The sequence below is a fragment of the Ambystoma mexicanum genome, chromosome 1p (assembly GCF_040938575.1).
Source record: "Ambystoma mexicanum isolate Mex_15411 chromosome 1p, UKY_AmexF1_1, whole genome shotgun sequence".
In the NCBI taxonomy this organism is placed as follows: domain Eukaryota; kingdom Metazoa; phylum Chordata; class Amphibia; order Caudata; family Ambystomatidae; genus Ambystoma; species Ambystoma mexicanum.
In genome coordinates, this window is record NC_090921.1 from 613,726,801 (window position 1) to 613,870,979 (window position 144,179).

General features: G+C 43.9%; 1 protein-coding gene across 1 annotated transcript; it reads right to left on the bottom strand.

Moving 5' to 3' along the window:
• Positions 1 to 8,840: 8,840 nt before the first annotated feature.
• On the bottom strand, positions 8,841 to 110,845 carry LOC138576937 (la-related protein 6-like). The gene is made up of 4 exons (XM_069649596.1): positions 110,747 to 110,845; positions 81,474 to 81,657; positions 28,085 to 28,295; positions 8,841 to 10,696 (listed from the first exon to the last, which is right to left on the bottom strand). Exons 2-4 carry the CDS (start codon positions 81,647 to 81,649, stop codon positions 9,644 to 9,646), a joined length of 1,440 nt encoding a protein of 479 aa, XP_069505697.1. The 5' UTR covers positions 81,650 to 81,657; positions 110,747 to 110,845; the 3' UTR covers positions 8,841 to 9,643.
• Between the last annotated feature and the right edge of the window lie 33,334 nt (positions 110,846 to 144,179).

A 144,179-nucleotide genomic window follows, 5' to 3' on the forward strand; every position in this document is an offset into this window, starting at 1 on the left:
TCTCTCTTAACTATCCCCATTTTACTCTTAGGATTGCACTGAGTTTTGGTTTGTAGGAGTCGAGTGCTAAGCGGGCCATTTTACCCCTACTCATACTTTCACTTCTGCCGAGAAGAATCAAATTTGTCACACTCCCTCCTCCCACTCTCATAGCAGGTTAGCAAAACATCGAGGTCTGTTTTGGACTAGAACGCCAATAGACTACACTAGCTAAAGCTGATGGGAAGTTAGTCAACACATTTCATGCAAACAGTTGTACAAACCACTCCCAATTAACGCAACCAGCATTGGGAAGAAAGGAGTTATTGGCTCAAAGCAAAGTAAAACTGCTGTTCGGTGGTCAAATGACCCCATACCAATACAAAATGACAACTCCAGGCAGCCAGATCCTTCTGGCCCCCTCTTCCAACTCGTGCTCCCACAAAACTGCTTAACTGAAAAGGGAAAGACAACACACTTACTGTTCTTTCCACACACCCCTATTAACATCTACAATGAAGAAATGACAGGCATATTAGATCAGTTTGCCCACTAAAAGCCAAAACCGTTAGAGATTCGTCAAACCATCAGAAATGGTTCTCCCCAGCCTAAGCAAAGCTTAAAGCTAACAAAAGACAGGTGGAGCATGTATGGCGAAGAGAGCTCCTTTGCAAAATCTGACAACATGGAAAACTTAAAGAGAGACTACAAAGCCAAGATTATAGAAGCTAAAAGAAGCTTCTACAATGATCAAATTAATCTCACCGGGGACCAAACGAAGGAGCTCTTGACTTTTTAGGTCCTGGGAAAAACCTGCTGCCTCTAGTCCCTCTATCAAACCTACTAGTGATGATTGTTATAGAGTGCAGAAAGCCTTTGCCGACAAATTGCAAAAGGCCTAAAAAAAAAAGATCATGGGGGAGTCTATGACAAGTCCTTCTCCCCCCTCGGTTACTATACATAACTGTAATCAGAGAATGGAAAAAAGAGGATTTTGTTCGCACCAAAAAGGGTCCCCCATGTCTGGAACCTGATACTTCAATCCAGCCGGATCCATATTTTGGATAAAGGTTCAAGGATTCAACCATGGCAGAGATACAGGACATTCTCAAAACCATGCATCCTACTAACTGCCCTGGAGAACTGTTTCCATCCAAGTACATATTAGAGCACAGGGACCCCTTTGTCCCTTTCCTCAGTAGGTATATCAACTCCCGATTTCAAACCAGTCTCATCCCACAGTCTATTAAGAGTGTTGCGTACACCCCACTGTTAAAAAAGGTGGGTCTTGGACCAAAATGATGCAGCAAATCTTAGGCCCATCACAAACACCTTATTTTTCCTCAAGCTAATTGATAAGGTTGCTACTTTACAGCTTCGATCTTATGTCTTGGGAGCTGGCATTCTGCATAGGAAACAGTCAGGCTTTCGAAGCCATCACAGCACCGAGAGCGCTTTGCTTGACCTACAGACTGAAATGCTCTCCAAGTTGGAACCTAGCAAGTCAGGGGTGCTGATTTTACTGGATCTATCAGCAGCCTTTGACTTTCAAGACCACAGAATTCTCTTGGACCGGATGGCCACCATAGAGGGCCTCTCCATGGAGGCAATTAGCTGGCTCAGGTCATTCCTTGAGGGTCGCCACTCGCGAGTTCGCTGGGGCGATAGCGCATCCAAAGTGAAAATCATCACTTGCGGTGTTCCACAGGGCGCCTGCCTTTCCCCCCCTGCGATTTAACATTTACATCCTCCCACTGTGTTAAGACCTGGAGTCGCTAGATCTTTTCTTTTGCAACTACGCCGATGATTTCCAACTTATTTTGGAGATCAGTGGGGATCATGAGAAGGAAATAATTGATGCTGGATTCAGTGCAACAGACCTGGATGTCCATGAACTGGCTTTGCCTGAACACGACCAAGACCAAACTTATGTTGTTCGTCCCCGGCAAGCCAGAGATATCCTAGGTAATGTGTATGCCAGTTTTGAAAAGTATGGCAGTCAGATCATGGTAATGCACAAGGTTAAGACCCTTGGCACTTATTTGAAAGAAGACCTGGATAGCAATGCCCATGTACCAGCCATCACCAAAAGTACCAACTACCACCTTAAGGTGCTACGGCAAGTGGCCCCACTGGTTTCCATAGAGAATCGTACTCAACTGTTCAGAGCGGTAATCCTCCCTCGCGTGGATTATTGCAATGCCTTGTTGGGAGGGACAGATATTCAAGGACTACATAAGATTCAAAACACTGCTATTCACATCATGTTTCAGATGAAGCGTTCTGAACCGACATCGGCAGCACAAAAGAAACTGCACTTGTTAACAGTTACAGCGCGGATTCACTTTAAATTGTTGTCCATCTGCCACAAATGCGGCTCTGGAAACGCTCGAGCCTATTTGAAAGATAGGGTGAGCATTTACCAACCCCCCAAGAAATCTGCGATCATCTGATGACAGCCTGCTGGAAGTATATCCCGTTTAGCGAGCCCGTGGATACGGCTGTGCCTTTCATGTACAGGGAGCACAGGCTTGGAACGCCCTATCTGCACAGATGAGAATTACCCGGCTTACCCGGCTTTTAGAAATCAGCTGAAAACCGCTCTATTCTCACAAAAAGAATAACCTTGACCAATGTTTATCTACGGCCCTTTTCACCTTATGTCTCTTTTGGCGCCTGAATGCCCTCAGGCTTTGGCACGGTACAAATGCAACATCATAACACACAGGCATGGCCTGGTCAGATGAGCAGAATTAGAGTGCAGTTCATCAGAACGAGTACAGCTAATAAATAAACTGGTGTTTGGGCTTCTAAAGTCAACAGGACCAATTTAAGTCCTGGATACTATGGTACACACCATAAGCATTCATGATATTTTTGTAACTAACATAATGGCAAAGCAAATCTACATTTACAAGACAGATGTCTTGGGAGGATAGCTCAGGGGCAACGTGTTCGTCTTGGAAGCAAGATGGCACAGAGCAACACAGGTCCGATCCCCGCGTCTGTGCTTTGAAACCTCTGGGTATTAAACGCATTCTAAATGACTTATTACATTACAATAGATGATCCTGGGTTGGACCATCTAAAACTGCAGAGACAGCTGCCCAGGCAAATCCACCAAAATATCACACAGGCCCCTTGCCAAAGCAAAGGGCATCAATACAAGTACTATGGTGCAGTAAAAATAAAAGGCACTGGTAACATTTGCAATGCCATACTATAAGTTTGTCGGTGAGGCGGAAGTAATACCGCCACCTTACTGCCAAAAACTAGAAAAAATCTGCAGCATTACCCCTGATGCAATTCTGCCCAAATCCCCATGGAGTCATATATACTCCATAAATGGGGACCAACACTGCCATAGTACAACTTGTGATCTGGCAGTAATTAGGCTGGACCGAGTGGCGGTAAATCAGTTTGGTGGTTTTCCAGTCAATTTACCACCAAACATGTAATGAGGCCACAAATGTTTTGTATCACAGCAAAGTGTGCACAGTTTCGAGCCTTCACAAATGTCAATTACCAATACTGTACTGTACACTCAGCAGAACAACTGACATATTGCTGACCCTCATGTGTGAGCTCTCGAGGTCATGCAGCAGCGTTGCATTAAAGGGCTTTCTAATTTTATTAGCAGATCCGTCAAAGCCTAAAAAGCCCACGGCCCATAAATCCTAATGTTCTAACTAGGAGCCCAGTCTATCATCCCTATGTCAATCTTTCAATTGTGGAAGCAAATTCCTGCTCTAGTCTGATCTTCCTACATAAAAAGTCACACTCGGAATGTTCACAAAAGTATTGTCCTCAACACAGCTGACAGTAGTATTGGGGGCGGCCTTCACAAAATACGCCCTATGAGGGTATCCTTCAAGATGGCAACCTCTAATCGGACTGCCGTCAGGAAGCAGCAAATACCGCGGTTTTGTCCTAGTGTTTACTCTGAACTCCATCAAAATAAACCCAGCCAGATCTGTCCTTCCTCAACTCCTCTGCCTACAGGTAATTTCTAAAGGGCAACAGCCACTCCAAAGGTCCCACTGGCATGCCATAGTGTAGCAAGACACTCACCGAAGTACCTTCAAGGAAATGTGGAGAGTTGAAACCCATACAGGCAGGTGGAGCTTATTGCAGTTTAGGGAGTTAACTCTTACTGTACCAACATTTCTGACTGTGGTACAGTGACTGGGAAAACTATAGAGAAACTGATGTACAACCCCCAGCTAATTATGTATTACACCTGCAAGACGTTATAAAACACGTGATCTGGCCAGGGACCAACATAAACCCTTACCCCGTTGTGAAGCATGTAATCTAAACGTGTTGTGTTCTGATTTGTATGCTTGGTGAACCAAGTGTGTGCCTGAAATGTACCTTTAGCATGGTTTTTAGAAAATGCCATTTAACTGGTGAACTTTGAGTCGTTTTCTTTGGTTACATTCCCATTAAAAAGACTGCACACCTGTGCAGAACAATGTTAAGCCCTGAAAGCATTTGTGCTTGCTATTGACAATTAAAAGATTTATCCAAAAACAGGTTTGAAAAATATGGGCCTCAAAACATAGTTGGTTTCCCTAAAATATTGGTTGTACAAATAAAAGGGTGTTTGACCAACTGGGTTCAAAATAGGAGTCAGGGGAATAAATAGGTGGTTGATTAAGTGACCTACATACACATTTTGACAACCATGTCAGAAAAGGGAAGCTAGAAAGTGTTTCAAAACAGCCAGACGGTGTGGGGAATAGAAGAACACTCATTGTGCAATTTAAATTTTACGATGTTTTGGGTGACAAAAAGATAGGTTTGCCATTAATGTAGACTGGTAATTTAATTACATGTACATTCCCAGCCCTATTCGAGTTTTCCCTTCTATGATGGGATTAATGAGCTCGACACAATGTTGTAAATCTGAGAAGTTTGGCTTTTGTCAAGGCTGGTCTGCTTGGCGATCCCTTTCCGGTTGCTGCTCGCTTATATGATTGTGTTTATACTCCTAGGTAAAATTATACAAATTGAATGCATCTCTCTGGTGTAATGGTTATGTACTTTTCTCTTGTATGTTTTATTCTCAAAATGATAGATAAAATGATAAATACTCCTACATAAAATCTTATTACTGTCGCGTCTCAGAGAGCAAGGCAGTGAAAGGCCAAAGAAACACCAAAAAACTGAAAAGAAAACAAATACTCAGACCTGCGCCAGTTAGATTTTTGTCACCAATATGTTATTGGAAAAAGCATCACAGTGTGCCCTTAGTGAGGGCACATGTTTCAGCATTAGCATTTTTCAAATCAGGGCATATAGCATGGATTAAACTGATAAAATTCGTCTTCATCTGATCGTTGGTCAAAATGTCATATTTCATGGGTTAGATCCCGTTGCTCTGCATTCTCATCTCCACGTTGGCTTCTCGTTAGGATGCAGAAAGCCGTCGCCATGAGGTTAATGTTGATTTTGGGTATATCACTATGGGCACACTGTGATGCTTTTTCCAATAAAATATTGGTGACAAAAAATCCTAACTGATGCAGGTCTCTAGGAGCATTTGTGTTCTCGACACAATGTTGTTCTGATTTTTGGGGATCTTTTCATTGAGACATTTTTTGCAATTATTTTCTGAATTTCAAAATGTGTTGGTGGAAAATGTGGCCACTTTTTATATTTCAGAGAAACAGTAACACCATCTTCTGAAATTTCCCCCAACTTGTTAAAATAAAGCATATGCTCAAATAACTGCGTGCTTAAAAACTATTTCTGTAATGAAACGGCCAATGGCCATAGAATCATACCTAAAAAGCCCTCAATTATTATCCCACCCCCATACAACTTTCGATCCAAAATTCATGATTAAAATTAAAAAAAAAAAAAACTATCGCATAGCATCGAAGAACAGGAAAGGGTGCACGTGATTGGGTATTTAGGTTTGTTTTAGGACTGGAGCCGTTTAGTAATATCAGAATTGAATCTGGAATGATAGCACGATAAAATACATTTGCCAGAATACTTTAGTCAAAACAAGTTTTAAACACTGGATATGAAAAGGTAGATTGCTAGTGCCATTTATCTTTGGTTGCAACTACATCTAGCTACCCTTTTTTCATCAGTATTTATATAAAATCACTGGCCAGTTCAATGAACCTCAGCTTCAGTTGGCACATGTAGCCGACTAAACCTAGGTTAATCTCGGCCTACGGGTATGATATGATATTTTATTTATATCGCGATCGTACACAAGTGTATCAGGGCGCGACCAAGCAAAGGGAGGGGCACAAGGGAGAACAAAAACAATGATCTTACTAGGCCCAGTGACATTAAGAACGGGCACATGCATGGAAAAGGGAAAAGGGGGAAAGTGCATGGAAGCAGGAGAAGTGGAAAGCGGGGAACAGAGGAGTTAAAATAAATAAGTGAAATAAATAAATACAGGCAATGAAAAAGTGGTAGTGCAGCCAGCAAGTGGCAAGTGCATGAATTAGTCAGATAGAGTAGATCTGATAAGTGCAAAAGAAAAGTGGTGGACAGTATGGGTACAGATCCCAGTGCAAGGGGTGGGCCAGAGGCAGTGCAGGAGGGAGGCAGGGTGAGCAGGTACCTGCACAGTGATAAGAGAGAAAACAGATCAGCAGGGGAGAAGATGGGCAAAGGCAGAAGCAAGGAGAAAGGTCTTGAGGTGCTTCCGGTACCGGAGATGATTCGCCTCAAGTTCCAAGGTGGCCGGGAGGCCGTTGCAAAGGGAGGCTACAGGCGAAAACAGATCCGCCCCCGGCTCGTTTCTTTGAAAAAGAACTGACCCTAAGGGAGTTAGAAGTAGAGGAGCAAAGGGCTTGAGAGGGGAGGTATTTACAGAGGGATAGTTGAAAGTATTTTGGACCCAGGCCCCAAGTGGGTGAGCACATTAAGGCAGTTTTGCTGCTCATTGGTTATAATTGAGTCAACAGTGAATGCAGATGAAGTCTTACCTAAATGACCACACACATACTGCTCCACATATCCCCCCCGCACCTCCAGGACAACCTTTTGCATTGCCAGCTCTTTCAATCCCCCTCAGCACCCACCATAAAGACTGCAACTAGTAGTGGATGTTTGTTAGGACCCACTCTCTGAAGTGGCATCATGAATTCCAACATCTATTCCTGGATTAAAGGGGTCCTTCACCTATTCGTATTCCTCACGAACATAGTCCTGACCGTGGTTTCCAAGACACAAACACTGTAGCAGCATCGACATGGGACCCCCCCAGGCAACAATGGAGCGCAGAGTTCACATTCCTGCATTGCGTCTAGCAACATCCCCCGCTAGATTGGGTTTGTACACCCTCCTAATCCTCGACCAGATACCCACTTACTCACCTTTAGATGCTGCTCTCTGAAGAACAGATGCCCGAGAAGGGGCACCAAATCTGCAGACTTACCATCAAGGCACCCTTCCTTGAACACCTGCTGTACACCCAGGGAATGGCCACAATGGCAGAAAACATTCTGTAGCCTTTTCCATTTAGATCATACATTAAAATCAACTGTTATGCCGCTGATCTCTCCCACTCCCAACTATCTGGGATTTTATATGATTCCCTGCTATATCACAAAAAGACCATGCAGAGCACCGAATATGGAAGAGTTGATTGACAATTCAAATGCCAATGCCAAAAGTGAACCAAAATTATGTGCATGCTTAAGTATTTACCAGTTTAGTGGTACTACCACAGCAATGGCTTCCTGTGCAAATGAGGACCAATTATACAAACGTATTAATGCATGTAAGATATTAAGCTATCTGATTTTCATGTTGCTGGGGGATTGATTAGGAGACAGACGTGGCATCCATGCAACAATTATTTCCATTAGTAACACAGACCTCCAAATCTCATCTTTATATCCGTCATTCTTTAGACATTAAGATGCCATTTGGGTAAATTAAGGATAGAGAAATGCAGGTTTAGTAAAGTGGCATTCATTAGAAGCACACACAGGGCTGGGGTAGAAGGACAAACAACCAGTTCTAACCTGGGCTAAATTAAGTATAAGATCCAAGCAAAAAGATACAAACGTAACTAAAACACAAATCATCACTCTAGACCTGGCAGTTGGGTGCCAAATCATGCAAGAAATAATCAAAATTATGTTTTAACATATTTTATATAATTTGCTGGTAATAACTTGCATGAGCGCATGACTTGCAGAACGTGAAACTGAACATCCTGACGACATCAATCAGAACTCCATTCAGTCTGTGCTTAATAATGTATGGAAATGGACCAGGCTACAAAACTTTGTAAGAGCTGGGGGGGGGGGATAGCCTAATAAATTGATTTGCAACACTAAAACTTTGCCTGGCCAACACCGCAAATTGCAAGACATCTTACCAAGGAATTTGAACGAGAGAAACCAGATCAGAAGTATTTTCTAAAGCTCAGGCACACCATCCATTGAATTAACAAGGACACATACTATATTATCTAATCAAGAGAAGAACATTTAAGAGCATTTTTTGGATGTTTGCCTCAATTTAATTACCAATTTGGTGCACAGCTAGCTAACACTTGCGGTGCAGCCTGGGATGAGGAGCCTCCCTTTTGACAGGTTTGCAATGGACAGTCAGCTGTTCTAGGGACATCCACTGATGGGACACGCAGATTTCACATCCATTTAGTTAGATGGATTACAAAAATGTCCTACATGGTGAGCAATGGGTCTTGGCAGAGTTCATTTTACGAGACTTTACACTAGTGGACATCACTTGACCTAGGGCAGAAGACAAAAAAAGCATTTTGCTGGTTGCAACCGATGAAACTGCACAGTATAATTCTACCTCTATGCCACCCCTCAAACTCGCCTCCCCAGAAAAAGAGGAGAACAAAATCATTCACCAAGCAAATCTATATTTCATTTTTAAACAGCATCATCGTATTCCAAACCATTACATTTTTACTGGGTACAGTGAGTAACAGCCTCACACCTACCCAAAGATTGGAAATATTTGAAGAAGTCCTTAATAAAAGTTCTGTTTTTGGCTCATTTGATTCTCCTTTACCAGACCATGTGAAGATTAATATACAGAAGATGCAGTACAGTAAGGACTTCAACATCCAAATGCAACTTCTAAAGCCGAATGGATTACCATTTTAAACTCTCAATTTAACAAGTGCACTAGGGACATTTCTACATATTGAATACACACAAAACACATGTATTAACTTATACAGTGCATTAGCGAAATTTGTATTGTAAAATGCCTTTGCCAATACAATTTCTAATATAACTAAAAAGAAAAAAAAACAACCTGTTTGTATGGGGGGGGGGTTGGGTGGAGCACTGCAGTCAAGGCATGGTGTTTGAAACCTAAAAATTATCTATTTGTTGGCAAATTGATTTTGCCTAAAAGGGGAAATTAAGTGCTTAATGATGGTCCTACCCAGTGCTAGCATGGAACACAATGAGGTGCATTCTGAGTGTACACAAAAGTGGCACTTAGCTGTGAGAACTAATACTCATACAATAAGCACTAAAGCATCTCAACCAATGAGCAGCTCATTCTTGGTCACAGTAAACACCCCTCTTAAAATGGGAGATACCAAACATCTATCTTTCTTTTCAAAGTATACATTCATTGGAAGAGTTTAATCCCAATCTTAGTGCTTTCAGTTTTTTACACCCCTAGATAAAAGTTAATGCCTTAGCACTAGTTTCCCCCTGCCAATGCTATTGTAGAAACCTTTGGTGCCATCTGGTCCTTGTGGAAGGCGGACGACTCCAGAGGGCAGAAAGGATGAAGATGCACCTGCTGGAGGCTTGAAAGGCAGTTTGTTTTCTATGAACTTGCTATGTGCTGCGGCTTTCCTTTGTTTGACCCAAGGGCTCCCTGAACCTAGCCCGCTATCCGAAGAGTAGTCTGCAAACTTCTTCATTTCTGGGCTCAAGCTAGGATTAAAGCAACTGCCGTTTGCCTGCTCTGCAGCAAGATGCAAAGGGAAGTGAGCGTGAGCATACAGCTTGCGGCTAAGAAGGGGACTAGAACGGGGACTGCTAAAGGAAATGGGTTTACATACACTCGGACAGCAAACAACCCCGTTGGTGAAACTCGAAGATAAGTATCTAGGAGCAAAGACAGGAGACGCTGGCCCACTGTCCGACTCAGAAGAACTATACAACGAAAGATCTTCCATTGCATGCTGAAGCTTTTCAGTCTGCAGTTGATTCATGGGTTTCTTGTCTCCCAGGTCTTCCAGATCCTCCTTTTTGTCTTCATTTTTCTTTCTAGGACCCCTTTCATTCAGAAGAACTACCTTTATACTTTCACCAGTAGTCAAACACTGGTTTCTACCTAGTTCTTCATAAGCTTGTATGGCGCTTTCAAGGTTTTCATATTCAACTAACGCACAACTCTTTGCGTTCAGCTCTGGGTATTTCAATAGATACTTTTTCACATGAGACGGAGCCTCTTTTCCAGGTTTCAAGACACGAATGGAGGCAATCACACCATAAGGACTGAACATCTTGGTAACCATGTCCATTAAGTTGTTCTGAACACTATTGTTGTAAGGGTGTTCTTTAGAAACAAGGTTCCAGGCCAGAAGAAGCTTGGTTGGTGCAAAACCAAGTAGTGACTCTGGAACTGGAGTCTTTCTTCGTACTTTTGTCCTTTCTTCATTGACCTCCAAAAGGTCTGAAAAATTAAGTGCATACAAAGTTGTCCTCCAGTCACGAGTTAGGTATTTGACCTGAAAAATAAAAGGTGGCAATACATTCACAGTTAATGCAATTTGTCAAACAGATTCATAAAAAGAAAGATGTTGAAAATACTGTGGCATTGGAATTTAAAGCCAACATATAATTCTTGACATCACAAAAAAACAGCTTTCATCAAACCTGAGGTGGTTTCCAGAATCTGAAGCCAGCTAGCTTTTCCGGAATTTCAACAGCACAATGCAATAGCTCAGAAACAACCTAAGCATCTTCAGTATAGATACAGACGGTCTAGACTACTTTCGCTAATTTCATAACCCAAGAACCCCAGAGGATATCATGCTCCAAATAGAAGTCCTCAAATCTGCCAAAGAAGAGAAAAACATTGTTCCGCAGCCGACAGCACCAACATCCTAGTGGCGACTGAATTAAATCGGTGCCCACCCACCCCCTGCAACAAGGACCAGTGCCAATCTTCACATATAGTACTGGCCAAGTACTCCTCCACTGCAGGTGTGCTCGTGGTTGTTAAAATCCTCAAGCAAGTAGCCAGTGCCATGTGGAAAATCCAGAGGCCAATGGTTCCACTCAAACCTGGCTTCCATCCTATACAACAAGAACAGTATTTAATCAGTATGTGTATAAGAGCAAATTCCATGCGAATTATGAAGGGGGTTCTACAAGAAAAGATACTGGTCTGTGGGCTGCCTTTGACACCAAACACTCATCTTTTTGAGTCTTGAACAGCTCATTCAGTCTTCGTTTCAGGGTTTACACCAAACTTTCTCTAATTGGAAGGAAAGAAGGATAATGTTCCATGGAAATTGCAGCGACCTGGATGAAACAAAATAGTCTCAAGCTTAATACCTTAAAGACTGGCATCAAGTTGCTTGTCAACAACCAGACTATCCGGTGACCCCTTTTTGGTCCTCAATAGGCACCTGGACACAGGTGGGAAATAAACAAAGGGCACAGAGCAAGACCTAGGACTGAAGACGAGACAGTGCAAACAGAAGGGCTTCGAGACCAGAGAAATGCGGAGCACAGGGACAGGCACAGATGTGGCATGCAGGTAAATACAGACAGATGAGGGAGAGTGCTTGAGATTGGATACAGAGGGAAGTGGGGGTAGAGAGATGGAACAAAAACATGAAACCCTGATATTGGGCAAAGAGCGGCAGGAAACAGATGGACCGAGAGAGGATACAGAGTGATGGGACACCGATGCAAAACACAAATGGAGAACAGAGCGAGCTGGGGCAAAGTGTGGAAGACAGTGATGGGAGAGCAACGTGGAACAACTCAAGACCCTCCTTCCAATGACATCTAGGTCGACACACTATCCGCGCCCCAACATAGATCAGAATGGGTGATCTGATTCCCACCATTTCCTGCCATGGTTACTTGTAGATCCATTGCCGACAATTGCCCACCCTCCCCAGTTAGGTCAAAATGTGACCCCTTACAACTCTTCCTTGCACTGAAGTTCAGTTTTAGATCACTTTCCAGGCACTGCTCTGCAATGCCCAGTTACTCACACCAACTTCCAGCTGTTGCCATCTTATGGCCAGGTTATCATATGCCTGGAAAATTACCATCCCATGCTTACACAAAAGCCCAAAAAGTTTGTTTTGCCTATGTCAGCTTTTTTATAAACAAAAAAAAAAATGTTTAAGCGTTGGAGTATTTCCACCTATTGACAGTTCCAGAGAGGGGGTGCAAATTGACTGCATGCAGTCTGGTCTCTCCTGAGCAGGTATAATGCATATTTGTGAGAAGGAGGGAAAATCTACCTTTTTAGTAGATCTTTGAAACAGTAAATGGGAGAACGTATTGGTACCTCCATACTTTATATGCATACAGCACTTCACATTAGAGCCATTAAGGAAGGGAGTAGTTTACCTGTAACTCCCTTTCTCCAGCGTTGGTATCTTTCATGGATTCACATGCGGTCAATATTCCCAGTAAGGCTGGGAAACCCTGGTTACTTTGACGTAGTCATTTTCCTATGGAAACGACACCGAGTGTCCCATCGATGTAGTTGTGAGTGCTTTTGGTACCCCACCAATGGGACGTGGTGTGCATAGCTCCCCCCCCAGCAGCTTCCCATCAGATTGTAACCACGCCAGCTGGAGGATATTCCTGAAAGAGGATGTTTGCCTGTAGGGGTAAGGCTGGAGGGCGCATGTGAACCCATGAAAGATACCAACACTGTAGAAATTGAGTTACAGGTAAGAAACTACACCCTTTTCCAGCATTGGATCTTTCATGAATTCACATGCTGTGAATAGATTTTGTAGCTGTGTATTTGTTAGTAAGTGGTAAACCAGGCAAACACAGATCAAGTACTTTAAATTTGCCTGCATTAATGCAAGAAGAATACATATGCAAGTAGAGAAAGGAAACAACCATGGTAGCTGCAGGGCTTATCTTACTGAAACTCTGTTGAAGGACTGCCCGTCCCATCTGTACATGCTCAGCGTGTTGCTGATGTAAGCAGTAGTGCCTGGAAAATGTGCGGGGCACTGCCCAGGTTGGCGCTTGGCAAATGTCTCTGATGGGTACCCCAGGCCAGAGAGCCGCCGATGAAGCCGTGGTTCTAGTGAAGTGTGCTCTGGGCGCCGTTTAGTGGCAGAAGGAGATTGTAGATGAAACTCATCTTGAAATGCCGTTTTCAGATGTATTTTCCTTTGTTGAATGGACCAAAGGCGACAAACCGCTGCTTAGAATATCTGAAAGATTTTGCGCAATCCAAATGATATGTCAATGCCCTCTTGACATCCAGACAGTGCAGGGCCTTCGCTGCTGGTGAAGTGGCATTTTGAAAGAATGTGGGCAGAGTTATGGTAGCATTTTTATGAAACGCTGAAGGTACTTTAGGGATGAAATGAGGATTAGTAGAAAGAACCACTGTCTTTCATGAACCGTAGATACGAAGGGTCTACAACCAAAGCTTGCAGCTCCAAAACACGCCTGGAGGACATAAATGGACACTAAACAAGACACTTAGAAATTTGATGTGGGTTGTCGACAAAGTTTTGAATGAAGGCTTCATAAGACCTGCCAGGCATCCAGGTTTTTATGTTCTACACCGTAGAAGAGTGTGGAGTCTCCAGGGTTTCCTGCAATCCAAGGAAATCCGCCCATGTCGATCTGTGATTAACTACAAACACACAGTTTGGGTCCAATCAAATCGAGGTGTGGGCTGAAACTAAGGATCTGCGACAGATCTGAATCCAGTGCCCAGTTCGCAGCATCTCCTGCACTGATATGAAGAGTGACACCAGCGCACACGCAAACAAACAAAAAAAAAAGACTGCTCTCTCTTATTTGCATAATGCATGTCTCTCAGCTGTTTTTTGTTTTTAAAGTGGTCGAGTCGGTGGGTGGGATCTTGGGGCAGGGGGCGGGGCAGCAGTGACATTGCCCGGGTTTTGCTTTTGGGAATGTAGGCAGGTATGCTGCCAGGACCAGGTTCAGGCTCCATACAAGAATCCTTTTCTTAGGAAAAAAGGTACAAAAAAGTCCCATTTAAAAAGTGTTTGATTAGCCTGTCAGAAAGATCTTCTCTCTGGAAAGGTAGAGATTGCCGATGTGTACTTTGATGGAAGAGATGGCTAGACCTTCCGTAGCTAACTTTAACTGATTAGGAAGGATCTGATGAGGTGTTACAGCTAGCGGCTGCAGGTTAGGCTGCTGTGCGCACCATGCACAGAATCTTTTCCATTTTTGGCTATAGGAAATGTTGGTAGAATGAATTCTAGCTGCTGCTAGAATATGACAGCAGTCTTGAGGGATATTGAAATGACCGAATTTGGAGTGGTCAGGAGCCACGCTGTTAAAGAGAGCTTGGGTCGTGATGAAAGATCATCCCGTTGTTCTGGGATAGAAGATTGGCATGAGATCCTAGATGGATTGGATAGTCCACTGCCAGTTGAAGGAGGTCCAAGAACCAGGTCTGCCTGGGCTATTACAGGGAAACCAAGATTATTCTGCAACAACCCTTGCCTACCATCTGTATGGTTTTCCTGATGAGGGAGCGTGTAGGCAAACACGCTGTTCCAAAAGGAACAAAAATACGTCCCCTTGAGAGTTGGGATGCGGCATCCTGCTGGCACATTTCTTGCACTGCTTGTTGCTTGGTTTTACCAGCCGTCCTTAGCGGGGCCCGTTAAGGGACCATGGAGCTAATAATAGGAACGCTATTACGCTATAACGGGCAAGGTCCTTCCCCCATTCCCATTTGAGCCCTTTGGGGGCTCAAATGGGAATGGGGAAATAGTATTCAAAATGGGGACTTACCGGGGCATTCCAACCTATGCGGACCCGGTAGGTCCCCATTCCGACTACCCGGACCCGAGTTTGGAGGCAGCCATGGTGCTACTAGCACCATGGCTGCCTTCAAACACGGAATGAACCCCAATGGGACAGAGTGGAAGATGTTCTTCCAATAAAGAAAGTAACACCAGCAGTATCTAGAGAAAAGTTGGAAGAAAAATTTGATGTGGACAGTACTGGAGACAAAGGATTGATAAGGTCTGTCAACAGTTAAGGCGAGATAACTAGCATGGAACTCGAGGTAATAGTGATCGATCCCCAGTATTTCAATCACGAAGTAAGGCTGTTCAGTAGTTATCAGCATTGTCTTGAAGTAGACACACTGAATAAGGGTGAAGGCCGATGGTCGTACTAGTTGGGGACAAGACATGTCAGATGAGGAAAGAGTCCAGTCTTCGGGCAGAAGGAGGGATTGCGTGTTCCCCCGAAGAAAGCCTGCTAATGGAGAAGATGGTCAGATAGGGAACAACCCAAGGATAAAACACAAGATCCTGTATCGTATCCCGAGCGTCCCAGAGGACGATCACATAGTGGGAAGGGAGGTCGCCACCGTACGCGAGTAGGTTAAGGTCGTTACCCACAAGGAGACAGACAGGGACTATTATCCCTGCCATGGATAGTCTAGTAGTGGAATCCAACTATGGGACAGGGTTTCCCTTGCTAGATAAATGGCGAGCAAGACCGCAATATATTCCAAGGCCACAGTTGGACAAGGATAACCTCAAGTGCAAGATCCCTAGTTCGACTTCAGGCGCTGGGAAATGGATATATGAATTAGAAAAAATGACAGGAGGAAATATGCTGGCCATAGGGGGCATAAAAGGTCTCCCGGCAGCTATTCTTGGGGAAGAGCGCTGATGACATATGGAGAAGGGCGGGATATTCAAGTGTGACTGCACAAAACACAGCGTATGAGGAAGCACTGTTTAATAATTGTAGAGGGGATGTTTGGAGGGCCCTTTGGGTACAGTATCCCGACACGTCAGATATGGATGTAATTATGACACGTAAAATGAAGGAAGATGGAAAACCCTATTGCTTATATTCAGGAGAAATGGCAGCATGAAACTTGTGAGCCACGGGAAAAGACAATGGCATTGTTTTACCACATTGTATGTCAGGGGTTGCCTGAGCCAGTACAGAGTCAGATGAAAAAACAAGTAGGGATGGAAGCAAAGCCATAGGCTGAGATACAGCTGACGATAGTACACAATTGTCGTTACACAATTGTCGTTTGAATTGTCGAGAAGAATAAGACGGATGTGAATAGGAAAATAGAGGAAGCAAAGTTAGTTCAAAAGAAATTGTCAACATTTGCAATAGAGGGGGTGGTATTGGCAAGCGGAGGAGGACTGGGAATGCAGGAAGCAATGGGAACATCACAGGCGAGAAATCTGCCCCTGATGGATCAAGGTGGATATGGATTCATACCACGAGGCAGGACGTATGGGTTACAGAGGAAGAGGTGGATTTCAAAATAAGCAAGGTGGGTTTCGAGGTACACAGAATGAGAACCAGAAGGTTCAGGGAGGATATATCCAAGCAGGGATAAATAGGAAAGTTCCTACAGTATGTTGGAATTGTGGAATGACTGCACATATTGTACGCCTGAGTGGGAGCCAAGGAAATGACCAAATGGACAGTTCTTAAGGGGGGGGGGTCGGGGGGGGAAATACAACTTATCCTCCACCATATAGTACACAGACCAGAGAAGATTTTGCCCAAGATCACACATTTTATCAGTCACAAGCATCGCAAATACAGCAGGGACAACAGCAAGAACGAGTGCAAATGAATCCGCCACAAGGGCAGTCACAACAAGCCCCTATGCAGACAGCAATATGCAACCACAGGACAAGTACTGACTCCCAGAATGGGAGGTGTCACTGTGGTAGGAGGAAATCCTTTCACGGGGATGAGCCTGTATCCACAATAGGACAGCTCACAGGGTGACTTGATGTGTTCAGTACCATCAGTGACTCCAGACCCCCCCCCCTCCCCCAAGAGGAACCAAGGGTTGATGGGACGATAGGAAACCAATCCTTTTCTTGTAGGCACTGGGGCAACTCGTTCGTGTATACGAGAGGGAAAATATCAAATGTCATGTATTGCCATGAATGCTCAAGGGTTCTCTGGAGCTACAAGTAGAGTTACTTTTACTGATAAATTACCAGTCTCCATAGGAGAATGTGACATGTCTGTTCCCTCGTTATATTCACGACAGGCACTGGTTAATATTTTGGGAAGAGATTTAATGACGAAACTTAATAGGACAATTTCATTTACTGATCAAGGAATAGTGTGCTCCACTCCACGAATACACTACTTTAACGTAGGTGAATATATACTGGCGTTCACAGGGCAAGTGTCTCTGCGAGGCGTTCCGGTAGATCCCGAGGTTTTTCTATACGAGTGAGCATTTTACTGACATGGATAACTGACTTGGTGTGAAAGATTGTGAGAATACCTGATGAGTTTCTCTTTAGACAACAAATACCTATGGATGAGGAAGGTTGAAAAAACGACTCCTATAGAGTTGGAGGAAGCCATAGTACAAAAAGAAATGTCAATGCTTGAAGGAATAAACATGGAGGGTAGACATGGAAAACAGTGAGCTCTTGAGGAAGGGTGTAGATTGACTGACATAACCAATGGCGATATGTTCAGGGAGGACCAAACAGATAACGAACTGGTCTTCATGAGCATTACATACTGGAAAAGGATAGCAAAAAGGCAGGTCCCACAGCGAATGGCGATTTTTTCAGGAAGACTTGCAAAAAGTGCCAAGTGCCTTCATTTACGTTTCACCACAAAAAGACGAAAACATACTGGTTTGCCTCAAGGGTACTGCGAGTCCCCATCAATCTTTAACAGAGTCCTACAGATGAGTTTAGGCAATATTGATCTCAAAAGTGCAGTGATCCAATACGTAGATGACATCTTGATTTGTAGTACCACAGGAGTGTAAACCAGGTTCTGTTCAGTTGATGACTATTTTAACAGACAAGGGATCTAAAGTAGACAAGGAGCAGTTACAATACTGTCAAGAAGAGGTGTTATATATAGGTCAGTTGATTTCGCATGAAGGAAAAGCTGAAAGAGCAAAGGCAATTATGTAAACCTCAAAACCAAACACAGTGAAGCAGATGCAACAGTTTTTGGGTATGTGCAACTATGTTAAAGCCTGGGTGTTTGATTATAGCGCATACACAAGACCACTTCTGCAAGCATTGAAGAAAGTGCAAGTGGGTAAAACAAAAATAGAATGGACTGAAGAAACGGAGGAAGAATTTGAGGAGTTGAAAAAACAATTTGTTCAGCACCCGGGTTAGGAATTCCAGTTGCCATCAACAGGTCAAAAAAAATATCCCTACTGGAGAATTCACAAGGGCACGTAGAAACTGTCATGAAAACAACAGATTTCGAGACTAGTGTGATCTGCTATCCACACACTTCAGAGAAGGGGATATCGATTAAGAAATACATTAAGAAAGCCCATGACAAAGCGACTAATCTAACACAAGACCAAACATTAATTGATGAAGACAAATCCACAGTACAGCAACAGGATCAAGTTTTCTTTAGAACCGGATACTGTCAGGATAACTACAAGATCAAATTAAAAAATTATAAAAAAAGCAAAAAAAAGACTAATACGAAGCTGGCATCTTCTTCGTCTTGATCCACACCACATATCTCAATACGTGGACCATGGACGCAAAATATCTTTAAACGGGCAAAAACCTTAAGAAATAATTGGAGCCCATCGTTACTTCAAGATATATGGAATCCCCAGACTAACATGGCTAGGACAAGAATTCACTGGTTTCAGAAAATGCGGCACCTGCACCACGTGCAAGTATGCCCATGTGAATACAGACTTATTTCAAGACAAAAAAGGGAACAAGATATGGTTCAAAGAAAACGTAAATTGGCTGCCAAATTTGTGGTTCACGCAATAATTTGTGTTTGTTACCTCATTTTTAGCGGAAGTATGATTAGAGAACTTCGTACTCGTATTAGGGAGCATGTATCCGGGATTGGCAGCCAAAATGCAATGCTGCCTCTTGACGACCATTGGCAAAAGAAACACCAGATGGAACAGAAAGAAGGCATCAGGTTTATTGGACTACAAAAAGTAATTCTTGGAAGAAGAGGTGCTAATCAAGAGATGGCTCTCCGACAAACAGAGGCCAGATTAATCTGTAAATTTAGAACTTTAGATCACAGATTAAATAAGGACAATGAAATGTATTCCTTTATTGTAAGCTCTGCATTATCAAACAAGTTTCAACGATAACTCAATTGTTATACCTAGTGAAGTTTGTGATTAATAAGAAAGGAAATGTTTTTTGGTGCAAAGATCGAAAATGTTAATCAGTGATGATGAACCTAGCCAACTCGGGTATATGGGACTGAATGGCTTATCCAGATGTAATTTGAACACAATTACTATTGTTTTGTAATGATTATGCACATGTATACTTATTTCGTTTAATTGGGGGCTTGAACGTGTTACCTGTAAATACGTATATAATTTTACTACCATCACGAACATTGTTTCTTTGTTCAAATAGACTGTTTAAGGTCCTACATACACTGATGGTATTGCTGATAGAATCATTACCTACTTTCAATTAATGGTAAAACAGAGGAAATAATTAGAACTCAACTGATCACCTATATAACAAACAACAACATCATAAGACAATCCTAAATAAAACCAATATGATATGTTGACATATTGATAATTATGTGATTGCAATGTCAGCACGACTCAAGGAATATATTTTTTGCAGTAAGACAAGGTGCATTTAAACGTGACCTCCATTTTAGATGGAGTAGATGCCGTTATAACCGCTCTAGCGGAAGCTAGTTCTGAAAAGAGGGCGGCGGGGTGCCGGCCAGACGAGAATGTGATGAGGGGTTGTCACGTCTCCATGACAATGCATAAAAATACTTGCTTTACAGCGCGGAGGACCAACGCCGTTCCTAATTCTACGAATCTCTGGTAAGAGACCACTCATTACAAGAAAAGCATATAACGGTACACTCAGGCATGACTGATCATTTCGATCTGTACATGCCGTTCATGACTTGCATGCTCTCGCAGATGTGTGATATGAACCATTGCCCTAAAGTATGCCCGTATGGAGTATAATGCTCACCTGCCATATTTGCAAGCGTATACAAGCCCTTTTCTACCTATATACATTCATTTATTAAGATTTGCTTGGTATCATGCCCACATGAAGCAAATGGCTCACTGTGCTATACTGCATGCACACATGAGCCTTTTCAACCTAGATATATAATTCTTCACTTTGAATGTTTTGCAAAACGCGAGCACAAGTTTAATTTAGCAAACTACAGTACAGTACTTTTGTGTTTTAGTTAAAAAGCGATACTGAGTCATCAACCATTTAATAGGTCCAACGACTGACTTCAAAGCAACTATCAGCTCAAACCACAAACATGTTTTAGTGCGCACAAACTGAATTGAGATCACAAACACTTACAGGGGTACTGTCATCTAAGACCCAAACTAAAACACCCAACCTACAGGAAAACCACTATTTACATATCTTCAAGGCAATAGTCTAGGTTATTCACCAGAACAGTTAACCTCTAAAACCAAATGAGCCCTAAACATAGAAATGGGACATCTACCTCCGCTCCTGTCCCTTCTAACTTTGACAATGCTAGACAATACTCGATGGTACTAAACAATACTCCACAGTCCATACCCTCCCTCATACCCACAGTTTCCATTAGACTGGGTCAATACACTCCATGATCTGCTGGCGCTGCTCGGCTGCCATGTTCCCCAGGTGCTCACGTCCCCTCCTTGCCGATTCGGGCAGGATGATTTCCAACTGGCTCCCGATGACCTATACATGGGTATGAATTTCCCATCTTTTAAAAATATGCGAGGGTTCTGCAGCCTCTTGGGTTCCGTTGGGGGGGTTGCGGGGGGGGGGGGCGGGGGAGAAGACTACCTTGTGCCGGGTTAACACAGCCAACAATCAACTCTGCTACCAAGTTGTTAGGGACTGACTCCCAGGTATGCCAGAGTGATGCTGGGGGTCTGTGGACTTTGAGGGCATAACTCCCTCCCCAGACTAAACAGAGGTCTCAGACGGCAAGTACACACTGCAGTATATTACATCCACAACCAACAGGGATCGATACAAGAACTTAGAAAAATTCCCGCAGGTCACACTGTAAATGACACACAGGCCACTTTTGTTCAACAAACACATCACTACTCCTGTCATTATTCGGGCCACGCTCCAAAAACCTATCACTATGTGGGATTGGCAGTCAGGAGCAATATGATATATATATGAGCACATATATATGTTATTCTACTGGCTCTTGCAGGTCAGGTGCTGGCCTGTCCCTTCCCACAAAATCAAACTTACTACATAGTTGCACAGTGGTGGACCTACGATTGGCTCTTGCCTGTTGCTATCCACCCCTAGGGTACTAAACTGCAATTGGCTAGAGCAGACGTCCCCAGGCCTAGGACTCGAAGCGGTAGCTCACCATGTACCTTTTCAAGGTGATGAGAACGATTATGTGTCTGTAATGTAACTTGTGTGCACCACCTTTGATTTATGAGAATATTCTCCTGCTCGTTGCAACACTTGTTGCAGTCCATGTCTGTATGCCTGGGATCGCCTCTCCTTTCTCACCACCTATCACTGTCCATTGTCTGCTTCAGCTGTATCACGTGTTTGGAGACCACGAAAAGAAGCTATGCAGCTCCGAATTATGAGGATGTATTCCCTTTTACTGCAGCTGGTCCCTTGGTCATCTGGGTATTGGAATGTCTTCCATATCTCTGGACCTTGGCTGTGGGTCCTGTCTCACAAGTCTTGCTCTCGGTCCAGTCTGAATCAGCTCAGCTCATCCCTTGCTCAGTGGTCTGAGGCCTGCTTTATTTTCCAAAACGTTATAATACAGTTTCTACATTGTCCACACTATACTATATTTTCCATAGGTTAGTCACACTTGGCTTGGTCAGGTCCCATAGGTGTGCCTGCAGTTCCATAGGGTTACTCGTGTTTAAGCATCTACACGCTTTGCTCAGGATCTCTTGTGCCTTGCGGTTTCTGTTTTGCTGCATTGGGATAATGGCAAAAATAAAAGCAATGACAGTATGTATATGTATATGCATCTGTCCTCTTAACTAAGTGTGGATTGCATGTATGCTACATGTCTAATGCTATGTCGTGGTGTCTCGGCGGTCAGCATCATGGCTTTTTGGTGCTTAGTACAGACTGTCCATATAGGTGTCTGACCTTAGTCTTTGGCTCTTCAGCCATGCATGGATAGATATGCACGGCCCCTGGTCTGTATGGCCGACTGAGGGGTTACCGCACGGTGTATTTGTGATCATTGGGGATTCGTCCGAAATCGAATGGGTGGTTGCGGTATTTTCTGGCCTTTCCTCTGGTCATGAACTTAGTTGGAGGGGCTGGTGGCAGGATCCCAACTCCCTCTTCAGGTCACAACAAAAAGGTAGCAAACCTGAGTTGCTGAGTCTTCACAATAACATTCTTTTAATCATTCCATTGAGACGATTCCCTTCTTTTAATTACTGCATACCCAGCCACAGTATGGGCCATTGAAGTAATCATTGCCGAAATACTTGTGGGGATTCGCCTTGCTTTTAGTCTTTCTGCCGCTAGCTTGGTTCCATCACACACACCAATCCTCACTAGGATCACACCTGTCAACACCCTGTACATCACTGAAGCAACAAGAGATCTATACAAGACTAAGTAACTAGCATCTGTAGTCTCAATGTCCAATAACATACAGACTATGGTGACATTACAAACCGAAGCAACTCTTTAAACCTTATTCCATCCACTTTTAGCTAAGCGGCTCCCCAGCGCTGCCCAGGGATAGGCATCTAGAGAGGCAGGGCCAGAAAGAAACTCCTCTGTCCCCCTTTCTTTCCTCTCTTACAACATCAATTGTTATATAATTGCTCTACTATAACAAGTGGAGGTATAAACCCTACCAAGACATTGACAGGTGGTGACCATTTGCAACATCATTAAGTCAACGCCTTTTATTTTGAACAGGAGAAATATGTGTTTGATGAAACATGCACAATATTTTTACAGCTATATTCCATACTCACTGTAATGTCCTAGTGTCAACATTGTCATTGCCTCATACTGTGCCTCTTGGACAATGTGCAAATGATCAAAATGCATGCCCAGTGCATGTATTAATAATGTGCATAACGTTCATTCAAATAAATATGTTTAATTAAAATGGCAGTACATTCTTCCAACTATCTGTAATCCCACATTTCCTGTGGGGTTCAATATGCATGGGCTATGTCTCCTGTGCGGTTGACAGGCTCATTTGTTTATAGTCCTTACTTGTCGTCCATTCCTCCCAACAGCACGCGTTTTGGGTGCGTGCAATGTGTAATACCCAGAAATGGTAGGCTCCACCAGCAGGGGGAGCAGGGCCACCCGTGAGGTGATTCAGCAGAGACGACAGGAAGCAGAAGCCCCGACTTTCATGGAGGGCACCGAGGCCCTCTGTCGAGTCAGAGACGCCCGCCACCTATCCATAGGCCGTCCACTTATCGGGGGGCTAGCAGTTCTCTCTCCCCCACCCGGGGGTCGAGAGAGTGAATCCAAGTGAGAGCTAAGAAGCACTTGGCAGGCATCACTTCCGGCATGCCACAGCGTATAAGAGAGGGAGAGCAGGGTCAGGTGCAGGGCTGCATAGATCAGTCAGGTAGGAGTGGGAAAGAAGTGAAACAGGGATACCGCGCCCTGATTGTGCCATCCCAGTTTAACACGAGGGCCAGTATGGATGAGAGCACTTGAGGTAATATTCACTGCTCTGTGCTGGTGACTCTGTGGGGTTGCGTTTTCTTACAGTAGCACAGTATGTGTGGGCACTGAGGTAATTTATGTGGAGCGGAGGTGGGTTTGCATGACCCAGGTGGACACCGCGTGTGAAGGCCCATTGGGGCCCTGTAGGAGTTGGTCCACTGTTGAAGGGCCAGTGTCCTGCTATTCTCCCGGAACCTGCATTGACCTGTTGGGCGTCACTGAGGGAGAAGGGCGCTTGATATTCTCAGGCAATCCCTGTGATAGGAATGTTTATCTATCAAATGTGAAAGCGTTCATTCTCAGGAAACCCCTCATGACAGACTAGATTAGTTAGGAACCTCACATGACTGTGCATGACTTCAGGGGATCCCAAGGAATTACCAGAGAGTGAATGACCAAATGTGAAGGCTTTTTCTCTTAAGAGCCCAATGCAACGCATTATTATTTATTCATCACATGTAAAGCGCTAGTCCCTCAGGTGATTCTCATGGACACATGTTATTTATTTAACCAATGTGTAGCCAACGCTACGTAAAGGAAGCAAATGACAACTGTAAAGGATGGTTTCTTTCTTGTACTAGCAGGGAGCAACTCTTAGGAGCCTAGTGGTGTATTAGTGATCCAGTGTATTTATTATTGGTAACATTTCATTACATAAAACGAAAGGGGATCACGCTGAAAACGAATAAGAGGGTCTGTTTATTTGGTCAAAGGTACCAGAGCTGCTGTCCGTCTGCAAGGGCAAAACCCACCAAGAACTCTCACTAGGTCTCTCTCACCTTGCAGCCACCTTACCGCCCCCCCCCCCCCTGGGCTACTCATTTTCCTTGCACAGGTGTGCAGTAAGGGGTTATACCCCTAGACTCTCCTATAGGTAGCTACTCACTCATTCCTACAGAGAAGAATAAAATTAAAGTGAGAAACACCTTACATATCAAAAAGGTATTATCCCCAAAACGTTCTTTTCAATGGTCTTAGAATGCTCCAACTTGTGACCAATGTTACTGTCTAATAAACCTACAAATGCAACGTTTGCCACTGCATTTACTAAATATCCCTTGGTGAATAACCCCAAAAGCCACTAAAGTGGTTTAAACCCTACACGTTTTAACCAGCATTGTATGCTTAATAAAGCTCCATTTACATTACTAAATATTTCTTATAAAAACATCAACTTAATCTCAAATTGAGTTAGACATGTCAAATTCCCCTGTGCTACCTCCACTAGTTGACTTTTAATTGCTGTCCATTAACATCTTCCATTTGTAATATTAAGTGTATTACAGTTGTAATTTAGGTTGGAATAATGTGCCTTTTTGAAGGGTCCAACCAGTTAAGAGGCAAGTTCAGATGAGTGGCACAGCTTTGGTTGTTCTTAGGAATCTGAACTGCATACGTAACCACTTTGCCTGGAAGGACCTCGACTGTAGTGACAGGTAGTTCTTGAACCCTATGCCACGAAGCAGTGGACGGATCTGCGTCAAATCTAATGCGGTATTCTTCTCTCCTTACATGATCGACAACCATTCAGTTTCCTAGCAACCTAGGCCCTGGCCCACACCAGAGCCCAACCTGAAGACTCATTGGATCACTTCTCCCCAGTGCTAAGCCCTTCCCTGTGAGGCTAATGAAGTGAGCCCGCTATGCAACATTCCCACTCTGGGTGGTGGAAGGCAGGGCCTCACAGGGATGGAGAGACTCTACTCATGGGAAAAAGGCCTCCCATTCCGTGATGGAGTTACCTAACCTTCTTTGCCTTGAGATCATAAAGCCAATAAAGTCTGCTTAGAAAAAATCTGAAAGCATTACTGTACGTTATTGCATTAGTGTTTTTGTTCACTTTGTTCAATGCTCTACTCTGTTGTGTAATTTTTTAGCTCATCTGTGCCTCTATACTCAGTTCATCCTTGTGCACTTTTATAAATTCCTCAAAATCAAATCCAACAAGACCAGGAAGACCATAATAGACAGTCTGCTCAAGTCATCTTTCAGGAGTACTGTGAAGAATATTATTGAAGGAGTTCTACACATTACTTCTTTGCCAAGTAAAGAAGAGGTGACCCCCAAGGAGGCATCAAGAATCCACAATGGACACAAAGGACTGACACTACGCTAGGGAGGACCCAGCTGTATCACAAAAATGAAGAAAGGACTCAATGAGAGGCAAAGTTGGTACGAAGCCTGGCAGACCCTGGAAGTTCAAACCTGGAAGCAAGAAGTTAAGTAGGGTAAGCAAACCTCCAGTCGGGAGGAAGCAAACAGTAGATTGAATTAGTCCTTTGCAGGCCAACACAGAGCAGGCCTGACTGGAATCTGAGAATCAGCCAACTGTGGTATAACTTCAAGGAGGTGGCCCGAATGGTCCATTTACCATGCCAACAGCGGCGCGAGATCGGATATGGCAATTATAACGCGCCTATACACAAGTGTTCAAGGATGCGGTATGATATGGCAGACCCCCACAGAGGCGAAGCACGACAGCAGAGGGTGGAATGAGAATCAAGGAGAATGTTCAGTGGAAATGCAGCTTCCCAATTTCCCAGCTAGAACTAGTGACGTACCACAACAGTGGTAACAGGAGACACAGTAGGGGGATTGGGTAAGGGTGCCAAATATGAAGAAGGCATCGGGAGTAATCTCCTTCATCTCAGTAATTGGATCAAAAGTATCAAAAGTATCACATGTAAAGAAGGCCTCAGGAGTAATCTCCATAGCTCCAAGGCTGTGATGAAAGTATCAAATGTGAAGATCACATTACAAGCGATCTTCCTCATCTCAATTGAAAAGTCAAAGAGAAGAACATATTGGGAATGCTTCCCTCAACACTATCTTCAAGCGAGAGATTCAAGCTAGAGTGCCACTTGGACAGTCTCCTTTGTCAGAGTGTTAGAAAGAATCCAGGACACAATGGGAATAGTTCCCCTTGTTTTCACCGACAAGAGTGGAAGACCGATAAGAAATAACTTTATTGGAAACAAAAAGGAGCGTTTGACCTTTATGCAATACGGAAGAGAAGCCTGGGAAAAAGAGCTAAGGTTGACAAACTGTTGCAGGAAGGTATCCAAAGCTAGCCACCAGCTGAACCAGGAGACTGGAGTCATTCTGCTGTTTTCCATATAATTGTTGGATCAGAAACAAAAGCAAAAAGGTTACCAAACAGCAGCCTGGAGGCTGACTAAGTTGACCAGGAGAAATAGCAGTTGCTGAATTGTTGCAAGGAGTGGTTATCCTAGTATTCTCTGAAAGTGCAGAACTTGAACTATTATCAAATAATAATAGAAACATGCCCCCTAGGGCTGATCCTATTGAAACAGAAGAGAGTGCTTCTCCTGGAGCCATTTATGTTAATGTGTGTTTTTAATGGAAGGGCTAGAGTAGGTTAGTTTGGACACAGGACAGACACCTAGTCTGGCTACTACCAAGACCATGAGCACCCAATTTATCCCTTAGGTAGGGAAAACCCTAGGGACAGGGAAAGGTGGCCTTTTTTCGTTACGTAAATCAAAAGTATGGTGAACATGCCACCCCTTTGTCCGACTCCTTACTACAGCACGTTACAACAATCACTCTGATGTGGAGCATTTAAGGCTAGTGGGGAGCATGGGTGAGATTAGGCGTTGGTCCATTCAAGGTTTGGAAGGAACCTTCGCCTCAGTGAGCTGACGTAGCAGTGAGGCCATTCACTGGTTGGCCTCCACTAGACCACACCCGAAACCAACCCGGCAAGAGTTAGTTTGAAGTTGTTATTCTGAAGGATACATTTACCGCTATACAGTGGACCCCATTTCCCTTTTTACTAATTATTTCAGAGTTATGGGTAAAAGACGAAGGTCCAATACCTCCTGTATTCCAAGTTAGTCTTCCCCGAAACAAATCTTTATTTTGACCACAACAAAATGGAAGAACAAAGTCCCTGTGGCAATATGGATGCCAGTAAAAGATGTGCAAGTGTGCCCTGTCGATCTGGCAAATATGCACAAAAAACAAAAGTTCAAATTTGGGGGGTATGGTACACATGGAAGCCCTATGAAAAAGCCACAGACTACTCAGTGCAAGAAAATTCCAATATTTAACTTGTTCATAATATTCTCTACTTCTAGTGATGGCAGTTGCAAGTGCAGTGGGAAACCTGGCTTGGTACTACAACCCATAGCATCCAGACAGGAACAAATTAATTTAACTCTAGCCTATGGTAGATATTTGAGAACGTACCTTCTTAAAAGAAGTTAGGAGCTTTATGCTGACAAAACCCATTTTGTTTTTCTGTACATGTTTCAGGAGAAAGGCATCCCTTGCTAAATTTTCATCAGAAAGGTAGAACTCCACTTGAGAAACAATTTTCTTGATCAGCTTGGAGTCTGGTAATCCACAATCAATCTCCAAAGAGTCTTCGTCAAAGATTTCACTGATTTCACAAAAACTCCTGCAGAACAATGGTGAGAAGACAGTGAAGAGATAGTTAATGAGGACAGGTGGATAGAAGGGGGCAGAGTAAGAAGGCTGGTAAAGGAGGGGCAGGGCTAGAACAAAAATGGAAGAGGGGTGGATTTCTTAACAGGTTTAATTTAGGGCTGAGACACACCAGGGAACAAGCGCTAGAGCAATTTTACAATACATTGGAGGACAGAGTGAGAAGAGAAGAGAAACAACAGGCCTGGAGCCACAGTTGCTTCACTATCAGTCTGCCATGAATTTATGGAGAACATGGATTTCTCCATGATTGAGAGAACAGATTTGAAACCCTTTCATAAATAGTGCATCTTCAACAGGAATGAGGATCAAGAGAGATTTAAAAAAGGTTTTACCTGGATAATAGATTGCTCCTTATGAAAATTAACACATTAAAAAGGGACCCAGATTTAAATGAAGTGCCTTGACCATTGCACTAAACGTATGTACTTCCATGGGGTACGTTTAATTAAACTGGGTAAATGAAATCCACTGGAGCCAGCCATACCGATGTCCTTGTTGGACCTTCATTTTGGAAAATCCATGTACGTGTTGAATGGGCATTAGACAGTCTATTTTATTTCAGTACCAGTGAGGCACTAATTTGTCCCAAGATGAAAATTCATAGATTTCCTTGAACCAGCATACATTTCTGCAACTGCATTGCCCAGATAGATACCCCTGATAAAATGACATTCGACAACTAAACATAGGAGTCTCTAACCAGTAAAGGTTTCAGACTACCTGGGTGAAGACCACTCACTCCATTCTGGATGGTCTGTACATTTTATGTTGAGCAGATTAACATTTATCTTTCGAAATTGAAGATACATGTATCCACTTGAAATGATCTGCCCTAGTTTATGAAATTCCCCAAGAATAAAATTACAAATTGATGTTCAATGCGCTTCCATACACACAAAAACGTTGAATACCATTGGGACTTTACTTCTTTTCAATATTTACTTATTTGCAATACACCAAACCTACATTTTCAATCCAAATACTTTTTCAATTTTAACTTCTCTGTAGATGCATTTAATAAAATGATATTTTGCAAAGTGTTTATTGCTTACCCTCAACTGAATGCATTTTCATGCCCTCTACTGAAGATTCTTGAAAATTACATCCATTTCCATTCCTGGCACTAAAAGATCTTCAACATGTTTTGATAATAATGTAGCTCATCAGAAGGATTTATATGAACAAAGTTACACATATTTTTGCTACAAAACCATTTACACAAAATGTTAACATTAACAAAAACATAATACAGACAATGCTTCATTAATAAAATAAATTCATTCTAATACAAAAAGGTCTACTACACATTTCTTAAAAACAAAAGAAAAAAGCAATATCAATCTAACTATTACAAACTAACTCAATGTTCAATTCATGATAGCAAAAAAGAAAAGGAACGACCTTCATTACATTCATTTATCATTTCCACATATTTGTTGCAAAATTTGATTCCCTTGTTGCTCAACTAATTTCAATTAATTAAAAATAACCATTAGGAATCTCACCAAACGCAAGTGCCAAGGACACAAGTGTTCCATTCATTAATCTATTCTAAAGGTTGATTATGATAACTCTTGATGTGTAGTGAAAAAAGGAACCCAAAGATATAGTTCTAATGGCTCCTAATGACTGGCATTTCATTAAAACATTAAACAGTTTCTTTGGACTTTGTGGTACAGAGTGTACAGCTTCTAACTGGTCGCGGAATATTCCATCGTGGGCCTATGACCTCCAAAATTGGAAGGCAATTTAAAACTAAATCTTACGTACCATGCTCTAAATAATGGAGATGGAAATGTCGTTAAATATAATTTAATGTCAGGCAGGGGTATTTTCCAAAGAGACCTATATAGAATCGTCACTATCCACAATGTTATCCTACCTTCCAATTTTGTTTTTCATAACCCATTGGCAATCATTTTCATTTAGATCTATTATTTCCATAAACCCCTCACAGCACTCAGCAAAGCTCTCAAGGTACAAATTGGACTGCTTTTTCATTAAGCATATGCTATGCAGTTGAAAGTTGCAGAGACCAGGAAGTTTCAGAGAATAGCCAACCCCATCCAAAACTTTCCTCCCACAGATCGGCAATGTAGAAGTTAAACTGAGTCGGAGTCATGACACAGTCCTGACGGACCCATGTGTTTAACTATGGGCAAGAGCTCTCCATCCACAGTCAATCTCAGACTACATTGTTAGAGTAAAATAGCTGTAGCATATGCAGCAGGCCTGGATCGAGGGCCCCCGCTTCCCCATGGAGCTCCTTCCACCACAGACAGCGGATGTCAGTTGAAAAGTGCTTGATTGGGAGCCATTGACTTTGTTTAAGCGTAGGCGACATGGCCAGATCTTTGCAGCTTGAGCTGCAGACCAAGAAGCATTTTGTAACTATCCTTTCCAAATCTTACCGCTAGTACAAAAATATACAACTAATGTCAGCCGTCGGCTATCGTTATCACAAAAACAAATGCATTCTTAATCTAGGTTGCAGGAATGGACAGAGACTCTACAGGTCAGACTACTGCGCTCCATCACAATACAAGGTGAAATGGGAAGGCCTTGTTGTAGGGTTCCCCGATAGTGGAATGCCGCAAGCTACTCTATCACCACTGCACACCAGGACAATGCCAGCTACGGAAGCAGCATTGCTGCAGGAAATTCAGCATATGATCAAGGGTCCGCATTGGCTGCACTCCTACATGGATGCCATTGCTAAATGCCTCCATAATCGAGAATCCCAGATCCTCTTTAACCTGGGTGAAATATGATCAAATGAGATCCAACACTAAGCAAATAGGATTTCCTCTCACTCAACTTCACACTCCTTCACTTGGCACATTGTTTAAGATTGCTCCAATTAGAGAAGCAGCGGAAAAGGAGCAATTGATAGGTGGATTGCAGTATACTTGGAAGTGGAAAATCCCACAAACAGTCTTGACAAAGTGAAAATGCAGGAAGGCCTACAAATAAGGAACATACATGTTTATAAGGCATTCTTTAGTATTATAAGCAATCGCATCAGAAAATGTGTTTTAGGTTAAAACATCCTGAAGGAAATGGGTTTTATGCATCGTACCTACATCAGGAACAAAAAAAACAAAAAAAGGAACAAAGTCCCAGAGGGACAAATACTGATTAAGATAGCCCTCCCCAGTTGGAGAGCATTCTCGAAGATGCTTCCAAATTTGACGGCGGTAGCTTTCACAAAATAAATATAGCCCATTTTAAATAGGAAAAAGTGTGCAATGGGGGCTGGCAAAGTTCTACAGGACCCCAAAATAGAGTTTGTGGTAAATTCACACAGGCCAATATTTTCGCCCAGCTACAGCAGAACTCATTGGGACAGATAACTTGCGAGAGAGGATGGCATATTGTCCAAACTGTGTGTTTCGACTGGTTTGAAAATCCATCCATCAAAAGATAAAATGAACACAGAAGTGGACAAAATCTACAACTGGCCATTTTGTGGGTTTTTTGGCTGCCGATCCAGAGTCCCAAATACGTCTACAGATTTCACCAAGACCCCAACTGAATAACTACGAAAACAGATAAGTTTGAGCAAAAGTGAACATTTTCAGATCTGCCGCCATTGTGATCTGTGGTCGGTCTGCAGAACGGCTGGGAATACATGCAAAAATAAAATGGAATTATGTTTCAACCGAGTGGGGTGGTGGGGGTCCCACCAGTCTTTGTAATGGTGAGGGGGGTACCCACCAGAGAAAATGACCCCCAACAGGAAACTAGCTTTGGTCCACACAGGTCTGGCCCGTAGGTTATGAGCAGAGTCACATACCAGGCTCAAGCATACAAACCTGGTTCATTGGATTCCCTTGATACCCCCTAAAGACAATACTAGGGAGTAAAAAAAAAATGTAAAAAAAAAAAATAAAAACACCCCCAACAAAAAAAGTAAACTGACATAGAAACCTATCCCATGCTTCTACCTAAACATCTCCACAGATAGATCTCTGTATTAGTAGGACCAACAACAGTGGCACAGGAAGGCACTGCAATGTCATGGTCTGATCTGAAAAGTAAAAAGGTTAGGGTAACAACGAATCTTTGCATTAGGCACTAGGTGCACCGATCATAAAAATGTATGCGTTAGAGTTCAAATGTATTTTTACTGAGCCAACAAATAGCCCATTGGTAAGTGGAATTGTCTTACTCGCCGACCCATGGACCTGGCACAGACCCCCCACAAGCCCCAAACAGATGGTGGGGTGACCCAAAAACATTGCTTCAAGTCACCAGGCCCTGTGCCGCACCTAACCTGGGTGTATAGTGCTGCATATCCAGACTTGAGACTATTGGCCTATAGGCCCAGGTGCCCAGCATCTTGTCTGTGTGGCCTGTGGACAATAGCAAATTACGAGTGGCTCACAGACCTAGCTCGCGGTGCCATGAAAAGTTTATGAAGTGCCATAATTACGGTTGCTTCAGTAACCATAACTATCAAATGTATGTGGGTTTTGATGTTTTGCATTGCACCCGTAAGGTCCTTTTAATGTTCTATGTAAAGCACTTCGGTGAAATATACATATTAATTTGAATGCAACACAAAAGAGCGCTTGCCGGGCTCGTGAAAAAATTCCAGATTAATTAAAAGGCATCATAATTGGCAAAAGAAAGTGAAAAACGAAGCGTTTCGCAACCCACCGATTGCTTGTTCACGTATGGCTCACTGGGTATAATGGACACATTTCTAAAAACAAGACTGGAGTGATACAAACGCTATGGTTCCCAGGGAAAGGTCCTTTCTCTGTCAGGGAGTCCATGGCCCGAGTGTAAAGCTAGAAAAAGGTCTGTAAAAAGACATTGGCCATTGATAGTATGGTCTGTGGGTCATGGGAGTTTTGTATATAGTAAAACCATTTAGTGACTCGAAAAATGGTTCTTGACCAAGTGCCGAGATGCACCAGTGTCATGCTATTTGGCCCTCGCATGTTGGGCTGGTTCATTGTCTGAGCTTAGTGCTCCAGAATTACCCCTCGTCATAATTGTGGATACGTCTCCCTGACACAAAGAGCCACGTCCTCCTGGACCATTATAACTATACACATGATGTATTAAAGGAATCTTTATGCAATCAATACACAAGTGGACATCGGAGCCAAACTATAAATGTCTGCACAAAACATACATAAGGTTTATCAAACATGCTAAGACTACCCAGGCAAAAAGAAAAATAATGGGGTAATAGTAGAGGGAAAAAAACTCAAACACAATCTATATTTTCCAAACTGGTAAGATGCACGACCACAAATCTATATTGCTCAGTTAGTGAAAACATTAAAGGCCAAATCCTTCTAAAGTGGAGTGTTGTAAGAGGATTCAATTCAACACTACAGCTAAGTCAATGCCTAGTCTGGGATACTGAATGGAAACCCTTATTGATATATCTTTATGTCCAGTTCATGCGTTCTGGATGACTACCCCTATATAACACCCCTCCCTTGGAATCCCCCTGACCCTACTGAGCCAAGTAGTAGTTCTGGTTTGCAAGTTTAAAGGTTTATTTGATAATTTAAACAATATATCACGCTTTATAATAAATTAATAATTGAATATCACACTGAATCTGAGCAGTAATCAATAATGGATAGTCTGGCACTAGCACACCTCTTTATAATCAATGATGAGTGGTTATAGGATGGATAAGATAGCAACAAGACTTTATGGTTTCAAATGGATGCAAGGTGGAATGAAAATGCAGTACAGAAAATACTCAATATGCGTTCAACAAAACAATGTAATCACTTTTCTCTGGCAATCCCCTCCCCCCTTTATGCAATGCAAGGAAATGGAAGGAAAGCACACAGTTCTCAGAAATGCAATCAACTGTAATTCAGTTCACCCCCAAGCTTACACTACAGAAGTTGGAAACACAGGCCCAAAATGCTTTTATATGTGCTGGCAATGAAGTGAAAAATATGCTAAAATGCTTTTAATTCCCTATAGAGGTTCAGGGTGACTGGTATCTAGTTAATATTAGTCCAGGCTCACTTTAGCAAGGATCTAGGAGTAACTAGCAGGTTAAACGAATTTTTGGCAACTGAAAGCAAGAAAACTGCTGTTTTCACACGTGGAGAAATTTGCAAATCGCGGCAAAATTCGCGAGCGCTTTTTCCGCGATTGCGGCAAAACTATAGGGGGTTCGTAGAAAAGCCACGATTCCCAGCTTTCAGAGGAAAGTTACTGCAAGTCTCTAGGACAAACGGTCACGGAGATATGAGCGATTAAATAAAGGTAGTTTTTCGGATTTGGAATGTTAAAATTCAAAGTGACAAGTGCAGCTTGCAACTAGAAAATGACAGGTGACGCTTTACAAATGACAGGTGACAGTTAGGAGGCAGTTCTACTTAGATTCAAATAGATTGAATTATATTATTTTAACTAAGAGATTGGTTCTGCACAGTCTTGCGAGGTACTCACACTATATTCTTGAATTAAATGGGCCTCGCCACGGATCTGGTAAGGTTTTAGACTGGACTCTGGTCTGGTCTCTGCTCTCTCTGGATTCTGGAGATTGATGGATTTAAAGTCTGGATCTTTCTGCACAGCTTTCTCTAGAGATTGATGGAGGTAAAGTATGGATTTTCCGGCAGAGCGTCCCGCAGCGAATGGATTTGAAGGGTCCCTATCTGTCCTGACTGTCTGCTTTTATATGTTTTGAAAATGGGTGGAGAGGCTAGCTTCCTAGGCCCTACCCCTCTCCACTTGTCATTGGCCACTTCATCCGCTTCCACTTGATTGGGGGAATGAAATGAAGTGTCATCATGATGAGGTCTGTTTATGATACAGAGAACCCACCCCTGTCAACTTACACACAATCTATATATTTTGATCCAAAAGACATATTTGCACAGGTACACATTTGTTTAAAATTACATGCACCCATCACATATCACAGGAGGTATACCCTGTCCAAATCTGCTCTTCCTGGGAGCTTGCATTCAGAAATGGTGACATTTGCACTTTTTAACTGGTTTCGCAATATCGGACATTAACCCAAATTTACACACATGTGCGCAAGGAGTATGGACATTAATTGATGAAGTGTCAGATTTTTAACATGCATACATTTTAAGTAATACTCTCTTAACTGCTAGTTTGCCCCCAGATCATGCCACCGGTTCTAAAAACCTCTTAAAATGTGGGCAGAAAAATCACAAGAATTATGGTATCATTTAAATAATTTTCAGAAGTCCGCTCTATGAGTTATTCATCTTTTTCTAAAACCATATTCTGGCTAAAGGGTGTGTGGTTTCCCCCCAGCACAAGGTTGAATTTCTGGTTTTTCCAGTTCTGCCAAGCCAGCTTGCTCTCACAGGCAGTGCTCCTCCCCTTTACTTCCAGGAGGAAGCCACTTTTTACAGTCCCCATAATAAAACATTTGCCTGAGTCAGGACAGGGCTTTGTTCAATTTCCTGCAGAGCCCAGGTAATTCAATCAGGGAAGTGTCATATCCCTTTTGGTGGGAGCAGCAAAAGGGCAGCTAGGCCTGGGAACACAGCTGTTGTGCAAGTCTCATCTCCTGTCGGGGGTAGCTGGTGGGCAGAATTCAGTTCCTTAAGCCAGGTTTCAGATAAAATGTCACTTTTAGTTACCCAGTCTTCTGCATTCAAATAAAATTAACCATTTTTACATATGCAGCTAGAATGCTGATTCTAAGTTTAAAACTATGACATTTAAACAATTGCAACCTATGTGACACTCAAAAGTAGGTCACTCATTTCTTTTAAACATTTAGATTTTTGGTAGTTTTAAAACCAGTTTCAGTTAGGCTGCTGCAGACCTGCAGAGCTCAGCCAGTCTTGTTATGAACATTCAAGTCACTTCAGAATATAACTTTAGATTGTATCCACCTCTCAGTAAGTCTTTCTTTGGCTTGCCTTGGGTTCATTTATTCAGTTTTAAACAAAATCTGGTGGTTTTAAAACGCCGGCTTTCTGATAGTGGTGAGTACTGGTACTGCACCCCTTTTTGGGATTTAAGAAAATGAATTCCCCACAATTCTAGGTTGCTTTTGGCAATCAGCATTGCCATTCCCAATGGTTTCAGACTACTGTGTGGGTAGTCCAATGGTGGTTTTAGGCAGTGCCCTTCTGTGCCCATAACATCGGCAAAAATGAGTGGCAGCCTATTCTTCATGCACTTCCCTGGCCATTTTCTGGGAAGCTCTGGCCATCATGATGTTTTCCATGTCAGTACTGCACAGTTTTGAGGTAGGGCTTGGATGCATGGATAAAAACATCCCACAAGCCCCCCCTCTTGCGATGGCCATTCTGTTTCACTGATGGGACTCGCAAGACCTGGGATGTTTCCTCATCTTCTTCCAATAGATGGCACAGTTCTGCATCTTTTCCTCCATCCGGTCGGATTGATCGGTTCTCCTCGCCGGTCCTGATGGGAATATTGGGCGGTACCCCGGGCCCCTCGCGTTTCTTCTCCCAGTCTCCGGATCATCCTCCTTGGCCCGTCTCCAGGTTTTCTTTCTCCTAGGACGGCAAAGGAAGAGCGGCAATACCTATTCATGGACATTTTTCCCCCAGCATTGATATAGTGGGGTGGCATATGAGTTTTAGAACTCAACAGATATGCACATGCACATTTTTTTTTGCATTCAAAAACGAAAACACCCACATTGAGAAACTCAGAATTTGATTGGCGATATGTCGGATATTTTAAGTTAGAACTGAATTAATCTGAGACAGTACCCTCTAGGATTCCAGAGGATTCCTCCAGTTGTTGCAGAGTGTGCCTGGGATGGCAACACTTCAACTGGTTTATGTGGACCCACTTGTCTTCCCCCTCTGCCAAACCGCCTTTGGGGATGCGGATCTTGTAGGCCACAGGGGAGATTTTGTCTATAATCTCAAAGGGTCCTTTCCATGTAGGCAAAAATTTTCGCTGTTTGGCCTGGTTCCTTTGGAAATTGTATAGATAGACCCGGTCCCCCACCTGATATTCCTTCCTGGAAGTTTTCAGGTCATAGTGGGTCTTCATGCTATCAGCTGATCTTTCTAGATTCCGCTGAGCATAAGCAAAAGCATGTTGAAGGTGTTTCCTTAAATTCTCCACATACTCATGAGTTGTGGAGGCATTTATCAGTGTCTGCTCTTGGGTCCTGTAGAGCAAATGCTGAGGAAGCACCATCCTGCGCCCAGTCAACTCAAATGGTGACATTTTGGTTGCAGATGAAGGGGTAGATCTGATGGCCATTAGGACCAGAGGTAATCGGATATCCCAACTTGGCCCAGAATCTGCCACAAACTTTTTTAATATGCTCACAATGGTTCGGTTATATCTCTCTATTGCCCCAGAAGAAGCTGGCCTGTAAGCAATATGTAACTTCCTTTTGACCCCCAGTATCTCCCACATCTTTGTCATTACTTCACTGGTGAAGTGGCTACTCCTGTCTGACTCAATCCTTTGAGGTAGACCGAAACGGGAAAAGATGTGGTGAATCATCAGGGCAGCTGCAGTTTCTGCCTTGCAATTTGGGGCTGGGAGACACTCCACCCACTTGGTAAACAAGCATGTCACAGTCAACATGTACTTATTCCCCCTAGCAGAGCGAATCACGGGGCCTACAAAGTCGATTTGTAAATCTGACCATGGCAGTGTCATCCCCCTCTTTTGGAGAGGCGCACGGTGCGTGAGGGATGATGGCTGAAATTGTGCACACACAAGACACCCCTTCAAGTATTGGTCGAGGTCCTGCCCCATGTGTGGCCAGTACGCAACCTCTCAAGATTTCCAATGTTGTGTGAAACCCCTATGACCGGCGGTGGCCGCATCATGGGCGTGACTTAACATCAGGCTTCGGAATGAGGTAGGAACCACCCACTGATCGTGGTCAGCTTTGGATTTCCTTACCAGCAAACCGTCTTGGATTCGGAACATTTTTGGACATTTCATCAACACTCTTAGGTCCTCTTTCCAATTATAATCGGTATCCGTCAGGGGAAAGTTCTCAGGGTCCTCAAGGTGTTGGTAAAACTTACCAATTATTGGATCCCCCTTCTGAGCGGTAATCAAATCAGCATCAGGGGTCTCCTTGCTCCATTGTGCAATTGAGAGGTCATTGTGAGCATTTGTCTGGGACCTACTGATAGCAGTGACCTGGATTTCCCCCAACAGGGACTCAATCTCAATTAGATCCCCTTGGATGGCCCCGGTTTTGGCCAGCTGATCAGCTAAGTCGTTTCCAGTTTTGTCTGGTCCCTCTACTTTGGAATGACCCTTGATCTTTTTCCAATAGATGGTCATCTCATTCAAGGTGACCAGATCATCAATGTTTTGGATCAACTTCCCATGTTTCAAGGGTTTGTTGTTAGCACATAACATGCCTCTGGCTTTCCAATTAACCAGGTGCTCCACGAACCCATTCCGTACGTAATCCGAATCTGTGATTATGACCAGTTCGTGGAGTTGATGCTGGACAGCAGTGAGGATGGCCTGATGCACCGCCATCAATTCTGCCACCTGACTACTTCGGGGACCAATTTTGTATCCAGCGGAGGGTTCTGGGAACTCCTTCACCCATGCATTCCCTACGCCAGCCACCAGTTCTTTCTCCCCGTCGTTGTCAACATGGTAAGAGCATCCATCCACATAGACAGTGGGCATTCCCTCACACTTGTCCTCTTCAAAGACTTTGTGTGGGGAATTTAGGTATGCCTCCATGTTGTCCTTTATCTTTAGACTTTCGTCCTCGAGACAGTTTTCTCTGGCACAATCATGTAAGTCAGCCAGATCTTGCGCGAGGGGACTCTTCTTGTTTTGGCCATATCTGACCTCCACAGGAAAGCCTTGCATTGACAGAATCCAGGAAGTAATTCGGGAATTACTCACATTTCCGGCCCGGATTCTGTCACTTTGGAGATATTGCAGAGGCTGGTGTGGAGTCTCCACTATGATGTGTTCCCCCTGGATAAACGGGCGGTAATTCTTCAATGCCCACATCGTTGCCAGGAGTGCCTTCCCACAATCGTTGAATTTTTCCTCCACAGAGGATAAAGTTTTGCTCGCATAGGAGATTACTTTATTGACCTTGTCAGGCTTTTGGTATAATACCGCCGTCAAGCACGTATTAGAGAACCCCGTCTCCAGGAAGAACTCCTTGTTTCTGACAGGGTAAGCTAGGCAAGGCGCTTGTGAGAGGCTTCTTTTGAGTTGTCTTACTGCCTCGGCTTGTTCTGGACCCCATTCCCACTTGACCCCCCCCCTTCAAGAGATGAATCAGGGGTCTGGTGATCTCTGCGTAGCCCTCAATGAACTTTCTGCTGTAATTAGTCAGTCCAAGGAGGCTCCTTAGTTCCCGCAGAGTTGTGGGGTCTTTCAGTTTTTGAAGTGCTTCCACTTTCTTTTCCTGGGGACAGAGACCCTGAGGAGTAATCTCATGCCCCAAGAAATTAACACAGGTTCTACACCACTGTGCTTTCTGAAAGGAAAGTTTTGCTCCGGCGGCCCTCAACTGGGTCAGAACATAACAGATCTCCGCTATGTGTTCCTCCACAGATGAACTTTTGATGAGGACATCATCTACATAAGCCAGGTTACCCCTTGCACCCAGGTCGGGCATGTCCTTGTGTAGGAAAATATTGAACTCATTACCGGAGTTAAGGTATCCGAAGGGAGTCCGGGTCCATGTGTACTGCTGGCCCCCAAAGGTAAAAGCCAGCTTGTATTGGTCCTCCCTACTGACAGGCACAGTCCAGTATCCATTGGTCAGGTCTATTGCAGTGAATACCTGTGACCCCTGGATCTGGGCCAGCCCTTGGTCAATGTAGGGAAGAGGCCATCGGGAAGTATGGACCCGTTTGTTGAGCTCCCTGAGGTCGGCGCAGAGTCTCCACTGGCTGTTTGGCTTTAATATTCCCAGCACCGGTGGACTGGACGGATTATTCCCCGGGACTCAAGGTTCTTAATTATTTCAGTAAGGGACTCCATTGATGCGAGAGGCAAGCTATATTGCTTCACAAACACAGGAGTCACGCCAGGGTCCGTGGGGATTGTTGTTGTGTGGATGTCGGTGCGGCCAAAGTCATATGAGTCTACCGCAAAGAGATCTTGGAAATCCAAGAAAACTTGTTTCAACTTTTGCTTTTGTTCCAGAGTCACACAGGCATCGGCTAGGTTGACTCTCTCTTCCACCATCTGCCTGAAGCCTGGAAAGACTTCTGGTTTGGCTATCTCAGCGGCCTCCTCCAGCTGGGTGGAGAAGTCCCTGGTCAGAGTGCTGATTTGGACTGGAGGCTTCAGGTGGGAAAGGCAGCCCTCATGGACCTGGAAAATCACCTCATCCCTCCTGAAGTCACATCTTCCTTACCATAGGGGCAGGAAGTGTACACCAGGAAGTTCCCCCCCATGCCGGGTAAAAATCCTGTCTGGTGTTGTATTGTCATCACTGTCACTGTCAAAGCAGTCCTTGGGGATTGGCCCTAACAGTTCATTACCTAAATCTATGGAAAAATAATGTCGGTCATCAACCGCCATTCCAATAATGGTGCCTGCGGCTAGAGTAATACTCTTTAGTCGCTGTTATCCACCTCTATTAGAATGGTGTCATGTTCTATGTTGACTAATGGAGTTGGGTTTACCCCTAACCCTTGCAGTTGGAGAGAAGCATTTAGTTGTATGTAAGCATCAGGGTTTTGCAAATATTGTCCTCTTTTAACTTTCACTTCCAGGGAGAATTGTCGGGTCCTTTCTGGGATGGCGACTTCCTCTTTGATCTGAATTTCAACTGCATAAGGTAGCAATTGAGCTGACCTAAATGCTTTTTCTGGATCATCAAAGCCCATGGGATTATCCGCTAATCGGGACCAAGCTTTGAAGTTTATTAGGTCCAAACTAATGGCAAAGCCATTGAGAATGTCACTGCCTAAGTAAAAGGCGGCAGTGACGTCTCGCCCGACCCAACAATTATGGACTATGCTTCTTGTTGCCAGATTTTGAGCATACACCTGCTTGGCAGGAGATGTTTGGAATTAGACAAATGGGAAATGGACCTGGAAGCGCCTATCAGTTTGAAGGTGGGAATGGCTGGATCTTTTGGGAGTTGGCGGAACATGGCTTCGCTGATGAAGCTCTTACCATTGTTCACACACACTCGAGCGAGAACAGAGTCCTTCCCATCATTTAACTGAACAGGGATGAACAACTGCTCTCCAATTTGCTGAATATCAGCCAGGCTCTGAGCTGATTTCACATTTTTCTGGACTATAGGAGTGGGAGTTTCTGATTGTGGATTAGTATAGAATCTCAGAGTGTTTCCTTCCAGCGTGGAGTACCACTTTAGACTGTAAGGAAGGTTGATTTTCAGAAATAGAGAGGACCCTCCATCACCAGTCTGTTGTCCTACTGCTATTACTGTCACGTCTGGAATTTGGCTATTCTGGAAGTGGAATTCTACTTGGTCAGATTTTTGTTCAACCATGTGGCATGTGCCGTTTAAACTAACATGGTTGACACTCTGTTTTAATTTTATTGGTCGGCTAGTCTGGGTCCAGAGGACCTTGTTTACGCAATCTATTAGGGGTGACAACATTCTCAGGAGGTCATTCCCTAGTAAACAAGGGGTGCCCCCTGGAGTCACAACTATGACCGGGTGTTTCACCTTGTGTCGCCCGATCTTAATGTCAAAGTCTGAAGTCCCCTCAACGGGAATTTCCTTCCCGTCAAAGTTCTGCAGTTGTCCAGGAAGAGAGGTGAGAGGAATTTGGTAATTCTCTCCCCTTCCTGCATTCAGTTCGTCAAAGGCCCTTCTGGACAGAAGGGTAGCTTGAGATCCCGTGTCCACCAGTGTCAAAATTGTACCCTGTCCCTGTACTCATACCGGGGCATAGTACCCAGTCTTCTGCATTCAAATAAAATTAACCATTTTTACATATGCAGCTAGAATGCTGTTTCTAAGTTTAAAACTATGACACTTAAACAATTGCAACCTATGTGACACTCAAAAGTAGGTCACTCATTTCTTTAAAACATTTAGATTTTTGGTAGTTTTAAATCCAGTTTCAGTTAGGCTGCTGCAGAGCTCAGCCAGTCTTGTTATGAACATTCAAGTCACTTCAGAATATAACTTTAGATTGTATCCACCTCTCAGTAAGTCTTTCTTTGGCTTGCCTTGGGTTCATTTATTCAGTTTTAAACAAAATCTGGTGGTTTTAAAACGCCGGCTTTCTGATAGTGGTGAGTACTGGTACTGCACCCCTTTTTGGGATTTAAGAAAATGAATTCCCCACAATTCTAGGTTGCTTTTGGCAATCAGCATTGCCATTCCCAATGGTTTCAGACTACTGTGTGGGTTGTCCAATGGTGGTTTTAGGCAGTGCCCTTCTGTGCCCATAACATCGGCAAAAATGAGTGGCAGCCTATTCTTCATGCACTTCCCTGGCCATTTTCTGGGAAGCTCTGGCCATCATGATGTTTTCCATGTCAGTACTGCACAGTTTTGAGGTAGGGCTTGGATGCATGGATAAAAACATCCAGTGTCAAGCATCAAAAAATAGCATAGTCACCGAAACATGAAAAATTAAACTTGCTTGCTGAAGTGGCAAGTACATAGCAGCAACAATTTTCTAATAACTGTCTGGTAAATCGTCACATGAAATAAAAATATAAACTACAGATATTCAAACTAGTTAGTTAAGTGCAAAGTACTTAGGCCTATAGTGCATATTGCATAGCAGCAATGATATGGACCATTAGTAGTAGCAGTAGTAGTGTTGAATTCATGATAGAAATACAATAGTTATTTACATGAGAAGACAGGTATGTGATTAATCTATGAACAATGACAAACTTTTCTCTAAAGTGCATAGTACTTTTAGTGCATGCATAACAGTAACCGTTGTGCAATCAAAATGACTAACATCCATTGCGCAAAATAAAACCAATCACTAAAGTGCATAATACAGGAACTCTAAATTCGGAAAGCATTCACAATAATAGTAGAAAGTGGGTGTGGGGGGTAGGTAAGAGGACAGTATAATGAGGTCCTAAATAAAACAGAAATTTGGAAATCCCAGGGCATAAAATTACTTTCTTGGATACTTTCTATTCATAATCTCGCATCAGGCCATTTAAGAAAAGTTTTTTGCCGCCAATAGTGTAGTTGTTTAAAGTGCATAGTGCTAATGGAGCGCGTAAAGGATAAGGTGGATGAGAGAAAATTACTAGATACCAAGCATATTATAGGCTGGACAGATAATACAGACAGACAAAAGCTTTTTATAATCCAAGAAAAGAGTTCTTAATCATGTCCTTTTGGCTTTTTTGTTTCCAAATCCAGGATGCTTTTGGTTTCCAATTGTCATAACATAAGTTCACGGTTTCCTCCTCTGTATGGTATGCATTGCAAACAAAAATCTAAAGGTGTAGAGATACTACCATGTTTTTCTTTGAAGTGACGAGACATGGGATAAGAAGGATCGCAGCTCTCGATGACTTGCATGCGTTACAAAATTCGTAGTTTTAATTTGCCAATAGTACTCCCGACATACCGAAGATTACATGCACATGTCATGGATGAACATAGCTGGTTTTGTTCAATGCGTACTGACAGGCTTTGCATTTGGTGCATTTATAGAAACCTGTGGGTTGTTCGTTAAGCCAAGTGTCCAATCCCCTAGGACTTCGGGAGGCATATAACTTGATAACAACAAATCCTTGAAAGAAGTAGATTTCCGAAATGGTATATTAACTCTTTCGCCAACGTTAGAGAGGTTAATGTCTAGATCAAGAACATGCCAATGGCGATGTAATATTTGACAATGGTCAACCATAGGTAAGAATAAGTCTTACTGTGTCAGTATCAGTGTTTCCAGATTTCGAATTTGCATGAAGGAGCACATTTCTATCAAAAATGTGTGCTTTTAGGGAAGCACGTTCAAGAACCGCCCTTGGATACCTTTGTTTGAGAAAATTCGGGGCAATGACTCTACATTCTCTAAACTTCACAATTTGCTGCAATGTCTCCTTTTTCTTATGAATTCACCATATGGTATGCTCCTCTTGAGGATAGGTGGATGGTTGCGACTAGCCAAGAGCAGTGTGCTGGCACTGGTCAGTTTACGATAGAGCTCTAACTATTTCTCCTTGCTTCGATTTCACCAACACATGCAGCAAGATGGATTCTCTGCTATGTGTCTGAACTTACAATTACGTTCATGGTCATTCAAAATTTTGACAAATTCCTTCCATTCAATTTCAGTGACATTCCACAAGATTAATAAATCATCAATATAATGTAGCCATAGTATGATTTTCTCTGTGCATTTGTTGTTTTCATTGGTCCATACAATGAATTTTTCCCACCAACCCATGGAGAGATTGGCATATGAGGGGGCAAATGTTATGCCCATTGTAGGTACTTCAAGTTGAATATAAAAGTCATTGTTAAAAAGGAAAACATTCATAAAACAATGATCATTTTACCATCAGACATATCAGAGACCTGGTATTAAGAAAGTATTCACACAGTCGCTTTCCATCGGTATGTTGTATCGAGGTATACAAAAACAGTACTTCCAGCATGAAAGAAGCCCTTTGTATCTTGGAGAAAGGAGGGAAGAGTAATGGCTAGTGGTAAGAGTGTTTCATCCACATATTTGGAAACATCTCCAGGGAGGCTCCAATTTGAGTCACAATGGGTTGACCCAGAGGTTTAGTCATACTTTTGTGAAGCTTAGGGAGGAATAAATGGTTGGCATAACTGGAAACTTTACATCGAGAAAACTGCAGTCGTCATCAAGGATGCCAGCTTTCACCCATGTATTGAGAAGAGTAGTTTGCTGAAGGATCAGACTCTAATCTCATACAACATTGTGTGTATGAAACTTGTTTGGCAGCTTCCTGAATGTAATAGTTCTCAAATGACAATGTTAGTTCCCTTATCGGAGGCCTTGACACAATTCGGTCGATTTTGTAATTCCTCCAAAATTGACCTTTCCTTTGGTGAAAAAGTATTGGGTTTACAGCCTTTCACTAACCTGGCTTTTTTAAAGGTCATGGATGATGAAATCCTGAAGGGCTTCGATGTGTCCTTCAGGTTGGAACGAAGGATTGAATTTGTTCCAGAGTTTGCTCTTTATGGGCCAAGCTGTATTGATTTTGAGAGAATCCAACATGAAATCTGGAGTTACGGTGTCTACCGAACGTCCAATTCAAGATGGGCCAAGTCCAATAAGGTAGTTAAATCTTCAATGACTACTTCAGTTTTAACCGTGGGTCTGGGAGTAGGTCTTTTCACAGAAGGATTGAGCATGAAGAACTTTTTCAATCTGATTTTGTGCATATAGCCGTCAAAGTCTATTCTTGTGTGCACATAATCATAATATGCAGGAGGACAGAAATTCAAGCCACACTGGCGGGCTTTGACTTGTTCATAGTCAGCACATGATCAGAGAGATTAATGATACTGGTGTCAGATTTTACTGTCATTCATTTCCTCAATCGTAATCAAGTGTATCTCCCCGTCTGATTGGTCTGTTTCGGATGTGCTTGTTCTGCTTCCCCTGCCTGGTTTGCCATTTCCTCTTTGGCCAGCAGGACGTCCTCTGCCCCTTCCTTTACTTTTTTGCTGTTGGTATTTCGACTATTTAGGCCCAATAGCCTAATTTTGTGAAAAATAAAAAAGGTTTTTATTTGTGGGCTTAGTGTTCCAAAATTACTCATGGTCATAATAGTCGATAGCCGCCATATAGTATACGAGTCGGAGATACATAGGAACCCCTCAAAATTCTATTGTTAATTTTGATTCGAGTAACGGATTTGGCAGAGATTACGAAACGAAAGTGATTAAAAGTCTGCAGGCACCCCCCTGACTGAACATTAAGCGTCAAAGAAATGTTTTCCGAAAGTGCAGCCTACTTCTTCTCATTCATTTTCCCATAGACAAAAGGGTACATTTTTGCCAAAGTGCACAGCCCAAACGCTGGACAGATTTGGACCAGGTCCGAAACAACTTGGGCAGGACTTGCATGCCATGCAGGCTTTGTGTTATTCTGTGCAATAGTTATTTAAATATTTGACGGAGAAAGGGGTGGGTCCCTCTTCCGCCAATAAAATGGAGAAATAGAGATCTCTCCCATGGTGCATTGCAGGATCATGGTTTCCAAATTAAACTACAGCCATCTTGTTTTTCTCTCGATACGAGAGATATTCGCGGCTATAACCGAGGTTATGGGAAAAGTTAAACACAGTAAAAAGCTATAGGCAGGTGAAAATCATACAGATGCCATCAGGGTAGAGGTGGGGGGATGGCTAGAGGGCACGGAGTGAAATTTGGGAGTTGTAGGGTTTCCAGGGACAGAGTTTTCAAAACAAAGATTTCTGTAGCCTCGGCTATAGCCAGGAATAGACAACATCTGAAAGCAAACTCCATCACAGAAGCAGCATGTTTTTGGGTGAAAGGGATAGGGCAGGGGAGGCGAGGAGGCCATCTGGGGAGTGGGGGAGCGGGCACAGATGAGGAGCGTTTGGTGATGACCTGGGGGCCAGGGAAGCATTTTTTTTTCTTTCAGCCGTTTCTGTATCTGAGGCTACGAAGGACTACAGATACCTGTGAGTACGCGTAGTTCTGTATTCGCAGCTGTATATTTTTAGGGGTATAGTGATGTTGGGGTGAAGGTCATGGTGAGTGACCTGGTAGGTATTAGAGAGTCTTATTTTGGATGCACGTTTTCAGACTTTTGAGCATGTGAGACAAATAGTTTAACAAAAGTAATACAAAATTTGCAATTGTAGTCTAGTTTTAGATTCACCATACAATGTATTTTATATTGTGTGGCTGTGAAATGTTTGCCCATCTATATTGTTAGGTATTTTTCTATGCTTTCTTATTTTTCTGTTACTTTACATAAGTACACAAGTAGTGGTGTTCTGTATTGATCATTTAAATTGGACTGTAGTATGAAACTTGAAGTCATTCCCCTTTTTAACTGATTTTTTGTAACCACGGTTAGAGTAAAGGTCAATGAACTGTAGCCACAGCCCGGGTAGAATACAAATATGTTGTTACTGTTTATTGTATTTGTTTATGTATGAATAGTCCTTAAAAAGGGACTGTTGTAGGACTTTAGCACATCAGGAGTACAGTTTTGATGTTATGAAGGAACACTGCATTTCCTTCATCGGTTAAGTGTACTCAGTCATGTCTTTAGAAACTGGCCATGTTGAATTGTATGTGGTTCGAAATCCATAATTGGTTGTGGTCCATCATAAATGCTGAAACTGCTTTATTAACATTTCTCCAGGATTGCTAAATTTTACCATCGAATCTGGTGGGCCACCTCTATTTTTGCCCTTGAGTGAGATTGGAAAAAATAAAGATGTGTGAGGAAACAGTGCCATTATTTTTCCCATGTCTTGTTTCATCATTAAGTAAGGGACACCCCTCATACATTCCCCAAATCATTGCCTCCACAATACTTTAGTATGATGTCTGGGTGACCTGTACTTCTCAGGCAGAACAATTTTGGAAAAACTTGGAACCAACTCATTTCCCGCAATCCAAACCATTTAATTGTAAAATCTCTCAAACCTAGTTCCATGTTAATATTTGTTTTCTCAAAAAGCCAGCAACCAAAACAGCCAACTGTCTCCAATCAGCCACACAGTTTTCATGATATCTGTAGTATCTCTCTGCTTCCAAGAAAATGATGCCTAGTTTAGGTTTCTAGTAGTTTGTATGAGATGATTATGTAGGATGTGTCCGTGTGGTGTAGTTTCCAATTGGTTGATGGTGCTGTTGATATTATTTGCGGCTATTCCGCAGCCACCCAGTGCACAGCATAAATTTGCGGATAGATGCCCACCCGCCCCCTCACCCCTTCTGCAGCCGCGACTATATTTGGGCAAATGGCACTTGCGTTTGTGGACGTGTGGTAGCCTCGGCTATCCCAAATTTTGGGCGGGTTGGCATGTTATATGAATTGAGTGGGGGATTGTAAGAGACTAGGGGAGTGGAGGAGGACCATGAGGAGTGGCGGGCTGGTAGGCATGTGGGGACAGTTTTTGGAGTGGAAATGTTGAAATGTCTTAGTAGAAAGGAAAAAGACAATGCTGCCAAAAAATAAAAATTAAAAGTAAAACAAAAACACACAAAGTGAACAAAGCATAGTACAAATGGAAATAGGATTAGGGGCAAAGGTGTGTAACAAGGATCAGGAATTTAATGTGACAAAAATGCTTGCAGTTTCTGAGAAGCCCTTTAACTAGCAAGTACAGAAAGCAATGAAAAATGTGAACTTTTTTGTGGGTGTGGTGATTATTCATGGCTACAGACTGCCGCGCCGTCCAATTGGACAGTCTCGTACGCACAGATGTCAAATGGCGCGAGCGAAGCCACATCAATATATCGCAACGTTTGATTGGTTCCATTGTTCACGCACATCAAAGTCACGTCTAGACGTGTAGCTCCAGTGCGCGATTTCATTGGTTGGTGGGTCATGCGCGAAGATTGGTAGACACGTTAAGGAGTTCGATGTACTATTGGCTCATTTTGCACGCGCAGCTTATGTCAGATGGCATGGGCATATTGGCATGAATACATCCCTACGTTTGATTGGATCGTTCATTGATGCGCAAGTCACGTGTAGTTGCGGAGTCGCAGTGCGTGATTTGATTGCACCTAATACGCCAGCCAAAGATACGTAGCCGCGTTGAAGGATGTCAATGTCTATTAGCTTATTTCGCACACATGGGTACACCCCCCCCATGGGTAACTCCCCCGCCCCCAGTCGTTGCTGCATGTAGCCGTGTATGCATCCTTAGTAGACACAGCTAGCTATAAAACCATTAAAATATATCTACATATATGGGCAGTAGTCTTGTATATATTTATTTTAAAATATGTTGCATGTATTGTTTCTACACAGTTACTGTAACACTTTAATAATTATTCATGAACAGTACAATATCACAAAATGAAATGTGACACAATAGATCTACGAACTCTAGCAATATTAGATATACTACCCGCTGCTCCAACCATTGAAGCAAATATACCGGAAGAAAAATCAGAAAACTCGCATTTACATAACAAACTAACTGCTGATGGAAAGACGCAGAACAAGGAGACAAAAAAAAAAAAAAAAAGAATTGCTAAAAAAAGCCTGATTTAACACCAACTCCTGGGTCAGACACTACAGACAAGTCTTATATCAAGAAGACTCAGAGACCATGCTCAGAACCTTATGTGGAAAAAGAACAAGAGACTTTTTGTCCCTAACCGACCTTGCAGAGACTACCACTCGGCATGCTCTCCTAAACAACGGAGAGCTTAGGTGGGTAGATCACTTTTCAGGAGCTATTTAAGAAGCCTGCAAGTGAAACAAGACCGAACACCTCTCTAAAAGACACAAAATGGAACCTTGTTCATGACCAAGTTAAAATAGTAGAAACATAAATAAAATAAATAAACAAACTTAACCATTGCTAGCTCCACGGCCCGATAGTATAACCAACCGAGGCCTAAAAATTAATCCAGAACGATGGGCACCACTGATAGACATATTCGACACCTGTGTAAGAACTCAGTCCATACCACCATTGTGGAAAACCTCACATGTAGTGCCCATTTATAAGAAGAATGAGAAGGACAACCCGGAAAATTAACGGCCTCTAGCACTGTTACATGTGCTAGGCAAACTGTGTGGTTCTCTTCGACAGATTTCAATCCTGGGTGAGTTCTGTGGGGCATATGGACCCATATCAGTCCGGGTTCGTGAACAACTCAGGAACTCGAGTAAACCTCTTTGTGCTGAGCATTATGCATTATGCATTATGCAAAGATCTTGGAGGGTGGATCCCAATTATTCCTGGCATTTGTGGATTTAAGCCAAGCCTTCGATCGAGTGAACAGGGAAAAATTATGGGACAAGTTGTCTTTGTGGAGCTGTCCCGCCTCAATCCTCGACCCGATCAGTGCGAGTGCGCCTGAACGGCGCAGGCCAACTCTCTAAAGAAATACCAACCTTGTGTGGTGTCAAACAGGGCTGCCCATTGGCACCAGCCCTGTACAATGCCTACACGGGAAACATTGGAGAACACGAAACCACCATAAGAACATTCCCTCCTAAATTGGGCAAGTAAAAATGTTTAAAAAAAAAAAAATGTTTAATAAATATCAGCCTCCTACTCTACGCAGACAACATTATCCTGCTCGACCAAATGGCTATTGGACTCCAACGCCGACTTGACGCCCTCGAAACCTATACAAGAGAAAACAACCTGGAAAATAACATCACAAAAACCAAAGTCATGATCGTGGAGAAAACCGGGAACACAAGGAGACTGGTTGCTGGTAAAAAGTAACATCTTTCACCTACTTGGAAATAACTGAATTGTAACCCCAAAGAAACAGCCATGCAAGAAACACTCTGGGCAAAAACAAAATGTTTAACCTCACAAAAAAAAAAAAAAAAAAAAAAAAAAACTGAAAATATGCCTGCTTCTCCCTCCTTCGTGCAATTAACTTCTACAAAGCAAAAGCCACTCCAGCAATTACCTATGGTACAGAAGCTATGCTGGCTATTCGGGACAGTATATGGCTAAGACTGGAAGGATTCCTCTTGAGGAAATCCTTGAACCTACCTATCAACACCTATGACCTCAGTGAGGAGAGAACTGAGCGTGGTATCCTTAAAAGCAACAGTGCTTTTAAATGGCTGATGCTCACCCGCAAAATTCTCACTTCAAAACTCAAACTGTTTGAAATAATCAGAGACGGAACAAACAAAGAAACCAATGAGCTGTGAAAGGGTGGACGCGAAAAAACCAAGACCTGCTCAAAGAGATTGGAAGTTCTTAAAGAGAGCTTGAAGAAAACCCGAACAAAGTAAAATCCCGATTAAAAACTTGGGCTTGGATTCAAATGCTGCAGGAAGCGGAGAAAAACAAACTAACTTATCTCCCACCGAACCTACAAAAGGTCAACATCACAGTAGAATATCTTGCTAAATTCCCAAACAAAAGGTATCAGGTCTACCTTTTTAAGAATCAGACTAAATCTGCTACAAACCATCGAGATTCTAGCGACACGAGGAATATCAACCACAAACACATGCCGCTTTTGCAGGTGCCCCGATGCTGGGAGATCAGTAAGACACCTGCTCAAGTCATGCAAAGGCACAACTTCAAAACAGACAAACCCACATGGGCCACCTATTTATAGGCGCTTACACCCTCGATGAAACACACTGTTGGAACCTCCTGTTGAGTGGCAAACCGACGAAACAGTAATTTCAGTAGTGAATTTTTTCCAAAGCCTCGGACTAGAGACCAGGGCCACTGACATTACATCCAATGGAACGATAAAATAACTGGAAAGGGAATTACGACACATCGATAAGGACTGAACATTAAGTCTTGTGCATAAAACAAAGAACCACAACAAATAAATCTTGCAAAAAAATGGTATTATCCAATAATAAACAATATATGTATATATATATATATATATATATATATATATATATATATATATACACATACATACACATATATATATATCTCCACACACAAATACTTAAAAAATGTAAGTACCTGCAAAAATGTTTTTAACAGGTTTATTTGGGGGAAATGTGTTTGCACAATTGTGTTTTATTTTACTTTCTAGACATAATGCATATGTTTTGTTTGCCGAATTTTCTGCATTATTAATGTGAATTATGTATGGAATAACAAAACGCTTGAAATTCAAGAAAAAAAAAAACTAGATGCAAGGACATTCAGGCGAGAACTTAAAGAAAACCTGGAAATTCAGCTAAAGCCACCTTAACTTCAGGACCCTGTAGCATAGAGTATGGCCACAATGAGGACATTACACATCACATCAGTGATGCCTTCACTGGTGACAACACTAATTTGCATTGTATGTAACCGATGAATTAGACATAACATTAACTCATGAAAACTAACTTTGATTACCTTAACAATTTAGGCCGTGGACTTGGCCATTACCAAGACTAGGGTCACTGGCCAGCACCAAAGGCCATAGCTAGTGGTCAGTAGTGTTAAATGTGCATGGTTAAAAGCTATGCCTAGTGGCCCATCACCATTTTAAAATATACAGTGGGCAACATTGAAAGCTGTAGTCAGTGGCCATGGCTAAAGGCCATAGCTAGTGCCCATTAATATGTCAGAATAAACAGTGGCTGTGGCCACTGCTAGTCTTGTGTTGAAGACCATGGCTAGTGACTGGCTAGTGTATATAATACAGTGGGCATGGTCAAAAGCCATAGCAAGTTGCTGGTTAGTGTTGTGTAATACACAGTGGGCACGGCCAAAAGATGTACAAACTGCTCAAGCTCAAAGGCCATGGCCAGTGGTCCATTTATATGTTAGATTATATTGTGGGTACAGCCACAAATTGTGGCCAGTATTGTGCTAAGGTCTATGGCTGGTGCCTAATCTGGTTGATAGCTGTCTCCACTTGTAAAGGCCAAAATCTATAATTTCTAGAATGTTAGTGCACATGGAAGAAGGTTGTGACCACTGTCCATAGCTGAAGGCCAAGTACCAATCATGTGTTCAAATAATATTTGGCCATGCATACAGACAATGGCTCAAGGCCGTGCTTAATGACAATGTCTGTTGTAATTTGTGATATCAGTGATGTGATCTGCGAGGTCATCATTGTGGTCATAGTCAGTGCAACAGGGGGGTGCGAAGTTAAGGTGGCTTTAGCTGAATTTCCAGTGTTTTGCCCCATTAACTTCTCACCTTAACGTCTAACTAATGTTTCTTCCTTGAATATATGTTAGGAGAAAACATAACTTGGCACAAAAGGGATTGCACACCCCAGAGCAGCAGTACTAAAATAAAAAACAAAACCTCATCCGCTGTGATCAAGTCCAAAATGGAGTTTATTCCGTGTGGACAGGGATGAGAATGTGGTACAATGTGTTTCGCAGTAATCAAACTGCTTGTTCACGTACAAAGAGTGAATGAGAGAACACGCAAGACATGCTCCATGACAACTCTATGGTCCAATCTGAACACCAGTCCTACAACACTTTAGACTGCTCAGTGCCTGCAATGAAATGCATTTCAGCCATTTTGGAAGGTCTGGTCCATGTATGCCTACATGTATAAAATTATACAGATTAGAACATGTCTAAAAGTGCATAATTCTGCAGTAGTTATTGGTAAACATTTAAAAGTGTATGATTGATAATTGTTTTACATATCGGACCCATGGTTTGGGAAGAGGCATTGCTAACAAAAATGAATGGGCCATATCCTCACGATACCATGTGTGCATACACCTAACGTATAAATGTTATTAATCAGTCATTGAAATATTGTACCATTAGGGCATGACATTAGACCACAAAGTGCCAAGTGCTTGCGTACAAGCCCCATTGCTTACATGACAGATGTTCGACAATAAAGTGCATAGTCATATTGTGTGCAAAATTGGCTGGTTAAATGCATCATTATATAAGGATGCAACATTATTTACAAAAGGCCTAAATACATGAAGATATAAACGATGAGCATATTATATGCGGCATGATCTACGCCTGTCACTCCCATTTAAGTTTGGACAAAAAAAAAAAAGAAATCGTATAGTTCAAGCGTTGGACTGATAATACACAACAGATGTTCAACAATAAGGTGCATAGTGCTTAATGTGTACAAAATTTGCTATTTTCACAAATCACATAATAGAAGGATCCAAAATTGGTGAGAAACCATAGCGTAGTGCCTTTCACTGTTGAACCAACTTATTTGCCCAGCATCAAAAAAATGTGCATACGATTAATTGCACAGTAGACGTAAAGTGCAATCACCAAAAGAAAGAATAAAGGTGGCGCCATTAGGAGTTCCAAAGTCAGTTTATTCAACTATATATACACCTTCTATCTGGCAGCTTGTGCTATAATCATAGATAGCAACAAACCTAATTCATAGTGGCTAGAGTGTATCCGCCAAGATTCTAAATCCAAAAAAAGACAAACCCTTAATGGCAATAACCCTACTCATACGCAATTGATAGTCAAAAAATTAAACCAAGACTCTATAGATCTTCTAAAGCCAGGGCACACTATTGTTCATAACCAACATCCAACATCTTGGTTGTCTGAGCTGCATGGCAGCCATGTTCTCTGCATTAACTGAACAAAAACAGATGAAAAAAAATGCTAAATGATAAAAAAGAAATACTGTTGCGGTGTGTGGCACAGTGTGTCAGGTGGAGTCAGGAGGCGGACCGCTGTGTTTCTTCTCTGCGGATCAGTGAACTTTGAACTTTCTCTTCAAAACCAACGCGCAGGCGCGGAGCGCGGCGCGGTGTGTGGCACAGTGTGTCAGGTGGAGTCAGGAGGCGGACCGCTGTGTTTCTTCTCTGCGGATCAGTGAACTTTGAACTTTGAACTTTCTCTTCAAAACCAACGCGCAGGCGCGGAGCGCGGCGCGGTGTGTGGCACAGTGTGTCAGGTGGAGTCAGGAGGCGGACCGCTGTGTTTCTTCTCTGCGGATCAGTGAACTTTGAACTTTGAACTTTCTCTTCAAAACCAACGCGCAGGCGCGGAGCGGTGTGTGGCACAGTGTGTCAGGTGTCCGGAGCCGGAGCAGTGAGAGGAACCCAGAAGCGGACCTGTGAAGCGGCTGGTAGGAACGTTTGAGAAAAGTACTTCTGGTACTCTACCCTTCCTTCTCCCCTCCCTCCACCCCTCCCCCTCTTTCTTTTTCCTTGTCCCTGGATTTCCCTCCCCCCTCAGGGTTCCCCCCGGTTCCTTTTCATTGTTCCTAGTTCCCCCCCCTTTTCCCCTCTTCCCCTCTCCCCCCCCCGTGCCTCTTCCTGATCCTACCTGGGAGTCGGTGAATCGACGAACTCTTTTCTCCGCCGCCGACTAGCCTGGTGGTCTCTGATACCCAGAGCTACATCGACAGACAGTAGTGTCCAACGGCGGTTGTCTGAGCGCCTTAGGCACCATGACGTCTCCTACCGCTACCAACGAAGCGGAGTCGGGTCGATGGATGCGCAGTAATAAACTGCAACCCGAACTCGCAACGGATCTCAGAACCACGCCTGACAAAGTCGCGGCCATAGTTACAACGATTACCCCTGCAACGCAGGCACCACCCAGCAGGTTTACCGCGTCAGCGAATGATCATGAGCCGAGCAGCGGAAGACCTAGGCGGGGGTCTGCTGGGCAGGGGAGATCTACAATTGAAGAGGCCGACCCTCCTATACGGGTGCCCCCAGGTGAGCTGGGGGTTGAGGGGGAAAAACCCACAAACAATGGTGACCAGCAAATCGAGAGGGCGGATACACCGCAATTCACTACAAGCTCTTGTCAGGGCATGATATCGACACTAACACCAAAAGAGTCAATTAGTAGGATGGCCAGCATGGTGTCATCAAAAGACGAGGCAGTCTCTCGTGATGCAGAAAATAATGATGACTGTTTGATGGTGTTTGAAACGCAAGACTGCCTAAACTCCTCAGGTCAGACCTCGTCGTCTGGAATCAGAACAACCAGCAAAACGAGTAGAAGACCTAGAAGAGCAAGAGCCAGGAAACCAACGGCGACATAGGCGGAAAAACTACTGAAGTGTCTTCAAAGAACTACGAAACCATATCATCATTGGACTTCGACTCTGAATCAGAGAGGGAAGAAGAAAAGAGTCGAAGGAATAATCACGAGGTCCCAACAAGACCAAGACTCTATAAAAAACCAACGAAAAGCAGACCAAAAGAGAAAGTCCCGGAAGGGAAGGTCTGTGTAAAAAAAGGGCGGGAAACGGCCCTAAAAGCAACAGTAGGAGCCAAGGAGATGAATACTCCCCTCGCTGAAGGATTATTTCCTAAAACACAGTAAGAGAAAACTCCACTCGGATCAAGAGTTGTCTGACGCGGAATTACTAGAGGCAGCACAAGAACCTCCGCCAGTGAACAAATTTCGGAAAACAGATCTAACTGAAAGTAATCTAGCCCCCATGATCAAATGGCATGCGCGCAAACCTAGCAGAGAAGGTGGGATCCCAGTTGGAGTAAGGGCGGAGGCCGGCCAGCAAAATGACCAGCCTAAATCGCCGCCACGATTGGGAAATCCGCGCTTGGAGCATTCAAGGAGCTCAGTGGAAGAAGCGATATTGGACGAACTAAACACACTGTGCAATCTGGTGGGCGAACCAGTGCAAACAACAAGATCCGAAGAGCTTATTTCCGTACAGGCGAAAAATGTAAATGACCTCCGACCAACAGACTCCGCGAAAGAATCAGTAGCAGCCCCACAGATCCAAATGCCTTCACAGAGTGCGTGCATGGAGTTGAGTGATAGACCCCCAAGTGCAACGAGACACACTCAAGCAGAAGACCGTAACGCCTGGACTCGCCCACACTCACAGCGCAACTACGAGAGAATTGGGGCGGACAAATCAGCTGACAACCGGGAGTCTTCATCAGTATTGGAAAAAAACTACATAGAAAGAAGACAGCAGCTACAAGCCGAAAGAGGCCTACATACGCCGATTAGACTAAGAGGGCAAAGTGACATGTCGGGGCTGTCCGACAAAGAAATACCATCAGCCAAAAAAAAGACGGACCTTCTGACAATTATGTCGGCACTCACAATAGCCCTCAATCCATTCAACAAACTTTATGAATCGATTCATGAAGCACTAAAGGATAACACAACAATGATTACTTCTCTAAAGGAGAAATTGACATTTATAGAAGGCTATGTAACGGCCGTAGAGCATAATTCAAAAAACATGCAACTAAGTCTCGAAGAAAAAATAAAGAGTCTAGGGAAGGAGCTGACCAACATTACCCCCAGAGCTCCATATACTGCAGCGCTAATTACTAACAGTACTCAAACGGAAGAAACACCAACAAAAAAGAAAGATATAGCTCCAATCTTCGCAAAAGGTACAGTGAAGTTACGAGAGGCGCCCTCTGTGACAAGACAAGCAACAACAAAACATATTGAAGTGAAAGGCCAGACAGAAGGACCACTCCTGTGCATCTCCAGAAAGAGGTCGCCAGTACATACACCCTGTCTACTGGCCAGTCCGCAAACTAAGAGTGCAAAGTCACAACACCGGAGCCCTGTTATAATAAGAAAAAAACAGGGCTATAACAAATCAGACATGGAGACCACCCTAAAGACCAACAATGACCAGATAGTACTGTTAAATGGGCCCGGTGACGTAAGCCCCGAGCAGGACTCTCCAAATGATTGCCAGCTGGTGGAACATGCCAACACTATGTCATCTCCCACAGAATCACCGCGAGATGCAGACGCAAGGAGTCCACCCAGAGATGAGCATAAACTGGCAAGACAACGGAGTCCGCCGAAAGAAGGAAACTTGGGTTCTTGGAGGACTAGTCGCCGAGAAAGGCAGAGGTCGAGCTCACCCAGTCTGGGATTAGAAGCGATAAAAAATCTAAAAAACAAAGAATGGAACCACCTCGAGAGCAGAGAAACCAGAAAATCGGTTTGGAAGTCCCGAACACAAGAACAACGGTACCATCGAAGACCCTCGCACGCAGATCGTAGCAGACGGAGAGAAACTAATGTAAAAAAAGAGCTAGATCTCTCTGATGTCTCTCTATTTAAACTAGAGCAAATTTCGGCAAGAGACAGTTACATGGTCTTAAACAGAAGAGCGGTCCTAAAAGTAATATCCAAAATAGACAAACTTCGACACCTGTCAACAAGCGATTTGGTACTGATAGAACCGTACCACAGAGGCCATAAAGCGAAAGCCTACCTGCACGTAAGAGCCAATGCTCTTAACGAAGAACCCCTAGAAATATCCAAAGACCTTCAGCGTATGGGCTTAAAATTGGAAAAACTACAGACGAGGAGAAAGGAGTTGGGAAAGGACGGAAGGACAGAAGAAAGTCCTGCGTTAAGCGAGAAAGCGGAGCGAACAGTCGCACTGGTCCCAGAAGAAAAGAGCCGGAGAGACGGCGTAGCAGACCGCCAAAAAGAAGTATGGAAAAACCAAGACCTTGATCCTACTAAAAGGTTTGGATCTAGTAATAGAGCACAAAATGGTCGGGGACGACTGATCAGCAAGGCGGTGCCCAGATAGTGCCGTCCAAGAAACCACCGCAGCAACAAATGCATCTAAACCGTGGCAATGGATTGCTGATACCTTCGGCAGGAAGAAAAAGGATTAGCAGTTAATCCATGATGCCGTCCCTTCAAGTAAGCCGTCTAACAACAAGGCCCAACAATGGGAAGAAACGGTGCTGCAGATGGCTTCATGGAATACAAGAGGGTACCATCATTTAACTCAATCAAGCGGTACAAACTGGAATAAAGTTGATCTAATATGCTTCCAAGAAACTTGGCTAACAGACAAACCGTCGTTAGAAGGATACATAATCGAGGTATCTACAGCCCATAAATCTATGGTGGGTAGACCATCAGGTGGACTGCTAACTGCTATACGCCTGGGCTCAGGAATAACTATGGGAAAAAAAATCAGAGAGGAGTATGGCATGCTAGCCATAATGGCCAGCTGGCACCATCAAGGCGAGGGCGAGAAGGGGAGGCTCTGCTCTGACCTTGCCATACTAAATCTTTATTGGAACCCTGAAAAATCTGCTATAAAAGACTTCTGCAATCAAGTGGCGGACACCATCGACAACATAAGAATCAGTTACGATATCCCCAATCTTATCATCTGTGGGGATCTGAACGCCAAATGCGGTTCAGGTCATCTGGACGAGAGGGTGTGCCCAGCCCTTAGAAAATCTGATGAGAGGCACTGCATGGCTGGCCCTGATGAGGTCCAGACAGTTGTGCAACGTGGCCACACTCCAAGAAGGAGGAACGTCATTCCCGACCTGGGAAAGAGGATCATCTATGGCTGTTCTAGATTACATCTTTATCTCAGAGGGCCTAATTCCATACTTCAAAGAATTCCGAGTTAAAAGAACAACTGAAAGTGATCATAATCAACTGCTCCTATCCTGGAATGGTGAAGTAAAAGACCACGTAATCTATCCTTTTGAAATTGATACGAACAAGCAGCAAAACCGAATCCGGTTGACTTCGAATAACATAACTGAAGTAAAAAGATAGATTACGGAAAAAGCAACGACTTAATAACAAGGGAGTAGAAGTTCAACGTCCAGAATATGTATCATTATTGATACCACACAAAGTGAACTTTGATGGGAAAGCCCGACAGCAACCTCCGCACGCCCATACTTATAACGCTGTGATTGTAAGGAAACGCAAAGAACTCAGAAGATTAAAAAGAGTAGCGCTAAAAAATCTAAATGAAGAATGTTGGGAAGCCTACAAAAGGGAAAAAATAACATACAAAGCATGGTTGACACAAGAACGTCACAATTTATATCAGAAAGATGCAGAGGCAATGCTGAAAATTGGGATCTCCAAAAGCAGTCGTGACTTCTGGTCTATACTAAAAACGGTTAATGGCCAGAAGCCACTTCAGATTACAAGTAACGTTACTGAACAACAATGGAGCACTCACTTCACCGAGTTATTTGCCTTGCCATCAACTGGAACTATGAAGAGTATAACTCCACGTCAACAAGAAGACCGGACTGAGCCTTGGGTGAACATGGCTGTCCGGGAAGACATTGTGAGCACGATCTCACGTTTGAAGAACTCGAGGGCCCCAGGCCCGGATGGTCTTACCAACCTGGACCTGAAGCAGCATCCCCAAGCTTGGGCGAGCCTGATTTGTGAACTGTTTGAGCAATGTTGCAAACAAAAACAAATTCCAAAGACCTGGACAGAGGCGGTCCTAGTGCCGATCTATAAAAAGGGGACCAGATCGGACCCAAACAACTACAGACCGATTGCCCTACTTGATATCATTGGGAAAATATTCGCCACACTGACATTGAACCACTTCAAAGATTGGGCCAAACAAGCGCCACTGCTCGATATTTTCCAGACCGGATTCCAAAAAGGAGCGGGAACAGCGATTAACATTCTAATCTTGAACACCATCAAAATGAGAGTTAAAGGAGGAGCACCGGGAGTTCACATGGCTATGATTGACCTATCCCAGGCGTTTGACACCGTGGATCGAGACAAATTATGGGCAAAGTTAGAAAACTGGAAGTGCCCGGAATCAATCTTGGACCCGATTAAAGCCCTCCACTCTAAAACAACGCTAAGAGTGAGGTTGTGCCAGCAGGGAAGCCTGTCGGACCCAATCCGTACTGAAAGAGGGGTTAAGCAAGGATGCCCACTAGCCCCAGCGCTCTTCATCGCCTTTATTGGTGATTTTCAAGAGACTGAAGACTCGGTGCGTGCGTTTCCGCCGAAGCTGGGCGAGGTGAAAATGTCTCGACTGTGGTATGCAGACGATCTGATCTTGATGGATCAAACGGTCATTGGACTGCAAAGACAGATTGATAATGTGTATCAACTCGCAGAAAACAAAAATCATCTCTTTTCACAAAACGTCGAAAGATCAGAAAAAAACATACACATGGTATCTGAATAAAACTAAAATTGAGTCCGTGAATGAATTTAAATATCTAGGCGTTATGATAGACAATTCGTTGAAAGACAATTCCCTTTTGAACTCATTATGGGAAAAAATGCGCAACCTTACATCACAGACCCGAGCCGTGGATAATAAATTCGGCAAATTTTCGTGGACACCAGCTATTCAGTTTTACAAGTCGAAGGTAATACCAGCTATAACTTATGGAATGGCGGCAAACTTGTCCCTACCAGCGGAAATTTGGCTTAAGCTGGAGGGGCACTTATGGAAGTCGGTCTTAGTACTCCCCAAATCTGCACCCATGCCAGCCATTCGCCGTGAACTTGGATTGCCATCGTTAACAGCAGTGATAACCCAGAGTGCGGTTCAATTGTACAGAAAAATCCTAGCGCCTGACTCACTACCAATTTTCCAGCTCATGAAAAGCGAAATCACAAAAGGCGCCTGTAAACCGCTCGTGACCTGGGTTAACAAAATACACGGAAAACTGGAAGAGGTGGCCTGCTCAGACGAAACCCTCCTCAATAACCCGGGGAGGGTAAAGAGGAAACTGGAGGATCAAGACTGGATTAACACGATCGAAAGAAGCCTCCAATACAAATCCCTGAAACATCTACCTCCCGCACACAATCGGCTGAGGGAGCCATTAAAATACTGTGAAAAATTTCCGGAAAAGAATCTAAGGAGGATATTTATGAGAGCCCGATTGAACTTATTAAATACAAGGGAAATCCTAACGACTCGAAAGAACACTGTAGACAACAGTTGTCGCTTATGTGGAGACAACACCCAAAAGGAAACGATTTACCACCTCCTAATGTCATGTACAGCTTTAACAATAGAAAGATTAACATTTCTGGCACCACTTGCATCAAATGAAATCAGTCTTGACGATGAAACCCGCTGGAGCAGGCTAATCGCGGGCGACTCGCCAAGATGGGCGAGGATGACCGCCAAATTCCTGGACGTTGCCCTAAAAAGGGCGAATACCCCGGCCGAAGGCGAGCAATTACTCGGCGCGGAGCAGTAGTCGGGGCCGGGCGGTCATTAATCCAAAGCCGACCAACTCAAGTGGTGTCCTAGGTGAAAAAAAAATACTGTTGAGTTGGTAGGCCTGATTTTAGAAAATTAATCACAATCCTCTATGGACCCCATCCTAACTTAATCAGGTCAGGCTTTGAAACACAGAATCAAGTGAAAATAAACCAGCATGAAAGAACTGTAAAAATAGTCAATCACAAAGGGCAGTAGGGCATCATACAGAGAAAAAGAAAAGAGTGGAAAAACAGTGAACAAAAGAAATACTGTCCAAAATATATGTGAACCTGAGAATATAGTTCATTTTCCCAAGAAAGTATAAAGTTCCTCATCTAGATTGTGACCCTGAGGTTTCTTCGTCTCAAGATCAAGAATGCACCTGGTTTCTAATTGCCGCAATTGCAGTTTGCGATATCCTCCTCTGAGAAGTTTCTTGACTGTATGAATGCCAAAGAAGGTTAGAACCCCTACATTGCCACCATGATGTTTATCGAAGTGCAATGCCATAGGGTAGGAAGGATCTTTATATCGCCCGGATATGTTGAAGAATCCTCAATTTCACTATGGTGCTGCCGACATACCATTGATCACATGGACAGGAAAGAACATATACACCACTTATTAAGTGTTGCACATTATCCATGAGGTTAGATTGATTTCATGCCCCAAAACTGGATGTACATAGCTTGCTAGATTTTTTTCCATAGTGACAGGCTTTGCACTTCATAAAATGATGGAATCCCGGAATAGATTTACTTAACCTCGTGTCTGGCTGAAAGGGGCTCATATGACTGGCCACTAGGGAATCCTGGATGGAAGTAGATTTGCGAAATGTGATTTTAACTCTATCCCCAATGGCCCCATTGAGATGTTCGTCAAGTTTGAGCAAATGCCAGTGTCCATGTATGATTTCACGAATTTTCACAGAGCCTTCGCCATATGTTCAAATCACATGAGTAACTTCATACTTGTTGACGTTAGTCTGTACTTGATTGGAGTGTAACAGGGAATCTCTGTCTAGATTATGTGCCTTAATATAAGCCTGTTCATGTACTTTCTTTGGACATCTGCCCTTGTGAAAACATTTTGCCACAATCACACATTCTTTATCAAATTTTTCCAACCGGAAGCAATTCCTGCGTATCCCTACAAATTCTCCATACAGCTCTCCATACAGTATACTCCATTTTAATGACGGTGCTTGCGGCATGAAGTGGTATATTGGAGCTGGTCGGTTTCCTGAACAATTCAGTAATGTGTTCCTCTTGATAGTCTGACCAAAACATCCAGGAAGACAATTGACTTTTGACTGTGGCTTTGAAATGGAGCCCATTTTTGTTAAAGATATTGACAAAGGGCCAACCATTCATCTGTTCTGCCTTGCCATATGAATAAATCATCTATATAGCACAGCCAGAGCACAATCCCATGTAGTAGAAAGTTCATGGATCTGGTTTTGATGAAGAATTCACATGCTTTGATACCAGCCTCATATTTAATTGAAGTATACGGGGAGTTTCAAATTCATGGTGGTTGAGAGGTCACCCTCAGTTTTGTATAGGACACTTTGTTCTTGCTTCCTGTATATAGTCACATCTATTTTGTAGGACTATACAAGTGCCCTTATCGGAGGCTTTAATGTTGCAATTCGATAATTTTGTCATTCAGTGAGAATTGTTCTTTCACATGTGGACAAATTGCAGTTGGGACGGCTTCCACACTTACATATTTTTTTCAAATCATGCATGACCAGGTCCTGAAATGCACGACCTCCAAGCTGGAATGTAGGATTGAACTTGGATTGGAGTTTAAGTTTGGTTTTTTTGGCCAATCGGTATATATATTGAAAGCCTCCCATTTGATTTCAGGAACCTCTGACGCACCTAGGAGACCAGACTCCAGATGTAAGATCCAATAAAGTGTGCATGTCTTCAATGACCACTTCTGTAGACCCAATAGGGGACACTTCACGCTGTTTGGGTGGATTAATAGCGAAGAATTTCTGCAATCGAATTTTCCACATGTATTTATCAAAATAATTTCTTGTCTGGGCGTAGTCATATTGTGCCGTGGGACAAAAGTTGAGGCAGAGTTTCAATACTTTGGTCTGTGCTGGAGTAAGGATGATTCACTATAGACATGTCTTGGATCACATTCATTGACAAGTTACAGTCTTACCCAGAGCATGTCGACCTCTCCAATTTGTCGGTGTCGGGAGGTACTTGTGCCGCTGTCCCCGCCTGGTTTTCCTTTGACTCTTCGTCCCATAGTTTTTCCTCGACCCCTTCTTGTTTTTTTGTTGTTTCTCCCATCGATGCCCAGGAGTCTAATTTCTTCTAAAAAATGGTTTCCTTGATGGTTGCTCATTTTCACTGCTCGTTGTTTCCAGTTCTGATGAAGACACTGGTGAAATAAGAGCTGCATTGGCACCTGTATTGGGGTTGCATGGAAGCTTCTTTCGCAGGAGTCTAAGCACTGTTCGAATGTTTACACGCATCAGCTTTCATAATCTTCTTTATCCCTGATGAATTTCCTTTGCTTTTGGAGTTTAATTTCATCTTCAAATGATTTTAACCCTGCCTCCATGCTCATGAGTATTTTTGTGCCTTCTTCGCTGGACTTAATAGCAAGCAATTGATCTTCAATTTCCCGATTTCTTTCAAAAAAAAATATTTTACACATAAACATATTATTCTAATAAAGATGCTCAGTGATTTCTTTAATGGTTTTATTACAGTATTTGAACACACCTGCATACATTATGTACCTTTCTCACAAATTCTTTTACAACCGGTTTGAAGAGGTGAATTCAACAACAGAACATCATGTGGTGAACTAAAAACACAAGGAGTGGAGGTGGTACCTTTGTGTGTTTTTTCTAAATCCCATTACACATGTTGCAGAGGCTATGAAGCACATACTGACATTTCTCTAGACAATCTGCTATTCCCTACAAACAGTGCAGATTCTAACAAGAACCTTTATTTAAGAACAGTTACGGAATAGGTGTGTGCTAAACACGAGAAAACCAGCACCAATGCATTGGAATTGTTTTTCTGAACACCAAGTGAAAAATGTGGATATGCATGTTGAGAAAATCCGGGGAATGAAGTATGATGGAGAAGTGCATATAAAAACATAACAATGCAAGCAAGTTGACCAATATTGCCATGAGACAACATGCAATGCATATGGTTTCTCTTAAATTGTGACATTAAATGAATTGCTCAGAGACAACTGTAGCTACTCAATACACCAGGGATATGTTATTGTATTAAAGAACGTAGAAATTAGACATATATTGGATTGATCTGTATTACAAATAGACTGGTGCATAGACAGGCTTTGCACAAACTTGAGCATCAGGTAATTCTGGAGGTCCCGAGATTGTCACGAGTTGACCAGGACCCTTATCCTTTCATCCACATAAACCCATTAAGGGAACTGCACCTGTGCAATAAAAGTTTACTTTGGAAAAATAAGTAAACAGTATCAAATTGCACATTCCACAACCCTGGGTTCAGTGGTGTGGGACTATCATGACCCTCATGTGACCTATGCCCAATGCTTTATGAGGGAGTTTCCTTCTACTTCCCAATAGGTCATTGTCAGATCCACTTGGTCTTGAAAGGTTAGGTCCTCTGACTAGCCAGTAAGTACATCTGTGCATAACTAATTGTGGTCTTCAACCCCCCCAAGAGGCCCGGTCAGCTGTTAAGTGAACGATTAAGCTGAATGAAACCTCCACATGCAGAAAACATCAAGAAATGAAACCTCAGCCACTTAATTACCACATAGAATATATTGTTCGCTGGAACTGAGAATATTTTAGAATCAAGAGAGCGTGCCTCACAAAACGAGACCAATTATTTTAATAACCATCATTTGACACTACAGATGTGTGTAACCTCTAAAGATGCGGCTCATGCTGGGATTTGGAATATGTTGGTTTTAATGACGGGAAAAATGGAGCATCAATGTTATGAAGGAAAACATGAATCCGAGTCCAAATTATACAGAATCACTGCTCGTCACAGGTCCAAAATATTTTGAGCACATCAAATGAAGTTGTATATTCTCAAGGAGCATCAACCTGTTACCAGTGGGAAGACTCAACCAATTAAAAATTATGGAGTCAAATGATGAAGTGTGTGGAAATGTATGCAAGTCAAACCCCACAGAAGGTAGAGATAGCTCTGGTATTTTGGAAGGTCTGCAAATGGGGGATCTCTGCTCGAATGCATGAGTGCTAAATTGAGAAAATAACTTCAAACAATGGAAGGACTGATATGTTCTTTAAAGCTTACATGCAAAGTGAATAGCAGAATGATATGGCATTTATAACGTGCCTGTACACAAGACAAGGAGGGGGAAACAAAAAGGAGGACAAAACAATGATCTTACTAGGCCTTCTGTCATTCAGATCACACAAGAGCAAGGAAAGAGGGAGAGGGGGCAGTGGGAGATCTTGCAGGTATGCCATTTGTCTGTAAAGAAAAGCCATTTGTAATATAGCACTGTCGGTGACTTCCCCAGCATAAAGTTACCGGACCACCTATACGATTGATTCACGGTCACAATAAAAATAAATAATGTATGGCAGTCCTAAACACAGCTGGTTTTGCATCCCAGAATTCTGGGGTGATACTGTACTAGGGGTGTTGGATCAGAGGTGCGGCTCCGTAAAGTGAAGGTAACGCTACGATATTCTAGAAATCAAAGTGGTCTAGAAATAAAGTGGTCACTTATTGCACATTTTGTGGATTCACTTTCTCAGTGCAAAGGACCATGCCAGAGCCTTTACATGACTATCTTTTCAAACATGCTTGTTCACCATGTCACAAACCCAAACCGTGGCAGCTGTAGGGTGTAAGCCTTGCTTAGCTTGCAAGGAACATTTTTTTCATGGACTGAACACTGCTACATTTAAGTGGTCCCTGGTAGCCTCAATTAACTTTTTTGCAACCCCTATGGTTTATTCAATTTGCCTAGGCGTTTAGCCTTTGCTACTTATGCCAGTCATAAAAAAGCTTAAACATCAAGCTGTCAATAAAGAGTCTAAAAATAAATGAACCATTACCTCCACATCCACTCTTCGTCGCATTACTTACCTCATGAGGCCCCTGCCTCCGACACAGGACCTTCTTTTATTTCCATTTTGCACTATAACTTCTCCCCTCCAACCACGTCACTCAGTTGAATTTTTCCTCAGCAGGTTGGACGATTACCGGTGCGGGGCTCCGGGTTACGATTGCTGGCCCCCTGGTGGGGCTGTGAGGCAAGGCCTTCGGCGCCCTCAGGTGCGGATCTGCTCCTGGACCCATTGCGGGGCTTGGGGTCCCGGTTGAGCGGGATTGCCTTGCTCAGTTCCTTGCGGGGCTCCAGACTGTGTGGGCCCAGGGTATGGTAAGGAGGTGGGGGGGAATCCCAATAGCTCAACAGATAGAGCGTGGGTCCACCAGTAACATACATGTGTAATTATTCTCCTGCCAGTGGGGCCAGCTATTTATGAGCGGCTGCACTGGCTCCCTTTGAAGTGGTTTCTCACACTCCTCTCCGGAGGCGGGCGTGCTCCGCCTCCAGCAGTGCATGCTTCGCTCTCTATGGGTAACGGTCGGTTCCCATGGAGATTGATTGTTTGAACTAAGCCATTGGTGGGAGTTCTCCTGGCCTACTTTTTAAACGTGTGGTTAGCAAGGTCGTGTTCGGTTTCTCTTTGCACACCATGGGTAAACGTTCTGAAAAGCTCAGGCACCTGGTCCTGTCTTCTTCCTCATATTCCTCTTCACCCGAACCTCGCAGGAGGAGGAAGTCATCTAAACGTTTTTCCTTGACTAAAAAAAGAATTGAAGAGCCTGCTGAAGCATCATGCTGGAGGGAAACAGCCATGCACATGGCCACAAGCGACGTCTTTCTTCCTCTTCATCCTGATTCTCTGGCTCTGAGGCCTGGGCTTCTGCCTGTTCATCGGCTGATGCAGAAGAGAAATATCTTGATAGGGAGGGTGTGGAGGAGGTGCTTGCTTAAGTTTGGGACTGCATGGGGGTCTCCGAGCCCCTGGTTTTGGTGGAGGGGGCTGACCCTACTATTCGCCAGTATAGGCATACCCCTTGGATGGGGTTGCCATTTATTTCGGAAATCCGGGATAAAATCCTTCGGGAATGGTATGATTGAGAAAAGATTGCAATACCCTGCTTTATGACCAAACTCAACTCATTGAAAGGGGGCAAGACTGCTGTCAGATTCAGTTGAGGTAGATATCCTCTCCAGCCTGGTGGGTCGGCCAAGGAGGCAGCTATCCGGGATCCTGTGGACCATAGGGTTAATTCCGGTCTGAAGAAGGTTCATGCTGGGGCACATCTACCCTCAGGGCAAATAGCTATGGTTCCTACACAGCAGAAACGGTATGCAGTGGTTTCAGAAATTTTTAAAAGGCAGTGGATGGCGGTTCCGATTGTGCTCCTTTGTTATCCGAGATGCAGAGAACAGTTGAACTTTTGTCCAATCTGGTATTTGATGGAGTGCATTAATCGGACATGGCCATGGGGGCTGGGGCAGGTGTATCAGCCTGGTGGCATATGCATCTTCGGGATTGGAAAACGGAAGGTTCTCAGAAGGTGGCTGCCCTAAAAATTCCTTTTGATGGGTCCAAACTCTTTAAGGCTGACAAGCACGTGGACAAGTTGTGGTGCAAGCCTTCAACGGCCAAGAAGTCTTCCTCTGGTGGGGGTACTGTGTTCGAAGGTCCTTTCCTGGCCCCTTTTCAGAGATCAAGGGGTGGCGGGGAGGGGGTTCTCCGGGACCTCCATGCACTTCACGTCCTGGTCCAGTACAGAAATCCTGACCATTTAGACAAGCTGGTGGGCGGGCGTCTACAGCTGTTTTTTCAAGTATGGGACAGGTGGTGCTCGGATTCCTGGGTTCTGGACACCATTTGGAGAGGTTATCTAGTGAACCCGTCTCCTCCTGTCCAGGCTGGCTTGGTTCGGCCTTTGGTTCCCAGGTCTCGGATCAAGAGGTTGGCCATGGAAACCGCTCTATCCGAATTGTTGCTGAAGGCAGCCATCACACCCGTCCCTTTCCCATTTCGAGGACAGGGTTTCTACGCGCAGTTGTTCCTGGTCCCCAAACCTTCAGGGAAGTGTTACCTGATTTGGACCTCAAGGTGCTGAACTGTTTAGTCCAGAAGGCACACTTCAAGATGGGAGACTTTGCAGAACATTCTCTCGATGTTGTACAGGGGGGGACTGGATGGCATTTCTGGATCTCCAGGATGCATATTAAAACGTGGCTCTCTGCCCCGTCACATGAAGTTCTTCTGTTTTGCAGTGGGGTCCCGACACTTCAGTTCCGATTGGGGGCTGAACGCAACCCGAATGGGAGCAGTGTTCACCATGCTGGTGGCGCATTTGCATCTGAGGAGTGTTCAGATTTTTCCCTACCTAGACGATTGGTTGGTCAAGGCAGCCCTCCGGCGGACAGTCCCGACTCAGCTGCATTTGGACTGCCAGGAATTGCAGGACTGGGGTTTTATGATAAACTGGCAGAAGTCTCAGCAGGAGCCCTCTCAGGATCTAGTCTTCATTGGGGCTCAGATTTGCACCAGGATGGGGAGGGGGTTTCTGTCCCGGGAGAGGGTCCATCGCTCGCTGGCTATTCTGGACATGATTCTCAGGAGGCAGTATGTCTCGGCTCGCCTATTGCTCAAGTTGCAAGGGCAAATTCTGGTTCCTTGGCCGTGTCTTCATTTGCATCCTCTGGTATCTTATCTTCTCTCCCACTGGCTCCCAATGTCTCAAGCTTATGAGGGCTTGATCCTGGTGTCCCCAGATCTGAGGGTCTCCCTGCAGTGATGGTTGGGGGTTCCAAATCTCCAGGCAAGGGTTTCCCTGGTCCTTCCTCCTGTGACCGCCCTTACTACAGACGCCAGTGGAAAAGGGTGGGGGGGGGGGCACCTTGGGAGTCTGCTCGGCCCAGGGGTTGTGGGATCCAGGGGAGGGCCATCGGTCATCCAATTTGGAGAGCCGTGTGCGTTTCTCCGGGCTCTGGTGTAGCGTTTCTGGAGGGCCGAGTAGTTTTGGTCCAGACGGACAATACAGCGGCCTTGGCATATGTAAACCGCCAGGGGTGGGGGTTCCGGCCACTCCTTGAATGCTCCGGGAGCTCAGATATGTTCATGGGGGGGAATCTCATCTGGTGTCCCTGGTGGCCTCACATGTCAGGGGGGTGGACAATGTTCAAGCAGATCTTCTCAGCTGCCAGTTAACCTCCTCTGCAGAACTGGTTCCATCGGACCGTTTTTTTGCAGAGATATGGGTCAGCTTCGGGACCCCCGTTCTTGATCAGTTTGCCTCTCCGGCCTCGGCCAGGGTTCCCCTCTTCTCATGGTTTCAGGTCGAGGGGGCTTGTGGGGTGGATGCCGTCAGTGCAGTGGCCTCAGGGTCACCTTTATGCATTCCCGCCTCTTCCCCGGGTGTTTCAGCGCATCAGGGTGTCGAGGTCCACTGTTGGTTGCTCCTTTATGACCCCGCCGGAGTTGGTTCCCCTCTCTGTTGGAGCTTCAGTCCCAGGAGCCTTGGCTGGTTCCGAAGTGGCCATGTCCCCTGAAGGGGGGTCTGGGGTTTGGAGTCCAACGGATTCAATGGGAAGTGTGGCTATTGCATGGTCTAGGTTGATGACTCAGGGATTTTCAGGTCCTGTGGTTGAGTGTATCATGAATGCTCGTCGACTCTCTACTCTGAAGGCGTATGGCAGGCATAGGGCCATTTCCGGGACTGGTGTGGGATCCCTCCCCCGAGTTCGGGTCTGCCCGCTATCCTCCAATTCCTCCAGGAGGGGTTTGACGGGGCCTGGTAGTTTCTACGCTTGGTTCCCAATGGGCCGCCATAAAATCCCTCTTGGGGGACTTTAGTCATCTGGATGGGGAGGTTTTGGTGGGGAAGTTGCTCCAGGGTCGTCTTCTTCCCGTCCTTGTACTTATAAAGGGCTTCCCCCTTGGGATCTCCCTCTTGCCTCGAGGTTCCTTCAAGTGCCTCCTTTTGAGCCCATTTTGGAGATTTGACATAAGAAATTCAGAAGACTGCTTTTCTTATTGCCAACACTTCTGCCCCTAGGCTTGGGGAGATTGGGGCTCTATTATGTCACCGCCCCCTTTCCTGACGGTGCTACCAGACTCTGTGGTGTTGAGGTGCAATCTTAAGTTCCTCCCAAAAGTTGTTTCTTGGTTTCACACCTCCAAGTATCTGGTTCTCCCTGCCTTTTTTCAGGATCCGCAAACATCAGAGGAGGTGGCCTGGCATACCATTGGTGTGCGGCGGGTGATGTTGAAGTATTTGGCTAGGACTGCCTCTTTCCGCCGATCTGATAGTCTCCTTGTTACTTTTGGCGCGCCCGGTGCTGGCCGCAAGGCCTCAGTGGTTTCCATTAGCAGGTGAATCCGTGTTATGGTCTCCATGGCCTATGTGGCTACTGACCTGCCTGTTCCTGAGCACATTCAGGGGCGGTCCACCAGAGGTTTTGCAGCTTCCTGAGCTGATGCAAGGGGGCTTTCTCTACAGGAGATTCGTACGGCTGCCACCTGGGCAGATCAAAAGCACTTTCATCAACCGCTATAGGTTAAATGTCTCCCACTCGGGGGTTGGTTCCTTCAGGGTTGGGGTTTTGTCAGTGGGGATGTGAATTTAGAGTTATTAAATGTGTGGTTTCGGCAATGTTTTTGGCTCCGTCTCTCATTGGGACCTTTCCCCGTTGTGGCTATGGTATACCTCATGAGGTAAGTACTGGGATGAGGAAGAGTGGACGTAATGCTCCGATTACTTATCCGTAATCTTCATTACTCCTAGTTCTACTCTTCCCCGTCACAGTACTGACGACCCTCCCTGTGGGGAAGGTCCCAAGCTCTGGCTTGGTTATGTAAACTGGGTGACGTGGTTGGGGAGGAGTTATAGGAGAAAATAGAAATAAAAGCAGGTCCTGATTCAGAGGCAGAGGCCTCCTGAGGCAAGTACTGTGACGAGGAAGGGTAGGACTAGGAGTAATGAAAATTACCAGTAAGTAATCAGAGTATTATCCATCATTGCTGTGCAAGTCATGTGATGTTACTGAGAAACTCGCATCATGGGAGTCAAATGTTTGTCACTTCTACCTCTGCTTTAGACAGGACTTCACTTCTGGATACCACACGATATTGCTCCAGTTACACAGTTTGTTGGTGGAGAGAAGGTATCCCAAAAATGTAAAGATTAGCTTTATGAATGCCATTATCTCAAAGTCACACAGTTACTAGCCAATGTGAAATACTCTGTACGAAATATGCAACGCCTGCATTGAAACCAATTCACCAGAATCATCATCATTAGCATCATGTGGGTAGCAGCATCGCACACCACTTGAAACAGTGATGCGCCATTGTATTTTTTCCTTTAACAAGCTACAGCAGGGGTCCCCAACATTTTGTCAGCAATGAGCAATATTTGCTCATCAAATTAAGAGCAAAGCCATACCTTGACGGAAAATATGGTCTTTCGGGTGGTGGCAAAATTATTGAAACCCAAATTGCAATTGTAGTAAATGGAATTCTACAAATAGAACGTGTTAATTTGCAGCAATTTATTAGCAAGTCGAGGTCCAAATCTAGGCCAAGCGATTTTGCACTAGTTAATAACTGAATTGGAGATTAAGTTGGTGTTTTCAAGGAGTGCAAGTGGCAAAAGGAGCATTTGTAATCTCAAAAGACCAATAACATTGGTCAAAACATACAGGATTTAAAGTGTACTTTACTAGGGCTTTAGGGTTATTGTCCAAGAAATATTTGAGAAACCGTGGCAAATGGTGCACATGTAATGTTAGGTCAGTCATTTTGGTGAAATAGTGGAGCATTCAAATACTGCTATAAGGAGTGGTCTGGTAGTTCTACCTTTTGATATTTGAAGAAACGCCTTGGCATTTTAAATACAAATTATTAACAAGAAATTCATTTGCATATGCAATCTATTCAATCATGAACAATATAGTTAGCGACTTGTTCATTTGTGCATTATTCAAATGCCAGATGGGCAAAGTATCAGATGATAATTTTAATAGGAACACTGCAATGAGTAGTGGCGGCTGGTGAGGTTTGGATTGGAGGGGTGTAAATATTTGCTCCGAATAGGTGGGAGTCACCAAGCATAGCGAGGGAGCCTGATCCAACCAACAGGTGGTTAGCCCACTCCAAGAACATTTTTTAAATAATGGGTTAAAGAAAAAAAAAAAAGTACTTTTTACAGCACACTTCATTGTGAAATTGGGTAAAACGCAACACAGTTCACACTCGGTTTTGTATGGAAGTACATGAAAAATCCCAATAGATACAAGTCCCCAACAATGCACAGAAGTAATTTTCCAACATGTTTTCATGATGCCTTTGCCGACACCATAATGCTGGTATAAGAACCAGCGCCATGCATGCCCTCATGATACATGTCCATGCAGGCTCTGTCAATATATACCTGCATTACCATATCAGAAAGAAATTCTATGCCACAGAAAGAGGAATATCCAGACTGGCTGTAACAAAGTAGGCCAGTTTACCGACAGAATGACTTATGTTTGCTTTTTATCCTTGACAAGTACAAAAACACCATGCCACACTAAAAATAGATGGCCAGACAGGCACCACCAATGTAGGGATGTCTAGCCACCTAACACTTATTACATTTGCTTTTACCCTAGTGCAAACTGAATGTAGACTGGCACCACCGATTTATGTTGGAATAGCCATGTAACAACATTATAATTTATTATATTTATTGTGCATTTGTTAGGCACTTATACAGTAAGTCAATTCTGTTTCAAAGCGTCCAAAGGCAATAGGAAGGGAACTTGAGATCGAAGAAAATTACAGTGGAAGATAAAAGACAAACATTGCCTTGCGAGTATTCAGAACGTGCCAGGGCAGCGAGAAGAGGAGATGCAGGAGGTTGGGTGCAAGTTCTGAAACGTCAGTTCTCGTGAGTGAGCAGCAGATGGTGTGTATAGTATGGTAAGTGCTATGCAGCCTGGAGAAAGTACAAGCCTTCAGGAGTTACGCTGGTATGTGCCGAGGTGGGCAAGGCTGGGACGATTGGGTATGGGAGGCCAGATCCCCAAAGGGATACATAAGGGCCCTGCCGGCCAATCACAGCAACTGAGATTACCAGAGGAGGGAAGAAGAGAAGGAAGTGGTGAAGAGAAAAGTTGTGAGGAGCTTCTGCAATTTGAGGAAGTCCTGCTCAAGATGAAGAGGATGGGCGAGGCGTTTCCATAAAACAGAGCCAGCTGAAGAAAGTGATCAGCCTCCAGCCCTCTGTTTAGCAAAACGCTTTCCACACAGAGGGTTGGTGTCAGAAGACCATAGAGGTCTAGAGAGAGTATTTAGTAAGAAAGTTGCAGATGGCTTTGTCCCAGACAGCCTTGTGGATGATGCAGAGGGATTTGAATTGAATTTGTGCCACAATCGGGGGCCAGGTAAGGTTTTTTTTAGGGCTGACTTGCTGCTCAATTCTGGATTAGCAGTTGGGGTCATAAAGTAGAAGGTAAATTCAGGAGAAAGCTATTGCAATAGTGAAGCCTAGAGAGAACCAGGGCTCGGGTAACATTGAGCTTCTGGGGGAAAGTGAGGAAAGGGAAAATTCCTTTGGGAAGGGAGAATTGAAAGTGGGACCTCTCTGAAATTTCCAGAGTGTGAGGGAGAAAGGAGAGGGAATGGTCCAAGATGACTCCAAGGTTTCTGGCTTCAGACGAAGGAGCAGGGGAGAGCCCATGGAGGTTGGCCAGAGTGAAGGGAAAAGGTTTCCTTTACCCTTGATGCACCCTTAGGAATCGCCATTGACCATTAATGATTAACCAGAAAACAATTACATGTCCCCAGCCGCCCAAAACTTACATTTGAGGGTGCTCCCCCTTATACATGCAGACACACATGCTCTCACACACATTCATACAACATGCACGGTCATTCACCCATACAGTCATAACTCCTTACATGCATGCATATATGAATACAAACATTCCAACATACGCACACAAAGCACATGCTGCCATGGAGGACTGGATGGAACACCCTTCTTCTCTGTAGTGAGAACAAACTGAGTGACAGGAGAGGACTGTCAATCAGCAGGTGTTTGCTGTTGGTGCACTGAGAGACGGCAGGGCCAGGCTTCCAACAACCCACCCACCTTTCATTATTGTGAGCTACATCTGCATTACAACCAAAAATAAATGTAGCCAGTGCCACATCCCTGCTCAGAAGCAGACTGCACAGGCCCTGATGCACATAAAGTACACTGGTGGACTGTGCTACCTGCCAGTCAAGTGGGGGGGGCATCTCCCCAACCCATAGTGAGGAGCCGACACTGCCAATTAGTATGCAACATTTTTGATGAATATGCACGATTACAAATTAGGCAGATGCAAATGATTCAAGGCTGGCTGGACAATTGGTAATGCATGCCACAGATTGATCAATAATCCACATTTTAACTATTCATTATGAACAGAAAATACAATTACTCACCCTGGCACAATCTCCGACATGTGTGTCACTTATTTTGCCAGTCCAGATCCCAACCAGAGCACCTTATTAAGTACCAGAAGGTTTGCTGACTGTACCAATGGCCAGGTACATAAAAGGGGGTGGCCACTCTTTTTTACTACAAACAGCTTAACTGTGGAAGAAACTACCCACTAACATCTGCCATTTCTCAAGCCAGTTTTGTCATAATATCAAAACATTTCCATTGCATCAGTAATGCAATCAGTTCCTTCAAAAAATACAAACAAGGTAGCAGTTCTTCCGAGAGAAGGGCACCTGCTACCTTTGTTGAATTCTTTGAACGAACTTGGGGTTGGTCACCCTAGGGTACCTGGGGGCAACCAGACGTGGACTCCCTACTCACTGTGCTTAGAGAGGCTCAGCTTCACCTCACTGATGATGCCCAACAGGGCTGAAACACGTGTATGGGGTTGCTGTTGGTATTCTTGTTCAGCGAGGAATTGCCATAGCATTTCGGTGCTGGAATGCCCATGTGGGCGGGACAAAGACTGATATGCAAATTGTTATTTCCCATCTGTGAAAGGTACAGTGAGCAAAAAGCAGATGGCTGCGAACTCTCAATGTGGTTAACAACCACTGAACAGGTTATCATGCCTTGTTCTTCCGAGAGAGGGACGCCTGCGACCTTTGTTGTATCCTTAACTGTACCTCTATCTTATCACTTGCTCATTCATATTCTTCTAAATTCTACATTTTTACATCTTTATTTCATTCACTTTTTTGTTGCATTCCCTCCATGATGTCCTTCCCCATGTTTTCCAAGATTAATGTTAGATTTAGCAATGTATATTCCATTGAAGTTGTATCGTTTAAGGTTTACATGTGGCAGCATGTTAATGTCTTCGCCAACCTTGCCTCATACTTCTCAGATGTCAATATCTTATCTCCAATTCTATGATGGCGATAAAAAATGTACCACTTGGAATGTTAAACGAGTGGGACACCCAATCAAACATTTCTAAGATTATAACGCAATTTGCTAAACTGAAATCTGACATAATTTGCCACCAAGAAACTCAGAGTCTGGACACTGAAAATTGTAAGATGGAGCTTCTTGGATAAGCCACACACTTTATTCCAATGCCCTAGATAAGAAGGGTGGAGTTGCCATTCTAATTAATAAACAATTGAAGTTCACTCTTATTAATGAAGAAAAAGACAGAGGGCCATTGGACCATTATAGATGCCGTCATAAATAATCTACCAGTTACCATTGTTAATGCTTACGGGCCAAATGCCCCTCATCCAATGTTTTGGTCCAATTTACTGATTAAACTGTCACACAAGAATCCTGATAAAAGGCATCCTCTGTGGAGATATGAACCAGATTTATGACTTTGGTCTCGATTGAAAATCCTCAAAAAATCTTAGCAAATCTAAATCTCATAATAATTTCCTAAATTTGTCACAAAATCTAAATCTCATTGATTCTTGGCGTTTTGTCATCCTGAGACTAAAGACTAAACATTTTATTCATCTCCTCATCAATCCTTTTCTAGATTACATTTTTGCTAATTCGTCCTTAGCTTCATCCATCTTAAACTCTGAAATCGGCCCAATAACCATTTCAGATCATTCTCACGTTTCCACCACTATTTACTGGAACCCACCTCTAATCTTTCCCCTAGATGGAAATTCAAATCATATCTTCTTAAAGACCAATCATTTATTGACAAAACCAACGCATTTATCAAAGAATTATTCTTTAATCGCCCTGAACACCCTACTATGCACAATAATAGGGATGCCTTCAAAGCTTTATAATTCAATTTGTGGCCATCCAAAAATGACATTCTGAATCCATACATAATACTCTTTTACAACCATCAGAAGCCTTGAACAATCATATTTCACAAATCCTGACCCCAATATTATGAACTATTAAAAAAAAAACATTGAATTCAATAAGATTTACACTGACAAGCGGCCAATTCCATTCTTAGGTCCAAACTGCATTACGGATCAAATAAAGCAGGTAAAAAGTTGCATCTTATTTAAAGTAAAAAGAAAAATCCATCACAACTCATTATGTCCCCCGAAGGGAATAGATTAACTAAACCTGAAAACATTAATGATGCCTTTCTTGGTTTCTATTCTAAACTATATTCTTCAGATTCTTCCATCAATTCAATTAAACAAGCTATTTTAGACCTTAAATCCAACAAAGCCTGGGGTCCGACGGATCTTCCTCTGATTTTTATAAAACCTTTATAGACTATTGCTCCTAAATTATTATAACGCTACGCTTATTTTAACGAAATTGGACAAAGCTGTGGATCCTTTAGTGAAGCTCTCCTAATCCTTTCCCTCCCTCATCCCCCATGCCCCCCCCAAAGCCTGAAAGATCCCTCCATAAGACCCATTTTCCCTCATTAATTCAGATTCCAAGATTCTAGCTAAAATACTTGCAAAACTATTAGAAATACTCCTTCCCAAACTCATACACCCTGATCAATCCGGATTTATTAAAGGCCGTTTTGCATCATCTAACTCTAGACTTCTATTCAACCCTCTGACTCACGTCCAAAATTCACATAATTCCTTTGCCCTTCTTGCCTTAGATGCTTTTGATCGACTGTCGTGGTAATTTGTATTTCAATCTTTAGCCTGACATTGCCTTTATTAGCTTAATTAAAATTCTCTACTCTTCTCCTTCTACTCGTATCCTCATCAATAACTCCCCCTCCTCTTTTTGTATAAAAAGGGGAACTCAACAAGGATGTCCCATATTTCCCCTACTATTCAATTTAGCCCTATAGCCTTTTCTCCAAAGCATTAGAATGAATGAACATCAAAAGTATTTTTATAAATCTAGAAATTAAGTTAAGTTATCTGCATATGCTGATACCCTAATTTATCCCTATGAACCTACCCTATCAATCCATCATTTACTTAACATGAAAAATAATTTCTCTTGTGTTTCTGGATATAAGTGTTAATAAATCCGAATTCATGCCTCTAACCAATTCTTGTAATCCTACAAATATCCCTCTTGCCGGCCTATCTTGGCAATCCTCACATTAAATGTCACATAATAATATCTTACTGAACAAGTAACAAATGACTGAAAGGCGGTTGCCTCTCTTGGCGGGATGCTTTAATACTATTAAAAGGATGATTAGTCGCATTATTCTATACTCTGATACCCACTGTATTTCATACCCACTGTATTTCATACCTCCTTTTATAAAACAACTAGATTCCCTCCTCAAATTTCTTTGGAACCAAAGATTCCCACGTATCGCCATTAATAAATGAAGACTTCCTAAATCTTTAGAGGGTGTAAAATGTCCTAATTTCCAGTTATATCATAAAGCCTTCACCCTAAAACAATTAGTTTTATTCAAACAGTATGAATCCCTCCCGGATGATGCTCCCCTATGGATTAAAGTTGAAATTAGTCCTATATGCCCTCTCTCAATTTCCCATTTCTTAATTACTTCCTCCTGGCCTAAAATCACTTTTTTCACCTCATTACATTTCTTTAAAATGATTTGGACCAAACTCCCTGCTAGTTCTTTTTATAAAATGAATCCTTTTCTTTGGTTCAATAAGCAAAATCTCTACCAAACTTAATCGTTCTACTATACACAGATGGTATGCTTCTGGCATTAAATTTGTAAAACAGTTAGTCCTCAACTCATCTATAATCCTTTCTTCGAATATCTGCTCACGCTATAATATTCCCATATCCAACCTCCCTTTCTACTCCTCTTTAATCAAAACAATTTCTAAATCATTATATACCTTTAATCAAAAATCCCCCGGCCCTCTGTTTAACGTGCCAATTAATAATCTAACTACTAAGGCAGCCAAATTCATTTTGGTTGTAAATGAATACCCATCTTCCAAACCACAATATTATGACAATAGGAAATGGATTGGGGTATGCAATTGTCTTCTGATCATTGGACCAGAATTTGGATGATTTGCCAATCCACTTCTCCAGCTGCCAACCTTACGCAAATGTTTCATTCTGCACTGTGCCTTCCCAACTCCTGTGCGCATCGCCAAGAATGTTGATAGTTACTCTAAGTGTTGGTCTTGTTATGAACCCAATGCAGATTTTATTCACCTAATTTATAATTGTAAATTTGTTCATGCTTTTTTGTCCAAGATTTGGTCTTGTATGCAATCAATTTTTCATTTAACAGAACCTTTGACTTTGGACAAACTTATGACTGGCACGGTTACCAACTCCACTATAAGACTGATAGATTCACCAATGTTGTTTAACTTACTGATTAATATTGCCTTTCAAAATATTACGTATAATTGGAAAAATACTACCAATTTATCACTTACATTGGATGGAATTCTATTTGTTCAATACATCGTATAGAGAAATGTTATGCTGTTACATTCAATTGCTTACCAAAAATGTAATGTATTTTTGGAATATCTCAATGCTTATATATAACAAACTTTTTCCCTAGCCCTCACCCGCCTCAATTGTTCGGTGCCCAGTCTTCTTGTCATCATACCCCCAATGTTGTATTGTTTCACTGTTTTAATTATTAGCATTGGTTTAATGGATTATATTATTAACATTTTCTAGATATTCTGAACTATATAAGTTTTGGTCCATCATATCTTTACTGTTTAAAAACTTTGTGTATAATATTTACCTTGTTAATTCTTAATAAAATATTTAAACAGTGAACATTTTTGGGTGCTGTGAGCAGCATGTTGCTCACAAGCTACATCTTGGGGGATCACTGAGCTACAGCATTAAAATGCCAAGGAACCTTGTTAAACTCTGATCAACTAAAACACCTAGCTATTGAAATGATACGATTGTATCCCCGTGTTGGACAGCAGCATACCATTACACCCAATACATTATTATTTTTAACGCAGACCTAGCGTCAGGAAGAAGCAGAGAGTTTTGCATTCATAAAGAAAAGACAATGATGAGGGGACAGCAGAGAGCTAACTGGGGAGGATTCATGCCTAACCCGATACCTTTTTGGATAAACCTGAACACACCTGTTCAGGTAACTTTCCCCGGACAATGAATGATATGCCTTTCAGTGATTCCTGACTTGTCCGATCGTTGTCCCGTCCTTTAGTGTTTTTGTTCTCGTTCCCATGCCTGTCAGTATCGGAGGCATTATAAGCATATACATAAAAATAAGGGAGAGGGTAGTAAATTTGTAAGCAGTTGATAAATGATGGATAGCAATAAACGCAAAATGCACAATCAATCTCATTAAATGTCTGCATATTCTACATGTGCACAGCCCTCCTTACAACGAAACTGTAAAGGGGGAAAAGAAAACCTCTCTAGATATTTTTTGCGCGTCAACCCCATGGAATAGCTGATCTAATATTGCGGCCATTCAGTCTTCAAAACCATGTCCTGAGGCCGTCTGCATCAGAATAAATTGTTCTTTTAGTGATAGGGTGAGTTATGAAAAATTAAATGAACAAGCCCAGTGTGCATTATGTACTTACTGATTCAAACATGCACCCCTGTCACCACAGACATTTGTCAAACAGATACCTGGTCATCCTTCTGTTCCCAAAATGCACTTTGATAATATGCAAAGCAGGCTGGCAGCCTCACTGGCGTTTTGTCATGGTGTACCACACAATATATGAATAATAACCTATCAGAAGAACATTCATATATTCTAGGTTTGATGTGGTGCTTTATATATACAATGTTGGTACAATTTATTTTCTTTTTAAAAAGCAGCTATAAAATAATTTACCCCCCCCCCATCCCACAGACGCTTCAAGATAATCAGGATGGTTGCAGTGGTCAGCAACAGGTGGCCTGGCTCTCCGATATAGAAACAGAGACATGGAGAGAGCACTGGATTGTTGTAGGATTGGCAGGTCTAGCCAGATAGCTAATACATTCTGAAGTGTGCCCACTCACAGTAGTTAAATCACAGCAATTGCAAAGCAGAAAAAGCTAACTGTTGTAATCCCTAAATGGGGAGGAGTAGAGCTACTAAATTAGATTTTGTGAAAAGGTATAGATCGACAAAATAAAAGCATATAATAGTCATACATATAAAGGTGCCCTACCCATCAAAACTGCTGCAGTGACTTTCCTGTGCCAGGTGGTAAGGAGACTGGATCCTTTCTCCAAGATGGTGGTGGGGGTCAGTCCCATAATAAAGGGGTGTCTGAACTTCCACAGGAGTGCTGCAGATGCTCCCCTGGGAACTGAGCCTTAGCGACATGGAGTCAAGAGAGGACATGATGCTCCCTGGAGGGAAAAGTCAATAAATAGGATTAATCAGTTAGTGACGTATTCTGCTATAGCCATGAGCAGGGTGCGATTTATCTTGGCTAGGTTCAGCAGGTACCATGTGCACAAACAAGACAAAATAAAGAAAGGTACAATCAAGTTAACTTGGTAACCATTGCGAGGCAGACACCTGCTTGTATTTTTCTGAAGATTAGACATTTTATTAAAGAAATATTTTTCTAATAAATCCTTGGTTGCCATACTCTATCAGGGAATTCCCTACCTAGTATAAAGGCTACGGGACACAAACTGGCCCTCACACTAAACAAAACATTCAAGGCAAATAAACCACCACAAGATGACAAAAAAAGAATTGAACAATATTTGCATGACCTTCAACTATCCTGGGTAAATCCATTCCCCAGGGTTTTAAAGTCAACTTCAAAATATTCAAACATGAAAAGAAAAGAAAGGTATTGTACAAATGTAAATACCAGTTCTTGTAAATTCCAAGTCCAAACAAATTTGCAAAGACAAATCCACTTTTAACAATTCTCCAACTTTGGTTGAAAAGATCCCCCTCCAGTTTCAGTCAAGAAACTAGCCCCAATGGTAAGCCTGGATATCTTTTCCAAATTTGACACAGTTCAAAGAATAGGTTAACTTCTTCTACAACTTTACAATTGGTTAGGATCTCTGCAGTACGTTCAGTATATCAGGATGCTTCTCTTGGGTTGCGGCTTTCCTCTCAACAACCACCCTTCTACTACTGTTACCATGAGAACAGTCTTTGTTCCACAGTAGCCCACTACTCCAAACAACTTCAATCCGACACCCACTTCCCTCCCAGCCCCAGCTCCTCTACCAGATACATCACCCACACACGCGGCAACTTGGAGGCGCTCTATGCAGATGAAGGAGCCTGCTCAGCTGATCAATGGAATGCACATCAGGAAGGAGCCTGATGCGTAGCAGCAGTATCATCAGATTATCCTCACCTTAACTTGCAACAAAAATAGCCACCACAACTCGCCCATTCGAGGCTTCCACCTCATGATAACCTCAAGAGGTTAGCAATCTGCTTTCAGCCCAAATATCCCTCATTCTCAAGGGATATCATACCCAGCTTGTGGCTTTGTCCATACCTCGCCTGCCCCAAAGATGCCCACCGTCCCCTACGGCACGAAATCGAGGCAGTGTATACTTTGCTAAGCAACGGTGCTCTTCATACCCACAACCCCCGCCGGCATGCGGAAGCCGGCCCTTCCACGTGAAGACCCGAACGAAAAGGCCCTGTTCTGCGCCTGTTCGCACACTGGATGCGCTATGGTGATGCCTTTTATGCCTACAATGGTAAGACCAATTTAGACATATCCAAACTTACAATTGTCTTTGCTATTGACTTATTGGAGTACGCTACATTGGCAGCCCACCCTGTGAATTGTTATCAATGTTGATTTTAACCTTCCCTGTTAATGTGCCTCTACACTATGACCGTGAAAGTGTCTGCAGCATACCCCTGCAAAAGTAATCTTAGCCCACCTTGTGAAAAGTAATCTTAGCCCACCTTGTGAAAAGCAATCTTAGCCCACCTTGTGAAAAGCAATCTTAGCCCACCTTGTGAAAAGCAATCTTAGCCTATATGGCAAACTGCGTCCAGCCTACTCCAACTACAACCACCAGCTTATTCGGTGATTACTGAGCAGCCCCTTAGTGCCACCCCCACCCAATTTACTCCCTGAATATGAATGAAAAATCAGAGGACCCAGGCTATCTCACTGGTACCCTGCCTCCTCGCCAGAATGGCCCTCGCCACTATTCCAACATGCCCACCTAAGGATAGAAATAGGAGGCTTAGGACTAGACTGACCCGCCTCTATGAACCTAAAAAAACAAAATCAACATAGATAGCCACCCTTTACAGAACGCCACCCAAACTAAGGAATTCGCAACTAGGCAACCACAGATGACCAGACCAAACAATCAGAACTCTGCTCATCCCGCTACCATTCCCAAACATTATGGGAACCTACATACACCAGCAACTAAACGCCCCACCACTACTAAAACCAACAACGTATTAACACTATCCGGATCACTTATCAACGGCAGATCTCTGGTGGCCCACGCGGCTGATATTGCCGACACTCTAAACAATGAGAATCTGGACCTACTCGCCATAACAGAGACATGGCTTCACGATGCAGCAGAACCAACCCTTATGATGGTGGTACCGATAGCTATCAGATACTCTGAGCAGACAGGCCCAACGCTAGAGGCCATGGCCTAGCCATCATATTCAAAAAGAACCTCCCTATCAGACTCGCCACCCCTCCATCTTGCTCATCATGTGAGATACTCGCAGCCAAGCTCTCTCTATCCAATAACCGTACGTTAACTAACTACTTGGTTAACGGACCCCTGGGCCCATTAGGAACCTTCAAGAAGGACTTAACCAACCTCATAGCCAAAAACACAAAAGACCACTCACAAACCCTGTTGCTGGGGGACTTCAACCTTGGCTTTAATGACACCAACAACAAACATGCCCAATCTATGGCAGCTCTACTAAAAGACCACGGACTTACCAAAAAGTCCTCTCCCCCACTCATATCAAAAGAAGGACCCTTGACTGGGTGGCCGACTTGAATTGCAAAATCACCATTACTGATATTGCCCCACTATACACTACCTAATCACTTTCTCTGCCACCTTAGATCTCCTTTGCCCCAAAACTATTAATATGGCACCACCACTACTTACTAAAAGTAAAAAGGACATCACAGCGGAAGAGCTCCTCCCTTACCTCTTTCCCACTATCAATAATCTAGATAATAACTCAGACCCTAATATACTAGTAGAGGTCTTCAATAATACCATGACAAAGGCCTTGGACATCATTGCTCCGATCAAATTGTGCAAAGGCAGACAGAAATCTCATCTCAATGCCTGGTTCACGCCTCAACTTAATGAATTAAGAGTACAAAAAAGAAAGCTCCAATCCATCTGGCGTCACTCCCCTAATGGCGACAACAAAGTTAAGCTAACTGACTACTCAAAATTTTACAAAAAAGAAGAAATAATTAATACTAAAAAGGAACTTATTTAAACGAAAGAATCTCTAAAGCTAAGTCCAACACTAAGGAACTTTTCACCATCCTCCGTGAAATGGAATTCCCAATTCCCCCGGTTGACAATGTCCCAAAAGACAAGCTATGGTGCAGTGCCGTACAAAATGCCTAGTCAAATAAAATTGCATCTCTCCAACTTAAAATAGCCAACAAAAAGGCCTCACTGCTACTATTCGGGAGAATTCTCTGTTTAGGCTGAATTTCCTAACCTAGTGAGTCCCCCAGCAGCTTTGCTGGATTTCTGGAGTTGTTTTTTTCTCCTGCCAAGAGTGAGACTCTTTTCCTCCCACTCTTGGACATGTTTTGAGGTGTTCCTTTGACCGTTTGTGTTTTATGGGCCATGGGGTCTTTTACTCCATAGGGTCTCATGTGTTTTTACTATGTGTGTTACACAGCACCCTCAGTGCAGTAAAACAGGGGTGTCATAGTGACCCCCAACTAGACTCCATACCCTGGGACTGACTACTGTCTCCCAGGGCATGTAAAGTCACCATTGGCTTTACTAGTCCCAAATTTAGTAACAGAACCAGTACAAACCATCATAATGTGGAAGTACTGGTGGGGGTAATTCAAGGGGGTACTGTGCAGTCCTCCCTCCTCGAGTTTCTGGCTGGTGGCAGTGGTTACCATGCGTAATATTCCTTAAGAATATTCCCTATGGGATTTTCCCATGTATTTTAAACGCACCACTTTTTGGTGCAATGTTAAAGATACCGCCAGTTAGTTTATTTAATATTAATTCACCGGTAGGGTCTTTTTGCCAGAACTCCATTTTAAAATGGCGTTTGTGTTCGCCTCTGTAACTCCAAACCAAAATCGAGCCCTTTGTTCCACTTTTGGCGGGCTTCTACGCAGAAGCCCTCCAAAGTGGTGCCACTCTGTCTGGGTACCACAGGGGTGTGGGAGGGGGTTTAGGCACCTTGGACTGAGTTGCCTTGCCAACTCAAGTCGCACTCTTGCGTGATTGGCCCAAGTGGTGAGCCGCCCCGCTCACCACTTAGCATGTTTGATTGACAGCTAGGCTGAATGAATGGGGGTTTTCTGCATAAAAGCAGGGCTTTGGGGACCTGAAAATCCGAAGAGGGAGAATCTGAGCCGTCCTGCAATGACGACACCACCGGTGGAGCCCTGTTGAACCGTCTCACCACTTCCCAACGACAGAGGAGATCTTCGTCAAGGAGAGTCTCTTCCCCTTGAACTGGTGGGGACAACCAGTTCGCCTTCTTTTCGCCTACCAGGACGTCCAGTGGTCGAATTGCCCGTGCCAAGCACCCCAGCAACCGGATAGCCACTTACCACTGAACCGCGAATCAAAGGACCGTACCTTTTAACCCGAGAACTCCACGGCTGGTTTCTTCCCTGGCAGTGCAACGACCTCCTGCTTTCTCCATGATGAGATCACCCGCTGCCAGGAACAACTGCCCCCGCTGGAGCGTTCTCACCCTTTCAAGGTACTGTGTCCGTCGGGCCTCCCTTTCTACAGATTGCTACAAGGTGAACATAACTCCTTAGCCTTCTATACTGGATTGGTCACTCAACCTTCTAACTGGTCTCTTTCTGCTGGTCCAACTTCTTTCTGAACCTTTACAAGACTTTTATGCACTTTTTAAACTGGGTGACCTTGGACACATTTCGTTCTGATACTCTTAAAGTGGGTCCGGCTTTCTGAACTCTAACTTCACGGTTTTATTCTGCCTTCCTATCTTGTTGTGTTCTACTGAAAGTGTTGGGATCTGTTTCAATTTATGCTGTGCCTTTCTCTCCCTTTTAAACCGATTTATTAGAGTGCCATCTTCGTTAAGCGCTCACCGCTGTCTGACAATAAGTGGTGCTTTGCTTTAGACTTGTCTAATAATCTTTTAAGGGAGTGTATATACTTTTTAGTAACTGTGTTTTTGAACTTGCTTGATATTGGTGCCAGTGTGTTTTCTTAGATGTGTTTTTAAATAAATAATTATATATCTTTTACACCAAAGCTCTGGTCAGTGTTTGCTTGTTTTACTGTGTTTTTCTGCCCTATTGTGTATGCTCTGTATACTGCCTAACTCTTCTTGAGAGAAGTCTGACTGCGCAGCCACAGCTACCAGGTAAATCTGGGTGGTACAGACTGCTACCAATTGGGTTTACTGCTAACTCCTGTAGTCTTCAACTTTTTGCAGTGGTCCCTAAGGGAACTGCACAGGTTTCTGCCCAACAGCTACCATCGGAACAGCAACTCCCTCAACACACTGGGAACAGAACGGCCACCCCATTCAATTTCAAAAAGATTTCTATCCCAGAGATGGAGAAGATCATACTCTCCTTAAAACCCTCAAACTGTAAGGGTGACAACTGCCCAGCCCAAATCATAAAGGACGCAGCTAGAGACCTGGCCCCATTCATTTCTAAGCTTGTCAATGCCTCCTTCAAAACCAACTCAGTGCCCAACAATCTTAAAGAATCTTGGGTACTCCCCCCGTTTAAAACCTTAGGCCCTACCATCCCGACCAATAATAGACCCATTACAACTGTCCTGTTTCTACTTAGAATCATTGATAGAGTAGCTTACCTACAAATCCAGGAACACCTGGAAGCTAACCTCTTACTAGGAACGCAGCAATCTGGTTTCCGCCCTCTTCATGGCACGGAAACAGCCTTGCTAGATCTTAAGACTCAAATTGACGAGTTAAAGGACAATGGGAAAACAGCTATACTACTTATCCTGGACTTATCGTCAGCCTTTGATTTGGTGGATCATGCAGTCTTATGCAACCATCTTAGGTCGGCAGCCCATTTTTCAGGAGAGGCCATAGCTTGGGTACAATCATTTCTAGCCAACTGCACAATGACAGTCTTCTCCCTCTCGGACTCTGGTGACCCGATTCAAATATCCTGTGGAGTACCACAGGGATCATGTGTCACACCCACTATGTATAACATTTTTACTAAGCCCTTGTTCGATAAATTGGACAGACTGGGCGTCACCTACACAAATTATGCAGATGACACCCAGATCCTCATCCCCCTTTTGGGCAACTTTCTTGAGGACACGGCCTTAGTAAATAAGATATACCTCCTCATTCAGGCATGGATGGCATCCCACGGCCTCTGCCTGAATGATGACAAAAATCAGATACTGATCCTAGGCTCTGAAACTAACATTAAAAAACATAGCCCTAGCTATGACTCCTTTAATATCGACAACAATCTCATTAAGGTAATGCCTGCTGTGAAAACCTTAGGATTCTACCTTGACACCTCTCTTACCTTTAAAAAAATAAGTTAACTCTCTCGCTTCTTCAACAGCCTACACTTGTATGCTCATCCGAGTCTGCAGACCATTCCTTTCTGCCGCTAGCTGCATTACCTTGGCTAATGCTCTCAATGTCCAGACTGGATTACTGTAATGCCCTATACTCAGGTGCCAACAAATATGTCACAGATAAAATTCAAAGATTACAAAACAACACCTTAAGAGCAGCTCTGAATATACCCAACAGAGAGCACATGTCCAAGTTTAGATGAGAAGACCACTGGATAAAAATTAATGATAGCATCCTCCTTAAAACAGTCTCACTCACATCTAAATGCCTGAATAACCTAGCACCCCCTTACCTGGCTGAAAGAATAAATAGAAAAACAGCCTCCCGCCCGATGAGACCTGCTAATGCCTACACATTAGAGACTCCCAGATTCAAACGAACCACAGCTGGTGGGACTAGTTTCCCAGTCAAAGCAGCGCAATCCTGGAACACACTCCCATCAGATCTCAGAATGGAACAACCCTACCCTAAATTCAGACCTAATGTACTCAAATGGCTACGATCAAATGACTCCAAACCCCATGTTCAGCTTGTTCCTATCTCTACCAAGCTCTTTATTTTTGCCACTGACTGTACCACTATCCTGCAATATGTACCACACACTATGTGAGCTTGTGGCTCCACCTACCTACTGTAACCAGAGCTGCTAGTATCTATATATTTCTTGTATGTATGTGTTCATATCCAACATGCCCTATCACTAAGCTTTTAAGTCATCTTGTCCTGTTGAGTGCAGCTACCCAAGGGTTTGGCGCGCATTATTAAACAAACAAACTGACAGTGTTATACACCACCGCAGTCCAGGTACTTCTGCTTCAATGTTATACTTCAGAATTATTGACAAGGCACTACAACCTCTACAGGTAGACAAGACACTCTTGCTTTCTATATGTTCAAAGAAAAAGGTTTGCCTTTTCTATCCGTCTTACTGCCACCAGTAGAACCTGCATCTGCCCCAAGACTGACTTTCTCTCAACTTCAGCAGTCCAGGTTATTTTCTTAATCCTCTTTACAAGCATCAGAATTATTAGGCATATAAAGGCAAGACACTTCGACCTCTACGGGTAGGCAAGGCACACTTCTTTCCTATATTCCAAGTAAAGGGTACCCTCTTAGATCATGCCTCTGCCCCAAGACTGAATTTCTCTCAGCTTCAGCATTACAGGATATTTTCTTAATCTTCTTTGCAAGCACCCAGCTCCCTTCCCAAACTTTGTTCACACCTTCTAGGTTCCATTAACTACTCAAAAGCTTTATTGCCACTCCCAGGTTCAAGTAACAATGAAAATACTTTCATCACAGGGCAGTGGACCTTTAACAACCTAATAGATCAGGTGGATGGATCTAAATAGGATTTGTTTCACTATAGAAAAGTGTTTGTATCTTGGCTTGGGTAATCCTTGTTCTCCTCGTCAGTACAACTTGAATTAAAGAATGATTGTTCAGAATACTAGAAGGGTCATTCTTCAAATGGAAAACAAATTTAGGCACATGCAACCACTCTAGATAGATCTGTAACCTAAAGGGTCGTATGTGATTATATTCCTGTGTAATATTACAGTGGATTTCAATTCCTTTCAGGAAACAATTGGCCACACGCGACATTCCTTTGATGTTGTATTCACTTGCTACTCTTGAGAAAGTCAACGTTAGCAAGAAGTCCCTTCTCAATTAAGGACATGCAGCCACTCCGGCAACAGTACAAATTTCGAACAAGGGATGCAATATCTTACTTCCTATGCAAACACTACAGCGTTCACCTTTAGTGGGCATGCTACATTTCCATTGTTAGAAACATATTGAGAATGACAAGCAGTTTATACTCACTTTTAAGCATACGCAAGTTACTTTAGACAGTTACCAGCAAGGCTTACTGAGTGAACCTAAACACTGAGCTTCACTCACCTGCACCAGGAACACAGAGTTTGCGGGCTTCCCCGACTTAGTCAACTATTACTACTGCTTTGGGCACACTTAGTACTCACACCCTTCTGCAGCACGGGTGTCTCCAGTCTAGCCACACTAATTGGGAGTCCCCTTCACTCCTCAATCCCTAAGCTTGCCTTCTGCTACAGGCTCTGGCTTCAGCAGTCACGGCTCTGCAATCAACACCACTTGGCGCACATGGGGAAAATTCCTCTCAGCAAGTCTTCCTTGGTGCGGCCACAGCAATGCAGGTTTAGAGAACACAGAATTTACAGGTGAAATCTGCTGTCTTCAAGTTACCGCATCCCCTGTGTTCCCACTTCCTCATGACTTGCCAAACTCATGCTTTTCTACTACTGCCTGCCTTCCAACTCCTGCTCCAGCTCTCTCCTCTCCTACTGCAGCCTTTTATGCCTCAAAGGTTTGGCAATTGACTTCAAGTTTGAGACTTCGTTTCAATTGCAGGACTCCTGCAATGGCCGTTAAACCTAATTGCGTGACTACTACATCTACATGTATCTTCAGCCTGCCTACTCATCTCAGTGCCTATAGGATTCTGGGACATGTAGTTTGTGTCATCAACATTACGTTTTTCTTCTACTTTATTTTTACCGTAGATTTAGTTCCCTTAATGATGGTAATAGAGGGGCTGTAGTTAACTTGTCTAGAGGAAGATGGTTTAGAGAAAACATTCCTGCCATCCCGTGTAGTGTACCCTTGAAACGGAGAAGGGCCTTCAGTAGAAATCAAAAGTCCTTCTTTTGGTAGAATATGCTTTGTTGTTACAACTTTAGGGTTCAACACCTTAGGTTTAATAGGAGGTTGAGAGACATTGAAATGGCATTAAGCCATAACTCTTTTGGCACAGTATTAAGAGTCTCCTTATAAGAGGAGAAATACTGTGTCTCATCCCATAGAATATCCTCACTACCCTTGGTCCAGTCTTCACCCAGGTGATCCTCCCGCAGTATACAACCCCCAGGGTTTGGATCAGGGAGCGTTTGCCTTCCCCTGGCCACCCAGGAGGAGACTTTAGGTAGGTTTTCAGTCAGGGAACCACAGTATTCTTCACACCATCTGCTGTATTAAACCAACACAAGTGACAAATTATGGTTTCGGAAATAAAAAAAAGCAATAGTAGCATTACGATACAAATAAAGTTTAGTTTATTCTTTATATGATGCGCACCGGACCCAGGGGTATCAGGGCGCAAGCAGTACAGACAATGCAAAGCTTAATTTACAAGTTACATACAGAGTTATACACAGGACATATAATTACAGGGTAGTACATAGAAAAGGCATAACTAATACATAGGTATGCACTACAAAAGTAGGTGGACATGGCAAATATATAAAGAAAAATATACACAGGTATGTACTTGTTTAGTGATCATTTAACTTGAGCCAGTTGAAATAACTGAGTCTAAACCTTGGGTAGGATTGATCCGCCATGAGATGGTGTGGTAGGGAGTTCCAAAGTTGGGCCGCTTTGACCTGGAAGCTGTTCCCCCCCGATCTTGGTTAGTCTAAATCTGGGAATGTTAATACAGTTGGCATTGGTAAGTCTTGTGGGTCTCGTGGAGATTCTTCTTTGGACTCTTTACAAGGTAACTGGGAGCAGCGTTGTTCAATGGCTTGTGTGTCAAGGAGGCTGTTTTTAGGTTGATTTTGTTGAGTAGAAAGCCAGTTGTTTTGATTCCTTATGGCGGAGATGTGAGACCTTTTGGACACACCTATAGCTGCTCTAAGGGCGTTGTTTTGAAGAATTTTGATTTTTTGGGTGATAGCTTTGTTGGTGCCAATATATAATGCATTACAGTAGTCGAGCCTCGATAGGATCAAGGCTCTGGCTAGGGTAATGCAATTATCTGATAGAAAGGGTTTGGCCATTCTGATCAGCTTGCATGTGTATGCAGTGGCTGAGGCCAGTGTGTTAACTTGTTTAGCAAAGGATAAGGTGGAATCAAGGTAGAACCCAAGTGTTTTCACCTCTTTGGCCACCCTGATAACATTGCCATCAATGATGAATGATATGTAGTTTGGTCCTAGTTTTTTTATATTAGCGTGTGTACCTAGTATGATGAGTTCCGTTTTTTCATCATTCAGGCATAGACCATGAATAGCCATCCATGCCTGGATGATGAGATACACCCTGTTCACCAAGGCCAAATCCTTTTCGTAATCCCCGGAATGAGGGAGGAGAATCTGAGTATCATCTGCATAGTTAATGTAGGTGATACCAAGAGAATCCAGATCATCAAAAAGGGGCTTGGTGAAAATGTTGTACAAGGTTGGGGAAACGCAAGATCCTTGGGGAACACTGCATGTGATGGGGATAGGGTCTGCTGCCACTGAGGGCGAGAAGACCCTCATAGTGCTGTCACGGAGGAAGGACTCGATCCAGATGATTGCCTCTTTAGAAAAGTTGGCAGCCGTGTCTAGGTGTCTGCAAAGGACCTTGTGGTCTACCAGGTCGAATGCGACTGAGAGGTCTAATAGTAAAAGGAGGGCGGTTTTCCTTTTGTCTCTCAGCTCATCTACCTGTGCTTTCAGGTCAATAAGGGCTGTCCCAGTTCCATGTTGGGGTCGGAAACCTGATTGACGAGCTCCCAGGAGTTTATGCTCTTCCAGAAATGTTTGGATCTGGAGATAGGCCACTTTGTTAAGGATCTTGAGCAGGAAGGGTACAGTGGTGATGGGGCGATAGTTAGTTGGAATTAGCAGGTCTAGGGTTTCCTTTTTTAGTAGTGGGAGCACAAATGTTTGTTTAAAGATTGGCTGGGACGATTCCTGAGGCGAATGAAGCATTAATCAGCTTAGTGATGAACAGCTCAAGATCTCTTGCTGTGTCTTTAATAAGCTGAGCCGGGCAGAGGTCACCCTGGCAATTTGAGGGCTTGAGTGATAGGATTACTTGCTCAGCCTCAAGGGTAGTAATTTTGGAGAAGTAGAAACGGGGGGTTAGGTTAGTTAGAATGTCTTTAGGGGGGTCATTGGCGGCAGTGAGGTTGGGTAGGTAGTTGATGGATTGTTTTTTTTGAGATATTTTGTTTTGAAGGGTAGTTATTTTATTTGTTATGGCCTGTTGTATCTCAGAGCACCACGTTTTGTCCTTGTGCAAATTTCAGGTGTGGTGATGGGGGATTCAAGTTCTTGGAGTATGGAAAATAGTTCTTTGGTGCTGGAGTTGGCCCTGGAGATGCATTTGTTATAAGAGTTACGTTTTGCAAGGAAGATTTCTTTTTTGTATTGCAATGAGATCTCTGAGTTTTAGTTGATTGGGAGTGGTTGGGAGGAGTCTTCATGTAGTTTCACAGCTCCTCTTTAGTAGTCTAACGTCCTTGAGTTGGGGAGTGAACCATCTATTGATGTGCGCTTTAGGTTTGCTAGGTCTGAGTTTCAGGGGCGCAATGCTGTCCAGTGTGGTTAGCATTATTTTTTGTATTCCTTCACAAGTATGCTTGGGTCAAGGTTGTCGTCTAATCGATTTAAGGTGGGTAGGATAACCGGCATTACAGTGTCTATATTTTTTTTTATTTCTGGTTGGACAAAGGGGGGGGCGATGGGTATTGCGGGCATGAGTGCTCTAGTGGAGAGGAGTGAGAAGGACAGGAGAAAATTGTCAGACCAGAGATAAGGCGTAATGGCAGTAATTGTGGCAATGCAATTGTATTCTACCACCCAGTCCAAGGTTCTTCCTCTAGCGCGAGTGGGCTCATTAACTTTTTGGGATAGTCCTAGTTCAGATAGTGAGTTGGCTATAATTGTGGCATGTTTATCAAGGGGGTCATTAAAACCTAGATTGAAGTCACCTAGGACTAGTCATTGGGAAGTAGTTTTAAGGTTGTCCGAGAGGAGGGTAAGGATGTCCTCCTCGAAAGGTTCCAATGGGTCCGGGAGGTCTGTAAATGAGATGGGTTGTTAGTGTTTGGGAGTCAGTTAGAGGGAGTTTGGCTGTAAGTGTTTCGGAAGAGAGTAAGTTATGGGTTTGGGCAAGTCTCATAGCAAGAGTGGATTTAGCGATAATGGCAATTCCTCCACCTCGTGCATTTACTTCTCTCTTGTCTAATTATAGTGTAACCATCCGGGACAGCTACGGCAAGTAGGGGTCCTGCAGCATCATGCAGCCAGGATTCCTTGATGGCTAGGAAGTTGTGATTATTAGTTATTATTAAGTTGGCAATGTGGGTAGCATGTCCTGTTCGAGACCTTGCGTTTATTAGTGCAGCTTTGATTTGAGGAGCGGTTTGAGATTTGGTAATGTTGGAGGGTGATGGCCGGTGGTGGGGGCTTTTGGAGTTGTTAGCGACATCAGGTTTAGTGGTGATAAGGTCTAGATGAGTGATCTTAGTATTAGTCTTATTGGGCGTTTTGAAAGTGGAGTGGGGGCTAGTTCTGATGTGGACAGGGGGTAGTGATCTAGCAAGTGGGTCGTGTAGTCTGCTGAGGCGCGAGCGGAGTCTAGCGTTTCTAGTCGCTACGGTGCAGGGAGTGGTAGCGTAAACATTAGTGCCGAGGTGCACCGGATTATTAGTTGGTGCAGGCTTGGTACTTATTGGGAAGCGCATGGTTGCTAAAATTTGTAGAGTGGCTAGCAGGAGAGAGAGTAAGAGTAGGTTACTGAGGTTCGTCATACAGGTGGGCATTGTGATCAAGGGCTTTCTAGGTTTGTTAAGGTTGAGTTGGGTCTCTAGGTCTCTCTGGGCAGTCGTCAGGGCGAGTGAACTAACTTTGCAAATGCAAATACAGGCAAAGGCTAGATGCAACATTTGTAAAAGGGCGCAGTATTGGCTAGCTACAAATATTAGGATGCACATACAGGCATATGCTAGCTACAAAAATCAGGATGCACATACAGGAATAGGCTAGCTACAAAAATCAGGATGCATATACAGGCATAGGCAAGATGCAAACTTTGTAAAGGGGCGCAGCATTGGCTATATACCAAATTCAGAGTGCAGGCACAAGCATATAAACAATCTTTGTGGATAATATTAAAAACTATAACTGGCTTCACAGAGGTCAATTTTTTGCTGATGTAATTCACCATCAGTTTGCAGGTCACCAGGTAGAATCTTTGCAGCGTCGAGCCAGTCATCTTTAAGATGGTTAAAAGAAACTTGTGATTCCCAGCAGTAAGAAAGGCCCAACGAAATGTGGTAACAAGGTTTCTCTGTACAGGGCTTGTGCTTTTTGGTCAGGGGTTAAGGCAGGAAAGATTTGGGTGCTGTAATATCTAGCCCTGATTTGCAAATTCCACTCTACCGGTGGTGGACAACTGGGACACAGCGAGACATTCTACAGCTGCAATTCAGGTTAGTCCTCGCTCACTTGGGGCAAAGCAGGTCTTACTATAGCAGCAGGGAAGGCTAGTCCTTGCTCAATTGGGGCAAAGATGGTCCTAAAATTGATCCTACAAACGGGGGCAGTGCATGCTAGTCCTCACTCACTTGGGACAATGCAGGTCCTACTACAGCAGCACATGCTAGTCCTCGCTCACGTGGGGCAAAGTGGCTCCTACTACAGCAGCAGTGTCAGCTAGTCCTCGCTCACTTGGGTCAACGCGTTCCCTACTAGGCAGCAGCGCAGGCTAGTCCTTGCACTCACTTGTGGCAAAGTGGGTCTTACTATCGCAGCAGTGCAGGCTAGTCCTCGCTCACTTGGGGCAAAGCGGGTCCTACTACAGCAGCAGTGCAGGCTATTCCTCGTGCTCACTTGTGGCAAAGTGGGTCCTACTACAGCTGTAGTGCAGGCTAGTCCTTGCTCAATTGGGCCAAAACGGGTCATCCTTGAGCAGAGGTGTAAGGTTGTCCTGTCTCAATTGGTAGAGTTCAAAATGTTCAAGCACCATTGGTCCTGTCCTCTACGGATTGTGGTGAAAAATGGGTAACACTAAAAATTTAGCAAAAGGCAATTAAGGCATTTCAAGTTTAGAGAGCGTGTGTACATTCTGTTTTTTGAAAAAAAATGTAAGAGACAACATGTGCCTGCCTTGAACTACATAGTTTTGGCATGGTAAGGATCAATAAATTAAGACATTTAGAAGATTAGGAATTTGGCCTCTAGGTTCAGGGGTGATTTGTTAATGTTAAAGGATATTTGGACCACGCACTATCACCACCGGAGTAATCCCCTGGAACTCTGGCAGATCTGAAAGAAAAAGGGGCGGGGGTAGGTTAGTGAGTGTTAGTAGGACATAGTTTGGAGAAGAGCAAGGGAGCTGTGAAGTACTGTTGGCAGCTTCAGTTCGGTTAACACATTTAGAGCCTTTTGGTGTGGTATCCGGTTTGAGTCTGTTGTGTGAGGGTCTGTGTAGTGTGCTTGTTGTTGTGGTGAAGTGCATGTGGATTGCAGCGGTCCAAGAGGTTTGGCTGTGTTTAGTTCAAGTGTGAGAGGTGTGTGAGGTTTTTAGAAGTTTTTGTGTGGTTGGTTAGTAGCCTTGTCGTTCGGAGGGATGCACAATTCTATTGTGTGTCTGTGGCGATTTTGACAGGGTTGTCTTCCTTTCAGTGATTAAATTCCATCATGATAAGGCTGTGTCTCATCTTTCTGTCATCATGTTAAGTTGGCTAGTCTTTGCATTTCTATCTTTGTATTTGGCCAACCCCTCCATCCCAGTTAGTGGTTGGTGCGAGTTAGTCCTTTCGGGTCGATCTACTTGTGACCTATGCCCGTACCCTTCGCCCTGTCTCAGTGGGTAAGATTGGTGGTTGTGCCTTTGTGTTAGGCGTGTTGATGGTTCTGTCACGATAGGGCTGTCGCTCGTGTTCCGTTCCTCCTAGTATTGCCTCTTGTTCCTGTAGGAGTTTCCCTTCGTCAGTCCTAGGTGTAGTGTGTGCCATCATATATTCTGTAAACATCTGTTCCTTTGTATTTTCGGTTTGATTTTTTCAGTTGTTTCCTTTCCATCTCGTTCCGAGGTGTTGAAGAGCCAGGTTTTTAGTAGCTTTCTACATTTTAGGTGATCTTTGGTATTTCTTATTCCTTTCAGAAGGTTGTTCCAGGTTTTTGCGGCTTGGTGGGAGAAAGAGGAGCCTCCTAGATTATTCCTGGCGTATGCTTTTGGTTGCAGACGGATTTCATGACTTGATCTGAGGCGTCTCGTTGGTTTGTAGATGGTCATTTCGTTTGTAGGAATTCTGCTCACTGTCCGTTTATTGCCCTGTGTGTTATGCACATTAATTTGAACATGACCTGTGTTTGATTGGGAGACAGTGTAACATTTGAAGTGCTGGAGTGATGTGATCTCTTCTAGACAGTTTGAGGAGGAGCCTAGCTGCTGCATTTTGTATGCATTGTACTTTCTTCAGGAGGTGTTCCGGCATCCCGAGGTAGAGGCGGTTTGCATAGTCTATTCTTGACATGAGGGTGACTATTGTCAGTGTTTTGTGGGTGAAGGAGAGGAAAGGTAGGATTCTTTTTGTTGAGTGAAGGAGGAACAAGCGTTTCTTAATTATCGACAGGTTCAGATTTCTGTAGTGTTCAGATGCCGTTCCTTGTGTGAGGATTGATCCTTGTGTGAGGATTGATTTGTAGATGTCAGGTGGGCAGGGATCCATGGGCAATCCCGCTTTCTTGGTATGTTTTACCAGCTTGACGAATGTCTCTGATATTTCCGGGAATTTTTGGGGTTTGTGCTCTGGCTCCTCGTCGGGTCCGGTTGGTTGAGTGTTAGGGTTAGTCGGTCTGTTTTTTATGATTTGTCGGATGTCGTTGATTTTGTTTCTGAAATTGTTTGCCAGGTTGTTGTATAGTTTCTGTGAGGGTATTTAAGTGTTGTGATAAGTGGTGATAAGTTTTTTTCTTGGTGGTGATTGCATCAAGGGTGTGTCCTGCTGAGTGTGTTGCCCCTTTGGCCAGCTGTTGTAGTTTCATGGTTGTTAGTTGCCCGATTAGTGAGATGACATGTTTTTCTTCGAACCAAATGTTGAAGTCCCCCAGGATTATCAGATGATCATGTTGAACGGCTATGTTGGTGATGGCTTCTATGTAGTTGTTGATGAAGGTGGCATCATATATTGGTAGTCTGTAAACCAGTATGAAATTAATGTTTGTTTTTGGATTTGCTGATAAAGACCACAGATTTGCAGTTTGTGATGTTTTTGGATTCGCTGATAAAGACCACGGATTCGCAGTTTGTGATGTTTAGAGGTTTGTATGTTTTTATTTGAATGCTATTGCGAAGCCTCCTCCTTTTTTATTTTTCCTGTTTAATGGCAGGCATTTGAAGTTGGTGTGGAGGCAGCTGTGGGGAGTGATTTTGTAGTCATCGTCCAGCCATGTTTCTTTGACGAATAGGATGTCGATACCATTGTCGCAGAGAAGGTCGGAGACCTCGGTTGAGTGTTTTGACATGGATCTTGCGTGGATTAAGCTGCAGTGGATATGGTAGAGTTAGGTTTGTGCTTTTCTGTCAGCGTTGTCTTCTGACTGGTGTTTTGGTTTATTCCCAATTCAATCTCTAGTTGTGGTGTTGGTACAGTTGGGCCTGTGTCATCGTCGAATAACTCTTCTAGGTTAAGTCTTGGGTTTTTTTTTTCGTCAGGTTCTTCTAAATGTTGTTACTGTTAAAAGGGAAGGTCCTCTTGTTTTGGTGATGTATGGGGTTAGGGTGTCTATCGTGTTCTTGTTACCTCTAGCTTTGACTGTTCTGCGTGGTTGTGTTTGGTTGTCAGTCTTTCTTGATTTGTTCGTTGGGTCGGATCGCTCCAGTCAGTTATTTGTGAGGTATGGTGTTCGGTTTAGGGATTTCTCTTTTCACAGGGCTGGTTCTGTTTTTTGGTCTGGCCGGTGGGAGTGTGTTCTATGACTGTGAATCTTTGGTGGTGCTCCGTTGGGTTTGTTCTCTATGGCTTTTTTCCGATTCATTTTCGCAGCATTTTGAGTTACTTGACTGTCTGCTGTGGGGTTGGTGTTAGGATGGTTTCTCCCCTTTGCTTTTATTTTGTTCATTTGGGTTGTCGTGGTTGCATTCTTGGTGACGAGTTTGGTTTGCATTTCCTTTGGGTTTCCTTCGGTGTTCAGGTTGCAGGGGCGGTAGCCCTCGTGCAGTGCTTTGTTGGCTGGTTCGGTTTTTGTTATGATTGTACCGTTGCATGCATTTTTCTGATTGGTTTTGTTCGGTTGGTTGTTGCAGAGTCAGTCTTTCTCACTTCAGTCCTGCTGTCTTGTGGTGTTGGACTGGGTGTGGGGGTTTATCCGATACAGGCTTAGGCTCTGTCTGGTGGGGGAGGTCTAGGCAGGTTTACATCGCTAAGGCAATTCAGGTGCTGCACCAATCTGGCACTCTCTGGGTGAGACTCAAGGCAACAAAACACTTTTAAGGGGTGCAACGCAGGCTGGTGTTCACAGCACCAGCCCACAAGGGCCAGTAATCACTGTGCTATCTCAGTGATGCACAGTACCAACCCAGTGTGGCACCCTCCAAATGATATTCAAAGGCCTTCTTAACAATTCTCTAAGGGTGCAACGCAGGACAACATTCACAGAGCCATCCCAGCGTGGGACAGGGTAATAACCACTGTACTATCCTCGAGAGGCACAGGTCAATCACAGCACCATTCTTATTGTGGCGCTTTCTAGATGCGACTCAAATCAATATACCCACTTCTCTAAAGGTGCGAGAGAGGCCTATAATCTCAGCACTATCCCTGAGAGGCTCAGTCATTTGCCCAAGATCCCTTCAAAGAATACTTTTAGGACCGCTGCCATCTGTTGCCCAGCATACAACCCCATCCTACACGCCCTGGCACCCAAGTACCACGCTGCCCCTGCTCCTAGGCAGCTTCCTCATGTGTGCCTTAAATTTCCACACAGTATGACAAATAGTCTCCTACTGCTTCTTCTGCTTGCGTTGTTGCCATATTCTTATATATTGCTCTGATGGTGCCCAGCTGGGTGTATGTTTCATAAAGCCAAAAGCAAGTCATATGCCAACCTTCTACTGACAAAGGACAGGCATATTAACTTCCTATTAAACACGGGCAACTTTCTACAAATCACACTTTTAGCATAGACTTAAAGTTATGAAAACAAAAACATACACATCCCTCAAGTTTATAACATTGTATGTTTTTAACATGGTGCCATCAGTGGGAGGCTCTCGAACTTTACATTTCTAAAGTCCAACATAATTAGGATGGGATTTCTGATTATGTCTTCAATACGAATTCTGCAACACCAAATCCCTATCCTTGTTATGCTTGATTCAAAATGGTGCGGGCGCGCAATGCATTCTGGGGGCGCTCGTAGCCATGTTGGATATTTACTTCACACCGCAGTGAAAGGCTGCACACATTTTGCTGAAGTGTTAGATTCACAGTGCTGAGACAAACATGCTTTTCCAAACCTGGTATGCGGTCAAGGCCATTTCTGCTGGCAAAGCTAACGTTGTTATGGCTTGCTCCTGTTCTCCGTGGAGCGTGTTTTTAGAGCAGGGAGGCCCTGCGTTCCTTGAGGGGAGCTCTCGATTGACCCAGCTGGGAACCAACGGCTGTTCCTCAACTGCGCAGGTGCTATTTCCAGAATGTTCGAGAATTAACTCCCCGTTGTGGAGCGTGTATATATGCGGAAACCCGGAGGGGGTCAGGTGAGACTTCAGCCAGAAAAGGACGCTTACGTCTGGCCTTCCTGTGAGCTGTGGTACTCTTGGCCTGGCTGTCCCCGGGGTCTTCCAGCCGCTTCTGGACGAGATGAGGACTTCTATTACGCTCACGGTGATGTATTTCTTTTTGACTTCTTTATTTCTTCTGTGATCTATGTCCATATTAGTTTTATGAGTTATTTCTATGTATTTGTAATCTTTGAATAAATAGCCGTAAAGAGCTGATTTATCTTCTCAGAGTGCATGGTTGTGAGTTATTGCATCTGTCTGTTTATGGTTCAAAGTACTTGCTCTATAATTGCATTGATGATTTATGGTTGTTTCGTGCACTTTTCGGGAGAGAGCAGTACATTTTTGGTGTCACGAACAGGATTGCTTGTGAGGAATTGTTCCGAGTGTCCAAGAATCTGTTTAAAAGTAGATAGGATTTGGTTGTCGTGTAAGTGAAGTTTTTGAATAGTGAAGTTCTTTTTTTCGCCTTGTTTAAGTGCCTGTGGGAGTGATTGCAGTGTGGAGAAGAAAATATATAGGTTCAACGAGGTTTTGCTTTGCTTGCGATAATGAGTAGTTTGTTCAAGAAGAACGTTACCGCTGGCGGTGACTGTTCTGATGTTGTTATTCCAGGTTGGACTAAGAGTCCATATGATAAATTGGCTGAGGCATGGCCATGTGGTGCCGGTTTAAGTGAAACTTGGGATCAAGGATTGGGAGATGCCGAGCCGACTGATGTAATTGCATGCTTGCAACAAGTTCCGGTAGAACGTGGTAAAGAATGTGCGGCATTAGGTAGGCGAGGTTGGGTTCTTTTGCATGCTTATAGGAAAATATATCAGAGGCAAGTGGACATGAAAAATGAGGTTTTGCGATTGGAGAGAGAGCTAGCTGCAGAACGGCAGACTGCGTTAATGCAGCAGATTCAAATGAAATTGTTTAAAGATAAGGACGACACATCAGGCGGTGGCCGAGAGGGCAGCAGTCAGAGTAGTGCGATATAAGTATAGGAAAAGACGGGGAGGGGTCAACAAAATTAAGGTGGCAACTGTAATCGCTACTGCTGGCGTAGACTGGGATCCGGACAAATGGGATGGTGATATTTTTGATTCAACCAGTCTAGAAAGTAGTTCCGCAGAAGAGTCTGACCCCAAACCAGAGGTGAAACAGAAAACAGTGGCGGCGAAGCCTGTTAGAAGGCGGCGAGCCGGACCACACCCGCAGAATCCTGGTGGTCGGATGGTGGATTTAAGTACTTTTGAAGATTACACACAACAGGAGGTTGGGGAAATTATTACCCGTTTGAGGCAAAAATCAGGGGAAGCTTTATTGACGTGGATGGTGAGATTACTAGACGGGGGTGCTTCAGGGTTGTTGGTAGATTCTACTGATTCACCGCGTTTTTACCCCTGTCAATTGACACCAATGTACAGGAGGTCTTAAGAGCAGGACCGCCCCGTGACGCAAATGGTCAAGATACGCAGGTGTCTGTTGCACCGGATAGCCCAAGCATGTAACCGTAAATACCCTATTACCACAGATTGGCCCAGTGAAGAAACAAAGTGGTACACGTTGAGAGAAGCAATTCAAAAAGTCAGAGAGCATGCTATGAAAGAGGCGATTCACATAGACGCTCCTGATCAGATGGGAGCAGTGCGCTCTCAGTTTCAACACGAAACATGGTGATTAGAAATGCGCCACCCACATACAAAAGTGTCATTATGACTCTGCAAGGCTACTGATGAGGTAGCAGATGCCATTCGGCAACTTGCGGATTTGGGAGAGTGGGATAAGAGCAATAACAAGCCACGGGAGAGAGAGGGGCGTAGTTTGAGAAGAACTGAAGGCAGGCGGCAAGATAGCAGCGACTTCCGAGTGTCCCGAAAAGACATGTTTTTGGCTTTGTTAAAAGATGGTGTGCCACATGAAGAAATTGATGGCATCGAAACCAGAGTAATGTATGAATTATACAAAAAACGAGGACTTGCAGCAAAAGAGCGCTATAAACAGGTCAAGAAGCAAGTAGTCACCACGCCACAGGGGGATACCTCACCTTCTGCTCCCCCTGCGGAAGAACAAGACGAAGGGTCTATGGGGACACCTTCCCCGTACCAGCCGACATACGCTGATTTGAGAAAAGTGGTGAGTGCAATGCTAGAGGCGGAGACCAGTCACACTCATTCAAAGTTTGACTAGGGCTTCGGCCAAGCTCCGGCAGCATCTGCCCGCATAAAAGTGGCTAGGCGGCCTCATGTTGATGTTAAGATTTTTTGGGGGCCAGGAAACACACAGGGTGCGAGCATTGATAGACACCGGGGCAGAGGCCTCTTTGATTCATGGTAATCATGACACGATTTAAAGGCAAACAGTTTACAATTACAGGTTTAGGGGGAAAGGAGACCCCCGCAGTGCAAACGCGAGTGGAGATGAAAATAGTCAATTTAAAAAGGCAGAAATACCAAGTGTTGATTGTCCCGATACCCGAGTATATAATTGGCTTTGACATTTTGGAAGGGCTAACCTTGGGACTTGCCGGTAAAACGTACCAGTTTGGGGTTGAGTGCATTAATTTGTACACCCATTACTGTAGGCAAATTGAAGATGCCCCCAGTGCAAGTGCCAGTGGCAACCAAGCGGGTAGCCATGAAACAATACTGCATTCCTGGGGGGCACAAGGAAATTTCAGACACCATCAAAGAGTACTTAAAGGCGGGTGTATTACGCCCTATTACCACCTCATGGAACAATCCGCTCTGGCCTATTAAAAAGGGAGATGGGTCGTGGAGGATGCAGGGAGTTAAATAAACACACTCCTCCCTTAGTGCCCGCAGTCCCAGATGCTATTACTTTGATTGAAAATGTCCAAAGGTTTGAGGGGACTTGGTATGCAATGATCGATTTAGCTAATGCATTTTTCTCCGTGCCAATTGCTGATGAGCGTCAAGAACATTTTGCATTTACGTGGGGTGGACGTCAGTACACTTTCACGAGACTACCCATGGGGTACATGCATAGCCCGACTATCTGTCACTGGCTGGTGGCAGAGCACTTAGGCAAGATACTGTGTAAACCCGACATACAAATCTCTCATTACATTGATGATATTTTGATCCAGGGCAAGGATGAGCACAGCGTGCAAAGTCAGCTAGATGTCATTATAGAAGGATTGAAAAAGGAAGGGTGGGAGATTAATCGAGTAAAATTCAAGGTCTAGCTGAAACAGTGATATTCTTAGGTATTCAGTGGCATCATGGGCATCGAGAAATGGTGCCAATAGCTCGACAGAAAATACTTGAATTCACTACTCCAACGAGCAAAAAGCAAGCTCAACAGTTTATAGGACTGTTTGGGTTTTGGAGACAGCACATTCCGCGTTTAGGGCAGATATTGGCCCCCCTCTACAAAGTGACACAAAAGAAATAGGAGTTTCAGTGGGGGGGGGGGGAAAGAGAGCAGCAGAGAGCTTTTGAGATGGCGAAAGACACCGTGCAGCAGGTGCTTGATTTATGGCCCTTGAAGGAAGACGAAGTGGAATTAAATGTGTCTGTGCAAGACAATTATGCTAACTGGAGTGTGTGGCAGAAACAAGACAGGAAACGTGTGCCATTAGGGTTTTGGAGTTGTAAGTTGCCCGATGCTGGTAACTCATATACTCTGTTTGAGAAGCAATTGCTGGCATGTTATTGGGCTCTTGTTGATACCAAGCAGATGACGGTGGGTCATGATGTATTGATGCGACCTGAAATACCAATCATGCAGTAGGTACTGAGCTCTCCTAAAACACAACGTATAGGACATGCTCAAGAAGCCAGCATAATTAAGTGGAAATGGTATATTCAAGACAGAGCCAAATCAGGAAAGGGTGGAGTGGCAAAATTACATGAGCAAGTAGCCAACATGCCGCCCTCAGATTACATACCACCGGAGGTACCTGAAAAACCTGAGTCTCCCATGAAATGGGGAGTCCCTTACAGTGATTTGACCGTGGAGCAAACAGAGCATGATTGGTTCACGGATGGTTCAGCTCGATATGTGGGAACTGAGCGGTACTGGAAAGCAGTGTCGTACAATCCCAAAACAAAAAAGATGTTGACAACGACAGGGAAAGGAAAGAGCAGTCAGTTCGCAGAACGTTACGCAGTTTACCAAGCATTGAAACAAGAGACCCCCTGGTCAATGTCATGTGTACACAGATTCATGGTCAGTGGCAAATGGATTGGCAGTGTGGTTGCCGACTTGGCAAAAGAATGGATGGAAGATTCATTCAAAAGAGTTGTGGGGAAAGGAACTGTGGCAAGATATTGCAGAGATGTTGTTACAAAGTGAAGTCACTGTATATCATGTGGACGCACATTGTGCCACAGATTCATTAGAACGTTGGTTTAATTCTGTTGCAGACGAACACACCAAGATTGTGACAATGGATGCAGAGGCTCGGGAAGACAATATGGAGGGTTTGGCCAAATGGGCCCATCAGAAAAGTGGGCACCTTGGAAAAAAGGCTACTATCAGGTGGGCACAAGCTCGAGGCATCAGTCTTCCGTTAGAACTAGTGAAAACAATTATTTTGCAGTGTCCCGTGTGCCAACACCAATTGCATAGACCTATACCTCAAATTGTTCAAGGCACATTGAGAAGAGGAAAATTACTAGGTCAAATTTGGCAGATTGATTATATCGGTCCTATGCCAAACAGCAGTATGCATGCACTATTGTAGATACATACTCGGGATATTTGATGGTTTTGCCGTGCAAACGTGCAACCCAATTGAACACCATCAGGTTGTTAGATCAGATCATATTACATTAAGGAGTGCCTTTGCAGATTCAAAGTGACAATGGGTCACATTTCAAAGGCAAATTAGTCCAAGACTTTTGTCAAGAAAAGAGCATTGAGTGGATTTACCACATCCCTACCATTCAGCTGCGGCAGGGCTAATTGAACTAATGAATGGGTTACTGAAAGAACAGTTGCGCAAATCTGGAGACAGCAGTTTGGCAGGCTGGCGAGATCGTGTGTTTGATGCGGTGCAAGTGCTGAACAATAGGCCTGTGTATGAACATGAAACTCCTTTGATGCGATTAATGACTACTAATTTACAGGTTCAACCCAATTCAGTTAGAGAAACATCGTTATACTGGGAAATTACGCCAGGTTCTTTAGCTCCCTATCGAGCAACTCCAGAGTCAGCAGGGGTAGACCTGCATTCCAATGAAGAAATCAGATTAGATCCAAAAGAAATAGTTGTCATTGAAACAGGGATTGGAGTACAGATTCCCCCAGAGCATATGGGATGGATAGCCCCTAGATCTGGCCTAGCATTGAAGGGAGTTCTCAAGTGTTGGGAGGGGTAATTGATGCCGATTACCAAGGCGAGATTAAAGTCATCTTAATGAATAGTGGGGATCAATTTTCATCAATCCACAAGGGTGATCGAGTGGCCCAATTGATAGTCATTCCCATTAAATTGTCCATGATTAAGAGAGGGGAGCCTCCTAAAGTGTTAACTACCCGTGGGGATCGCGGTGTTGGCTCTTCAGACAGTATGGTGCCGGGTGCAAAGGTGTGGGTGGAAAAGCCAAGTGGCCCACCAGTTTTGACAGGGCAGGAGAAGGAAAGGGCCGCTCGTCCAGCCGTGACAAGTATAGAGGCTCCTATAGAGACAGATCTAATTAGAAACAAGAAGATCGAACGTCCAACCCCTTCTTCCCTTCTAGGGGAAGAGGCAGGGGTAGAGGTTGGAGGAGCAATAACAGACAACAGCATCAAAATAACTCAGGTGAGAGAGAAGGCGGATGTGGGTAGTCCTCCAGTAGGGGGGGAGAGTGCAAATGCAAGTAGGAAAATGGGAGGAGTTATCCTCAGATGCATGGGTGAGACAGACTGAGGTTTTCAGTTGGAGTTCTGGCGAGAACTATATCAGCTGATGTTGCCGAGGCAATTCAGCAAATACGGTGAGGAGCTTCTAGACAGAGAGGTAGAGTTGCTCAAAGTAAAGAACGCAATAGGTCCAGCTTCAGAAGGGCTGGGAGGTTTCGTAAGCAATCTGTTAGTGAAAAGAAAAAACAAAGTAAGGCCGGTGATAAACCTGAAAGGTCTGAATTACTTCCTAGTGTACAGGCACTTCAAGATGGAAGGGATTCATCTTTTAAGTGTCCTCCAGAAGGGAGATTGGTTGACAAGGATAGATCTCAGAGATGCATACTTAACAATTCCAATTCAGGCAGATCAGAGAAGGCTATTACCGTTTGTACGGAAGGGACAGAAGTGGGAGTTCAAATGTCTTCCGTTTGGGCTGGCGTCAGCACCATGGTGTTTCACCAAGCTATTGAGACCTGTGGTAAGATATCTGAGAGAACAGGGGATCAGCATGATCATGTATCTGGATGATATCTGCCTGATGTGTCAGGACAAGGAGATTCTCGTAGAACAGATTCGGATAACCACTGTTTTGTTGCAACAGCTGGGGTTTTTGATAAACTGGGAGAACTCGGAACTAGAGCCAGTGCAGGAGATGGAATTCCTGGGATTCAGCTTAGAGACAACACAGGGTATTCTCAAGCTGCCATTAGACAAGGTGAATTCAGTAAAGAAGGAGATCAAGAGTATGATGACGAAGCGAGAGATTTCATTGAGGGAAATAGCGAGACTGGTAGGCCGTCTGTCATCATCAATTCAGGCAATATTCCCAGGGCCTCTGCATTACAGAGCATTGCAGAGGCTGAAGATAGATCCATCTCAGGAGAGGTGTGTCTTATGAACAGAAAGTGGCAACATCGCAGGAAGCAAGATTGGAACTGGAATGGTGGTACTACCACATGAAGCATGGAATGGCAGGGCGATATTTGGCTCATTCCCGGACCTGGTGATAGAGTCGTACGCCAGTCGATGGGGAGCCAGATGTGGAGACCAATCGACAGGGGGGACATGGTCGAGCAAGGAGCTAGGTCTCCACATCAATTGCCTGGAGCTTCTGGCAGGATCCTTCGCAGTTCGGTGTTGGACCCGCGAAGGAGCAAAAGGTGCCATTCTGTTGAAAATGGACAATTTTTCGGCAGTCAGATATATATAAATCGACTGGGGGAGGAACGAGATCGAAGAGGCTGACAGAGATGGCCAAGGAGTTTTGGCAGATATGTTTCCAAAAGGGAAGAAGCGCAAGAGCAGAGCATCTGCCAGGAGATCTCAATCTGCTAGCAGATTGGAATTCACGATACTTGAGGGGCTCCAGCGATTGGCAGCTGGACGACTCAGTATTTCAGGAGATAATGCGTTGCAGGGGTCCGTGTCAGACAGATCTGTTCGTGTCCAGGCTGAACATGAAGATCTCCAGGTTTTACAGCTGGAGACCGGATCCGGAAGCGACTGCGACAGATGCATTTCTCCAGGTTTGGGGACCAGCAAGAGAATACGCTTTCCCTCCGTTTCGCCATGATAGCGTGCACAGTGGCGCAAGTCATGCGACAAGAAGCCACAGTGATTCTAATAACACCACACTGGAGAGGTCAGGCTTGGTTTCCGGATCTTCTGAGTTGTCTTACTAGGCTCCAATTCGGTTACCAGACAGAGAGGACATATTGTTAAATCCAGCAGGAGAGACTCACCCGCTGGTGAGGTCAGGGAATTTGAGCCTCATAGCTTGGGCGAGTTCAGGGAAAATTGGTCTAAGCCAGGACTTTCAGGACAGCTCAGGAATTTATTAGAGAGTCATGGGCCCCGGATACAGGGAAGGTGTATAGAGTGGAATGGAGTAAGTGGAGTGATTGGTGTATGGAGAGAAAGGTTGATCCCGTACGAACAGATGTAGTTCACATAGTGAATTTTTTTGCAGCACAAGCGGCGCAGGGAAAGGTTTACATGACCATTAATAATTATAGATCAGCGATATCGGCAGGTCATGTGTACATTGAGAGTAAGCCGGTAGGTGAACACCCTTTAGTATGTAGGCTCCTGAAAGGAATCAGATGTATGAGGCCACCCACACCTAAATATTGTCATTTGTGGGATGTGAGTGTGGTATTGAAGATGAAGATATTTGAGGCTTGGCCAGATAATGAGTATTTGTCCAGGAAAGCGCTGTGGGCTAAGTTAACTACTCTGTTGTGTTTGATTTCAAGTAAGAGTGTCTGATGTGAAAGCTTTAGAGGTAAATCGGAAATCCTTTTCACCTGCAGGAGTAGTATTTTATGTAGAGAACAAAGACAAACATTAAATCGGTTGAGTACATGGCCTTTCTGGAGAAACCTAAATTGTGTCCAGTTAGATGCCTGAAAGAGTATGAAGAAAGAGCAAATAGGGAATACCAATTGCTGATAGCTATTAGGAAACCTTTTAAAGCGGTAGCAGCAGCCACTTTGTCTAGATGGGTAAGGTGTTGCAATGCAGAAGCAGGTATAGATGCAAGGCAGTTGGGGCACATTCCACAAGGGGTGCTATGGCATTGTCGGCTTTTATGGCAGGAGCCCGTCTAGAAGATATTTTGAGGGCGGCAGATTGGTCTAATGAAGAGACGTTTAAGAGTTTTTAATTTTAGACCGGTAGAACAAGTAGCGTTGTTGGTGGTAAGTAAGCTTTAAACGAGCATAATCTGAGCCTCTGAGTCTTGACATAGAATACAGATTTTCGTTACAGAAAGTCATGATTCTTTTAAAGACTCAGAGGTGAAAGATTATTCCATCCAATTTCAATCGCTACAATGATATGTGCATATATGATATATGGATAATAATATTAAGTTGTATTGGATATGGTGATGTTATTGTTATGCGATTGCCCACCGGTTCATGATGAGAGGTTTTTACTTGTTTCAGGGACGGAGCAGAAAACGACGCCTTGAGAAGGAAACAAGGGGAAGTTAAGTCGTCTACCGGTTGGGGCGCAAGTTCGGATTTCGTTCAGCTAAAGAAAGAGGAAGGACTATGGGGACAGTTATTGTTATAGAGGACAGGAGAAGCATATTGGATGATTTGGTCACGTGATTTAACAACCTATGAAAAATGGACTGCAAATGTGATGAGTTTTATTGGGATTTGTAGTTTTGTTGGTTTATTTTTCATGTTGGTTACATTGCTGCTTGAGTGAGTAAAGAGACGTTAGAGCATAATCTTTCACCTCCTAGTCTTTAATAGAATCATGACTTTCTGTAACGAATAGATGGAAAATCTGTATTACACTTGTCTGTAAATGTGTAATCCATGGAGTCTGTAAACGGGCAATCCATGGTCGCTCCTGACACGATGACATATTTGATGCTCGCATCCCGCCCCACCCAGTTTCAAACGATTACACCGACTACAAACGAGGTCTCAAATTTGTAGGATATTAACTATATGTGGTCCAGCTTTTGAAAACCATGCAAAATAAAAAGTAAAGTCTTGCCTTGTAAATACTGGATGTCTCGGAGTAACCAGGACAACATGCGCGGGCCTGTTTTTAATTTACCAATCTAATACTTTCTGGGAATTGTAGTCTTTAGCTCACAGTTGCAAAGATTTGGACTACATGTACCATATAGTGTTTGGGAAACGAAGGTCTGGAATCTTGAGAGATCTAGCACTCCCAACCTTGCTGGCACGTGGATGGAGAAAGAGATGCGCTCACCCAGCCTGGAAGATTTCAGCCACCAAGATCTGTAGTCCGCCAGTGTTTCACATATTAAAATGTACACCTACCAGACAACACCCGTTGCACAGCAGTCATCTTCCAGCGGTGCTGCTTCTAGCCTTTAAGCCCAGATCGTTAATTTGAAAGCAGAAAAAAAATCCCAGAACTCAATATACGGCGAATTAAAAAGTCACTCCTGTCTCGGGCCCAAATTGATATCTGCGCTATGAGTGCTAAAGCGCTTAGAGACCATGCAGTCCCTGGGCAAAGGCGGAGCGTGCTGCAAAACAGTACTCTGCTGCTTGGATTTACGATGAGCAAGGACACCCTTCGCGAATGCGATATGCAGACTACAGTTTAAATACACCATTAAACAAGGTAAATACTAAACTCGTCAAATATCGCATCTTTCATGTTCGGGAACTGACGCCAGTTTGTGTTGGTGGTGTTTTTTAACACACCGCGTACGCAACTTGCTATTATTTTTAGTGAACGGAGAGCATGTTTTAAAAGTCGTAAATGGAAAACGCTAAAGGTGCTGACACTTACTTGACTAGTCACATCCTCTGCAGCGCTTTGGCTACTGACTTGAATTATAGCTTTGCTTCTAGGGACGTCCTCTTTCTATTATCAGTTCAGGGCATTTACATAATTAATTTATGGCAGCTGCACCGCATCCTCCTCTGTGAAAGTCCGGTCAAGCCATGGCTGTTAAAAGCGAGCCCATTTTAATCGATTTATTTTGGCTCTGTGTATATTAACGCAGATCAAAATTAACTTGTCTTTTTAAAACCTTGAAAAGTGGAAACCTCGTCGCCTCAATACGTGATGCTGCTGGCAAGTGGGCAATGTGGTTAACGGAGGAGGTCTCTGCCATCTCACGGTTGCGAAGTAGCCACAAGTAAGTCATGTGTTACACTGGAGTCTCGCTCGAGCCAGTTCTGTCATTCCATGTAGCCATACTTTGCATTCTGGGATGTGTAGTTATGTTTTTCCTATTCGTAATATTAAAAACCTAATATATATATTACTTTTTAGTTACATATGGCGCATCCCTGGGAAGGTTAACTCTAATTTTCTAAATATTCTAGTGGTTGCGTTGGGACAGGGCCTAAATGCCTCTGCTCAGCATCAAAGGTCTTTTAATTGTATAAACAAGCCAGCCACTGCCTAGCACGTACACCAGATGGCAACTCAATGTCACCTGGCACCTTGATTAGGAAAGTGGAGTTTATTGGGTGTCACCATGCAGGCAGTAGTCAATGGCAAATCAATGCAGTAATATGTTTGCAGCAATGATTTGTGCGCTGCACAAGTCACCACCCTGTTGTTTAATGGTGTCTATGTGGTGCTCCCTTAGGTAACACAACATATACCTGTTTTTGTCTGATGTGCCCAATGTCCATATAAGAGCACACTGCGATGCGTTGTGTGTGTGGCTCTGACGAGCATGCAATACTGTGCCAACACTTAAAAGCAATCAAAGAAGTTGCCTCTAACTGTAAATCCACGAGGCCATACTTCCTTTCCACACTGCCACACCATGATGTTCACTAGCTGCAGGTCAGCTCTAACAAGAGATGCTAATGCTAGCTCTGTTAAAGCATGGGCCTGCTCTTTTCTGCTGAAATAACCCCTGAGGCCCAGAGACGTCTTTATGGGAGGGCAAAAGGGGCACTTGCCCCGGGCCCCCACCTTGGGGGGGGCCCCAAGAAGGAGCCTTATTAAAATAAGTCAGTTTCCCTAAGTCAGCAAAATTAAGTATCACACACCAGGATGTTCTATGGTGTGCAGCTAAGGCTAAACCCATTTTCTGTCTGTTGTTGACAAGTACATTTTGTTCTGATTTTTTCATCCTGTAATGCTATGTTCAATGTGGTATACATAGTGTGCATGGCACAACACTTGTAGCATTCTCCCCTTTCTGTGGGGATAATATTGATCAAGTGCAACAGCCAAAGTTGAAATACATATTGATAAATGTGAGTTCCCCCGATGGTTCAGAGGATAGCTCAGTGTGTTAACCACTGATTGCAGAGATATGCGTTCATATGCAATATTACAATACTAAATTCCAGCAAGGCCGGCTCAGCGTTTCGAATCTATGAAGTTGTTAATCCTGCATGTATTTTTACTTTGTTTTACAGCACTCCAGGTGTTATCATCACGAATGTACCTGCACCAGATAGCTGTTGCTATAGAAACTAACATAGCATCAGTATGATGAAGGTCTAGAAATTGGTTTCTTTAGATGGGGAGTTGTAAAACCTAGGCAGGCAACTCCAATAATGACAATAAAGTGTTAGAGATGTTTATGTATCCAAATTCCAGACAGGAACCAAAGCGTTCTCTATGAAAAGGTTTGCTTCTCACATACTGGTGGCATTGATTGCCCAATTACATGATCTTTCCTATCATGTAGGCCATGAGAGTGGAAGGCGTTCTAGACAGAAGAATGCAGACCAGATATTACAGGATTCTTACAAGCATATTTTAAGGTCTGCTTATGTCACAACAAAAGGGTTTGCTTTTTTGTACAATTCAAAGGTTTTTCTGCACGTATTTAAATACCATTGTGCAGGCCTGTGTTTGGGGTGTATTTAAAGCTTTAAAATAGAAAAGAGAAACTGATCTGAAATCCTTTAAGATCGCATCCATTAGTATCCTGGTATTGATATACTTTCCTGTTGCATAATATGTTTCTATAACGTTATGTTTTTTAAAAATGTTTATATTGGGTTATGTGATTTTCATATTTTCCAAGTTAGTTCTGTAAAATGGAATCACTTTAGTTCAGGGTAAAAACTAGAAAGGAAATTGATAAAGAGCAGAAATTGCAGAGTGGATACAAATCCCAGCTTCACCTCTTAATCCATGTGTGATCCTGGGTATCTCATTTAATCTTGTATTTCCTCACCTGTCAAAATTGCAAGTCCCTAAACCTTTCAAAATTGTCAGCCCTTCAGAGTGATTTCATTCTCAGGGTATGATCTTTAAAAAAGACGCACTGATGGTTTCACTGGCTATACATAGTGTTGCTTCCTTTATAATGATGGTGAGCATTGATAGATTACACACCAAAGCCACCTGTTTCTTTGCTCTTGAATGGCAACACTGCTTGAAAACCATGTCCCACTTCCAATCTCAATCTGTCTCGATGCAGACACCTTCCTGGTATCTTCAAATCATAATCCACTCTCTATGATATGGTACGTGTAGATTTATCCTTGCTTCCCATTGGTCTCCTGTATCATTGTATGAGCACGTTTGCATTCACTGAGGCAGCTAATCTTAGTCGTTTGACTATTCTGGAGTATGTGTACCTTTGTCATAAAATCTGTGTCCTGCAGTTATACTATGTCCAGTGTACCTTCCACGTGGCTGCTATTTAGTGAAATGTTTCCTGTACCTATGCTTGAAAACAAGTACCCTCGTCGTAGAATGCTAATGTTTCCCTTGAAATGCTACTTGTTTATTACTCTGATTACAACAAGAACGAAGAGGGTAATGTATTTGAAAGGGAGTTTACCATGCTTATTTTGATCTCTGCAAGGCAGCGTATCAAGCTATGGGTTGTTACCGTGACACTGGGTGCAGTGTACTAGATATGCTATATTCCTTAATTCCTTTGTTCTGTTGGAGGGGGGCCCCAGTGGTGTCCGTGCCCCGGGCCCCCAAAGTGCTTAAGATGGCCCTGCTGAGGCCTGTGTAATAGTGAGGAGGTAGTGGCTGAGGAACTGTGGACCCTTTACCATGCATCCAAATCCGGTATTGTTTAAAATGCTTCATCAGCTTATTACTGTTAGGCTAAAGTATGAAAGAGGTACAATCCTTTCTGTGTATTGTTTATTGAGTCTCTCTTGTGCGGTATCCTGCCCTACCTGTAGATATAATTCCCTAAAGATGTTTCTTTATTGGGGTTGGGCATGCCCACACTGAGACCCAGCGTTTCACTAAAATTCTTCAGAAACAAAAACGCAAAAGGGCCCTTGTACCCCATTTCAGTGGCTGATGTTGCAGCCATTTTATACTCGCATACAAAAACGTAAGATGTCCAAATGAGCATGTATGGTTCATGGTTACAAACATTTTAATGTTAGGGTGAGTATTGTGAACCGTGATGTGAGCACCAAGCCATGCATCGGTTATGAATTTAGAGATTCACACATACAATCCTTTTATCACAGACCTTTTAATCAAATGTATAGATCACTGTTATAGACCTGAAATGCTCTGTGATTTAATGCAAAGCATACACAAATCCTCATTGGTGCCATTTGTCCCATTTCCCACTCTCAGAGAGTTATTTTGAAAGAGTACAATAAGTGTGTTCAAGACTGTCCATCTTGGAATGATAATCTTCTATCAGATAATAATTCATATGTTTAGTCTAGTATTGACCCTTGTGAAATACAAGTGAGGTGGTACAAACAGAATTACTGCAACACAGGGCCCTCAGACCCCCGGTAGGCTGTTCCACCACAGTGTGCCAGTACCGACAGTTTCAAAACTGCATTCAGGCAAGGCCTTCCCTAAGAGCAGGTGACAGAAAAAACGTTCTGATGTTTCGCCCTGGGCACCAAGTTGGCTAGAAACTGCCCTGCCTATTACAGTATGGACCAGAAAATCCAAGGATACTAAGTGCCATTGGCAAAAAGGCCTGCAACATGGAACAATTTGACAGCTAGCCAAACTCTTCTAATGCACAACCCACGATTCCATTTCTGGTCCCTACACAGGCACACTTTCACCTTATGTTTTCTTCAACTAGCTCTAATTGCCTCCTGTGTCAAGTGCAAAATGTTCACACAGTGCTGTCATTTTAAGACCACACCACAGTGCATTCTAGTACTTGCAGTTTAGCTTTCCCCATTTTTAATGAAAGCGTACTTGAATGGGAATTGCTGTTGCATGAACAGCCTGCACAGGTTGGCATTTTAATATCTGACATGATGCAAGTACTCTTATTGTACTCTTGTAAAGACTACTCCACTGCTACATCTTGCCTACCTCATCACATACTGCCCCAGGATGCCACTCTGAGTGCATTTGTAGAGGTCCTTTCTAGGGTAGTTTCTATACAATATGGCGCCCATGGTGAAATACTAAAACGCGCCCTCTCATCCCATAAAGCCTGCCCAACATTGTAAAAGCAATGCAACATAAACGAAAGCTGGTTTTATGAACTAGACACATCAAAGTAGACCATTATTGCAAACAATAATTCATTTTCACTCACTTATCTTTATGATCACTGCCTAAATAGTGCTAGGCAATCTCTTAGATTGCTCTGCTTCAAAAGAGTGTTTATTGCTGTTACATGATCTTTTCTCGGTCATTTTGCGCTCAATTGAAAGCTCATCAGCCATAGTAGACCATACATAGTCTTTGATCAATGTGCAGTTACTGTACCTCATCAAAAATCAGCAACAGATCCTGGAAATGTAACCAAGATCCACATCTTCAAACACCTATTTCTTTGTGTGGCGAATTCACTACAACAAAGAAAGCATTATCACTATTCACAAGCCATGATTTCTGTTTTTTTCAATGCTACTCTATAGTAAAGTACGAGTGAGGCTTTTATGATAATAATGTACACTGCTAAATCATTCCTCTCTAGGTTTTCCTAAAAGTCCTTTCCCTGGTTTGGTACACCCCATTCTACACACTAATGTTCAAACTGGGTGGCAACTGAAGGCTCCAAATCCTAATCTTAACAAGTCTTTTAGCCTTAGGGCTACCCAAGTTTCAAACAAGACAATGTCCAAGGTTCACCAACAAAAGCATCAATCAATCCTAATCTTAAAACCTAATAAAGCAAAACCAACAGTTTATTCTGGGAAGCCTCTTCCAGGGTGAACTCGCTGTCTTGACTCTTCCAGTCAGCCGCCTGCTGTTTCTTTGACAACCTCTCCCAGCTGTCAAGTTTGCTGGATCCTTGAATCAGGTTCCTTCTCATAGGCCAGGGGACAGCAGCCTATGACTCCCCAGATGTTTTGGACAACAACTCCTATGATCGCTCGCTATAAACGGTATTGTACGATTTGACTGACTATAAAAGTCCGACCCCCACCAAAAGACTTAAAACAAACACCACGAAAAGTTCGGACTACCAAAAGTCCGAACTTTTGTGGTGTGCGTTTAGGTGTTTCGGTGGGTTCAGACTTGGGGCTGAGGGGGGTTGTCCCCGCAACACCCCGCTCACTATGCTATACAGTATAGTGAGCGGGGTGTTGCGGGGACACCCCCACAGCACACCCGAGAAAACAAATAAAAAATACAAATAAAAAAAACAGGGTCTGTGGGGGTGTCCCCCTCAACACCCCGCTCACTATACTTTACAGTAGGGAGACCCCTGCAGCTTCCGGGAAAAAAAGAAAAGGACCCTGCGGCTCCGGTTCCCGATCACAGAAGTGAAAGGGACTGGTGCCGCAGGGACACAGCGTGAAGGAAAGGTAAGTAGGGTTTGGTTATGTTGGGGGTGTGGGTGAAGGTGTGTCGTGGGGGTGTTGTGGGTGGGGGTGTGGGTTTGTAGGGGTTTTAAATGCGTGTTTGCATGGGAAATGTACGAACCTTTTGTGGTTTGCACATTTCTCATGCATACTTTTCCGTCACAGACTTTTCCGAGACTGAAAAATCATGCAGATCCCTATAAACTTTGCAAACCTGGGCTGATGGGATTTGTAGTCCAAAACATCTGGCGTGCCAAAGGTTGCAAACCCCTGACATAGGCTCTCCTGCAGCCTCCGGTTTCCTCAATGACTATAGTGCTCGCCACAACACTCGCTGTACACCTCAGGTCATGCCCCAACCTTGGGTACCATCAACCTCTACAATAGGTCTCTCCTAGGCCTTGGGTTTCTCAATATTCGCATTGGCTCTCTCCCAGGCCTTGGGTTTCTTCAGGTTTCACAGTAGGTATCTCCCAGGCATTTGTCTTCTCAGCATTTACAGAAAGTCTCTCTCAGAACGTGGGGTTCACAACATTCACAGTCGGTCTCTTCCAGAACTTGGATTTCACCACATTGACAGTAGGTCTCCCTCAGAGCTCAGGTTTTTTCACTATTCACAGTAGGCCTCTCACAAGCATGGGTTTCACATCATTCACAGTAGATCTTTCCCAGACCTTGGGTTTCCCAATATTCACACTGGATCACCCCAGGCCTTGGGTGTCAGCATTCACAGTAGGTCTCTCCCAGACCTTGGGTTTCAGCATTGACTTCAATGGGTATTTCTTCCCCCTCATTAAAGGTCCATTTCAGGCAGCCAATGTTATGTCATCCTTCTGTCACAGGTGTCACGACTGTGCCACTGGAGCACCAGTTGGCACCCATTGTGGACTATTTGGGACTCATCTATCTCCATAATCCTCCCAGCTGCTGCTAATGAGCCTGCATCATCACAAGGCAGGTCAGTATTTAAGCAGCTGACTGCAGGAGCACAGGGCTCTTGCATTGAGTTCGCTCCCAGCAACTTGTTGTTTATTTATTTATTGTTTATATAGCGCTTATATACAGGTGAATCGCTTTAAAGTGCTTCAAGGCGGGAAGGGAACAAGTGAATACATTAATCCTTCTTAGGCATTGAAGATTCCGAATGATCTAAATAGAAAAACTAGCATACTAGGCTTGACGACATTTCCTCTAGTGCAAGTGGTGCAGTTGAGACCAAGCTCGGGGAAGGGAGGATGAAAAACAGTGGGGGTGGGGGGTCGGGGAGGATGGGGACAGACAAACTTAACTGGTCCTAGTATATTTAGGTCATGCATATGTACGAAATTGTGGGGGTTAATGATATGACGAATAGCATTTTCACGACCTGCCGTATCCTGTCAGATTGCATGTTTTGTGGTGTCTGCAGTGTCGGATTTGGTTTTATTAATCCGCATGTGAGAACTTGTCTTTGGAATTGCAAAGATGCATTGGCTGCGAAAGGGATCATGGTCTGTTTTGATGCCATTTTTAAAAATTGTCACTTGCATGATGCATGGCTTGAGTTGACTTGGGGGCGGGGGGATCTTTAATAGATTTATCACCCCCTGACCCTCATGCTTTTGGAGCACGGGCACAGAACTTGACGGCATGTGGGCTCCTTATGAACTGTTCGCAAGCAACATTGGAAGTTGCCTTAAATGTCTCCATTGTGGCCATTTCCCGGGTTATTCTGGATCCCGTATATCGTTGTATGAAAGTGACCCCTCCTCTTGCGGTTTGGTGATGGTTTTGTTAATTGGGGGGGGGGCTCAGCCACAGGTTCTGGGCATGAACGGGAATTAATTGGAGTTCCTACTCTTGGCCCAGTGCCAGTGGCGTGGCAGCCCCCACATAGTCCCTCTGCAGACAGTTCTAGGACCCAGGGAGGACTTGATGAGATCACCGTACTTTCATGGAATATCAATGGGCTTGCAGGCAAAGTAATTGATCCTGATTGGCTAGCCCTGATTAATGATCACAAGCTAATATGCTTAAGGGAGGCTTGGTCCCTTTCCCAGGTGCACCTGCCCAACTATCCGGCCTTCTCCTTACCAGCAGTCAGATCTGTGAGGGACACCCAAAGGGAGGTTTATTGATTTGGATCCATGTGCATTAAGGCAACATGCAAGGCTTTAGATGTGAGTTCACCAGATCTACTCTGTGTGTTGTGTAACTTTGGGAATGGCTCGTGTGTTTTCCGGAATGTATACTTGAGGCAAACTCTGAGCGCTATCAACCGCATGGAGTCAGCATTGAACGAGCTTTTTTTGTCCAAGGCTCCTTCCCCCAACTGTCCGTTGTTCGTGTTAGGCGACATCAACTGCCAGTTGCAGGAACCTTGTCAGTTAACGTGGACCCTTGCCGCTGAAGACGAACTATGGGGTGTTCCGGGGCCATTGATTTCCCCCGCCCCCGAGCATGCGCCGTTACCCTATGGCTGGCAGGGTCCGGTCGATGCTATATGCTCATGGTTTGAGGGCCTGTAATGGGAGGTTTACAGAAGATTCGCCGGCACATATAACCTTCTGTACACAGACTAAGGGGAGTCGTATTGATCATATTCTCGTCCTTGCCTCCTAGTCGGATAGATTAGTTTCTTTTAAAGTCTTGGAGGGAGTTGAGATTGATCATGATCCTTTGGTAATGTCCTTTCTTGCCCTTTCTAACTCTGGTGATCAAAGGGGTTCTTTCAACCCAGGAACCAGTACTGGTTGCCAGGCCCGAACACTTCGTCGATGGCCTGGAGTACCAACTGCTGTATTCCTGGGCAGCATCTATAAAGCTTTGCTACCAGTGCTGGAGGCGTATGTGGAGACACATCCTCCTCTGTCAGCAGCTGATTTTTATAGATTAGTGATGGCTAGACTTGCCCCCTTTGTCACAAAGGATAGACAACCCCATTCTTTGGTTACCCACAAATCTGTGGGTTGGTATGACCATGACTGCCAGGAGGCGAAGTCCGCCTTAATTAAAACCCTCAAGTCCGGGGTACCTACTCCCCCGGGGGTGATTAAAAAAACTTGGGCATGATTATAAATCTTTTCTTATTGTAAAAGAGGGACCAAAGCAAATGTATGTGGTCGGCTCTTCAAAGGGCTGCCTGGTCAAATGATTCTAAAGAATTTTGGCTCTTGGTGAAAAAATAACCTTAAAATTGACCAATCGGGGGCGACAAGTAATATTACCTTGGAGGCCTGGCACAACCAATTTACCTATACACTGTGGGCCGGTCTGACCAGGGCATTAGGGAGCTGTCTGGGCAGGTTCGGGCATCCCTTTTTTCCACCAATGAAGATAAGGTTGTTGCGTTTTCAACTTTTGAGGTCGCACAGGCTCTGTCTGAAGTGAAAAGGGCAAGGCCCCTGGCCCGGATTGGATTCCTGTCGATCTTTAAAAGTTAGTAATTACTTACTGGACAGCTGGAGGGAGGCAATTATCCCAATACACAAGAAGGGCAACCGGGATCTCCCGAGCAACTTTAGGCCGATTTTCGTTGATCCACTCACTAGCAAAACTTTAATCCAGGGTGCTTTTGCACCCTGGGTTGCCAGAGAAGTTATCCTTTCTGAAGTACAAGGGGGATTTAGAGCCGGGATTCCCACGGTAGATCAGGCTATGAGGTTGGACCTCCTATCTCGGAAATATGTGATTCTCAATTCACAATGTCTACACCTGGCATTTATGGACCTACAGACGGCCTTTGACACAGTCCTGAGGGATTTTCTTTGGGCTGTGTTAGGGGGATTACGCATTCCACCTTCCCTGGGTAATGCTATCAAGACATTGTACACTGGGAACACGGCACAGATAAGTTAGGGGTCTGGAGAGCAATCTAATCCAGTATCTATAGACGTAGGGGTTAGGCAGGGCTGCGTCTTGGCGCTTCTGCTATATCTATAACACATCAATAGTCTGGTCCCTAGTTTCCTAGAAGCTGCGAGAGACGCCCCAATGTTGCCAACAGAAAATGGAGCCTGCTGTTGCGAACGATCCAGTCTTACTGTCAAAGACTCGGGTTGGCCTGCAAAATCAATTGGACGGTTTTCACAAGCTTTGTTCTGCAAAGGACCTACAATTAATTTTTCCAAAACTAAAACCATGCAGGTGGGGGGTGCTGGGGGAAAAAGGCCCGAGCATGGGCAAACTTTAATCTGAGTGGCCAGATTGAAATGGCAGGAACAGATATCAAGGTCCTCACTTTCGCATTTGCGTCAGTGTGGCCTACTTAGAAATCTGGTGACAAGATTGGAGGGCGAGGCTCTTTCGGTGCCCCTAAAGATTTATCAAGCCCAGACAATCCCAGGGCTAATATATGGTGCTCATGAGGGTTGTGAGATTCCCTTAGGAAATAATATGGAGATTTGGAAGTCACCCACTGCGGTCCCTCAAGAGGAGACTGGACTTCCTCCATCCTCCTTATACCAATCTATACTCGATCACTGGCCGGATTTTAGGCCAGCATTGCCAAGGAGCTATTGCTTTGCACAAGCCCTTTTGATTTAGGTCTCCAAGTGGATTCTCTTAGTAAACATGTGGTGAATCCAAGTTCTCTAAGCATGAACACGGCCTCACAAACTAATGAATCCCTCTACTTAAATGTGGAATTGGGACAAACAATGTGGATAAGGCTTGTCAAATCCACCTTCAAAAAGAGCTACTAGATAAGGCCTCACAATCGGATCATTGTAGTAAGACAGTTGAAGTACTGCACAGTATCTCGATGAATAAAAGCAGCATAACTACGATCTCACACACTGTCAACCCCAACTTGGAACCAGCTGTCACTACTTTTGCAGGGGCACAGAAATCAGGGCAAGATACCCACATATCCACTCCACAGACGAATGTTCTTCCGAAGTTGGTCTCCTCCCAGAACCTGCGTATTAGAAAATGTCGGATGCCCAAAATAGAAGATATGAGTTTTCAGGATTTTGTCCTGGACCAGAGAAATGTTATTACTAATATTAGCAAGGTTAATGGCCATGAACCCAAAGAAGCCCTGCGGCTTAAAGTTCTAGCATGGCTAAAACAGAGAACTGGGCCAGGTGTGGTCAGGGTATCAGATCTCAAAATTCTTCATAGGATGGACCTGAGAGACTGGAGCTCACATGACAACAAGGACTGCGTCCTGGTGGGGTGTGGGTCCAGTTCCCTACCTGACTTTCTAAGACTGTGCAAATATATGCCGAGGGGATCCACCAGCTGCAATTTGATTATTTATTTGGTTTCTCTATGCCATGTTTTTGTTGATTGTTTGCTTTGCATATTGCTTTGGTTATATTTTATGTTCATTCTTGTCTCATGTTGAGAACTGTTTGTATTGTTTGTTCCTTGTTGTCTGCGCACTTAAGCCTTTTGGGTACCTGGAGCGCAATACAAAAAATAAATATAAACATAAACATTTATGGGGAGCGAATGAGTGTACTACAATTCAGACAGCAGAAAATACACTTTGAAAGAATTGCTGGGCCTACCCTGCAATGCGCCATCAACCCCAGTTATATGTGAATTTGGCTTGACTGAGATCCAATATGCCATTATGATGCAACCAGTGTTTTACTGGCTGTGCATTTGGAATGATGAAGCCTTGGCTTTGTTTAGGGAGGGGTTGGAGGAGGTTCTTGAGACGCCGGGTGGTAGGAAACTTTTTTGGTTTAAGCATGTAAGAACTATGCTCTTTAACATCGGACTGGGGGATCTTTGGAGTGACCCCACAAGGTTGGGTTGTGCCTACAAGGTGGTACTTGAGAACAATTTTAGAGAATGGGTATGGAGTACGATGATTGATAACTGCCTAAAGGGGAAAAAAGCAAGGTCTTACCTGCTGCTTGAGGATGTGTGGGGGCAAGAGGTATTCTTGGACCTCTCGATGTCAGCAAAATTAAAACCCTGGTTAGCCAAGTTCTGATTAGGCATACTTCCATTGGCCCATGAGTCTTCTAAGTGGAAGAGTGGGCTTAGTTCCTCAGCCGCATGTCCCCTTTGCCAAGGAGGGTGTGAAGATGAGGTGCATCTTTTCTTTTTTTGCAAAGCCCACTCTCTGGCAAGGAGGCGTTGGCTCGCCCCGGTCTGAAGCCACCTAGTGCACTTTCCAACTCCTCATTCAGCCATCCAAGCCCTGAAATGCTGTACCCTGCCTGAACATGTGTTATTAGTTTCAACATTTTTAAGATCCGCACTTAAGAAGAGAATGCTGGGGTCTATTTTGAGCGCAAAAATGGGAAAGCAGTAGCCAGGGTGGGACGTACCCACGCTGTGGTTTTTACAAATGGACATTGGTTTTAATATCACATGCCTATTTTAAACAAAATGTTGAGATTAATGTAGATATCAATGCAATATTGTGTTTTTATGTTTTGTATTGTAAACTGTACTTTGATGGAGGCCTGACTTCCGAATAAAATTATAAACAAACGTACAGATGGAGCTGAAGAGACTGAAGGTGGGAGAGTGGGGTGTGGGAGTCCAGTCAGCAGGGCCCTGGGTTAAGTGCAAAGAGGTTGCCCCACTCGAGGAGCGTAAACTGAAAGTGCAGTAAAGTCAAACAAGTGCAGCGGCCCGGAGGCAAGTGCAAAAAAACTGGTGGGGGAGCATGGGACCTGTAGGCTCTGGAGGTGAACCAGGCAACCAGTCAGCAAAAACCGAACAGAATAAAGGAGGAGAAGGAGGATGGAGAGAAAAGATAGGAGGTTAGCAGGGGAGAAGGAGAGAGAAGGAGGAAGATTAAAGGATGGATTCTTGGTGTTCTGCTGTATCTTATTGCTGCCAGAACCTACTCCTGTTTCCGGTGCCCTATGCTCTCTGCCTTGCAGCCCTGCTACTCCCCTGCCTTTTGCCCTCACCCCTGTGCTTCCTGCACTGCAGCTCTGTTGCCCTGCTTGCACTCTTCCGTTCCCTGTCTGAAGCCCGTTGCTCTCTACCCTCTATTATCTTGTTCCTTGTTCTATGCCCATAGTCGGTGTTACTTGGTTTTAGCTTCCAGGTTTCCAGTACTTAGTTTCCTTGCTGTGTCTGCAGTCCTGCCCTTGTTGTTCCAGTCCAGATATACATTTCCTTGAATTCCTTGTTACCAGTCGGCAGTTCAGTCCTTGTTTTCCTAGTCCAGAGTTTCAGTCCTGAATTTTCTTGTTCCTGGTCTATACTTCAGTCTACTGTTTCTAGTCTGCAGTTCCAGTCTCCTGTACCATTCCATTTAGATTATTTTCTTCTTGATTTTCCTCTTTCATTGGTCTTGAGAGGATAGCTCAGGGGCAATGCGCTCAGAGCAACACAGATTCGATCCTCAGGTCTGTGCTTAGAAACCTCTGGTTAATAAGCGCGTTATAAATAACCAATTATAATTCTATTCCTGGTCTCTGTCCTAAAACTTGCTTACTTTTACTTCCTATTTGTCCCTGGATATTTCTGTTACTGTTCTCGTCTGTCCTCATTTGTGCTTGTGTAATTCCTTTGTTGCATTTTATAATTGTACCTTGCGCCATATTAACAGTCTGCTGGTTCCTGCTTCAGCAGGCAGTCATTGTTCAGTTCTTGCAGCACCAGTATAGGCTTCAGTCTTGTGAGTACAGTTTATTGTTTCTGCCTTAGGGTCCAGACACCCACTCCTGCTGCTCTTTTCCATGAGCATTCAGAGTGGGGATCTGTAACATTAACCAGCTCAGAAGGCTAGAGTTTCACCAGATCCTGTGAGACAATCTTCCCCCATTCAAGTGGGAACATAAAGTGTTTGTCTTACTTGTACTCCCTGCCCCTTTATGTTCACTGCCTTTGCTGCCTGTCTGCAGTACTTGTCTTTCCTTTCTTGTTTGCAGGATTCCTGACACTCCTGTCTCTTGTGCACTTTTCTTCCCTCGACTTTGTGGGCATGTCTCTGCCCGGAAGCCCCTGACAACACGTCGTTCTTGGTAAATGAAGCTCTTCACCTTCATGCTCCCTTTTCTTTGGCACAGGACCATCCACTAAGCCCACCTCTCTATACAGCTTGTCCTCTTGTGGGAAAAGCCTCTATGCTTGTGCGCTCCAGATTAGCTGCTGCTAGTTTGCAAAGGATTGGGCTACCTCTGCAAAGATAGTAAAGTACGGATATATCCTGGGACATTTTGGGAATGCATATCTTTCCTTCCAAACCCCTTCTCCTTCTCTTATGCTCCTCTGGGGAATTCTTGGAAGTTCTCCTATTCCTGCACAGGCATCTGAAATGTTCTGCATACACTGCTCAACTCTACCCAACCGCGAGGAATGCGGTTGTCCGCACTCGTCCGATGTATGTTCAGGAACTTCTTCATTATGTTGGTTGGTGTTGGGAACAATCATTTGCTTCCAACAATGGGTCTAGCAAGAGTGACAGGGGAAACCTCATGCTCCTATTTGTCTCTGGGCTATGAAGCGATATTGTGTGAGGCTGCCTGAGAGCTTGCTCTTACTGTTTGTGGAGAAACACTTTCTGTCATTCTTTTGGAATCTTTGAATTTGGAAACCGGTAACAAAATAGCAGTCACACTCCTGTCATTTTGGGGGTGGTGTGCTTGTGGGATCCCACTTTTGCCAACCTCTGCAGGGGCCATAGGTAGTGTAAGGAACTCATGGTGGCAACAGTAAAGATAGACAAGAGTGATCGCAGTTCAAGGGTATTCATTAAACTGTTTGAATGGGTGAGAAAAACACCCAATTTAAACCTAAAGCTAAGATGGTAGCAAGCTACGACCATCAAATTATAAGGCAGTCCTAATAGGGCCCTGTCAAATAAAAAGGACCTCTACTAAAAAACCTATTTCCAATCCTTACCACTAAATTACAAGAGTGTATGATAATGTTCACCATAAAAGACAGAAGTGTTCACAAAATGGTAAGTCAGGATGGTATGGCTGGGTCTCCCTTCCCTACATGTTATGCAGCACTTCAGCATGAAGTTCACAATTCCATTCAATGATGCCAGAGCCTACAGGGGCCAAGTCTCTTTTCTACAAAGTCTCTTGCCTTAGAAGGTCTCCTGGATAAAACAACAAACGAACAAAAGTTCCTTTGGTGGTCTTGCACCTTGGGCGAATGCTCTTCGCCCCTTGGATCTCCCTCTGCCAAGCTCAGATCCTCCTTACAAAGTGGGCCTCCCTCGATGGGGTTCACTACGGCCATCTTTAACCCAGTTCATTCTTTGCTTTATCCCAGAAAGTAAGTATTCCCTTCCCCTAGCTTTCTTTCGGCATCCCTCTGTCGGTTTCACAAGCCATCTTTAAAACGGTTAATGAATTTCGAACACAGGTCATGGTTTGCTTTTTTTTTTGTTCTCGTAGCTTTCTCTTGGCAATGAGTCAAACCTTCGATTGTACAAGGGATTCAACGTGACCCTTGTAAGACCACTCTTGACACCTCACGCCGCCCTTTCCTAGGGCCATCTGGTACTTGCAGTTTCAACACAAAACAAAAGGGGCCAGCGAGAGTCCTTTGAATGAGCACTCCTGCGGCGCCTGACCACTCTGCAGATGGGCCTTGTATGGGCTTTCTCAAAAGTTCAAACACACACACAAGTTCCTTCTTCTCAAGGTACTTGCATTCAAATAATGTTGCCCTTGCAACCTTGACCTCAACACAGTTCGGTTTGCTATCAGCCTCCTCTGACTCAATGGCTGTGTTGAACCCGTTGGCGTGTCTTGCTTCTGGAGTAAAGAATGGCAAGAATGGTACCACGGTAGCCAGCATGCCTCCACACTTGTGCTATCAATGTGGGAGCCCCCCGTGCACCTTTGACATCTGTTCCTCCACACCTCAGCTGTAACTCCTGGTCTTATGATTTCCCTTTCGGAGGCTTCACAGGTCTGAGTTGAAAAGTGCAAGGGCAGTTCCCCCTTCGTCCCTCCAGGTTCGCCACCTTTCTCCTCCATTTGAACTGCCGGTCCGGTGTAGCCGTTTCCGCCAGTGTTCGGCCTTGCTCGTAGTGTGCTCTCGTGCTCCACCTTTTAATCCCTCTGGGGAAGGAAAAGGGCCATCATGTGTGCATGGTTGTCAATTGCCTGAGGCTGCCTGACCCGTTTGTTGAGACATGTCAGGTAAACGGCTCTGGTGTAAGTCCGTTGCTTGTTACGTTGTAAGAAAGTGTTCGTGCCGGAAAAGAGGGGCAGCAGGTAGAGCTTCTAAATATTCCTCAGGGTAGGATGGGGGAAAAGGTGTTACATGGAAGGGGGTACCGCGTCTCAGCCTTCAGTGTCCCACTTGCACTCCCCGAAGACCCCTCATCCAGGTGATCCTCCCCCATTGGTCCACCCCCAGGAATTGGATCCAATAGCGATGGCTGTGTCCTGGCCACCTGGAGTCACCACAACTGCCCATGGTGATTTAATGTCTTTTGTTCTAATAGTTCAAAAATGTTCAAGCATTGTGTCCATTACGTTGTGTATGGTGCAGTCACTAAATAACATATGACAAGTGCAGATAATAGTATTGATGCAGAGTTAAAGGCATGGTCTAGTAAAAAATGTTATTGTCCCTACGGGTCGGCCATGTTTTTTTAAGCCTAAGTGGCTCGATTTTAGAAAACTTTCCTATGGACCTTACCCGAGTTTTCGTCCATTAAACGCACGCGAAAACAGGCACCAGGGAGCCGCCATTTTGTGATAATCCTATCACTTGCCGCATCGCCCTGGCTGACATGCTTTTGCGGCACTAAATCAATTCCCCCGCCCCTGAGCCTGACATTATCAAAACATTCATATTGCCCACCTCTCTCCGTGACTTACTGTGCTGCGTAGGCAAACGCGCCCAGTCGTCTTCTACGCGACTTCACACAGAACCCGGAAACCAACACAGACCATCTCACAACACAGCACGCCACAATTCGGAATATGAAACTGTACTTTAAAATCAAACAGCAACATGGTACATTTGGTAAAGTACATTTATTTGACATTAAATGTTTAGAGAATATTCAGCAATTGCCATATGAACTCCGAAAGCCATTTATTTTCTTTTATCTGTATCCGCAATGGTACACAGGGTGTTGCTTTTCGTTAAAAGAAGCACTTTGGAAGCACGGTGAACCGCAAGGCTGTTCCATCAACTAGGCACTAGTCCATCGTAAAGGTTGATATGTTGCTTCTAGCCACTAGTACAGCGTAAGGGCATGTGGGCCCTTGGCGATCGTCCCATAGAATTGTCAGTGTGCTCCAGTTGTTCACATGAAGCTGCAGGTGTCTCACGAAGAAACCGTCTGCCGGTGTCTCAAACCGATGACAGTAGCAGAAGGGGAGCAAATACCTGTTAAGAAAACAAAAAAATTATAATTAGTCTCGCCAGCCGATCTTCATTAATATTACTCATTTTATTTATTACAGCCGATCAGAAACTATTTGCTTGCAAGGATAGTTCAATGGAGTATGTTCGGCTCTAAAATCAATGCGAAAAGTAACAAAATAAATCGAGGCCAACACACAATGATAAACAGTTAGTCTACATGCGTGTGGAATGATATGATATATGATATGGCATTTGTAACGCGCCTATACACAAGTGTTTCAAGGCGCGACGAGGCAGGTGGGGAACAAGGGCAGACAGACAACGATCCTACTAGGCCAGGTGTCTTTCTGATTGCGCATGGGGAAGGGGGCAGGGAGGTAAAAGTGCTGTACATGGTTAGTCGAATACAAGATAAATAATAGGGCCAGCTGGTGGCAAGTGCAAGTTAAATGCTGGGAGAAGGGGCTGAAGGATACAGAGACAGTCCCGTAGTGCAGGTAGGCAGTGCAGGGAAAAGTGGCTGGGCCAAGGACCGAGATCGCTGAGACCAGTGGACCTGCATGCCCATGTGCCCACTACGAACACGTTTTCCTTGCTTTTCCTAGCTCTTCATTCATTTATTCATGCATCCATTCATTAAATCTTCATTCCGTATAAAAGCGTCTAAAGATTTACTCACATTATAATTGAAATTTCCATTGTGTCTCTTCGTAATGCAGTCTGTAAAACGGACCGTGCTCTTGACAACGATTTTTCGTATACTGAACTAAAATGAAACTGTCTAGTTTCTGAATTTTCTGCCTTATCGTCTTACGTTATTGCGCACCCCCTTCAAATGTAGTTCTTTCGGCATGGCCCTGTCTCAAGGTCAAAAAACAATAGACCCTTATACTTCCAGTGCGACTTGTGGGCCTCTTCTGGGCGCGAGCTGAAAATCAAAGCCGCTGTCCTTCGCATTCTTTATTTGCAACATCACGTAGTAAAGGCATCTGTGAGAACTTGAAGTTTAGAATCCCTCTATGTAGTGCGCCTCAATGTGCAAATGCGAACTGGCTTCTCTCCCAAATGCCACGGCCCGCTTGGCGCGTTCTAAGGCCCCCAATTTTGTCCCCCTTGTCTGCGAGCTTTGCAGCCGAAATGGAGACATTTAATTTTTGGCGGAAGGTCAGGGAAAGTATAAAGTACCACAGGAGTTGAGTTAAAAATGAGATTTATTGTTTGTTTGTTTTATTATTTGCAATATGCAAGCCTCCCCTTCGTTAACAGTGCGCAACAGTGCGCAGCATTTACATTTACATGAGATGAGACATGAGAAAAATATATACATACACATATATGAGGTGAATAGAGAGAATTCAAAGATGACACCCAGCTTGTTCGCCACCCATGATGGTGAAGGTAGGGGATAGGGTTACAGGTACACTGTACAATAACATTTATTTACAAAAAGACAATCGTATTGCAATTATTTAAACCGGGATTTGTACTTCACAACCAGCTGTGCTTCGGGTGGGCATGGCACAGTTGCAATGTTCGGTGGCAATGGATCACTGCTCTGAACAGAAACGTCCAAAATTCCATATCTGTGCTTCTCTAACACAGCAACAATAAGGCCTTTCAGAAAGTCGAACTGCATTTCATCATAGACTGGTTTGATCACCCATTGCTTACTTCGTTTGGAAAACACCTTAGTGTAGCGAGGCATCCTTACTTTACCCCTAGTCCTAGATTGTTCACGTCCGACATTGCTGTTATGGGCCAAGACCGCTAGTAGAGTGAGATGTTTCATGCCCGAAAGCTAAAATGCAAGCGCTTTGGCCTGTACTTTAGGCACATATTGTGGAACACCTCCAAATCTCCTGTGTGACAGAATTCTGTCAGTCCTCTCAAATCTCTTGATAGAGTTTTGTCGAAAGAAATCTTCTCAATGGCTTTGTGTGTCGGTGAAGATGGAATCAACCACTTCTTCTTCTGTGCCACCTCTGAGGACAAAGGGCCATGTTCACATTGGTGGAAATGTTGATTTTCTGTCCAGCGGTGAACGTTGGTACAGTGGTGCATCAGTGACCGCCATTTTTCAAGTAGTATTTCCACTGACCCTTCACAAGTTTTTGAGCTCCACCAAAGATGGTTGGTGATAGAATGGGACCACTGCAAAATACTTTCAAAACTTTTTTTTTCCTGCAGCCGAGATTTTCTTACTGATTGATTTAGCAAGATGCCATACGTCAAATTGATGATTAATATGTGGGAACTGCTCTCTCATTATCTTGGCAATTGAAACGTGTCTGTCCGTGGCTATGAGGTCGATGTGCATTCCCCTTGATTGTAGATATTCCACTGATTTTATAAATCCTAGTTTCTCCATGGCCACTGAGGATGTACATTGTGTTACCTGACCACCGAACTCACAATTTTCTTACTATCCATGTCCTGAAAGTGGTAGGTGCAGTACTTGGCAGAAAATCCAGGGCTGTCACACTGTCCATCGCCGGCTAGCCTGAAACGTTTCCCTTCGAATGTACTTGCTAGAGACAATTGTTCAATTTTCCAAGCATCACTAATGGCCGGAAGCAGATAATCATGTTGTTATATGTAGTACAGCGATTTAGAAATGAAATGGAATCCCACAAATTGAAAGAAAGCCTCTAACTTTCTAAAACTGGAGCCACTAAAAAGTGATGCAGCTGCACACAGTAGATTGCCTGCTGGCATTTTCCCCAGTATCGTTTGTGCAGACCATGAGACCTATGATTTAATCTACAGGCAGCATTTATTTTGACGTTACTGCCTTTTATTTGACGAGTCACATTAATCAATGGCTTCCCACATACTTTCCCTCTAACGGAATGCACACATTTCAGCATACTTATAATTTCCATCAAACAACTGTTGAATACAATGTATTTGCTCTCTTTCATTAGACTGTCATCCTGCATCAACGTTGTTTCGGCCTGTGACGTTGTGGAGATTTCAACACATTGGAAAGTAATATCGCTGATATCAAGTTCTGATGCGTCTATGGATGCTGCGGCTGGTTTATTCTGTCATTTCGACATCTATTGCTTCAACATTGATGGGAGAACACAACAATGTCGACAGGTTTTTGGGTGGCAAATTTTTGGCGGGTGTAGATTGTGTGAATTGATCTGCAACTACTTCAGAGCTATCTTCAATACATTCAATATCTTCTTGTGGTGGTGCGGTCGCACTGTAGCAATGGTCCAATGCAACTTTGCTGTATTCTCCAAATACAGTTAATTCATGTTCTGGCCATTGGACATGAGCATCTCGAGCCTGAACACGCCTCGCCTCAATTAATAGTTCCTCCATAGTGTACATGGTCTGGCAAGCAACATCCCTCATTCGCTTCACTGCCTGTGTATGTATAGTTCTGACACCCACGGGTAACTGGAGGAGAGATTGGAAAAGGGATGTTCAGTTTAAACACAAGATAAAGTGTAGTCCAATTGACTGGAACATAACATAAAATAGTCCCCAGCACAAACATTTTTTTAAAGTTCTGAACTGTTTGTAACAAACCTTTTTTGGTTTTTTTTCTTTGCAACTTTTTTGACTCGACCTTCAATATCTGCACGCTGTAGCTCCGATTCGTTTCCGCATGTCTTCCCTTCCTCTTGCGCTGCAACGACTATATTTTCTGTATCCGCATAGACAGCACGGAATGAGGCTCCATCGTCTCCCTGAAAAATAGTACTTTCATTACTATGTATCAAAATATTGTTAGCATAAAACACACGTGAGGACAAACACACAGGTACATCTCAATAGCCAAACACGATTTAAACATTGTGTGCAACAATCAAATGACAAGTATTCGACCAGTGATGATCTATTTCGATGGAGCAGTCAGTATCCATACCTCTGGCTCTGCATGGACTGCCATGAATGGTTGTATTGGAGAGGAGGCATCCGCATGTCCCTGAAACACATTACTTGCATTAGTATGGTTTTCAATATTGGAAACATAACACACACTTGGGGTCGACGGTACAGGTACATATAAAGAGATAACCACAAATGATACATTGCCTAAAACAATCAAGGAAAATATAAGTATGCAGATTTCATCGACTTATTTATCCGATTCCTTTACATCTGCATCATCAAAATGGGATGTTGTGATTGTAGTGGAAGCTCTGTCGTCTCCCTGAAACACAGTACTTGCATTGGTATGGTTTTCAATATTGGAAACATAACACACACTTGGGGTCGAACGCACAGGTACATATAAAGAGATAACCACAAATGATGCATTGTCTAGAACAATCAAACAACAAGAATTCCAGCTCTGATGACGACGCTCGATGGAGCTCTCAGTATCCATTCCTCCTGCTGGTGAAGAACATCTAGAAATGTTGTAGATGTGGCGGACGCTTCAGCATCTCCCTGAAGGACAGTACTTGCATTAGTATGGATAACACTAATTATAACTGAAAACAAACACCAGTGGACGATAACTAAAGTGAATATCAATTGGAAAGCACTAACCAAACATTCGTTAAAATAATTACACAATAGAATAAAACTATTACTTGACATGCATAAAACAAGTCTGTAGCGGATTAGCCTAGTAAGATTACCTGATACGTGCTAGAAGTGGTTGATAACTGCGACCACATCAAGGATGTAGAATGTTCTTGCTTCAGATTCAAGGGATAGTAAAGGTAAATTAATGATTGATAATGAAATGCCAATATTAAAAATAGCCATGTAAGGCGACAGAATACTTGAAAAATGCTCAATACAGCACAGTTCCCTGTTCCCATATATATACACGTTGCGTTTGTAGGTTATGAAATCGAAAAAGAATATATTGATAAATATCATTATTCAAAAAACTATACACTCATATCAATATCGAAATTATTACAAGGGATAGAACACCTACAATATCAATTAATCCATTCGGCTACCTACACACTACCGCAAGGCCTAAAGCTAAATCCAGACACTTGACTCACCGGTGGCGGAATGTGGACTAATAGAGTGGGAATAGCGTTTTCGAGCAATTTCCGTGTCGTTCGCCGTTTATTCTTCTTTGTTACCCAAGATGTTGTGTACATGTCCAAGGAAAAGTGCCGGCTGCAGATGCGGTATCGATCACCCCTCTTGTCCTGTAAGACTTGTTGGACTCTACTTTCCAGCTCATCCAGTGGATATCCGCGATGTCTGACCCATTCTCTTATTCGATCAACAGTTTTCGGGGATACATGCATTGTAGTGCCTTCAGATTTCGCATGGGTCTTCGAAGGGCAACCGCTAATCGAACAGGCAGGCATTGTTGATAAATCTGAAAAGTAAATATCGACATTATTATACAATCTTCAAGAATAAAGATTTGATACAAAAGTAAATGAATCATACAATGATCAATGCAAGGTTTGTTTTGGTCGCAGGAACTATACAAGTTCTTTATGTGCAGCTTAGTATTTGCATAAATTGCAGAAATGTATAAATGATGTGACTAAACTCTGAACATGTGACTCGTCCCTTGGATGTTCTGTCTTGCACGAGAAGGAAACATGCTTACCTAATAGACTGGACCCCCAAAGGATGCAATTCGATGACAATAGACACAGATGAAAATAAATAGATCTATTGATAGCATAGCAATGGAAACTCAAGTCAATAGCAATGAGACCAATGATCATAGCACTATTGTGTACTCTACTCGCAAATAGATAGACATTTAAAAATCTGCGAAATATGACTAGGATACATGGCCTCACCTTGACCAACAAACAGTTGGATTCAGCAAGCAGAGCAGTATGTTGCAGGAGAATAGGTGGGTGGCCACAGGTAGCACACTATTGGGTTTGCTGTAAGCGGTCACAGAAGTTCACGGATAGCACGACGACGAGCAGATTAGCGTAGATCTCAGTGGTTGCCAGGTAGCACGTTCAGGAGTTGACTTGCAAAGCACAAAGATGTTCTCATGAGACATATCAAGTGGTTTATAAAGTATTAGAAACAGGGGTGTGTTTGTGAATGAATGACGTATGTATGTTGTGGTATTAGGGGGGCAGCCTGCTTCAAGAGGAGGCCTGGCTGGAGACACGGGGTCTGAGGAGGCCATGTGACCGATGGCCCCTTGGCGTGGGATACCTTTTGAAGTGTACATGTAGTTTGGCACCTTGGCCTTTCGCGCCCCTGACAGCGCGCATCTACTGGCGCAAACCGCCTTTGATAGAGGGGGTGGGATGGATGGGCCTGGGGCGTGCAGATAAGGCACAGCAAGACTGCTGAATGGAGACACACTTATGTGGATTGCAGGGGGGCGGCCTGCTTCAAGGGGAGGCCTGGCTGGAGACACTGGGTCTGAGGAGGCCATGTGAACAATGGCCCCTTGGCATGGGATACCTTTTGAAGTGTACATGCTGTTTGGCACCTTGGCCGTTGGTGCCCGTGACAGCCCCCCATGCCAGCGCTCATCCCCGGGTGCGAACCACCTTTGATAGTATATTGTTGCTTATCAATAACAAATGCCACATACCGGAGATTCTTGTGAGCACAGACCCACACTTCAACCGGTGTATTATAGTGGTCAAGACCCTAAGGCCTGTATAATCCAATGGTAATTGTTAGTATAGATGTATGTGTGACTTTTATAGAGACATAACCTACTGAAAGACTTTGAACACGTGTTATTTAGTGCATGCATTATCGAGAATATGTTATGTTAGCTTAGATAGTGACCACCCTGCTTCACAGCGACCAGACCTTCACCCATTCGTAGCACAGATGTCTGACGTCCATCCTTGAATGGAGACACACTTGATTCATTTAAAAAATCGAAACAACCGTTGTTTAAAATATATGTGGTGTTTTATTTTGTATCTTATTCTCATGACACAAAAATACAAGAGTTTAAAGATTATACAGGTCAGGTTGCAGCACAGCGAGAGAAAATCCCCTGTACTGACCGCTGTCACTCGGGAACGTTTCTCTTATGGCACGAACGGCACAGGCGGGTATCACTCTTCGAACGCGGTGTCCAAGCCTCCCGTGGAGCCACCATGTAAAGGAACGATAGGCCACCAGCCTGTACCACCTGTGAAAAGGAATGAAACAAACTGTTTTTAAATGACCAAGATAAGTTTAATAAACGTTTGTTGTCAATGACAATTCTTGTAACTAATGGCATTCTGCACGGACAAATGCTATCTAGACAATGCACACTATTGAACGACTTTCATGCGTTACTATGAAATGAATATATAATTTTGGATATAGTAGAAGACCATGAAATAGGAGTGGCATGACAAGCAGAGTATACTTACTCGTTACTCGGATTACGAGGACGAACAGTTGCGCGAAGTTCGTGCATAAGCACCATCATTATTCTCAACACGGCCCGTGTGAGGCAGGCTGCCCTGAAGTCTGGCAGCTCAGTGATGCATTGCGGTCGTGGCTCGCCTTCCGAAATGTAGGCCAGGAGGCATCCCAAGTTTTCTCGGCAGCAGCAGTTCTCCTTCTCTGTTGGCATTAGCTCGCACCGATTTCATGTGCACCAGATGGAGACGCCATCCATGCAACTAGGCCCAGGCTCTTCATCTGTTGATTCGTCCTGCCAACTGCCGTCCGAATCCCCATCATTTTTGCGTGCTTCCCTTTCCAGTAGTTCCTCCTCGGTATACTCGGGCTCGTACATGTAGGGCATTATTGTAGCCATTGTGTGGTAAACAAAGTAAAATAATTTACCGAGATGGTTCAGGTGTTCACATGGGCTACATGCGGCGAAGGTAAGTGACCAGAGCACAGAAACGAGTCACAAAATACTCTAAGTAACACAGAGAGAGGAATGGAATCGAAAATCTGCTGCTGTGTGTTGTGAAACGGTCTGTTTATACATATTGAGGAAAGAGGCGTCCTGCCATTTCCATGGCGACACGTCATTAGCTGAAGCGCAGCGAATGTTGACACAAGACGTGCTTTGGCGTTGGGAAATGGGCGGTACGAGTCTGCTGATGACAGGCTCAGGGGCGGGGGAATTGATTTGGTGCCGCAGAAGCAGGTCAGCCAGGGCGATGCGGCAAGTGATAGGATTATCACAAAATGGCGGCTCCCTGGTGCCTGTTTTCGCGTGCGTTTAATGGACGAAAACTCGGGTAAGGTCCATAGGAAAGTTTTCTAAAATCGAGCCACTTAGGCTTAAAAAAACATGGCCGACCCGTAGGGACAATAAAAATTTTTACTAGACCATGCCTTTAAGAGTTTCGGTTAAGGAAATTAGATATTTTATATGTCTGCACAGTGCAAATGGAAAACTAAGATCTTTTGTCTAGGTAACTTAGGAAGTCAAGTGGTTGGAGATGGGGTTCTGGTGTTCAGGAAGCACAGGAAATGTGATGCCTTAGAATTAGTGACCTGGGATGCATAGATAGATATTTATGAATATCTGTATCCAGGTTCAAAGGTTGCCATTGCTTTTCAATCATTTTATAAATGTCATGGCTTTGATTGTTAACAAGTATGATCTCATCCCTATATGTGGTGATATGCTGCTTGAGTGTGACATGTGCCTGTCTGTGCTTTGATTAGAATGCCCCTTGGAAGATCTCAAACAGACTCAGCAGATTCCAGTTATATGCTTAGTTTCTCTGCTTCTTTGGGAAGCTACTGCTACTTACTGCTGTTGCAACATGGTCTGATTAGTTTCGCATAGTGAATCCTTTCTTTAGTTCTCTTAGGATTTGAGCTGGTGGTTTGTTTAATTTCCAAAGTGTCATTTGGAATGTAAATAATCAGAGCAAGTAACACCTTTTTAGATTAACAGAAATCGGCAGTAAACTCTACAATGTGGTAATAACTGTTGAGCCGAGCATTGAAGTTTACTAATTGTTCACTGTTGTCATTCTAAATCTGAAAAGAAACCCTAACTAGATCTATTCCAAAATGTGGTATGTTTATTAAATAGATTAACCAGAAAGAGATTTACATTAGGGATGCTACATATCCCCCTTTGCAGTGCCTTTGCTGTGTTTACAAATTTTGATGAGAATGGCCCCCTCATAGGCTTCTGGGGCTAGTTTACCCTCTTCTGGGGATATTCTCAATGTCCATCCCTCGTGGGTTATGCTCCTTTTCACTCCCTCGTGGGTATGTTTACCTTCGTCCCCTTGTAGGCTTGTGGACCCATTTTAACCCCTGCTCAGGATATTCTCAATGCCCACCCCTCGTGGGTATGATATGATACACTCAATTTCATGGTACACTCAATTTCCGCCCCTTGTAGGCTATGCTCACTGTTAGCGCCTCACAGGTTTCTTTGGTATGCTTTCGCCCTCCTCTTGCTGCCTCTCTTCGACGGCATACCTGGGTTCCTGTGGCAGTGTATGTGACGAATTGCATTGTGCTCTGCAGGACTATAAGGATGAGTAGGGGTAAAAATGCCCACTCAGCCCTGTGAGAAAGCTAAAGTTGTCTCACCCGCTAGTCCCGGGGATCTATCATCCAGGTGACTGGGACACGGCCATCGCTATTGGATCCAGTTCCTGGGGTGGACCAGTGTGGGAGGATCACCCGGATGAGGGATCGTCGGGGGTGGAAGTGGGACACCAGAGGGTGAGACACAGTATCCCCTTCCCAATAACACCTTTTCTCCATCCTACCAGCTAGGATACCTGGCAACTCAACCCCACCCCCTTTTCTGACATGAACACTTCACTGCGACAACGGACTTTCACCAGAGCCATATACCTGACATGTCGAAACACAAGGGTCAGGCAAAGTCAGGCAATTACTGATAAAAACACACACCTAACTTCCATTACACTTCCTCCTCACACGGATATAAGGCAGAGCACGACCGCACACTCTGAGCAAGGTGAAACGCACAAGGAAGCAGCAATTCCGATATGGCAGTTTAAATCAAGGTGGAAGGCAGCAAGACCAGAGAGGGCGGCAAGGAGGGAACTACACTTAACCTTTTTGGAGAAAGAAACACGACTTTCAAGAGGCCTCAAGGAAAAGAAACATGAGACCGGGAATTGCAGCTGACCAACGGTGCAGTGTGTACAGAAGGTACACCAGGCCCTCCCAGAGTGATAGCCAAGGGGGGGAGAAGTGATTGCCACTGTGGTACTGTCCTTTGCTCCAACAACAAAGTACAGCCGGTGAGTCGGAGACTGATAGCAGACCGGACTGTGTTACGCTCAAAGTTGCAAGCAGCAACATTGTACAAGGACATTGTATGAGTAAAGATGACTTGCATGTGAATAATTGCTTTATGAAACCATGATAGGTAACAGATGCAGAGTGGTCCGGTGCCACGTGTGCGCTCACTCGAAGATCTTTGTTTGGTACCCAACTGAGCATGTGAGACATTTTTGAACTGTGATTGAAGTGGTCCTGCAGCGGGTCAAGCTAAATCCTGTGCACATTTGAAAGACTTCAATTGCCTATGAACGGAAATTGGTCTGAGGCCAGCTGAGGGAGACTAATTGTGTAAAAAGGGGTCTGAGTCTGGAAGAGGGGGATCCGGGATGAACCGCAAGTCACCCGAAAAGATATTGATGTGACAAATGTGAACCTGACTGAGGGATGCCTGCGAGTGGCAAATGTGCACCCGACTGAGGCCCACTAAATCAAGAGACTTTGATCATAAAGAGACTTGGGCATAGAAGGCCCTGATGTTGGTAAAAGGAACTGTGACCTCGTGCTGAAGCTCTAGTGAACTGCCTTGTCCTGTGCTAAAAACGTCAGGGAAAGGAGGCCAAAGGCCTGAACATCCTGAGTTATTTTGTGAACACTTCTTTCTTTTTGTGAGCATTACCACACACTACTTGTAACGTAGCGGTAAGAATGGCAATACGTTTTTTAGTATAGGCCCTCAAATAAACACCCTTGAACTGTGGTCACTCATGTCTGTCTTACTTTGATACCATGGCTCCCTTACAGCCCTCATACTTCTACAAACCAAGAGCCAATCATAAAGGTAAAATGGGCCTAGTTAAGAGGTATTCCTTTTTGGCCTTTTGTGATAATGTGGGTCGAGGGAAGGCTATGCTCTTAAGAGGGGTGTGAATGTGATCCAGTAGTGACCCAAACATCACAGTAATAAAGTCCAAAATAAAGGGAATGTCCAATCTAGGTTTTCTGCAAATATATATACTTAATCAAACACCTTCTGCAATAGAACCATCTTTAAAACACTGTACAAAAGTTGTACTCTGAGTTTGAATATAGGCGTAGAAGGCAAATTACCAACCACAAAATAATAATGGCCTTGGGTGAAAGAAGATGCAGTAATGACTTAAATAGTCTCTAGTGCCCAAGTGGACCAAGAGTCCACAGTACCTTGTTTTGGTTATTTGGTGGGTTGCGGTGTCAAACCAGTTTTGAGCATTGATGTGAGCAAATAGAGCTCAGCTCGGGTGCAGTGGATTGTGTGGGCACAAGCAGCAAGTGGGCGTCGAGCAGGGGCGAATACGGTCGCTCTGTGCAGTTCGAAGGGGGGCTTTTAGTGATGCAGGTTGGGGCGTTCACCAGTATCTCTTCGAGGCTGTCTCTGGTGAAGGGTGATACCAGCCCTCACAAAGAGATCAAAGAAGAGGCACGGCCATTCAGGTTCCTGTCCTGTCATTTAGCAGGCTCTACCCGTCTGTTCCAAATACACATCACCTTCCACAGCTGAGCCTGGCTCACAGGAGCTGACACGTGTGATATCAAATTGGATGTGGCTGCACTGATCACAACTAGGCCTTCAACATGTCTGTGGTTGCTTGTATTTCCAAGCAAAGGGGATCTGGCCTATCAGTTTGGGCTGGTCTGCTCCCATTGGTGGCAGTACCTGACTGATTTGCATATGGCTGGACCCCCCTTTTTGCAGTGACACAGACAGGCTAAAAAATGGTGGTCCAGAGCAGAGGCAGTGGTTCAGATTTATTCAACACCTTCCACCCATCTCTTTTTTGGTGATGATAATAAATAGTGCCATGCAATAGGCCTTAACTCATATATGTACAACAGGGGAAATCAAAACTACAAATACCAGGGACATAAACTACACTATATGACATTTCTTCATAGTTATGAAATACACAATCATTCTTCAAGAATTCATTCATTTTACTCTAGTGGCATAAAGTTCACCTCTAATTCGACTCTCAGTCCAACCTGTACCCTTTTTTTGCAGAGGAAATTAACTGTTATTGATCAAATGCATACATAGAAATGATAGCACGTGTGGTTTCTAACTACAATACTTAACAAAAAAGGTTTTTACAAAATTGGCACATACCAACAGCAATTACTCAACAGTTACAGCTGGACAGCATACATATATAAAAACATCATCATATAAAATACAAATCACAAACATCCGGTCATAGTTAAAGCGCTTTAAGTGATATCCAACCTTCTTATCTAAAGCATACTTAACTCAGGCATAGCTTTATTCTAAGCGTTTAGCCTGCCACCATCACGGGGTACTTACGATCATCATAGTTTTGGTACAGGGGGGCATATTTTAAATGCAGCCCCTGCGCTGCACAGACTTAGCTGTCACTGCAGCTGTCAAATGGGCAACTGTGACATCTGAACCTGCTCTGTCACTGGAAGAGCAGGCGCTGCAGGTCTGGATACTGATGCAGCAGGTACACACTATGTTTTGGGGACAGTTTATGAAAGGGAAAACTAATCAGCAGATTACCCTTTCAGAGATGGAAATTCCTCCCATGTTGAGGAAGATGGCTGCTTAACTACTGCTTCAACTACTGGGGAACCGTGACTCTGGCATTCTCGCTGCCGGGTCTTCGCCTTCGGTTCTTCCTCTGTCGGTTATTGTTAGGGATCTATCCTTTGTGTCTCTCACAGCAATGTGAGCTCCTGCAGTCTACATAGAGGAAGAGGGCAAAAGACAGAAGAACACGTAGACGAGTTCTTCCTACCAATGTACCCCTTTGTAGTTGGAATGGGACAATCCAAGGTGTCAATTGATTGAAAGACCGTGATTTCAATCTCGACCCACCGGCTGCAAAGCAAAAAAGACATGGTTAGCACTATAACAGGGAACAAAAGCAAAGTGCTACTTGAATCAGAAAACGTGTCTAACCTCTGAGTCCGAGCGGATTAATATACCAGGCCGTAGGCAGTGGTGCGCTGTGTCAGTTTCCAGAATCAGAGCACACCTACAACACAATACATAATTCAGTACAAGAGGCTAGAGCAGGGAACAATAGAACACATATATCAATGACTCTTACCAGGTTGTAGTCCCTTTAGTGGTACAGATGTGGAATCGGGAATTGATGAATGTAGAAATATCCGGAAATGAAGAAAAGTGCAAGTAATCCTTGTAGTGGACACAGTTCCTGAAGTGTAGCACAAATCCTTGAAGTGAAACCAAATTCCAAAGACAAAAAACAAACCTACCCTGACGGCACGAGGATGCCTAAATGGTGCAGATGTTGTCTCTAGTCCATGAGATCACCCCCAGTGATAATTGCAGTTCGTGCGAGAAAGTGGCAGTTTGTGCGGAAGATCAAACACCAGAAAATGTTTCTGACTAACGTTTGGAGAAATGCTGGAGGAGTCACATGGAATGAGGGATTCTCCGTCCGGTCGTGGAAGGAGGCATGGTCGTTGTTGTGCGGCGGTATCTAGCTTAGAACGTTAGGAATGAGGCAGTCCGTTAAAGCAAGCAATGGTATCCGGCAACAGATGGCGTAACGGGACAAAGGGGAATATCAAGAGACGGTCTTTAAGGAAAGCACAGTCAAAATGTCACAAGGGCGAAGGTACAATCAAGGGCTCAGGCAAATGTGTAATCTGGGAACAAAGGTTTGTCTGGGTCAATGGAGCATGTAAAATGGGAACAAGAATCACGAATCGCAACAGCAACTGCATTCAGAAGAGTCGTTCGTCTGCAAAGGGCGTTCTTATGTTTGAACCAAATCACGTGACTCGTCCCCTTGCGTGAGTCAGGTGATGGGTCCGGCGGGAAGGCTTCCCCAGTTCCCATGGTAACACGTATCGAGAAAGGAATTGTGTACTATTTCAAAACTAACCTTTCTCATGCAGCAATCAACGAGGCAAGTGGGGAGTCCCCTGAAGCCCCTAACACCTCCCCTCCCTTTCAAAAAAAAGAAGGGGTTGTGCGAGGGATCGCAGGGAAACCCTCCGGGGGAATAAAACCCTGCTGGAATGGAAGAGCAGCAGGGTGGATCAAGTCCTCCTCTGGAAGCTGCTCCTCGAGATGAAAGGACTCACAGGTTATCGTCGCAGAATCCCGACGAACTCTGGATACTGAATAAACAAATAGGGAATGAGCAGAGGAAGAGAAATACTATGAGTATCAGAAGCAGATTGATCGGAATGTACCTAGCGTGTCTGTACGAGTAGTCTAACGAAGCTTGAAGATTGTGGATAACGGGTGAAGGCGGCTAAACAGAACGCAAGGGTGCGGGCAAGTGAAGAAGGAAAAGGGTAAGTGCAGGAAAGGATTTGGGTTACATGCACCTTAGCTGCGAACTTCCATAGTGTCTGGGGAGAGAAGCGACGCACAGAACCTCGGATCTGCTGTGTCATATCCGGATTCCCTGGAACCACGTGATGACGTCCGACATCCAAACACGAAAACACTGCACCGTGGCTTTGGAGAGGAGGAGCCATGTTGGGAGAGGGGAAAACACTGGTAACCTCCAGCATTGCCAAAGGGAACGGCGGTGCCAGCGAGCCGTGACAAATTGTGCATTCTTGTACCGTGGGAACGGACGTGGACTAAAACGCTGCAGCACTTTCCTTAACATTGGGGTTTTCCCATTGTTGGAGATTGATGCCTCGCCATTTGTAGAATGTGATCTGGGGACAAATTATGTATTATCATGGGGGTTGGAACCCCGAGAGGACAGAATCCCGACCGTGACAGGAGTTTAGCGTTGAGTTTGACTGATGCCAGCATACTGCTGCAGTGCCCTCCACCTCCTCCCTGGGTTCTGCAGCATTCCACATGCGCTCTGCCCTCCATCCCTCCAAGGTGGTCCTCCCTCCAGGTGAGTATTTCATAGCTGGCTCACCTCCCAAGTCCAAAAGGGGGTGCCTCCCCCTTGGGGAGAATAGGGACAAATGTCCTGGATTTATCATAGTTGGTTGAAGTACATCCAGTAACATCTTGTTGTGGAGCATAAAACCTGCTGAGTTTTGATTAATCTAATAGGTAATGGCTTTGCTGCCCAAGTCATGGCCCATGCTATTATAAAGCCTGGTGACATTTAAGTGACCATAATGTGGTAATGTTACCAGCTAGAAGTCTTCAGATATAGGGTATGTGCTGGGTCGGAAGAAGGAGTTGGACTCTTTGAGGACATTCTTATTCACTTTTATTCAAATTATAAGAAAAAGGCCTATCTTTCCATACTTCTGTAGTGAGTTCCCTACTATCTAATGGAAATAAAGGTGTTTGTCGTGAAGAAGTCCCAAAGAAATAAAATTCCTCAGTCCAAATCCAATTCTACCTGACCCCATTACTATGATAACTAAGTCCAGTGGACTGACTTGATTACCTGGTGTTCCAATATCCTCTGACAGACTCTTTGTATCAATGTCTCTATTCCTTGTGCTGCTTGTGTAGCTGTCATGGCCACTGGTCGTGGGCCATTGACCTTATGCCCTGCAGGGTCTCAAAGGACCCACCCCTGGCGCCTTTGGCGCCAGGCTCATTTAAAAGTGTGCTCTGCACACAGTAAACTCAAAGCATGTGTACCCAGGCCGGGCATGGCCATACCGAAGCATTGGAAGCACGTGCAGAAGACAGAGGGGAGTGACATGGTGGGGCCACAAGACAGGGCCTAAAGGGAGTGGCTGGGGCCAGGCTATATAAGCCAGCCCCACCCGCATGCTGGTGCTTCGCGTTAGTCTGCTGGAGAAGCGTAACGCTTACTGCCGCCTTCAGATTCTTACCTGTTTCCAGTTCGGTGCTAGCATCCTTTGTCTCCAGAACCCATCCTGCATCTTACCTGAGACCAGCCATGCCATCGCTCAAAGCTCTGCTACCCGACTTCAACTGAGCAGCTACCGCGTGCATCTTCCCTGAGACCAGCCACGCCATCGCTCAAAGCACTGCTACCCGCTTCCAGCTCTGCAGCTACCGCGCGCATCTTACCTGCCTCAGCTAATCCAACTCCTGCAGCAACTTACATCCTTACCAGTCCCGAACGCCTCTCAACACAGAGATATTTTCCAGCTCAGCATCCTCGCTAATCCTTCCATCTGGCAGCCGACAGTGGTTCGGGACACCGCTCGCCATCAAGCACTGC

Bases quoted from the DNA above. Each gene is read 5' to 3' on its own strand.
- LOC138576937 (XM_069649596.1), bottom strand. From the start codon at position 81,649: ATGTCCTCTCTTGACTCCATGTCGCTAAGGCTCAGTTCCCAGGGGAGC. The intron at 28,296-81,473 runs GTAGGGCACCTT...ATTGTTCTGCAG, and splicing joins CACTGCAGCAGTTTTGATGG to GAGTTTTTGTGAAATCAGTG. The intron at 10,697-28,084 runs GTACGTTCTCAA...TTTATTTTTCAG, and splicing joins TCCTAACTTCTTTTAAGAAG to GTCAAATACCTAACTCGTGA.